A 144,179-nucleotide genomic window follows, 5' to 3' on the forward strand; every position below is an offset into this window, starting at 1 on the left:
GGAAGTCTAGTATAGGGAGGGAAAAGAGAAGTGAAAAATGTTCAATCCCACCTGCCTGTGCCGATATAATCTGATGTGTAACTCATCTCCTCAACACAAAACATCAGTTTACCTGGACATATAAATAATTTTACTGGATTGTGTCTCCCTAATAAGTTTATATCCAGGAGGAATTCTTGATGCTAGCAGAGAAAAAATCAAAAGTCGATTTTAAAAGAGTAGATGTAATTTTTCCTAATTCTTGTAGCTTTGGTAGATAATTTGTTTTTTAAGAGTGACAGAAAGGTCATGGATTTTCATGCTGCCTACATAATTTCGACAAGAAAATCTTGTTGGGATCTCCCCTCCATTTGTGATTACAAAATGTAAACTCTGAAGAATATCCTTTCCCTTTGAGGGAAATTCAAAAGCTGTTTGATTTCCTGAACCACTTCAATTACCTGTGTAGGTATGGCTTGTAATACTGAAATGGGGGGGAGGATCGTAATAGTAATAAAAATAGGAAAGGAATAAGTGTAGGGAGTGTTTTAATGCAACTGTATGCCAGGATCTTTAATCTTAGTGAAAAAAATAGGACCACGCTCATCACTTTCCATGATCATGATCACCCTGTATGTATTTCCAAGTTCTATTAGGTACTCTTTCAGTGCGATAGAAACAAATGCTCAACTTGGATTGATATACTTAAAACTAAAAAAAGAAAGAAAAAATCTTCCTAGTCCGTTTCCTTACATTTATTCTCATTTCTTTAGACTTTTTTTTTCCTCTAAGGAATTTTCTACTATTGTTCTCCAATGTCTCTTCTGTTACGTTTTATGATTGAAAATATATTGGGGTTTTATCCACCCTCTCATTTATTCCTCTATCCCTTGGATATTTCCAGAGCTCCCTTTCCTGTGGTAACTGTAATGAAAAAAGAGGGCCGGGAGGACAAACTGGGGGGGGCACATGGTTCTTTTGTTTAGCTTTTGCTACAAGAACACTATTCCTGTGCACCCACGAAGTCAAAACTTCCGTACGGGGACATTCAATAGGTATGTTGTCAGGCTCCAACTCCCAAACCCGGAGTGCAGCAAGGGAGAGCTAAACCAGTTTTGAGAACTGGATGAGTGCCTTCCCACGTTGGCTCTCTGTGCTAGGAAAATAAGAAAGGCCAACAGATCCGCTCGTTTTATTTGTTTGGTCATTTTCATCATTTTTATTTCAAAATATTATTGAGAATGGTCAGAAAAGTTGAAATAAGGTAAAAGCCATTTTAAAAATAAATATTTGTGAAACATAATTGAAAGAACCTTTTTTTCTTTTCCCTTGGAGGAAAAAGATGTAAAATATTTAAATACTTATGCTTACATAAAAATATGGTATTACATATTTTAGCATAAAGAATGCCTACTTTTTAATTTTCATCATCTGTTTCTCTTAAAGTTCACTGTTAATTAGCAAGTGGGGTTTTATAGATGCTAATCTCACGATACAACTCAAATGATCCATACAAGTGATCAAATTTCAAGCATTTGTTCAAGAAAATTATATGGAAATTTTATTTGGTCTGTACTTACCATTTGAAAAATTGAAACCACATTCACTAGGATCTTTAATTGCTCTGTTCAAATATCGAGGTTTCTTAGAACCCTAAATAATAGCTTTGATGGACCATTCCTAGATAATTGTCGATAATTTGTTAAGAAAGAGTTGAAGGAATTCTTAACATCCTATTCATTTTAGCTGAGAGTATAATCTAATACTTACGAGGTGAATGTTAATTTTAATACACAATTCTATTTAACAATGGCTTGTGTGTGTTTTTTAAAGTAACTATTATTCCAAAGTCAGGGTAAAATATAAAGTATGTATGATGGGTAAAAAGTATACCTTGAAATCCATCTTATTTATCATAATTTATATTATAGTTCAAATTAAACCTTTTCAGCTCCCTTAACTTTCCATGCTAACATTTTAAATTCCTAAATTTAACGTTCATAGGAAAAGTAACGCAGTATAGAAGCTAACAGATTAGGCTCTTGTGGATTATAGAAACATCTGCCTAGAGAATCCAAGATAATCAACTGAAAAACTATAAGAACAAATGAGAGTTTACTTCATATATATATATATATATGTGTGTGTGTGTGTGTGTGTGTGTGTATATGTACATATATGTATATATATATACATATATATATATATATATATATTCAGCATACAAAAACTGATTAGCTTTCTTATGTACCACAATAACTGGTTAAAAATGTCAGGGGAAAATTGTCCAATTAATAATAACATCAAACCTACAAAATAGCTGGAAATTAACTATAAATATTTTCAAGACTTACAGTAAAAACCATATGTTAAACAAAATTACTAAAAGCTATAAAAGAAGATGCAAATAAATGGAGAAAAATATTCCCTCTCTGCTTGACCAGTCCAAATCTATAAAGCTCTCAGTTTTCTCTAAATTATTCTAGAAACTCAATGAAATCCCAATTAAATGTCAATAAGATTTTTATGAAACTAAGCGAGCTCATTCTCAAATTCATCTAGAAGAGAAAACATCAAAATACCTAAGAAAATTTTTAAGAAACAACAATTATGAGGGGACTTTCTCTACCATATATCAAAATGTGCTCTAAGCTATACCAATTTTAAAAGTGGGATTATGGTATTAAAATGGATAAACAGATCAATAGAGTAAAAAACAGGTATATATATGTATATACCTGTTTTTATATGTTTATATATGTATATATATGTTTTTATATGTTTATATATGTTTATATATAAACATAAAAACATATAAACATATAAAAAACATATGTGTATATATACATATATAAACATATATATGTTTTATATGTTTATATATGTATGTATATACATATGTTTTTATATGTTTATATATGTATATATATACATGTATATATATATAATTTATTTATATATGACGTATATAGTAGAAGTTGCTCATGTGGAAAGAGCCTTCCCCTGGAGCAGGAAGCCGATTTATGTGAGAGGAAAAAGGCCCACAGGCCTTTGGCAGGCCTTTCCTGTGTCTCTATTCCACAATCAAGCAGCCCCAGGTGGGCCGCAAGTTCCCAGCCTCAAATACCAAGTGTATATATGATTTTATTTTTGTCAAACCAGTGAAGAAAAAATTGGTGATATGACAATTGGCTCTTTGGATAAAAACAAAATCTGATATGTTCCAACTTCATATGTAAACATAAATAACAGATGGACTGAAGAGCTAAATGTAAAATATCAGGATTTTAAAAACATTGGGAGAAAATACTGTTGTGTATAGTTTTAATCATTGAAAGAATGCATTTCTAAACAAGACACAGTATATATACACCATAAAGAAAAAAGCTGGTTAGATTTATTACATGAAATATTAAAATTTTTAATTGTTAAAAGATGCCATAAGTAATATTTAAAAACAAGTGTACCCTGATAAAATATATTTGCAACATAAAAAACAGGCAAAGGATCAATATATAAATATATAAAGAGCAACTATACATGTTTTAATGATAATAGATTTTGATTAAGTTAGGTAAAGGATATGAAGAAAATCAATGGTCCAATAAACATATAAAAAGATAGTCAGCCTCACTACTTATCAGGAAAATGCAAATGAAATCCACATTGAGATATGGCCTCCCTACTCCTCAACCCCTCATAGTGGCAGAAATAAAAGTTGATTAATATGTACTTGGCGAACAATGTAGGGAACTGGCGAGTTTTATACGCCATTGGTGGAAGTATACTGAATCAGTCTTTTTCAGTATAAATTTTGTCCTACAGAAATAGTTATATGTGCTCATATTTGTATGCACTGTGTGTAATAAAAAAAAAAAAACGTGCTAATAATGGAATTGTCTGTAGGGGAATGGATAAATAAAATCATGGGATACTGAAAGAATAAAAATCCCTGTTACAAAGAATGCTGATACCAAAAAAAAAGAAAAAAGAAAAGAGGTAGAACTATAGCTAGTAACATGGAAATAGCAAGATGCAAAGCAATGCACTCACCAGACAAATATTAATATTGACTGAGTATCTTAACTAGTCAGGCACTGTTCTAGATGCTGGGACACAGAAATAAGTAAAACATCAAATTCCTCCCTTAAGAAGCTTACATTCTAATCTAAGTTTGATAATAATAAACAAATAACTATAACCCATAATATCAATAATGGTAAATCCTGTTAAGAAAACTAAAGCGTGCTGTGTCCATTTTTACTGTGTTCAGCTATAAGAGAAAATCCAATTTGCTAAGGTTTAAATAAATAAGGATTTATCTATTTTGTGAACAGAAACTCAGGTATGGGGGGAAGCTGGGAGTAGATTTTGAAGGAATGAAGCACCTTCGAGCTTTCTGCTCTACTATCCTCAGGATGTGGCTTTCCTACTTTTGGTTACAAGGTGGCTACTGCTCCTCTGTGCAATAGGTCAGTATTCCAGGCATAAATTAAGTAAGAAAAACTACATAACGCACTGAGCACACAAAGCAGTCACTGAATTTTATTTTTTTTTTATTCTCACGAGTTTCCAGCTACACTCCTTATACTGGCTTCTTTCCATCAAATATACTTGTTATTTTCACAGCTTAAAAATTCCATTTTCCCTCAGTCCACTTCATTTCCATCCTTCACTTCTGCAGCAAACTTCTTGAAAGACCTGCCTATTCTCCCTATGTTTACTTCATCACTTGTAAGTCCATTTTCACCCTGTGGTGATTTGCCCTCCAACCTTCTTGCACTCCAGCAATGGAGCCCCAAGGTCCTGTCAGCCTCCTTGTTGTCAATTCAGTGGCCACTTGCCAGTGTCTTAAACTTTCCATTCTTGAAAAGCTCACAAATCAATCAACATGATACACCATATACACAAACTAAAACATAAAAATCATATGATCATATCAATAGATGCAGAAAAAGTGTTTTACAAAATCCATCATTTATTTATGATGAAAACTCTCAGCAAAGTGGGAATAGAGGGAACATATCTCAACATAATAAAGGCCATATATGACCCACAGTTCACATTATACTCACAGGGGAAAAGCTGAAAGCTTTTTCTTTAAGGTTAGGAACAGACAACAGTGTCCACTTTCACCACTTTTATTCAACATCGTACTGGAAGTCCTAGCCATGAATCAGACAAAAAGAAATAAAAGGCATCCAAATTGGAAAGGAAAAAGTAAAACTGTCATTATTTGCAGATTACACGATCCTATATAGAGAGAACCTTAAAGATTCCACCAAAAAACTATTAGAACTGATAAATGGATTCAGTAAAGTAGCCGAATACAAAATTAATGTTCAGAAATCAGTTGCATTTTTATACATCAATAATGAACTATCAGAAAGAGAAATTAAGAAAACAATCCCATTTACAATTGCATTAAAAAAAATACCTAGAAATAAATATAACCGGGGAAATAAAAGACCTGTTCTCAGAAAATTATAAGACACTAAAGAGAGAAATTAAAGAAGATACAAATAAATTGAAGCATATACCATGCTCGTGGATAGGAAGAATTAATATCATTAAAATGTCCATGCTACCAAAAGCAATCTATAGAATCAATGCAATCCTTATCAAAATACCAATGACATTTTTCACAGAACTAGAACAAATAATCCTAAAATTTATATGAAACCATGAAAGACCCTAAGTAGCTACAGTAATCTTGAAAAAGAAGAATAAAGTTGGAGGTATCACACTATCTGATATCAAATTATACTACAAGGCCACAGTAATCAAAACAGCATGGTATAAAAACAGATACATACATCAATGCAACAGAATGGAGAGCCCAGAAATAAATCCGTGCCTATATGGTCATTTAATCTATGACAAAGTAAAGAAAAATATACATCAGGGTAAAGACAGTCTCTTCAATAAATGATGCTCAAAAAACTGGACAGATACATGGAAAAAAAATAAAACTAAACCACCTTCTTATGCCATATACTTATGCCAAGAATAAACTCAAGATGGATTAAAGACTTAAATGTATGACCTGAAACCACAAAACTCCTAAAAGAAAAATAGGCAGTTAATTCTCAGAAATACCCTTAATAATATTTTTATTGATATATCTCCTCAGGCAAGGGAAACAAAAGAAAAAAATAAACAAATGGGACTACCTCAAACCAAAAAGGTTTTGCACAGCAAAGAAAACCATCAACAAAATGAAAAGACATATTACTGAATGGGAGAAGATATTCATCAATGATACATCCGATAAGAGGTTAATATTCAGAATCTATTAAAAAAAAAAAAACTCATACAACTCAACGCCAGAAAAAACAATTCAATTAACAAATGGGCAGAGGACCTGGGTAGGCATTTCTCCAAAAAGGACATGCAGATGGCCAATAGACATATGTTAAGATGCTCAACGTCTCTAATCATCAGAGAAATGCAAATAAGAACTGAATGAAATATCACCCCACAGCTATCAGATTTGTCATCGTCAATAAATCAACAAACAACAAGAGTTGGCAAGAATGTGGAGAAAAGAGAAGCACTATTGGTAGGACTGCAGATTGGTACAGCCTCTATGGAAAACACTATGGAGGTTCCTGAAAATTAAAAATAGAACTACCTTATGACCCAGCAATTCCACTCCCGGGTATTTACCCAAAGAAATCCAAAACACTAATTTGAAAAGATATATACACTCCTATGTTCACTGCAGCGGTATTTACAATAGCCAAGATATGGAAACAACTGAAATGTCCACAAATAGATGATTGGATAAAGAAATTGTAGTACATATATACAATGAAATACTCCTCTGCCACAAAAAAAGAATAAAATCTTACCATTTGCAACAATATGTACAGAGCTAGAGGGTTTTATGCTAAGTAAAATAAATCAGACTGAGAAAGACAAATACCATATGATCTCACTTCTATGTGGAATCTAAAGAATAAAATAAACAAACAGAGCAGATACAGACCCTTAGATACAGAGAACAAACTGATGGTTACTAGATTGGAGAGGTTTGAGGGGCAGAGTTAAAAAGGTGAAGGGATTAAAAAGTACACATTGGTAGTTACAAAAGAGTCATCGAGTATAAAATATAGTACAGGAATTATAGTCAATAATATTGTAAAAATTATGTATAATGTCAGATAGAATTATCGGGGGGGGTCACTTCATAAATTATGTAAATGTCTAACTGCTACACTGTACACCTGAAACTAATATAAAATAATATTGAATCTCTACTATAATTTAAAAAATAGTTACAGGGATATATAGTATAGGTAATATAGTCAATAATAGTCTAATAACTACCTATGTACAGTATCACATGGGTAATAGTCTTAAGGGGTTATTACTTTGTGAGGTCTATAAATGTCTAATTACTATGTTGTTTTGTACACCTGAAACTAATAATGAAAAAAAGAATGTCATTCAATAGAAGAGGAGCTGAATACAAGTAAACTTTCTTTGGTGTATTAAAAGCCCCTGTTGCAGATTTACTCTGACACAGATTCCCTTGTGGGAATGTGTGTGTTTGGAGTCATTTTAGGGCATTAGGTGATGATTTACAAATATTGTAGAAGCATCTACTATTCACTTCAGGTGCCAGTAAAAATAATAGCTGTGGAGACTTTTAACATCCCTAGTAACGTTGAAAGCACCACAGGGATATGGAACAGATTTCAATCTCAAGGATGTTAATATTGCATTTTGGTGCTGTAGGGATATGAGGTGCTTTCAGTTATGAAATTTCAGCTCCAGCCTAAAAATTTAGTATGTTTGTGGTTTCAAAGACATAACTAAATAATTTATCCAAGATAGAATTTGGGGCATTAGATGGTGTAAAGAGGTACCAATCAGATAAAAGTAATATTCAATGCTAAGGAAAGACATAAGTGTACCTGGCAGAGTGGGGTAGGATTGAAAAAATTTACTGAACTCTAAGCCACCCTCATCTCTAAGGCGTAATAAGGAAAATAGCTTATATGCAAGGAGACCTGCTGCAAGAAATCTCCCTCACCCCTCATTGCTTAGGAGCAGCCCTAGGAAATAGTAAGATAAGAGAAGCCACAGAGAAGCAATTGATTTTGGCACAAAGGAGCCCATCCTTTTGACAGCAAGGGTATTTTTCATAGACAAACACAGGAATGTGTAGCTATATGCCTGCTACATGTAATTTTGTCAGTATATTATGTAAATGCCAAATTACTGATTTGTTTAAGGGCTGACATTTGGTAATTTGTTTTGTGAAGCTTAATTTGTTTAGCAGCATCTACATTGCCTCCAGTGCCCTGAATGCCTACTCTTGAGTCCTGAGATCCAGTTGTGTCCCTGCAATTCACCAGGTGTGAGATCTTAGACAGGTAATTAACTCATTGGTCTTTATCTTCCCCATTTGCAGCAGTTAAATTGGTAAGCTCCAATATCCCTGCTGGTTCTGACTTAACATTTTTTTCATGTATTTAATATTTTATTCATTCACTCAATAACCATTTACTGAATGTCTACTATGTGATAGGCATTGTTCCGTGGACACAGCAGTGGACAAAAACAGGCCAGGTCCATGCTCTCTTAGAACGTATATTCTGTGAATCTGCTTCTTTACTCTTAATGAAATATAAATTGTAAGTGGTCAGAATGCAAATTTTATGATGCCCTCATTGATTATGACACATTTCTGCATTTTTCTGAATCTAAAAGTAATACATTAATCGATACTACCCTGGTTCAGTGAGGGTGTGGAAAAGTGAATGAGCAGTCTCTTTGCCTGTAGGTAAGATGTAAATTAGTTCAACCATTTTGGAGGATAATTTGGAAATACCTACCAAAATTTTAAATGCACATATATTTTGATCCAGCATGTTTCCTCTGTGGAATATTTCTTATGGAAATAATCACACATGTTCACAAAAACCAAATGTATCACTTATAATATCAGTGTTTGTTGTAAAAATACACATTTGGAGATCCTCTAATTATCCCTGTTTAGATGGATGGATAAATAAATTATAGTATCTTATATTAAGAAATACACTGAAACCATTAAAAAATGATATAAATGCTGACATGGAAAAATAACCAAGGCATACTTTAATAAAAACTCATAGAACTTGTACACAATAATTCAGTTATATTTTTTAAACTATAGAAGAAGATACCAATTGCTACTTCTGGTAATGGCACAAGAGAACTGGTCACATGAACCCTCCCTTCAAATAAAAATTATACAAACTAGATAAAATAAAACAAAAAATATTTTAAGAGAGTGGAATGTACAAAAGTAGACTGAAACTACAGGAGAGTTCAGCTAAAATTTTCAGTTAGAAGGGGTGAGAACTATGAGGTTGTGACTTTCTGAGCCAAGTACACTGCCCAATCCTAGTATCAATGACTACAGAAAATTGTAGAAGAAAACCACATTGTTATTAGCTAAAGGTGCCAGAGATAAGAGTTGAGGAGTGGAAAAGCAGCTGGAAATTTATCAGGGAAATCTGGCAGTGAGAGAGCAAGAGAAATATTGAAACAGAAATTCTGAACATAAACTCTTCCCAAATCCTTGACTAACAGCTAAAATCCACAGATATTGGAGAAGACCTTAGGGATCCAACAAACAAGCATGGAGAAGGAAATCTACTCTTGAAAAAAATAAAATTACATGAGGTCATACCTATGAGTTTGTTTCTTTTAAATATAAATATATTTAAAGATATAGTTAAAGATATAGTTAAAGATGTAAATGTGCTTAGTTAAAAAAACAAACTCTCTATAGACGATAGATAGATAGATGATAAATGATAGAAGATAGATAGATAGATAGATAGATAGATAGATAGATAGATAGAGAAAGAGAGAGAGAGAGAGTTTGTTTTTTAACTAAGCACATTCTTCAAACATGTAAAACCTTGGCTGTAAAAAGTGAAGGAAGCCTTATGCATCTGAAGTACACAAAACAGAGTCTATAGATGGCACAGCAGCTGACTGTGAGATCCCTAGAAACAAGGAAAATGCTGAGAGGGTAAGCCATATCCATGTACAAAGAGCTGGCTGATTGACAAATAATGCAGACACAACAGAGGCCAGGCTAAAAGGCATATAAGGTTATATAAGAATATAACAAGATATCAGGTGCTGCATTATAGGAGGAAAGTTTGAATTTACACAAGTTAGCTGTCTGGAATAAAAAGCAGTAATCCTTAGACAAATGTAACAGAATCCTGAGTAACTACAATGTATTAAATGAGATATCCAGTCTCAAAACAGAAAATAATTAACATGCATAGAAACAGAAAAGTGTAACCCTTACTAAGAAATAAAAACAGTCAATAGAAGTTGACCCAACTAGGCCCAGGTTTTGGACTTAATAGACAAAGACTACAAAGTAGAAATTATAAATAGATTTATATTTTTAAAGAAAAAATATGGCATTAATGAATAATAGCATAGAGTATGTCTACATAGAAAAAAATTCTAATACATAAAATTTGCATAAGTGGAAAGTATAAAAACTGAAATAAAATTTCACTATATAGACTCAATAACATTGGAAATTGCAGAAAATATAGAGCTTATCCAAGCCAATACAAGCAGAAAAAATACTGACAAAAAATGAACAGATTCTCAACGACATGTGTGACAATATTAACCAGTGCAACATATGTGTAATTAGAATTTTAGGAGAGGAGAAATAACAACAATAATTTTAAAAAAATTTTTTTTTGAGGAACTGACATCAGAACTTCCCAGATTGGACAGAAAACTGAATCCACAGATCCAAGAAGCTCATCTATTCATAAGAGGATGAACTCAAGTAAAACCACTCCTAAATATATCAGAGTCAAACAGCTAAAACATGAGGAGAAGGAAATGTTGAAAACAGGAAAAGAAAAACCACAAGTTACATACAGGGAGACAATAAAAAGGTAATGTAACAACAAAAATATTGAAGCCAGAAGACTTTGGAGTGCTGAGAGGGGGAAATGTCAATTAACAATTCTATACCCAGTGAAATTATTCTTCAAAAAAGAAGACAAAACAAAGATAATTTTTCAATAAGCAATAAAACAGTGTGTTGCAAATAGGCCTGCACTACAGTAAGTTCAAAAACAACAACAAAAACAAAAACAAAAAAAAACAATTTTTGTCTAAAGGGAAATAACATCAGATAGCAATTAAAACATATAGAAAAAAACAAAGAGCACTGGAAATGGCAATATGTGGGCAAATAAAAATTACTATGTATTTTTTTTCATTTCATTAAAAGACTTAAAGCTGGTTAAAGAAAATAATGATAATAAGTAGATGGATTAAAACATAAAGATCTCATGTATGGGACTAAAATAACTCAAAGGAGAGACAGAAAATGGAAATATTTTGTTGTTAGATTCCTATATTTTACCTAAAGTCATTCAATACTAACTCTAAGTAGTCAGAGTTATGTTAAATATTGTAATATATGAATAAAAAATAAAAATAAAGCAAGGAATTATAGGTAAAAAGCCAAGAAGAATAAAAATGGAATCCCATAAGATATCTGATTTAAAAATAAAAGGAGGAGAGGATGATAAATAAACAAAAACAGAGATGACACAAAATAACAGCAAAATGGCAGCCCTAAATATAATCACTATACCTCTGCATTTTCTACAAATATTAAAAGTATAAGAAATTATTATGAACAACTTAATGCCAATAATTTCAACAACTTAGATAAAATGGATAAATTCCTTGAAACACACAAACTACCAAAACACTTAAGAAAAGACAGATAACCTGATTAGAAAATTTTATTAGAGAAATTAATCTATATATATATATATATATTATATATATATATATTATAGAAAGTTAATTTATAGTTAGAAACTTTCCCATAACAGCAACAAAAAATTCTTGTTTAGATAGTTTGACTAATATATTCCACCTAGCAATTAAGGAACATACAATATCAATTCTACACATTTTTTTCCAGAAAATCAAAGAGTACAGAATACTTTCTAATACATTCTATGAGGCAAGTATCCTGATACCAAAACCTCACATAGATACCACAAGAAAACTACACACCCATGTCCCTCATAAATAAGCCCCCCAAATTCTAATAAAAATCTTAGTAAACTTAATCCAACAATATACAAAAATTGTAATACATCCAATTGAGGTTTCTTCAGGAATGCAAGGTTGATTTAATATTTGAAAATCATTCAGTGAAACAGTATAAAAAAGTAAAACTATATCATCATATCAAAAGATACAGAACAGGCCTTTCACAAATTCCAGTATCTAATCCTGATAAAAACTTACAGTAATCTAGGAATAGAAAAGAACTTCCTCAATCTGAAAAAGTGCATCCTTAAACAATTCACTATTACACCATACCAATGTTAAAAGACTGAATGCTTTTCCCCTAAAAATTAGGATGAGGAAAAAGTGTTCACTATCACCATTTCTATTCAACATTGTTCTAGAAGATTCTAGCTAGTGTAAAAAGGCAAAATAATAATAATAATAATAATAATAATAATACATTAGTCATCCAGATAGGAAAAGGTAAAACTGTCTTTCTTTGCATTCAACATGATGATCTATATGAAAAATTCAATGGGAATCTTTATATTTTTAAATCGCTGGAACTAATGAATACAGCATGCTTTCAGGGTTGAGGTCGATATTCAAAAATCAATTGTTATTTCTATATATTAGTAACAAATAAAAATTAAAACTTTAAAATAAGTGCCATTTATAGTATATCAAAAAGTAAGAAAAAATTAGGGATAAATTTGACAAAATATGTGCACTATTTGTGTGCTAAAAATGATAAAACATTGCTAAGAGACATTAACGAAGATCGAAATACATGGAGAGATACACCGTGTTCATTGATCAAAAGCATTAAATATTGTTAAGATGTAAATTCTTCCTAAATGTATATGTACAGACTCAACACAATCTCATTCAAAATTTCAGCAGGCTTTTCTGTATAAATTGACAAACTGACAATAAAATTCATGTGGAAATGAAAAGACCTAAAGTAGCCAAAATGCTTTGAAAAAGAACAAAAGTAATTTCAAGAAATTTTATAAGCCACAGTAATTAACATAGTGTGGTGTTGGAGTCTCAGAGGAGAGATCCAAGATGGTGGAGTAGATAAACACAGTGCCTGAATCCTTCCGTGAACACATTAAAATTACAACTAAATTATATAACAGTTAACTTGGTGAACCATCCGAAGTCTAGCCAAACAGAAGTGCTATAATTAAAAAAATAAAGAAGCCATGTCGACGAGACTAGTAGGAGGGGCAGAGACACGGAACGAGCCCCAAACCTCCTGTGGCAGTTGAGAATCAGGCATATCAGGATATCTCAGCTGCAGAGGAGTGAGGGAACTGAGCCCCACACAACACACCAGGCTCCTCAGCCCAGAGGACTGATGGTGGGAAAAGGAGCCCCCACAACATCTGCCTGTGAAAAACAGTGGGGATTCCAACTGTACAGGTGGGACAGAAGGCTGCAGGAAACCCAGACATCTTCTTAAATGGCCCTCTTAAATTATCTTTCTTTTTTTTTTTTTTTTTTTTAGATTAGCTCTCAGGCACTCACCTTGGGCTCCAGTGGATGGAAGGTGACCTAGGAGCATCAGAGACATACAGGGGGCAGACTGAAGTGTGTTGCTTTAGGGAGACTAGAGGACAGTTAGCATTTTCTTAGTTAGGGGTCCTGCTCCTGTGCAACCAACAAGAGGGCACCATCTTTCTTATGTTGAGCCCACTCCCACAGGCTAAATCTGAAACTGATTAGCCTGGTGAATTCTGCTGTTCTGTCATGCTGACTCAGCTGGGACCCCACCCCACACAACTCCCCGTGTCTCACACGTGGGAGGAATTTCTCCAGGAGCAGCCACCCCCCACCCCCATTGCATTTTTCTTGGAAAACTATCAGAATCCAGCAGGCCCCAGGCAGGCAGAGACTGGCCACTCTGTGCTCTGAGACTTTTGTTGAATCACTCCAGGCTCAGCACAGGCACCAAACCAGAGTCTACATTACCCTGGTGACCACAACTCTTCCCACTCTAGTGACTCCCTGACACCGTGCCTTACCCAACTTGTGTACCACCCAAGGCTTTATCAGTGGTTGAAACTTAAGGGAGTCAGCAGATGGCAGTAGCCATTATTCTAGGATGTCCTGGCCTTTTGTGAAGTTACTCCAGGCCTAGTACTGGTAGAAGCCATTCTTAGTTTGCAGTGTGGACTCTCCCATGCGTCTCCAGGATTAGCACAGGCAGCACACAACCATGGATTGCTTTTTAACTCCTACCAGGTAGCCCCCAGCCATCAACAGGCAGTAGCTAACCTGGGTCTGCAGCGGAGCCTCTCCCAAGAGGCCCCAGAGCCAGCATATATGGAGGTTAGCTTCAGACCATAGCAGAGTACCAACCAATTAACCCCACAAGTGGCACACACAAAGGGTGGTCTCAATAGGCACTACAGCCGTCTCGTACAAATTCCACTCAGTGGGGTAAGCCTCTCACACAACAGCCCATAAGCTGGAAATTTAGCCAAACCACACAGCCACTCAGCCTGAGGGTCGATCCCACCCACTGATGTGCCAATAACAATCAAGATTCAACTATAACAGGAGAGCACACACAATCCACACAAAGGACATTCCTGGAGCACTGGCTCAGGTGACCAGGGAGACTGTACCACTGGCCCCAAAGGACACCTACTATATATGGCCCCTGGCCAACACTGATAGAAATAGCAGATATACCTAATACATAGAAACAAACACAGAGAGACAGCTAAAATAAGGAAAAAAAGAAATGTGTCCCAAATGAAAGAACAGGAGAAAAATCCAGAAAAAGAACTAAATGAAATGGAGGCAAGCAACCTACCAAAGACAGAGTTCAAAACAATGGTTATAAGGATGCTCAAAGAACTTAGTGAGAACTTCACCAAAGAGATAGCAAGCATAAAAAAGGGACAAAGAAACCATAAAAAAAGAACCAGTCAGAAGTGAAGAATACAATAACTGAAACGAAGAATGTACCAGAAGGGGAATCACCAGCTGACTAGATGAAGCAGAAGATTGAATCAACAATTTGGATGACGAGATAGCAGAAAACACCCAATCATAACAGCAAAAAGAGAAAATAATCCAAAAAAAAAAAATGAAGACAATTTAAGAGACTTCTGGGACAATATCAAGCATAACAACATTCACATCATAGGGCTACCAGAAAGAGAAGAAAAAAAGCAAGGGAGTGAGAACCTATTTGAAGAAATAATGACTGAAAACTTTCCTAACCTTGCAAAGGAAATAGACATACAAGTCCAGGAAGTGCACAGATTTCCAAACAAGATGAACCCAAACAGCTCACACCTAGACACATTAAAATTAAAATGGCAAAGGTGAAAGACAAAGAGAGAATCCTAAAAGCAACAAGAGAAAGACAACCAACAACTTATAAGGGAGCTCCCATAAGACTATCAGCTGATTTCTCAACAGAAACTTTGCAGGCTAGAAGGGATTGGCTGGAAATACCCAACGTGATGAAAAGTCAGGACCTACAATTGAAACTACTCTACCTAGGAAGGTTATCTTTTAAAATTAAAGGACAGATACAGAGCTTCCCAGACAAGAAAAAGCTAAAGGAGTTCATCACCACCAAATCAGTATTACAAGAAATGTTACAGGGACTTCTTTAAGATGGAAAAAAAATCAAAATTATGAATAATAAAGTGGCAATAACTACATATCTATCAACAATTACTTTCAATATAAATGGATTAAATGCTCTACTCAAAAGACATAGGAGGTGTGAATATATGAGAAAACAAAACCCTTACATGTGCTACGCACAAGAGACTCACTTTAAATTGAAAGACACACACAAACAGAAAGCAAAGGAATGGTAAAAGATATTTCATGAAAATGGAAATGGAAAATGTATAAAAAGCTTGGGTATCAATACTTACACTAGACAAAATGGACTTTAAAACAAAAGGTATAACAAGAGACAATGAAGGATCCAGTAATCTCAATTCAGGATATTTATCTGAAGAAACCCAAAACAGTACTTCTAGGGGACGTGTGCATCCATATGTTCATTGCAGCACTGTTTACAATGGCCAAGATGTGGACGCAGCCTGGGTGTCTGTTGAAGGAAAAATGGATAAGGAGAAAGTGATACATATTTACAATGGAATATTGCTCAGCCATTAAAAGGAAAGGGTTTTTGCCATCTGTGGGGCATGGATGGATCTGGAAGTTATTGTGCTAAGTGGAGTATATCAGGGAGCAAGACAGATGCAATATTATTTTGCTTATATGTGGAATCTAAGGACAACATTAACAAACAAAACAGAAACAAACTCATAGATACAGAAAACATTTTGATGGTTGTCAGATGGGAGGAGGGTTAGGGGTTTGGCTGAAGGAAGGGGAAGGGATTATGAAGTACAAATTGGTTGTTACAAAATAGTCATGGGAGGTAGGGTATAGCATGAGGGATACAGTCAATAATATTGTAATAACTATGTATGGTGTCAGATGGGTACTATATTTGTTGGGGTGATAGATGGGAGGGGGTTGGGGACAGGGCTAAAAAGTGAAGGGATTAAAAAGTACAAATTGGTAGTTACAGAGTAGTTATGGGGATGTAAAGTAAAACATCGGGAATACAGTCAATAATATGATAATAACCGTATAGTGCCAGGTGGGTACTAGAAGAGTGGAGGGTTCACTTCTTAAATTATATAAATGTCTAACCACTGTGCTGTACACCTGAAATTAATATAAAATAATATTGAGTGTCAACTGTAATTAATAAATTTCCAATGGGGAAAAGGAGAACAAGAGATCCAAATTCCCAGGTATAAAATAAGTAAATCATGGGGATGCGATGTACAGCATAGGGAATAGAGTCAATAATATTGTGATAGCATGGTAGGGTGTCAGGTGGTTTCTGGACTTATGGCGCTCACTTCTTTAGATATATAAATGTTGAATAATTATTGTATATCCCTGAAACTAATATAATATTTCATGATAGCTTTATTTTTAATATAAATCTTTTTTTAAAAAAGAAGATGGTATGGTGTTGGAATAAGCTAGGCAAATAGATCAATGAAATAGATAGAGTCCAGAAATAAATTCACACATATAAGATCAATTGATACTTCACAAAATTGTTAAGGCAATTAAGTGAGGAAAGAAGATCAGTTCAACAAATTGTACTGGAATACTTGCAAAGGATTTAGAATAGTGACAGCTATTCTGAAAAAGAACAATGTAGTTATAGAATTTATACTACACATATATACAAGGTCTGGCAATTAAGTTTGCAGACTCATTCTAGAGAAAATGCTACATATCTCATTGCTGAATATCACTATGGTTACCTTTCAAGTACTCCCCTTGGGAAGCTATGCATCTATGCCAGTGCCCAGTCCACCCTTCAAAGCAATTTTAAAATTATTTTTTTTGGAATGCCCATCAGAGCTGTCATTATATTACCCTTGATGTCCTGAATGTCATCAAAATGTCTTCCTTTCAATATTTCCTTTATCTTCTTGTAAAGAAAGAAGTCATTGGGGGCCAGATCAGGTGAGTAGGGAGGGTGTTTCAATACAGTTCTTTGTTGACTGGCTAAAAATTCCCTCACAGACAGTGCCGGGTGAGCTGCTGCATTGGCGTGATGCAAGAACCATGAATTGTTGGTGAAAAGTTCAGGTCGTCTAACTTTTTCACTCAGCCTTTTTAGCACTTCCAAATAGCAAACTTGGTTAACTGTTTCTCCAGTTGGTACAAATCATAATAAATGATCTCTCTGATAGCAAAAATATGCTAGCAACATTGTGGAGAATTGGCTGACTTCCACTGTGTACTTTGACGCTTTGTTTTAGGGTCGTATTGGTACACCCATGTTTCACTATCAGTGATAACACAGCCCAAAACATTGTCTTGCCTCTCCAAATGATCTTGGCAGACTTCGACTCTCCTTTGCTTTTGTTCATCGGTGAGCTCCTATGGGACCGTTTTGGCACACACCTTTCTAATGCCAATATTTTCAGTTAAAATTGTTCTAAGTGTTTCCCTATTGATGTTTACTTGGTCTGCTATGTTTCTCATAGTCAGCCGATGATTTTGATGCAAATTTGACGAATTTTTGCAATGTTTTCATCAATTCTGCTTGTTACTGGCTGCCCTGTCCTCTCTTCACCAGTGACACATTCTCTTATCTCAGAAAAACAGTTAATCCATTTGTACACTGCCATCTTCTTCAGGGCATTATCCCCATAAACTTGGACTAGCATGTCCCTGATTTCACTTCCACTCTTGCCAAGTTTAACAAAAAATTTAGTGTTTGTCCATTGCTCTAACTCAAGCTCATTCTTGCGACAACCCACAAAAACACACAAAACATTAATGAACACAATTCAGCAAGACACCGTCACATGTCGACACGAACACAGTCGTGAGACACTGATACAGTGTCATGAACTTCATTGTCAGACCTCATGTATTCAGGAGATTTTTGACAAAATTGATCAATTGGTTTAACGAAAAGTGCTAGAAAAAAACTAGATATCTGTATTTTAACAATAAACTTCAACCTCCATGTCACTCTAGAGGAAAATTGATTTAAGAGGGATCATACTGTTACAGGAAAAGAGGGTCTTTGATGTCACATGACGAAAGAATTCAAACAAACGTGAGCTGATATGGAGTCTAAAGTAAGAGTAAGTTTACTTAGCAGAGAGTAAGTAAGAAATCAAAGGCCACCCTATAGACAGAGTGGTGGCCTCTAATTGCTAGTGAAAGAGAGACTCCCTAGGGTTTATAAGTGTTTTCTGCTTCCATGGAAAATTCATTAGTATGGAGGATACAAGAACAATGGTGAGTTTATCTTCAAGTTCAGTAAGATGCAAGAAGAGTAAGGGCAGGTTGTTTTTTAACTCCTGTAAAGCACAGCCTGTGTTTTCTTTCTGTGGGCATAACTTTCTGTGGGCATAACAGAGATGGTCACAAGGGATCTCTGGTCTTTGAAGAGATGCTCTAAGTGAATGATTAGCGAATGGTCTCCCAGAGCTCTGTGTGTTTGGGCACACAGGCAGCAGGCTTGGAATCCAACCTCTTACTTCCTTCTTCTGCAAAAATAGTACCCATGACCTTTCCCTATATTAGTATCTTTAAAAGTAAAGCATCTATAACCATAGAGCTTCTAGAAAAAACATAGATATTCTTAGACAAGACTTCAAAAACACTAACAATAGTACCAAAAATATTGATAAATTGGACTTCATCAAAATTAAATTGTCTGATATTCAAGAGCCATTTTGAGAAAATGAATAGGCAAGTCACAAACTGGAGAAAATATTAAAATAAATATGTGACAAAGGACTTGTAGTCTGATAAATACACATTAATAATTGAAAATCTTATGTTGAAAATGGGCACAAAATTAGGACAGACATTTCACAAAAGAAAACATGAGTAATCAACAAGCACAAAAAAGTAGCTGAACATCTTAGTCATCTGGAAAAGGCAAACTAAAACCACAATGTGCTAAAATTTTATACTCACTAGAACAGGTTTTTAAAAAGACTGACAACAGCAAATGTAGGGAGGATATACAGCATTTGAAACTCTCATATATTAATGGTGGCTGTGTAAAAAATGGTGCAAACAACTTGGAGAACTATTTGGCAGCTTCTTATAAAATTAAACATACATGTCCCCCATGACTCAGCAATTACATTCCTAGGTACTTAACAAGAGAAATGCAAACATATGTTAACTAAAGGACTTGTAAAAGAATATTTGTAGGATTCTTATTCACGATGGCCCCAAACTGGAAAACACCTGTGTCATTCAACTAGGAGAATGGATAAACTATGGTATGTTCACGGGACAAAATACTTCTCAAGAAAGAAAAGTTCGTAATTGATAATTGCAAAACATGCCTGAATCTTACAAATATTAATCTGATTGCAACAAATGGAAAACAAAAAACAAAACAGAGTGCTTACTGAAGGTGACAAAATTTTGGTTCCATCACCTTGGTCACGTTGTTATATCTGTAAATGTTAATTACATGGCAAAAGGGACTTTGCAGATGTAATTAAGGTTATTCATTGGTTGACATTAAAATAGGAAGATTATTCCTATGAGCCCTTAAAAGCAGATGTTGGAGGGGGAATCAGAGATATTCGAAGCTTGAGAATAACTCAAACTAGCTCGAAGATGGAGGGAGGAGTCCAAGTGGCAAGTCTGAGAAGGAAATGGATTCTGCCAATAGCCAGTTCTTGGAACATGATGAGACTCTACCCTCAGCCAACACCTTGATTTTGGCCTTAGGAAACCTGAGCAGAGAATTTAAGCTACAATGTGCCAGATTTCTGACCTAGAGAAATTATAAGATAATAAATGTCTATTGTTTTAAAGCTGCTAAGTTTGTGGCAATTTTCTTAATGCAGAAATAGATAACGAACACACTGTATGACTTCCGTTTACTTTAATTACTATAACTGGCAAAACTAATCTATAACAGTAGAAGTCAGAAAATAGTTGCCTGTAAAAGGAGAGAACTAAGGAAAAATGGCAGAAGGAAAAGGGCCGGAAAGAAACTTTCTGGAGATGGAAGTGTTCTGTATTTTGTTGTGGATAGTGATGACACAGGAATAATTGTCAAAATTTGTTAGACTGAATATTTAAGTCCTGTGCGTTATATTACATGTAAGTTGCATCTCATTAAAAATGAAAAAATATCCCAAGGAAATACGAATAGTATTTATTTAGTCAGCATTTGCTCTCTTAATGGAGTTATTTGAATGCCTATAATGTGCCCAGCCCTGTGCTGAGCCCTCACACAGGAAGACCATTTTGTTTTGACATTCTCTGTCCTGTTATCTTGACAGATGTGCTTCAAACCAGTCACGTTCCCTTTCTTTAATGACAAATTTGATCATTTCAACTAGGTCTTTATTACATTAATAGTGGAAAGTTACATGTTATAAATGCACTATTAACCTAAAACATTTGTATTTCCAACAGCTACAGCATGAAACAAAATCTAGCTTATTTTCATAGGAAACGGAAAATTGTATATCTAAGGAATGATTTGATTTAGAATTCTGAGTTCATCCAAACCGTATGGGTTTGAAAGTTTTGAGATTAAACTGAAGGAAGATATTGAGATTTATATTCCTTTTTCACTTATTTCTATTCTGGCAGCATTTGTCTACCATAGTTTATTTATACAGTGCTTCCATCCTTGCTGATACTATTCAAGATATGTTTTTAATATTATATTGTGGTGATTCTAAAGATTTGAAAGTTTTATAGAGAGTAGAGGGATTATTATAGAGATATAAAGTTTTTTAAATTTCATTTTCCTTTGCAGAGCCTTTTGCTTCAAAATTTAAAACATGTGACAGTTCACAAAAGGATAAATACAAATGACTAATAAACATATGACAGAAGTTAAGCCGTTCAAATAATAAGAGAGAAATAAATTGCAAATTAGATGTTATACTTTTGCCTCTCAAATTATCAAAGACTCTAAACGTGACATTATCCAGGTGTGGCTGGAATGTACCATAGGTTGCTTGTGGAAATAGAAATTGGAACAGTTTTTGGAAGAACAAAGTGGCCCTGTGCATTTATGGTCTTAAAATGCAGGTAGCCCTCTCTTTGCAAGGTCTTATGTTTAACTGAAACTCAATCATACCAGAACAGTGCAAAGTAAGGACTGTTTGTGTTGCTTTAGATACAATAATTTCACCTCCAGAAATCTATTTCGCAACAAAAAATAGGGATGCATAAAAAGATTAACTTTTAACTATATTTTGGGGGCATAATTTATAATTTAAAAATGGGAACTAATTCACATATCCAACAATAAGGAATTGGTTAAATAAATTATGGTGCTTCCATTTAGTAGAACACTATGCTTCCATAAAAATCATGTTTTCAAATAATAGCTAAAGACATTTGGAAATATTTATAATGTTAAATTTAAAAGCAGGATACAAAAATTACATACAAAATGATCTCAATTTTATGTGCATCTGTGCAATCATGTTCCCAAGAATATACATACATGATACTAGTTTAAATTGAACCAAAATGTTAAGAAGGTTCTTTCCGAGTGATGAGATTATGGGTAATATGTAATTTTTCTTAAAATTTTCCATACTTTTCCAATCTCTCACCTCTCCTTCTGGGCCACTTATTACATGTATATTAAATGATTTGATATTGTCCCATGGATGTTTTAAAACAAACTCTTTAAAAGAATAGTTTGAGATTACAAAAATGTTGCAAAAATAATATAGTTCCCATATACCCCATATCTAGTTTCCCTTATTAAAATATGGGCCATCTGTGGATCTGTTTCTAATGACATTCTTTTCTCTTAACCATCGGTCCATTGTCCTACTATTCTTAGTATCTCACAATTTTGTTGTTTGATACAGATAATGTAGTTTAAAAGAACAATGGGAATGGCCCTGTCAAATGGCATGGCCCTTACTCTGTCAGTCCTCTATGATTCAGGGACTGGTCAATCTGACCTGCAGTTATGTTGGTTCTGAGCTTTGTTGCAAGTATTTAGATTCAGTTCATGGTTAGTTTTATAAGTTTTAAGAGTTTGAAGAAAAGAAGACTTTTATTTCAGTATACCTAAAAATTTTAGCACCTGCAGGACTCTGAAACTATCTCCAACCTTCATAGCCTAGCCTCCAGCTTTCCAAACTGTGGGAAACTTGTTTACGCTTTATAGCCCAGGCCCCAATTTTGGGGAGTTGCTGTCACATTTTCTTTGCTCTACAATTCTGCCTCTCCATTACAGAAGTTGGGAATCTCTTTTCACTTTTCTGTCTTTCCCCCAGCTTTCGGTTGGCAGGCCTGGTATGCCTCAGGCAAACGACATTTATCTCAGTTCTCCTGCTTTGCTGACATTCCTGCAATGTGCGACTTTGCGGTAAGTAAAAGCCCATCCTCTCAGAATGATTCCTCTCAGGTTTACTGCCCTCCACCCAAGCTTTGCTGGGCCACTGCCTTGTAATTGATGAAATTTGTATGCCTTGCAGAATCTCTCTCATCTGTCCTGCCTTGCTTCCACTTTCAGCAGGCCACTATCTTGTGCTTGGAGAAAGCTGCTGTACCTCTGGAGGATATTTTTCAGCTCTCCTGCCCTGGCACTAAGTGCAGGCTGAGTGGGTACAGACTAGTTCTGTCACTGGGTGCCTTGTCACTCTAATATATTATGATAGCCCACATACAATCATTAAAAGTTTGTTGAAAGACAGGCCAGTTTCTCCCTTCCTTTCTGTGGTCCTTCCACACGTAGGAATGAAAGCAGCTGTGGAAATCCTGTTCTACGAAGGGCTTGATTCTTTCTAAAATGTAGTTAATCTAGGGGTTTTTTGCCTTATGGATTTTCTGATAGGTATAAAACAAGTAAACAAACCAAACTACTATTTTGTAGAAATTCTGGCCTGTTCTGTTTATTAGGGTAAGAATGACAAATTGTTGTAACTTTCTACATCTTATACAGAAAGCAAGTCTTGTCCCCTCATTAGGTGTTGTGCGTTATCGTAAAGATATAATTTGTGTACCTTTCACAAAGTCACCGTAGGTGCGCGCGCGCACGCGCGCGGCGCGCACACACACACACACACACACACACACACACACACCTTTTAAATATGGCTAAACAATGCCTTAAAGCCTCAAAGTTCAACATCCACACTAAATATTAGGAGCTCAAACTTTCCTTGGTTTTCAAAACTGCCCTCTAGAAGTTCCCATATTTATAATGGAATTCACATATAATTCACAATAATTATATGTAAATTCACAATAAGTTTACTCAACAAATGTTTACTTGTGTGTCTACTATGTGCTAAGTACTAGTTACCTGGTACCCTGGAGATACAGGATAAAAGCCCCGTGGCATTTACTTTCCAGTGGACTTCCGGAAAAATAAAAGAATCACCATTAAATGTAAGCGCACCCACCATATTCGAGTTTACCATAGTCTAACATTTGAAACAGCTATTTCAGGAGCCAAATTATTAAGGATAATTTATTCCAGATCTCTGCTGAAATAAGCAATGCTTCTGAGTTCTGTACAGATGCGTAGCCCGCAGGAAGCTGCCTGACGACATCAGCAGTCAGAGCTCCACATGGAAAGCTGAGTATCCAGGGCCTCTGTGCATGTTCAGGCACGCCCTTGGGTCTCAGGCTCAGGAGGGGATTATGCTCTTCTTTGTGTGTAATTCATTCATTGGTGACAGCTTTAACATGGATAATCATGCTCATTTAATAAGCAATCCAGTATACTTTAACAGAAGTTACTAATATCAATTAAAATGAATCTTCATCTACAATTTTAAGAGCTTCATGTATATGACAGAGAAGGACAGTGTGTGAAGAGTTAACCTAAAAATAGTAACATCCTGAATTGCATTATTGCATTATCTATTTTACTTAAACAACTGAGGCTGTGAAAATTGGAAAATTGCATTTCATGATAGACATGATTTAGGTACAATATTAAATGCTTAACCCAAAAGATTGTACTATTCACCTAACATATCACAAGACATGAAATCTTGTTTACTCACACAGTTTTAGCTTGTCAACTAAAGCGGGGTCAGCAAACTTTTCCTCTGAAAATCCAGATTGTGAATAGTTTAGGCTTTGGAGCCAATACAGTCTTTCTCCCAACTACTCAGGTCTGCTGTTGTAGCATGAAAGCAGTCGTAGACAACAGGTAAATAAATGAGCACGACTGTGCCCCAATAAAACTTTATTGACAAAAATGGCCGCAGGCATCGTGCATCAACCCCTGAACAAAAGAGTTGGGAGTGCTGGAGTTGTAATTAGACTCTCCAGAAGAAATGACAAGTTACACACAAAATGTGTTGATCCATGGCTGGCCACCAGCAGAACTGGTGGCTGTGTACGTGTTATGCACAAAATCTGACTGTATCGTGGAAGTATTTCTAGACTGGTGTGATAGGATTTATAAGCTGGTATCAGATCAGCGCGCGTAACGACATTATGCCTGAGGGCGGTCAGGGAGAAAGATTCTCAATAGACTTAGATGGCCTAGCTTTTCTCTGGGTGGGGAAGAATAATTAGATTAAGATTACTTCAAAGTTATATAGATGTTTTCTACACCATTCATTCAAGATGTTGTTCACATCATGCTAGGACCTGGGGATACAAAGATAAATAGAAAAACATACCTGCTCCTAAGGGCTTGCAGTCTACTAATAAAGTGATGAAAAACAATTTAGAGAGATTTAATAAATTCCATAGTAAAAACATAAAGAAAGCACTCTGATGTGGAGAAAGGGAAGCACTCAACTTTTGCTGAAGATATTAATGAAGACTTTGTGAGAAAGATGTCATTGATTTGGTCTTTGAAGATTAAATATTTGCCAGGAAGACAAATGGAGGAGATAATGCTAAACGGATAGGCAATTTGATTTCATTTCACTTTCTTCTTGTGCCTTGTCATCGGGCTTCTGTCTCCGCAGCTTAATCTATTCTCTCCCGAAGGAGACCAATCCATTAACTGTTTCTCAGGCTACATTTTCTCAGTGACTATTCTGCTGCATTTCACATTGTTAAACCACTATCTCCTCCTTTTCCTTTCTTTTCTTCTTTCTTCAGACTCATGCTTTGGGGAGTTCACTCAGTTTAAAGTATGAAAATTAGATGGTTATAGGAAAACTGGTTAGGATTTTATTGTGCTGATTGAATTAAGAAATGATACAGCCTGACCTAAGACTTGGAGTGCTAACTGAGAAAGGGAATAGGTTCTAGAGTAATTAGAAAAACTGACTCTAGTGAGTAGGGACCAGCTGGATGTGGTGCTGTGGGAGGTGGATAAGGTATGACCCCACCAGGCTGGACTCGGTGTCTTACAATCTTGACAAAGCGACTGTCTTCTCTCTCAGAAGTGCTTTCCCTCCTGAACATATTATAACATAAATTTTACCATCTTAACCATTTTTACGTGTCTAGTTCAGTGGCATAAAATACATTCACATTATTGTGCAACCATCATCACCATCTATTTCCAGAACTTTTCTTTTCTTTTGCAAAACTGAAGCTCTGTACTCATTAAATAATAACTCTCCATTCTCCTCTCTCTGCAGTCTGGCAACCACCATTTACATTCTGTCCCTATGAATGTGATTATTCTAGGTACTTCATATAAGTGGAATCATACCATATTTGTCTTTGATGATTGGCCTATTTCATTTAACATAGGGTCCTCAAGTTTCATCCATGTAGCATATGTCAGAATTTTCTTTTCAAAGTTGAATAATATTCTATTGTATGTATACACCACATTTTGTTTATCCATTCATCCATTGAGGGATATTTGCATTGCTTCTACCTTTTGGTTATTTACTTACTTTTTAAAGTTTAAATTACATTTGTAAGATGCTTATACTATTCCAAACTGAAAATACTTCATTACACCCTCTCCCAGTCACCCAACTAAAGCCCAAACTCTCTAAAGTTTCCTTTTAATGCCCTCTTATTGAGACACCAATGATTTCCCATGGCCTGTGTTCTTCCCTGAAACAAGGAACAACTCAACTTGTTCAACTGCAGGTGTGTTTGGCGGTTCGGGGTTGGGAGGGTTGTCTTTGGCTGAAGTGTATATAAGTATAGAAACACATTGTTGACTTCATTAGGTGCAAGTAGTATTCCTTCCTTCTATGATGGAAAATTTGAGGTGGGAAATAAATGAGAGGTGCCAAGTATGTAACCCACCTGCCAGCGTGGCAGAGCCAGCTCCACTGGGGACCTTTATTCCCTAAACTGGGTCATTCCAGAAACAAAATTCAGGGCCTGTCACATTGATCCTGTTACTTTTCTGCCTAAGTTTTCTGTTGTAAATCAAAACTGACCCCATTATTTAGTTTCTGAAATCCTTTACTATTTCTTTTTCTATGTTGGATAAGTAAGTTCAGTAGAGGTACATGCTTTGAAGATCTTGCCTAGATTAGTGTCTTAAATCTATAAATTGTAACCAGAGACTCAGTTTTTAACTTGTGCTACATTCCTTTGGGATGGATTCCTAGAAGTTAGTGGACGTTTTTGCTCTAGTATCTTGTAGAACCAGAGGAGGAATGGGCCCTATAAGGAGAAAACATAAAATAGAATGCCTGCTTCTAAGAATTCTCTCTCTCTCTCTCTCTCTCTCTCTCTCTCTCTCTCTCTTTCACACACACACACACGATGTAGACCAATCTAATATTTATTGACACATACTCTGTGCCAGAAACTATTCTGGTTGCTTGAGATACCTGCCCTCCTGGAGTTTACATATAATAGAAGAGAGACAAGCAATACACACAATAAATAAATTCTATAGTGCAATAGAAAGTGACTATGGAGGAAAGAAATACAGCAGGAAAAGGGGGTTCATGATATGAGAAGTGTTGCAATTTTAAATAAAGTAGTCAGGGTCGACCTCATTAATAAGGCAATATTTGAGTATAAACTTAAAGGAAGAAAGGGAGTTAGGTGTGTACTACCCATGGGAAGGGTGTTCCAGGCACAGGGAACAGCCAGTGCAAAGACTCCGTGGTATAACACATTCAAGGACAGCAAAGAGGGCTGTGCAGTTTGAATGGAGTGAGCAAGGAGAAGAGGTAATAAAAGGTGAGGTTGGAGAAGGGAGGACCTTGCACACCATTGAAGGGGGTAAAATGGGATTCCCCCAGAGGGTTGACCAAGGAGTCCTCGGAGAGTGTAGTAATGAGTAAGAAAAAGGACTTTGATCGATATGCAGCCAAGATTACAAAGGAGACCAACCAAGATCAGTTGCAACTAAAAACTTGAAAGAAGCCAGTGTTGTTCAAAATATTTTCACTATAATCCATAGTAAGAAATACATTTTACAGCTATAATTCACAGTAAGAACTACGAGGCCCAGCAGTCACACAAAAAAACATGCTGGTAACATTGACTAAATTGATTTCACAGCCTAGTAGTAGGTTGTGATCTGCAGTTGAAAAGCATTGTTATCGATAACGTGATCATTTTGGTTACACCCTAACACGTGGAGAATATAATCAACATCATTGTCAATTCTGAGCATGCTTTGGCTCAGCACCACATAGGGCCTAATGACTTTAAACAGGGAACCACCATTAGCTCATTAATCAAAATCCAATGTGTATATAAGATATTCTGCTTTCATGACAGCTGTCATCATGTAAAAATATTGTGTGGGCTGGGTCACTATTAGGAAATGTAAAACATGTGAAATGCGGGTACATCATTTCTGACAGGCGGCCAATATTTATGGTAGTTGGCTAAAGAAATTTTATGTCAAATAAACAAATGTTTAATGTTTCCATTAAAGCATAGGCCTTACCCTAATTAGTAACTTTGCTAATAGATTTTTATTCATTATCTCCAAACCAATCTTTAGATATATTTGTTTTTAGAAACCTGCACAAATTTTAGAACTGTATATCAAAATGTTTCAAGAGTTTCTCTTGATTTTATGAGTATATAAACACGTACTTTTCTGAACTGTTAAATTGCCCTTTCAAAATTCAAAATTTGTTTTCAACTAGATTATAGTTTAAATGTTTTTTTTTCACTTCAAAAAGTTCTTAGATTTACCATTGGATAGGCTCAAGGTATACAGCACACTAGAATCACCCCCACTGTCCCACTTACCACACAGCAGTTTCCAATTTTTTCAACAGTGTTATCCAAAGAATCTTTCTGCAATGAAAGAAATGCTTTATATCTGTGCTTTCTCTGAAGGAAGTCACTAGCCACATGTGGTTTTTGAGCACTTGAAATTTCAACTGTGACTGACAAACTGAAATTTTCGATTTTGTTTATTCTTAATTAATTTAAATAGTCATGTGGGGCTAATGGCTGCCATATTGGACAGAGCAGTTTCATTTTAAAAAAAGCTGAACAAGTCACTTTCCTGTTTAAACCATTCCAATGGCTTCCAATGACCTTTCCAATAAAATTTAAAATCCTCAGTTTGATATTCAAAACCAAGAAGAGCTGACCCCTGCCCACCCCTTAGTCACTGCAACTCCAGACTCTTGGGTTTTCTTTCTGCTCCCGCAGCATTCCACACTTACTCAGTCTGCCCTCAAGGACCTGGCACAGGTCATTCCCTCTGCCAGGAAATTTCTTTCCACTCTCACCCAACACTCCTCTCACATTCCCCTTTCTCCTGGCCAAATGCTACTCTTTCCTTAGGTCTCCTCCTCCTCACTTATTCATTTATTCAGCAAATATTTGTTAAGTCCCAACTATGAGCCAGGCATTGTCCTAGGGGCTGGCTAGTGACAACAAAGACAATAGAACAAGATAGACATGGTCTCTGTCCTTGTGGAGCTTATAGGCTAGTTAGGCTGTTAGACTTTTAAAAATAAATAACCATAATAATAGTAAATTGGTATAAGCATCTCAAATCAGGGCTATGAGCTGGACCAGAGAATAATGGCATATGGGGAGAGGGACTTCAGAAGCTATGACATTTTCATTGAGACCCTAAAGAGAAAGGAACCTTGTATGTGAAGGGCAAGAAGAAGAACACTAAGGAGATCTTACCACAGCAGTAATTAAAGCTTGTCCCCGTGATTACGTATTTATTTATGTAATTATATGCTGTCTGTCTTGTCTTATTTTCTCATAGCACAGAGCCTGGCACATAATCAACACTCAGGACATTCTTGTTAATGTTTTAATGAGTACTTTTTTGAAGTCTAAAAATAGAACACTTGCTATAGAATAGCTATGAAAGAAAAATCATTAGTGATTATTAATTATGATTTACTTTGGCTTATAAAGATAATTTTATCCAAAGGTTTTGGACCTTGAAAGTACAGCTTATAAAGCACAAATATTAATTCTCAAGAATCAAGAATTTGTTGATATTGCATGAAATCTCGGAACGTCTTATTGAGGCAAGTATTTCTTGATTCTCATCTTTAGTGTCTAAGTTCCTACTAGTTATTAAGTGAAACACTAAATTAAGCCAAATTAAGGCCATTCCTTCCTTTCATGCTTAGCATTCCTTCCTTCTTGGTTGTTCAAAATAAGGAGCATGCCCACTCAAGTTGGCACAGTAAGTTCATACTTCAAGTGCCCACCTACACTAGTACAAACAAATAAAATATAGAGATATGATAAAAATTGAAAAGGCATAACTTGTGTTGTAAAACAAAACAGGCATCTATAAGTAGAGCAAAAACACTCAAAAATTAGTTGGGGCTGGTCCCCAACTTATAGCCTCTGAGCCTATAGGCAGGTGAAGGGAGCTCCACTGTGGTGGGTACCAGAATTAAAGGTACCCTATGTGAGACAGGGATCAGGGCAGGCTCACTATTTCAAAAGGAAGTGAGGTAGAGATGAAAGGGAGAATAATGAATGAGAGAAGATAGAGACACAGCCTCAGAGCCAGGATCTGTTCACGGCTGGGTGTGACTATATGCCTGGATCTTGGATATCTCCAAAATGACCAACGATAGGAGCTCTGAGCTACAGATATAAGACTTGGATCTGAGTTGGGAGCTGTGTGGAGGAGATCAAAATTTATAGATAAGGGGGCATGAGTGGAGCAGGAGGTAGGGGTATGTAAGACAAGCAAAAACCTGTGTTTCAAGGTAAGCCTGCAACCTCAACTTCCAAAACACACAAGGAAAAGGACAATTAATACTTAAAACACGGCCCACAGAATCTACAAGTTAATATGGAGTCTCTCACAATGATATGAAAATAACAGAGCAATCTGAAAGTAATGTTAAAATAAATGTTTCAGAGTCCCAAAAAGACAAAGGAATACCCTCATATAAACGACAGGAAATTATAAACTAAAAACTGATAGAAATAAAGTGAGAATAAACAACAAATCCAGTTGGATTCCTCAGAATGAAAAATACAGCCATTGAAATAAATGCATAAAGTAGAACAAATTCTAGACTAGACGTAGTCAAGTAGAGAAGTAGTGAATTAGAAGATGGTGATGAGGAAATGACTGATAAAGCAGCCTGCACGAGGAGGTAGAAATAGGAAAGAGCAGTTTATAAACGTGGTGGCTAGATTGAGAGGCTCCAACAAGAGTTGTAGAAAAGAATGGAGGGAAGGAACAGTAGATAAGCAAGATTGGAGAAATAATGGCTGAGCAAGAATCTCTGAAGTACAAGTACACACAGAGCTTCTCCCCATCTCCTGCCACTCTCCAACTCCTGAACCTTGCAGTGTGCCCACCGGTACTTACTATCCGTCACATCCTGAATCCTTTATATCTCCGCCTCTTCTCTAAATGTTTTCTTATCCTTTTTGCTCTAAAGCAGACCTGGATTACCCCCAGAATGGTGCTTTCCTGGACACCCTCTGGAGTTTTCTCCCTTATACTACCTGGCTTTGAGGTGGGATAAGTGTTCTTGCTCCTTATTGCTAGGAAGAAAATTTTATGAACTTAAGACAAGACTTAAAAAGCAAAATCTATAGGAGAAAAATATAGATGGATTTAACTGCATTAAATATTTTTTTAAAACCTACGAAATATGACATTTAGAGTTAAAAGACAATCCACAGACTACAAGAAAGTATTTATAATATCTATAATTGACAAAGGATTAGAAAACAAATTGTGTATACGTTTAAAGTCTACAAATCAAAAAGAATGATGAAATACAAAATGGGTCAATTTCACAAACAAGCAATTAACAAAGAAGGAAACCTGAATGATCAAGAAAATATGTTTAATCTCATAAACAATCAGGGACATGACAAATAAAATAGCAAGATATCTACCTGAATAGCAAAAATTTTAAAGTCCACAATGTCAAGTTGGTAAAAAAACAAAAACTTCTCAAAAACATCTTGTGGAAGTGTAACTTTCCATAAGCAACTTGGAGAGCGATTTTTATTATCTGGTAAAACTCAAGATGTACATATCATAATACAGCAACTCCACTTTTAAGTATATATCCTAGAGAAATGCTCAGATATATGCACACTTTGATCAGTAGATGTATGTTCAATATATAGCTTGTAACAGAGAACAATTGGATACTACTTAAGTGTTCACCAATAGAATAATGAGTAAATCCATTATATCACTGTTATAGAGTAGCAAACCAGTAAATAAAATAGATCTATATTGTCAACTTGGAGAAATCTTAAAAACATAATCTGGCATTAAGTAAGTTCCAGAGTGATACATATATTGTGGTATAAATAATATGAACACTCAAAAATAATGCAGATTGTATATGTGATATACGAGTATATGTATCCCATTACATATGCATATGATATATACATGTATGTATATATGTAACTTTTATATATTATATATATATATATAATATAAAAACTGGACAGGACAAATACGCGCTTAGCTTCAGGATAGTCATTAATTACCCTTTGGGAGAAAAAACAGGAAGTTGTACAGAGGAGGCATTAATTATATCTATAATTTCTTTATTTTTAAAATTAAATACTTAAAGCCAATGTGACAAAGTTTCTCTGTACTTTCTACATATTTATAGATTTAAAGAACTTGCCATATTATAATCAATACTACAGATGGCCTTTTACTTTAAAACGGAGACCATGTATAAAACACAAGACCACATCCTTAATTTGTAAAGATAGATTGGTAAATACATTTTTAAAAATCAGTTATATGCTGTGGACATGGTTTTCAGCAAAGAAAGCCCTAGTCCCTGTTACCACTTAGAGTTGGGATGGGGGAACAGACTTGAGTTACAGCCAAAGAGATTTAGGTTAGACATTTGAAATAACTTCAGGTCTCTGCAAGACAACCAAGACTGCCTGGGGATTTTGAGAAAAAGAGCTTAGCTGAAACAGCTTAGATCCTAGCCTACTTGGAACCAGAAGGGATTATCAATGTCACAGATGTCCTTTGAAATTTGGGATTCTGTCCACCAACTCTGTAGACATGAAGATCTTAATTGATTTACTCAGAATCTATGGCAAGGCAGAAAGGACACCCAGAAACAAGAAAGCTTGGTTCTCATTCCTCATAAGAACCAACCTCAATGGAAGAAGCTATTGATACCCCAGTAGGACCAGAGGCAACCAAGTCTTCAAGGGCCAATGATGCCAGGTAAGGTGCCGCTTTACCTGTACTCCAGCTTATTTCTATTCATACATCAAGAAGTATTTGTACAGGAGCATTTGAATTTCATACCATGCAAGGTACTCTGCAGGATGAATATGAGAGAATAACATCATTGCTTATGCTTCAAGTTCACAATCAAATTTGAAAAGACCCACACATACGAACTAATTAGAAAAATGTAACTCAGCAACTAATAATAAAGGACAAGCAGTACCGACATTAGTAAAGATCAGCCTAGGCTGGACTCACAGTCCATGAGGGGTTGTGATGAGCCTCGTGGGTAGGTAGAACTTGAACAGTCACAGAGAGTCAAGGGCATTCCAGATGCTGGCTAACTGTGGGCTACAACTTGATGGATATTCATGCAAATCAGAGAATGTTGTTAAATGGAGGGTTCTGGCTGTAGTGTAGAAGTTTTAGAGAGCACAGGAGGTGGTGAAGTGAAATAGTTGACTACTGCTGTGTGGTCACAGAACACTTTCAAATCAGCCAGAGAATTCTAGACTTGAGGATGAAGAGGGAGGCCAGTGTGTGTTCTTGGGTAAGACAGGAATATATTGAAAACCATGTATCCAAGATTTGTTTGGCAGCACTTTTCATAATGAACTATTTCACATGGATGAGATATAAAGTAAAGGATCACCATGCTTTCCTTCTTTTTGATATTAAAATATAGGATTTCTGTTGTTGTTGTTAAAACACTACTCAATTATTTTAGAACACACTTAAGGAAAGAAGCCGAGGTATAATTGGATAACCTTATCATCAATCGGACCATTATGCTGAGCCTTAAGCTGGAGCTTAAAACCCTTTCCCCAATGGTTTATTCTTTAGATTTGCACTGCATCTAAGCACTATTTCTCAGAAAAAATGGCAATAACAGTATTAACAGCTAACGTGGGAAATATAGAATCTTCAGTATAGAATCTTAACAGTTTTACTTCAAATCCCAAGATAACACTACACAGTGCTCCTATGCCCTTGGAGAAGGACAGTGTGTTAGAGCTGCAGGTGGAATATTGAGCTGAGAGCAGGACACTTGGACTCTGTCCTATCTCTGTGTCTCCTCAGTTGTTTCCTCCATGAAGCCACTTATCAGTCTAGATTTCATCTAAATTGAGGGGAATTCAGTTAGATAAACTAAAAAAAAAAATACTTTTCAGCTTACACCTTATATAAAATACATTTCTTTGTGTATCAGGAGTTCTGGCTTGAGCCTAGCTGACATATTTTAGGGCATAACTGGGCATATTTGGCAGGCAGGTAGGAAAAGTCTAGTTGCATGAGAATAGAATTCTCTTGTGAATGCAACCCATTAGTAGACACACACACACACGTTTGGTTCAAAAACAGTTTTTTAGTAATGGAGACTGTGGACAATATGTATTGAATATATTGTCTACTATTTAGAGCCTCTTTGGCCGAGCCCCCATCGACTGGTGGTTGAATTCTAGGAAAAATTCAGAGAAATTGGAGGACAAACTGCTCAGATGATCACTTAGATCAATGTCTTTCAACTGCAAGGAATTAAAATTCCTGACTAAAGCTGGCATAATCAATAAAAACATTGGTCTATATAACCAGATTCTAAAGCTAGAGCATTAGTTTCATCTGAAGACTGTTTCTCTTCGTGCTCTCCATCTGGCTGCCAGTGGCAATGGGAGCTACATACTTCTTGGTTAAACCGAAAGTTGAAATGTAAGTCTCTTTTTATTCTGTCCATATCATCTCAGATTATGTGCCCATCGCTGGACTCATCTTAGTGGCTGGGAGACTGCCATTGACTTGAAGTAGGCAGGTGCTATCCTTGGTGATCCAGATGGTAGTCTGAGATGTATTGAAGAGGGGTGGGTAGGTTTCTGAAAAGTACTTTGGTTCTACTAATGAACATTTTGCAGGCAATGAACTTCTTCCCTGACTGTGACCTAGTGTCTGGGGAAGTGGGGCGAAGAGAGCATCTCCTAATGGGTGAAAACACTTATCTAGAAAGACCAGAACACAGGATTTGTTGACAAGTATGGGTGTCTGTGATAGTTTTATAAGATTTGGAAGAACACAAATTCCTCAATCTAATAAATTGTCCAAAGTGTAGTTTTGGTAACTGTCATGGTTTATATTCTTTAATATGAATCGTTTTCTCGGTCATTGCTATTGTTTGGGCGGAAATCACATGTTCCGTGTAGTTGGATGAAAGTTGCCTAAGATAAATTATCAAATACGTGTGATTATTGAAGACTATATCAAATGTACAGATGATGACCCTACAGCCCAGGAGATTTGGGATGAGTGAAAATTCAAGAAATGCTTTTGGACAGACCTCTGGGGATTTGGCTAAAGCAGAGAATGGAAGACATTTTTAAAAATGGATTTTCCTTGATTCTTGGTATAATTATACTTTGAATCATGAATATAGCCTATTTCTTGATAGGTGGGTTTGAACCACAGAAATTCTAATTCAGCTTTGACCTGTGCTGATGGTATCATTTTAATGTTAATGCCAGTTGACATGCACCTTCTTTCTTTAGCAATAAGACCTCCTTGAGCTTATTAGAGGAGTTGTGTTTCCTACCTCTTTCAATGAGTCTACTTTGCATGTAAACTGGGAGCCTGGCTGTGGCCTAACTGAATTTCTAAGCACATAAGTGTGGTTTCCTGATAAAGAAAATGAAACCTGTCTCCATGTCATTATGAGTCTAACATATATGCTAATTTTTTAACCGTGCATCTGATACATACTGAACAATCCTATTTCTACTCCAAAGGGAAAAAGTTAAATTTATGTTACATGTCTGTAAGGCATTTTAAAGTTAATCGTACCCTTTGGGTCTAATTTAATCTGTGTAAGATTGCTGCTGATGATTAGAATAACTACTTAAGATTTTTGTTAACAGTCTGTTACGTGGACTTAATGGAAACACTCCAAAAGCAGTCTGTTCACTTTCCCCTGTCAAATTCAGGTTACACAGACTTCACAGATGTTGTAAGTATAATAGACATCAATATGAAAAGAGGATAGAACACAAATTAAAATCATAAGTGTACTAAAACTGCCAACGTTGAACCTTGGTTAAAAACATCTGTCACATAAAAGCAAACATTCAGAGCTATTGGGTCTTTTAATAATTGTCATTATTTTTCATATCTTTGGTATTTTCATCATTTTATGTTACTGCTCCCTTTGGAATTTTTCTAACAAATGATTGCTTATTTAACATCACTGTTTTTTTTTTACACAAAATGCTTTTGTAAGGCATTGGTGCTGATACTAAAAGTGACAGTCACAAGCATAGCTGGACTCCTAATGGTCTCAGAATGGGAAAGGTCAGCTGACTAGTGCAGAGCACTTGAAGGAAATGCATGTATTTAACTTGTACAGGCCAACATTAAATCAAACCAGCTCTTTGATTCTTCCTACAAAGTTATTTTTCATCAGTAAAAAATTTAGTGACCATCCTTCAGGCATAAAGTATCCATGAAAAACATTGGTTCATTCTCCCTTTTGTACAATCAAGGAGATTTCAGAATGTTCTTGAGTCAATCTCCTGTTATTTGTTATAAGTCACACTTTTTGTTTTTTTCAGATTTAAGACTTTATTTCTCTAGTAACTTTGTTTCATAGCTTTAACATTTTTATTCCTTCATTCTGTTTTCACTTTCTGTTACCCAGGCTTTGCATTTCAAAACCGCAGACCTTCTAGTGCATTTTACCTTGTCTTCTCCCTCATCTCCCCTTCTACTTTCCATGAGTTCCTTCCCCTTCCTTTACTCTTATTTCTTTTGTAGAGGGGTAGATTTTCCTGAAGTTAAGTACCCTGTGAGCTGCAGTTAAGCGTCTGCACACCAGCAACAAGAGCAGGAGGACAGCGAGCGGATCCCCCTCCCCAACCCCACGTTCCACTGCCCAGGAAAACTCCGTGGTTCTTACGTGGCAGGGAAGGGCAGGTGAGGGCCGGCATAGGCACCCAGCACAAATGCTAAGCATTGTAGGCAAATACTTTAAAAATAATCAAGTCACTCATTGAGTAGGAGGTGGTTGTAAACTTTATTTATTCTTGCTTTAAACTTAATGGTGATATTGCAATTTACACATAATAATCAATCAAGTGACTGAGGACTTAAAACTTATGCAGAAAGCATTCTCTTCATAGGCATTTGGCTGGGGGTTTACCATAAAGTAATCTTATCCTAAAATGATTTTTAAAAGTGTATTTATGCATAAAGTAAAACATAAGGTTTAGATTAACCCTATTTCTTAATTTAGAAATCTCTGTTTTATTGTTTTATTTAACAGGTAATTGGCATTAAGAAAAGAGATTTTAAGGCGGCTGGATGGTTCAGTTGGTTAGAGTGCAAGCTCTGAACAATAGGGTTGCCGGTTCGATTCCCTCATAGGATGGTGGGCTGCACTCCCTGCAACTAAGATTGAAAATGGCGACTGGACACTTGGAGCTGAGCTGCGCCCTGCACAACTAGATTGAAAGACAATGACTTGGAGCTGATGGGCCCTGGAGAAACACACTGTTCCCCAATATTCCCCAATAAAAAAAATTGAAAGAAAGAAAAATGATTTTAAAAAACTAACAGAAAAGGTTGCAGATCATCCTACCTCAACCCACTCTCTTCCTTGTCACCCCAGGTTGGCCAGCCACCATGCTTTCCTTCCTTAGGCTGTCATTCGTAACCTATGAAGTTACATCAATTCTCACTTCATTTTCATTCAAAACAAAATCTTTTTTATACTAAAGCCAAGAATACGTTCAATGTCATGAATGCTGAGACTCAAATACAAAGGTCCTGCAATCATATTCCCCCCCATAATTCATTATAATTTTAAAGTTTGGTCAAGCCTTTATATTTTACTGTCAACTATATCTTTAAAGTTTTTTTAGACTAATCTTTTGTTTCTACATCCCTGACAGTAGTGATTAAAAACGGCCTTACCTCCCCCATTACCACAAGTCTGTCACGTGTTCAATAATCTTGATGAAAACATGAGATCAGTGTGATTAAAGTAGAAAGATTTTGGCAGCCTTTTCATATTTGCTTAGATTGTGGAGATCTAATTTGAAGGTGGGCACTCTTTAAAAGGTTTGATCCCCTCTCCTGCATGGAGCTTTGTCATCTGTGACTCCATCTTATTATAGTTGCTATGTGGGCTTCTCTGTTGGAGATCTTTGTTATTAGTATGTCTGCCTCAGTGTATAGCATGCTGCTAAATGTTAACAGCTGGCTTGGTGTGTGTGTGTGTGTGTGTGTGTGTGTGTGTGTGTGTGTGGTGGGGGAGGGACAATTTGTAGCACCACAGTTTCTGTGGTGTAAATACTCCCAGCAATGACAATTTCAAGCTACCAACTCGACATCACTGAACCTAATGTTGGGAAATGATATGTACAATGGGCTCCTGGGATCAGGTACAAGCTGGCTCATGTAGTTACTTATGCTAAGCCCCATGTCACTAAACTGAGACTTAACTTAATTATAGGTTCATCTTTCCCCAGAATGGAATCTTATACCAGTCAATCCGGAATTATCAGATCAGCACCAGTCAGGTAATCTGCCTGAGAGAGACCCCTGCCATCCCCTAAAGGAAAGTAACTTTGCAATAACCAGCCTGTTTCTCTGCCTAGTACAACTTCTTTGTTCCTGCTCTCTTCTGGCTAGAAATATATTTCATTTTGTACAGCTCCTTGGAGCTCCTTTCTGTTTGCTGGATTGGATGCTGCTCGATTAGAAGCAATTTTTGCTCAAATAACCTCTTAACAATTTTAATATGCTTTACTTTATCTTTTAACACTACTCAACAAGCATTTACTTACTGTGAGTCCACAGCTTTTTTTTATGTATCACGGGAGGAGAGGATATATAAAATAACGTCTCTGACAAAGGAGAGAGACCCAAAGCAACGCCCAGAGAAAGGCAGTGTGCAACAGTGACCCACAAACTCCACTGAAGGAACTCGGACAAAAGCTTGAAAGAAGAGCACCTCCGTGGAGGAAGTGTGCTTGAAGGAACAGCGGACTTCACAACATGGAGGGGAGGGAAGAAGGCATTTCAGACAAGGGGAGGCTTGAAGGCTATAATAGTCGTGCATGTTCTTAGAAAAGACAAAAGAGATTTTCAGTCCTTAAGACTTCCCTGATGACCCAAAATGAAAAGCTTTTTGTAAAATTACAGAATATTTGTTTCCCACTGACCAGGCACATTCACACACAGGGCTTCTTTGGTTCCTCACTATAACCTTGGGAGACAGGCAGAAGAGAATAGCTATTGTTATCATCATCCTCATCATCCTCACCCTCATTTTATTGATACGAAAACCTAGAATAAGAGATGTCAAGAGCCTGCATGGACTCCCATAAACCCACGTCCAGACTGCTGTATCCCACACTGTACTGCCTGCCAGCCTGAGTGGGCTCACCGAGCAGTAAGTAGATCTATACGGTAGCCTCTCAAATGGCAGGAGCCCTCAGCTGCAGGAGCATGACGATACATTTCTCTTTATGAAGAAACTGAAGAACTGCCTCAGTGTGTTCATAAAAAAGAGCAAAGCCTTCTAATGGAGTCATTATTGACAACGTTTATTCAATATACTGTGAATTTACTTTGGAAATAGACCAGTTGTTTGAAATAAATGAACACACAAACAAATAAATACATAAATTAAAAAAATAAATGGTTTTACTTTATATATTATTATTCTGTCTACTCCCACATAACATTTCAGACAGCTCACGATGAAGTGCTCTGTATGGGACAGGGTTCTTTGAGTTGCAAGTGACAGAAAACCAATGAGAAGCTAGCTGGAGCCATGAGGAAAATTTATTGGCTCAATTAACTGGAGGATGGTCAGGGGTGTTTATCATTTTAGCATATATTCATATATATAAACAACATACAGCTTTCTGTGTCTTTATAAACTACATGTGTATAATACTGTTCAGTTTCTTCTGTGTAGTGGACACTGTGTTGTGTGATCACCCAGACCTTCATTCCCCTGTTTGGGAGTACTGGCCGCAGTTGAATCCTTCACTGGGAATGTCCACTGGCCAAAGGGACCTACTTACCCAAAGTCACACCCCCTTCCTGGGAGCATCCATCAACTGTTGGATGGGGGATGGATGTCAGTAGAAAGAGCTGGCTTTCTTACCTCAACACAGGGCCATCCCAGCCCCAGACCTCCCCATGGAGTTAACTGAGGCCTCTGTGGCAAATGAGCTGTGGTTCAACTTCTCCTTCTGTCAGTTCAGCCTCCCTCACTCCCTCACAGATATTGATCCTGAGGGCACTCCCCAGTAAACCTCCCATAAGCCACAGCACACTGGCAGAATCCATTTCCCGGAGAACTCGAGCTATAGCATCTTACAACTTGCTTTTGACAAAGCTCATATTCTAAAGATGTATCCACGTTGTGTGTGCCCAGTGCATTTATTCTAACTGCTACATGGCATTCTATTCTATGCTAAATCACTGTGTTTAATTATTCACATGTTGACTTGTTAGCCCTTTTATGCAGTTACAGAAGTGCTGCAATGAATACTTGTAGATATGTCCATTTGGCACATGTTGAGGTGATTCTTCAGTGTCTATAACTAGATGTGGAACTGCTGGTCTGTGGATTATGTGGGCCTTCAATTTTATTAAATAATACTAAGTTTCCAAAGTGATTATAACAATTTACTCTCTAACCAATGGTTTTTAAGTATTTCTTCTTCCACATCCTCACCAACATTCTGTGTTGTCAGATTAAATTTTTTTGCCAAGTCAGAGAGTGTAAAGAGCCATCTCAATGTTGTTATAGTTTTAACTTCTCTGACTACTGGTGAAATAAACTGGTTATTGGTTACTCAAGTTTCTTCTATAAATTGCCTATTCACATTTTTTGCCTATCTTTTCTATTTTCTCATTTGCTGGAATTTTTTACATATTAATAATTGTCTGCTTTGTGCTATGCAAACAGCTTAGTGTGTGCCTTGCTTATATATTTTGTAAATGGTATTTTTAATTTACAATATTCAAGTTTATTATCTTTTTGAATCTTATATGATAAGTACTTCCCTATTCCAATGTCATAAGGGTATTTTCTGTTTTCTTCCAAACTTTTACAATGTTGTTTTTTTACATTTAGGTTTTCATCTATCTGAATAGACAACTTCCCCAAGACTACTAACTTGTAATGCTGCTTCTGTCATATGACAAATGTCTATATATAAGTTGTTAAGTATTTAGACTTCTTTGTTTTTGGCATTCTAAAGTTTTACTATGATATGTCTAGCTATGGTTTTATTATTTTCTCTCAAGAATGAGGGCAAAATACACTTTCAGAGAAACAAAACCTAAGAAATTTGTTACATCCTTGCTGAACGAACTATACTGAAGGATATACTTTAGGAAGAAGAAAATTGAAATCAGATGAAAGAATTGGGATTCAAGAAGCAATGGTGAGAAAGGAATTTGGCAAAGATGCAAGTAAAACAAAATAAGCACTGACTATAAAACAATAATCGTAATACATGTTGGCTACTTTAAGGGTTATTTATATCACAAAACATAAGAAAGAGAAGGGCAAGAAAAATAACAAAAAGGAGAGGATTTTGAGAAATCTGTGCTGGTTGACATCAAATTTGGTGCTTTTTTTTTCTCCATTATGCTAATTTGTAAAATAACAAATTTATGGGTTTTTTTAAATATTAAGAATTTGCAGATGGCATTCACTCTCGATTGGGTGCCATTAGAAAGCATGGCAATTCTTTGTGTGGATATCTCAATGAATCTTGTCTACAGGGAGGGGAAGCCGAAATGAGAATAAAGCTGTAATTGGTAAAGAAGTAGCAGTCACTCATTTTGGCCGAGAGAAGGTGTTTGGTATTTTGTGGGTGACACAGTGACGTGTTTTTGCCTGTGATTTGCCAAAATCATGAAGTGTACTTGCTTTGTCTCATTTTATCATGATCTCAGAGCAGCCTTGTCTGAGGCTGGTGATATTCTGGGAGATCGTTTATGTCTATTGGGAAAGTCACATAATCTGGCTGTGAGCGCTGGGCCAGCTTCTTATTGTTAAGTGCTGCTCCTCTTTCTTTCTCAAAAGCTTCAGTTGTTCTCTAACTGACAGATTACATTTCTCCTTTTGTTAACAAGTACAATCCAATTTGGGCTCGGTTAAAAAAAAAAAAAAAAGAATAAATATAAAGGAAATACTCTCCCTGGAAAGGATGGTTCAATATTACTCATTCGTGTTCTTTTCTAAACAGTTGGCCCTTTCGAGAGCTGATTCTTTTCTCTTCTCTAGTGTATGCTTAAGTACTGTTGCCTTTTCTGTTGTCCCTAGATGAGCAATTGGAAACAAGACAAAAACACGGCATAATCTTTTCTCATGATAAAAGTGATAAGTGTGAATTTTCACTTGTTTTGAAAGAAGCATTTTCATGTTTTTAATAGTCTATACGAGAAAATAATTCTTTCGCTACCCTTAGTTAATTCTTTCACTACACTTAGTTCAAGCTCTCTCTGGTCTGATCACTAAGTATTGCTAAAGGTCATTTGACTCTGAACTGTTTATTTTTTTTTTCTCCCCAGTTCCTTGTTTTTTTACTAGAAAATGAAAATCTTTTGCTTCTGCTATTTAGAAAAGCTTCTATGATCCTATACTTAGAGGTATTAAGGTTGCTATTCCCTTTACTTTTTACAGAAAGACTTACTTGTCTCTTTGCATGTAAGCAGGCCTAGTATTAAGATTAATTTATAGAATATTTTATGATATACTAGATGTAATGCTACAAGCCACACTGATTCTTCCCATAACTGCCTATCTAGCCACATAGATGTTTATTCAAAAAATATTTGCTGAGCACATGATGTGCCCATACAGCTTTGTCCTATGCATTGGGACACTAGGAGGGAGGAGTGGTTAAGAGCTCAATCTCGAGTTTGGAATTCCTGCTCTGTCATTTGCTTGTTGTGCATGTTGGGGAATTACGGTGTTTCCCCCAAAATAAGACCTAGCCGGACAATCAGCTCTAATGTGTCTTTTGGAGCAAAAATTAATATGAGACCTGGTATTACATTATATTATATCATATTATATTTGGTCTTATATTACATTATACTATATAAGACCCGGTCTTATTTTACTATAACTGAAATATATAGTAAAATATATTATAGTAAAATAAGACCGGGTCTTGTATTAATTTTTGCTCCAAAAGACGCATTAGAGCTGATTGTCTGGCTAGGTCTTGTTTTCAGGGAAACACTGTAGTTGGTCTCTCGAAACTTAAATTTTTCCTCTGTAAAATGTGGGGATCATACTAACAGTTCCCCTTAAGGCTGCTGGATGACTGAAAGAGAAATCCGAGTTAAGTGTTTAATGCAGAGCTTGTCACAGTATTCAGTTAAAGCCATGGCTATTTTTTGAATAAAGTGGTGAATTACTAGATGCTATCCTCTCCAGGAACTGACTGAGAGTCAGGCTCCACTGCCCAGTAAGATAACTGGGAAGGTTGGAGACATTTCACTCATTCTCGATGAGAGAGTTGGGAGGCAGGAAGAGGAGTGCTAAGGAGAAGGCATTATCTAAGGGAGACCTGAAGGATGAGTAAAAGGAGTCCAGGCAGCCATGGAGAGTGAGGGAGAAGGCAGAGGAATGAGGTTAGTGGAGAGCAAGGTGGTCCCAGCATTGGGAACACAGTGTCAGTGCTGGATGCGACAGAAGGCATTTCCTGATGTCCAGGCTGTGGACAGGGTAGGGAGAGGCAGGTGTTTTTAACTACATGGCATTCTGCTATAAATTTCTTCCTGCGCCTAAGTTTTCTTTTTCTTGATATAAAGCATCCATGTTGTCATGTTGCGCATCGAGTTCATTATGTGTACATTTAGTTCATTGCTTTGAAGTGCTGCATAGTCCACATACAATATACGAGATCTGACAATTAAGTTCGCGAACTCATCCTAGAAAAAGTGCTACATACCTCATTGCTGAATATCACTACAGTCACCTTCGAAGTACTCCCCTTGGGAAGCTATGCACCGACACCAGCGCTTAGTCCACCCTTCAAAGCAATTTTGGAACTTTTTCTGGAATGGCCATCAGAGCTTTTGTCATATTACCCTTGATGTCCTGAATGGCATCAAAATGTCTTCTTTTCAGTATTTCCTTTATCTTTGGGTAAAGAAAGAAGTCACTGGGGGCCAGGTCAGGTGAGTAGAGAGGGTGTTCCGATACAGTTATTTGTTCATTGGCTAAAAACTCCCTCAGAGACAGTGCTGTGTGAGCTGGTACAAGAGCCATGATACAAGAGCCATGAATTTTTGGCAAAAAGTTCAGGTTGTCTAACATTTTTATACAGCCTTTTCAGCATTTCCAAATAGTAAACTTGGCTGTTTATCCAGTTGGTACAAATTCATAATGAATAATCCCTCTGATATGAAAAAAGGTTAGCAACATCGTTGCAACAAGTTTGAGAACTTAATTGTCAGACCTCATACATTGTAGCATTATTTATAATACTTTCAAAGAACCTAAATATTGCACACTATGGAATGGTTAGGTAATCTTGGTACATTAGCAGTGTGAAGTAACATGCTGCCATTAACCATGATAATTCTGGATGCCATGGGCAACATGTTTATGTCAACGTAAAGGGAGAACAGCAGACAAAATTGTCTTTACACTGTGAAAACAACCACATAAAAGTATATATTCATACAGCCAACGGCTGGAAAAGATCAGAGAAAAATAAAAACAGCTCTGTATGTTGGAGCACGGGAATTGTGGGTAAAGTTCCTCTCGTAGCTGTTTGTTATGATTATGGTGTGCCTGGCGATATGGCCTACACACCAGAGCTTTTCCCATAGCTTAATCTTGGGGGAGGGAAGAGATCAGATAACAATTTGCTGCCTGCCACAGAGTTGGCATCTGGGTGTCCCTTCTCTCTTCACCAGGAATGTCCTGCAGTCCCCCTCAGCTGTCTCCTCCCATGGGAAACAGGATTGAAACTAAAAATCTTTTCAGAAGGTTGAGATAGATCTAGCACTGACCGCTTTAACTATCTTCAAGATTAAACAAGAAAAGCAAAGTGCATTAAGAGTTTTATACCAGGGGTGCTAAAAAATGTATACAAGTGGACACTTTGGTCAATGTTGCTTAAGCAGTAGTTCACTGTAATCAGAAGTGCCTGGATGTTGATGGTAACCACTTTGAGCACCTCTTATAATTGCAGAAGTCAAATGTGACTTGTATGCATCTTTTATTGGTATATATTATTAAAATTTTAAGTTTTTCCTTTCTTAAAATGTGCATATGTTTTTTGGCACCCTCTGTATATTATTCTTCCATTTGTGCAAAAAGCAAGACACATTTATGTGTATATGCATGGAAAACTTCTGGAAGAATAGACAAGAAACTGTAAACAGTAATTGTTCTGGGGAGGGGAACGGGGGATCTGGGGTAGGAGAAAGACATACTTTAAAAGTATGAGCAAAATATTTATCATCTTCTTTGTCAACAACATGTACCAAGCATCACTTTTTCAATTAAATTTTATTTTTAAAAGTTTATATCCCCAAACTTCATGTCCGTAACCTTGTAAACATCACGTTCAAAAACCTTAATTTTTAACTCATTACTAAGCGTTTTCCAAAATAACAAATGCGTATTTTGAGCCTCAAATTGTGCACCTCTTTTTAGTGACAAGGACTCAGCCCAATTTCAGGACGACTTACATGTGTTATGAATCACAAAGCACACAATAGCCTGCCATTTATTGCAACGCAGAATGCAACAGGTGATCAAGATACATTGAAAACTGAGAGCACATTAGGGTTCAGAAAGGATGACAGCTGTTGTCCTTAAACAGGGACTTGCTCCAGGCTTTACTTCTCTGCCAGGGGTGTGCGAGTGCCCTCCGGGGGTAGCGGGCGTCACCCGTGCTGGGGACCCGCTCCCCTCGGCCGGCCCGGCCTCGCCAGCTCGCCCGCTCGGGTGTGGGACGGTCCCTCGGCCGCGCCACCGCCTCCCTGGGAGGGCCACTGAGCGTGGCGACCTGGCGCCCCGGGCCAGGCGACCCCGCCCGCCGTCGCGCCCCAGGGTGGCCGTCCCGCGCGCAGCGTCACTCGGCGCCCCGGGTGAGCACCTCCCACGGGCGGAGACGCGGAGGGGAGAGGCCGCGACCCTCCCCCTGCCAGCGGGTTGGGCGCCAGTACTTGGGTCGCCTCCACCTGGCGCTAAATTTAAAAAGTGAACAGCAGCAGCCTGCTGGCTCCGGAAACGAAACCAAACTCGTCCCGCGGGCCGCCTGCTGGGCCCCGCCAGGCCCTCCGCGCGCCGCGCCACCCGGAATAGACCCTTCTCCCGCCATTTTCCGCCGGGCTCCGGCCAGGCCCGCGCTCCGAGGGCTGAGGCCGGCGGCTGCCGGGCGCCCAGGCGCCGCGCGCGGGCCCCGGGAGAAGGCGGGCGGCATGGCGGGCGGCGTGGACCGCGGGGACGGCGCCGGCGGCCGGCAGCACGTGTTCCTGCTTCCAGGTAAACACCCCGCCCCGGTGCGGCGGGCGGCGGGCGCGCGCACCCCTGCGGGGCCACCTCCCGCGCGGGCCCGGGCGCAGCCTGCGCCGCCTCTGCGCGCCCCCGGGCCCCGCGTCCCCGACCGGATTCCCCCCGGTCGGGACACATTGTCCCGTATCCTGGTCACACGTTACAACCAACTGCAGGTTTCAAAACTCAAAGCCGGAAGCGCGGAAACGGACCGAGAGTAGCCCCCCCAGCACGGATTCCTCGTGGGTGGGGTCGGCTGGAGGAGCGGCCCGGGCCTGCTGAGAGCGGGTGCAGGGTGCTGCCCTGCGGGTGTAAGTTGGCGGCAGCGGGGTCTGGGTTCCTAATGAATCGGAAGCCAGGATCCACGAGGCCCGGAATGGCCTCGGAGACGCCGCTGTCTTAACAAGGCCCCTGCCCTGGGACACGCGTTGGATGGGGAGGCAGGAGGGAAGCTGATAGTGGCAGGGGTTAGGACAGGGGGATCCAGAGATGCAGGCGGGTAGGTAATGACAGGAGCGCGGGAGCCAGGCCTTTCCGCCTCCCCCTGGATTTTGACCAGCCAGCTGGGGCCCACAGGGGCTTAGGAGGATGGACAGTAGGTTGCCACACGCTGGGCCCTGTTAGGTGGCAAAATAAAACGACGTTGGGACTAGGATGTGCAAGCCAGAAAAGTTTGGCCCTTTTATAGAATGACATGTTGATATGCTGGCATAACTTTGGAAATAAGGAACCTCCCTCATTTGCTGTATTGCAGGATTTAGCTCAGCAAATGCAGTTTTTGCTGATGACGATATCGTTGTCCAGTAATGGAGATTTTTATGGATTGTTACATGGCAGCCTGTCAATATTTTTGTGTGTATGTTTCACTTTTTCCTTCATAAAGAGGTATAAATACATGAAGTGTACACATTTAAGTGTACAATTCAATGAGCTTTTCATATGTATATACACCTGTAAGGGTCCTCCAGGTCAAGATGTGTTAATAGAACTTTTTCAGTCAGTTCCTATGCCGGTTGTTGGATAGCCCCAGTCATCTCTCTGCTGACCTGTCACAGAGATTCCTCTTGCCTGTTTGGATGAGTGTTTGCTCTTTTGTGTCCAACTTCTTTTACTCAGCATCATGCCTGTGAGATTCATCCATATTAGTTGTAGCAGTTGGTTGGTTGGTGTTTCCATGGCTGTGTATATTTTATTGTATGAATATCCATAATCTTTATCTCCTCTACTGTGGATGGACATTTGGATTGTTTCCAGTTGGAAACTATTATGAATTACACTTGTAAGGTAGACAGAGTCACAGGGTGCACACCCCGGTTGGAAGTGCTTGTCCTAGGTACTTGTATGTCCAGCTTCAGTAGACACTGCTATACAAACAGTTTTCTAAAGTGGTTGTTCTGATTGACACTCCCATCAGCAGTGTGTGAGAATTCCTGTTGCTCCACATCCTCACTAGAGATGTTTGTAGTAAAACAGTTAATGCAAAATTCAGAGTTTTGACAGAAACCAGCAAATTACTGCCTGTATGTGTGCTTTACTTTAGAAAAATCTTCTTTTCACTTTTGTCACATCAATTCTATGAAATTTTAAGGGTAGGAACTCTCATTCTTTGAGATCAAGTACATTATTATTATTCAGATACACACTGACTGAGGATAATCTAAGTTTTTTTATTTTATTCTGTTTAATCAGCTGACAGTTCATTCTTAACGTGTGTTGTATTAGACACAAAAACCTTCAAAATAATTAAATATTGATGGCATCCCTGGAAACTAGGCATATTATGCTGCTGTGAGAAGAATTTCAGTCCAGTTCCTGTTCAAAACTGAGATGTACTGTGACCTTTGCATTCACTGGAGGAGGCTGAGGCAGCTGTTAAGGAACCGAGAGAAGGAACTGGGGGCTCAGGCCTGCAGGCTCTGTACCACAACGTCAGCTTTCTGCGCCAGTGATTCTTCTAGCTGGTGTTTAGTGACACCTGCAGGCTGTGAGAGTACAGTGATGGTTTAATAGTTACTGCAGTGCAAAAGTGCATCTCAAACTTGAGGAGATAGGGCACCTGGCGAGCTGGGCCCCAGCCCCAGAGTTTCTGATTCAGTAGGTCTGGCGTGGGCCTGAGAATGTGCATTTCTAGCAAGCTCCCAGGTGATGAGGATGCCGCTGGCCCGAGAACCCCAAGAACCGCTGCAGTGAGAACAGCCCTTGAGAGCTGGATCGGGGGGAAATAAGAATGGCTGTCTTGAGGTTGAGTTCTCATTTTGGGGGGCCAGAATTCACATGGGCAGGGGAATGCATGGAAGCACAGGGTGTGAGGCGTGCACATGTATTTGTTAGGAAATTAGCTCCAGTAAGTCAGCATTTGAGACGAGGAGACTGGACCCTCAGCTGAGTGAGCGCCGTAGCTACAGTCAAGTTGGGCCCAGTCAAGTAAAGAAAACAAAGATTATATGAAATTTTTCTAAAGTACTTGGTGGGAGTAGTCTGTGCTCGGTTTTAGAAAACCGATAATCTGAAGAGCTTACCCTGGAAAGTGAGCCCATTACCCAACAGGCCAACAGAACTTTAGAGATTTGTCCACAAGGCAAATGTAAAAGCGACACAACCCTTGAGATGACACTTTTTCTCTCAACATTTAATTGATGTTATTTATGATATATACCATAGCATTGTGTTATATCTTGAAGGGTAAATTAAAAAGTACTATTTAGATCTCTTTGCCTCCCGTTTTTAATTTGTCTGAAAAAGTCGAATATCCCAGGAAAACAAAAGCTGGAACTTGGCAGGGATACTTGTGAGGTAGTCAGGCTTGGGGGCCTTGATTTTTTTCATAGGCCGGTGGAGACAGAACTGCCTCCCTTTTCAGCAAGGTAAGCATTTCTTATAGCTTAGGATGGTCTTACTGTTTCTCCAAAATGGCCTGGGAATACTAGCTTATTTGCAATTGTAGTTACTATAAGAGACCATTAACATCCTCACTTTTTGGAATGTGGTAGAAGTTTCCATCCCTCTTTGCTGCCCTAAAAGTAAATGCTTAAGTCGTATTTGTAATATTTTTCTCCAGTCCACATTTTGTATGCTTGTCAGTTCTACTAAGTTGGAATGGACGCTAATGTGAAAGGCCAGCTGGGAACAGATTCACTAAGTCTAAGATAGAAGACTGTTGATTGTTATTGTGACTGAACCGTGTTCCTTAGCCATCTCCAAGGAAATGTTAAAACATTGGGAAACCCTAATGTTGTGTGAGTAAAAAGAGCAAGGATAGAAATGATTTCAGGACCAAAACAAAAAGACAACAAAAAACTCATTTGGGTCTACTTTGGCTGAAAACATCCTTTAATCAGCCTCCTGATCAAACTGGACTTCAGACTGCATCTTCAACTATAGATAAGTTTTGCAATAAAATTATTCCTCTTTATTTTATGCAAATACATGTTTAAGAGTATTTTAGGAAACTTTGTATTTGTTACTTATTTTCCCACAGCTAGCATAACTAATGCCAGTTTGGAGTTTTGGGGTGGGGTGGGGGAGTAGAGGATGGGTTTCTCTTTGAGAGGTAAAAATCCCAAGTCCGCCTGCCAACCTTAGACATTCCAAATACCATAATGAGCCTTTCATGTGAGGCGCCATGATAATCACAAAGATATTAGATTTGTCTCTCCACATGGAATGCAAAATAGATTTGAAAGTGTTGTATGAATGTGAACTTTAGAATGATGTTCTAATTAAAGAATTAAAAAATTAAGCTAAAAAGGAAAAACTAATTTTCCTATTTAATGATAGAGAAAATTTATATCAGTGTTATTTCTAATTAGTCTTGTAGCTTTTAAATAAGCCCACAAGAATACCACTTGTTTGAAAAAAAAAGTAAAATTAATGTGGCAAAAGAATTACTATAGACTTAAATGACTTTTCAGTGACCCTGAAAAACAAAACTTTTTTCCTTCTTTACCTAAGTGCACATGGTTAATCTCAGAAGGAAACTTTAAGCAGACTTTTTGTTCTTTGTCAAAACTGTTTGCATGTAGTATGTCTGTTTGTGTTTAGAAGTATATACCTTGTGGACTGAAAGCTTCCTTACTTTCAGAAGAACTTATTCACATGGGAGGAACCTGCACTTAGCTTGGCCAGGGATAGGGGAGACCTGGCCAATTCAAGTGCTGATTTTAGACAACCTCTGAATAATTAAGTTCAGCTTCTTGGAAGATTTGTCATTTACTGAATAGTCGTCTGCAGACCATCAGCAGTGTGGGAGTCTCTGAGTTTTCCAGCACGGAGCATGTTTAACATTTTCCACACAAATCCAGAGTCTGGCTTTGTCTTTATGAAACGTTTTTTGGTGGGAACTCAACTGACCTTTCTCAGATGGCCACTGGATCTGCTCCCCTTGCTATTTGAGCACGTTCTAAAGTGGATGGACTTAATCAGTTGCCAGTTGGTGTAATTAGGCTGTTTCCGGACCCTGATCTTGTCCTGCTAGTAATTGTTCCAAAAGACCTGGGACGTTTATAAGTAAGAACTCATGACTCCTGCATATTTATCCTCCAGGGCAGAAAAAAAATTCACAAAAGAAAAGTAAGCAATGTTCATGATTTTTTATTTGAATAGCAGAATAGGGACTGCATGGGTTTTCCTCATCTCCTTGAGCTTTAACCCTGATGTTAAGAAACAAGCAACTCACCAATGTTCTCTAAAGCCTGGCTATAATAAAACACACCTAACACTAAATTTTTGCTATCGATTAGCTCTATGTTCTTGGACAAATTGTGCTCTCATTGTAAAATATCAATTTCCTCATCTCCACAGTGGGGAGAGCCATACCAGTCTCATGGGGTTTTTGTCCAGTTGGTTTGAGTTACAAGTAAACTCTCTTTTGCACCCCAAGCTCTTGGCCTGGGACTTGGGACACAGGAGGCATTCAATAAACATTTACTGAGAGAATAAATGTCTCACATTCCATTTCTTCCTGCAACGTTCTTTGCTTATGTTGTCCTTTTTCTTCTCCTTTCACTCCTATCCAAATTCTACCCTCTCTTCAAGTTTCGGTTCAACTTTAGTTTCTGTGAAGCTAAGCCATTTGCTCCAGTCCAACTTCTCTTTTTTTGAATGCCCATGACTTTGTATCTGCCTGGACCCCTCCTTGCTTTTCGCCATGTTCTCTGCCTGCCAAATGACTACTTACTCTTTAAACCAGCATGTTACCTCCTTCAGGAAGTCTTCCCTCTCAGCTTCTCCCTGTTAGTGTACAAATTAGTGATACCCCTGCAATCACCTACACATTCATTATGATTATTAGTTCACTATCATTTTTATATAAATATGTATTGAACACCCAACACACGCCAGAAGCTGGGAAGAATCCAGGCACATTCTCCTTGAGTCGCCACTGTTAGCTTCTTGTAGTCTTAATTATGTAGTCTACCCTGTGAAAGCGATACTTATTTGGTGTATTTATTATAAATAAACTCATAACAAGCACCTTGGCCTTAAGCTTCAGAGCCCAACCTTGCTCGGTGCCTCTGAAAGTGGAGCATGCATGCTACTTAGGACTTCTAGCCTTTTGTTCAGAGGTCCTTTGTATTTATTTTTCAACTACCTTTAAAAGTGACTTTATTTCTAGGTATGTCTGTCTGCTAACATGGGATGGCTACCTGGTGCAAGGGTCAGACCCGCATGTTCTGGTGCCTATTTTGTGATCTGCCTCTGAAACAAATAGAACCCAGGCTGGCTGAGGTCTTATTGGCCAGAGCTGATTTTCCTGTGAGGGCCTAAAGTCCCAACAGCATTTGGTGAAGCTCTTCTGTGATCAGTTCCTCAGTTTTGACCAGTTAACTTTTCCTTTACACATTTTTCTCCATGTATTTTTTTTTAGTAACTTTTAAAATTAGAATAGTAATACATACCCAGTAAAGAAATTTTAGTAATGCAGAAAAATGTAAAGAAGAAAAGAATTTGTCCATCATCCTACTACCCAGAAATAACAATTTTGGAAATATTTCTTTCCAGTCTTTTTATGTTGTATGTATCACAGAATGAATTCAGTGTTCTTAAATTTTTCTCATTTTTCATTTCTGCCTCTATTTTGCCATTTACACTTTCTACTTATTTACTGTAACATTCAGTAAAATACTCAGGGATATTGGAGTTATACAAGAATGATGTATGGTTTTATTCCTTGTACTTGATCACAGAATTAGAGAAGATAGTTAAATTGATTTGGAGAGCTAGGGGACTGATATTTTTTTCTCTTAATTTTGATAAAGATAGAAACTTACACAGCCATATGATATGAACAAAGTTGACAAAGAGAATTTGTAAGTCCCACTTTGAGCATTGAAGGTTATTACGAGTTTATTTATAATAAATACACCAAATAAGTACCGCTTTCACAGAGTAGACTACATAATTAGAATGGATTATATGTAAGAGTAGATAAAGACTGAGCACATAAATAGATACAAGAGAGATGAAGATAAATTCCTGGAGCAATATGGACACGCTGGCAAGGCAGGATGTTTTGAAAGCTACTTGAGGTGGGATGTTTTAGGACAGCCATGGCCTCCTGAAAACATCCCTTGGTGTGCTTGCCAATAAGTAGGATGCCAGTTTGAGTGGACCATCCGTCTGTGTACTATTTCTTTAGTGCGGAGGGCCAATGCATCCGGGTTGTGTGTTACAAAACCTGACTTAACCCTTAACCCCCTAATGGATTCATGTATTCCTAGGACGGGCTGGCTGGGTGTTGGGGCGAGGAGTGGTGGGCTGGTGGAGGACATGGCACATCCGGAACATCAGAGGGTCCAGGGTGTCTTCCATCCCTGAGAGTTAATTTCCTCCTCTTAGTGGACAACAGTCTGCACACTGCACCCAAGTCTCAGCTCTCCTGGTGTTTGCTGGGAGAAGCTGCCCTGATCTTAGTTCTAGTTTTAATACACTTTGATGTGTGTTATTATATTTGACCCTCACAATGACCTGGGAAGTAGTCAAGGCAAGATTCATTATCACCATTCTACAAGACTCAGGGAAGTCAAATAATCTGCCCAACACTCTATAGGAATTAAGTGGCACAGACTGCCAGCTCTGCTGTCCTCCAGGACCCCTGCTATGTGCCAAAGGCCACTCTGCTTGACTGAATGACTGTTGAAGAGGTGGAAGGACCAGGAAGGACTGGGGATCCCTCTGTTGTGTCACTGGACATTCCCTTCCTGGAGCCAGCCCTCGTTGTTACTGGACCTTCCGGTCAGGTCTGTCCTTTCTACCCATCCAGAATTTTCCTGCTAGGCCTTAGCACCATCTATGTGTTGTTGGTCTTTGTGGCTCTGAGTTTGCTTCAAACCTGAAGTTTTTCATCAGTTCTTTAGGGCGCACGCATTCCTAGAAACAGGGCAGTTGATAGGGGCAGCCGTGGAAGAACGGAGATTTTATCTTCTATAGTTTTGGTTAAGGCCAGTTTTTATTTTATCTTCAAAGCTTCCAAATAAACAGAGAACTCTTAGAGGAACCTATTACTGGGGAATTATTTTCCTCATTCGTGCCTTTCTCTAGCTTTCTTGGTTTGCCTCCTGTAATGTTTGAGGAGGCTAAGAGTTTAGAAGTCAGGAAAACGACCCAGACCTCTTTGATGGCCATGCTAACATCATGGGAAGGGAAGGCATAGCGTTATTACTGGAATTAGCGTTTTTGGAAGCAGAAAGCAACTTGAACATTATGCTGCTTTGTCTTACATGTAGTATATTTGAGTCCTAGCAAAGTGGTTCCAAGGAGGTATCTCAGAAAATCAGGCAGAAGGGATCCAGGTGTTCTGAGCATATTTTAATGGATGATGGCTGAAGAAAGTGAACTGGGACCTATTTAGGACGCAGAGCACGAGAGTGATATTCTCATCATTTTTTTCCCCCGTTAGATTTTCTTATGAAACTCGAGTAGCCTTGCTACGGTATTTAAAAATAAAATGAATGGTGCTTTGGTGTCTGTTCTTCCTTCTCAATGTAATAGCAGGTATGTTTTTAGAGCTTATCTGCTATGTGCCAAAAATCAACAGGGCTGTGAACAAATGCCCATTGCTTAGGTCATAAGAACACTTGACAAAAAGGTGGTTCTCTCTCTCTGGTCTCATGTCTTTAAATTTTATATGATATGAAGAAACTTGTCTTAATTAAGAGCGAGATGAGAAAAAGCTGCCAACTTTAAGAAATGGTTGATACATAACTTCATATCAAGTGTAGAACAACCCATACTATACAGTCTGTAGATGAAAAATAATATTCCATTTTGGCTTGTACAATATTTTTCAGACTAAATTTTTAAAATTATAATGATTAAGTATATGTATTGATACATGCTATGTTCCCTAATTTTTAAGCATTAAAATGTCACAGATAACTTGGGGGGGTGTATGCAGCGATGATTAGGATATTGTAATCTCTAATAGGAAGTTTTCTTGTCATTGGTCAGACTTGACTTTATCAGTTTTTATCACTAGATGTTTCTCGTATCCCACAACAAATTTCTCTCAGCCTTCCTTATTTTTTGATCCTGCCTTTTTCTTTCTTTCTCTAGTACCCCCCTCCTTCCTCTTCATCCTGCTGCATCCCTGGTAGTGTGGGGCACTGGCTGGATTGGAGAGGGGGCAGCCGATTAGATGACAACTCCTGGAGGCTGAGGAAGACAACAAGGGGGACAGATGAGTCTGAGATGTTTGTGTCATAGGAGAACAGTCATACCAAGAGTTATTGTGCTTTAGAGCTGCAGTTTGTTTTCTGAGTTAAGAAGGGTGAGACTTGAGATTAAGATTTTATCTGAAATGTCATAGTTTAAAATGTGGGTGGCTTGAGTTTAAATCTTGGCTATTTATATAGTTGAATAGCTCTGTGACCTTGGGCAGATTTTTTTAACTTTGGACAAGTTTCTCATCCATAAAAAGTGAGAATTAAAATAGTCCCCCTACCTCATTGAGATATTATGAGAATTATATCATATAATTTATATAAAAGACATTGCCTGGTATATAGGAAAAGCCTGATACGTATTAGATATTGTTTGTTGTTTTACATTTATTGGACACGGTTGTTTCTTAAGTTCAAATGTCAGGAAAATAGTTATCAGTTTCTTTTTGATGAGGTTTTTAGAGCAGGATGATAAACAGATGGAAGATTTACTGCTAGAGTTAATGGTGACCAGTGGGACATAAAATTGAATCTTTACAGAGAACACAGAGACTAAATGTAAGTAAACTGCTATGGAATTGGTTTGACATAAGAAACTAGAGGGGCAGGGCTTGAGATAATTGGGAAATTTAAGATATTATTGAATCTGACATGGCCACAAAGACTGAGTACCTGCTTCTGATTTGTCTGAATTTTTTCTGTTTTTGTAAAAACACTCTTTTAGCCAGCATGGCTTATGTCATTGGTTATGTAAGAGAAAACATTAAAAAAATAAAAAAGAAAGTGTAAAACTTACTCTTTAAAAAATATAATGTGAAGCCTTATTTTATTCAGCATAACTTTAGAAAAGGTGTTTCACATTAATAAATTTTCTAGATAAATGATGTTCAGTTCTTTAAGTATCAAAACTTCCTTTTACCATGTCTTAATAAGCTTTTTCTAAAATCAAATAACACATTCATATAGTATTTATTCAGTGTATTGCATGTGCTAGAAGCTCTGCTGGGTACTTTACTACATGTTACCTTAATGCTCATAAAATGCATTGTGCTCTGGCTTTTTTAAAAAGATACATTGCTCCTAATTTATATCTTCTTGAAAAGCTGATTGTTAGGCCTTTATGTATTTCTTGAAATTTTTGATACCATTGTTCTCTACATACTCTTAATGTTTCTGTGTAGTTGAGAGAAAGTAAGCTGATTTTTAACTGAGTGCTTATTACATATTCTGGGCATTTTCACGTATATTATATTTAAGCCTAACAAAAAGCTGTAAAATAATTGTTATGCCTATTTTTATAAATGAAACAACTGAGGCACAGAGAAGTTGAATGTCTTGCTCAAGGTCATACTGCTGATTAAGAAGACGATCTTGGATTGGATTTGCACCTGTCTGACTCCAGATCTTGTTGATATTATCAAAGAAGTAGATCAAAATAGATTTATGGAGGAAAACCCTTCTCCACACTCCCACTCTCTCTTTTGTCTGATTCTTTCCCATTCTAAAAGCAGATTTTTTTCTTCCTTAATTAATTTAGCTGTCCTTCAGCTGTGCTAGCTGAAGGTAAAAGTTAGAAAAAAGATGGAGCTTCCAAGTCTGGTGGGTGAGAAACTAACCGATGGGATGACCCAGGGTTTTCCAAATTTAAGTGAAAATAAAAAACTCTTTAACTTTGATAGGCCTTTAATTTATAGTCACCGGTAATTTTGTATGCCTAAGGACAGGTGTAGATTAAGGACTTTATTAGAAGTATTATAGCAATATGAGGTTGTTGTTGTTGTTGTTTTCATACTAAGACTTCAAAATATGGTGGGGGTAAATGCATTCTTCCATAAAAGCAATGAAAACATTGACAAAGATGGCCAAAATCAACTTTTTCAGAACTCTTGAAATTAGCCAAAAGCTTCCAACAATTTGAGGAGTGTTTATTCAAGAAAAACTGCTGAATCGCATTAAACAGGATTTGTGGCATTGTAACTTGAACTGCTCCCATCTCCCTCTATTCAGGTCTGCAGTAACCTTGAAAACCAGCAGTCTTTCAAACATGGTACTTGTAAAATCCAGCTGCCTTGCAACCACTGGACAGGGCAGTCCTTTTTTAGAGCTCCTCAAAAAGTCCCATTCCCGGAACACTGTCCCTATTTGACCTGTCTTGCAGCTCCCTTGAAAAGCCCCATTTGCAGGGCATTGTTATCACTTCGCCCTGATTGGAGCTCAGAACTTGCTCTGTGGAAAAAGCAGTATCCCCAGGGCCTTGGTTAAAAACAATCAGAGGCACTTGTTTAACATATCAGCTGCTGAGGGTACAATACCAGTTGGGCAAATAACCTGGCCAAAAACTTGAACTTATGGGAATAAGATATCCATAAAGGCCTTTAAAGAGCTCTGACATATTCTGAGGGAATGAGAAGGTTGTGCACCTATGCAGGGCTGTGTACATGCTCAGGAAAGAGAGGGCCTTAATCTCTCGCCTCTGACTGACTTTGAGGCCCTAGGTAATCAGTGATTAAATACTAAGGTAGAAGTTTAAAGTGCTTGAGTGTTGAAGGCATGCCCCAACACACAAGCAGAACACCTCAGCAAATGTTGGGAGACAATACCTAAAATGAAAAATTCCCTATCAGGTTCAAATAGCAAATCTGAGCTAAGAGAGGAAAAAGCAGTAAACCTGAAGATAGATGAATTGAGATTATCTAGCCTGAGGAATAGAAAGAATTAAGAAAACTGAACACAGTTTCACAGACCTGTAGTAAACCATCAAGCATAATAGCATATGTATAATGGGATTCCCAAAAGGAGAAGAACAGGACAAAAGGAATATTTGAAGAATTAATAGCCAAATATTTCCCAAATTTGATGAAAGACATTAAGAAGCTCAACAAACTCCAAGTAGATAAACTAAAGAAGATCCATGCCTGCACACTACACACATCATAGTCAAACTATCAAAAGATAAAGACAAGGGAGAGAATCTTGAAACCAGCAATAGAAAATGACCTATCTAGGAGGAGACCTAAGATGGCTGAGTAGATAAACACTGTGCCTGCATCCTTCTGTGAACCCATTAAAATTATAACTAAATTGTAGAACAATCAACCTGTAGAACCATCTGAAGCTAGCTGAACAGAAGTCTTATGACTAAAAATATAAAGAAGAATCCACGTTGAGACTGTGATGAGGGGCAGAGACACGGAACACGCCCCAAATCTCCGTGTGGTGCTTGAGAATCAGGAAGGATATCTCGGCTGTTAAGGGTACCCCTGGAGGAGCAAAGGACCCCAGCCCCCCACACCAGGTTTCCTAGCCTGGAATACTGGTACCAGGAAGGGGAGCTGCAACAACATCTGGATGTGAAAAACAGTGGGGATTCCGACCATCCAGGGGACAGAAGGCTGCTAGAAACCCAGACATCCTTTAAATGGCCCATGCACAGACCCACTCCTTTGTAGGAACTCATCTTGGGCTCCAATGGAGGGACAGTGACTCGCAGGGCATCAGAGGCATACAGGGGTCAGACTGAGCTGTGTGTCTTTGGAAGTGAGGACTGGATGGTAGTCACCATTTTCATTGTGTGGGGACCTTATATGTAGCTGTCAAGTGGGTGCCATCTTTCCTGTGTTCAGCCCTCCCCCTACCAACAGATCAATTCTGAATCTGATTGTTCGGTTGAGTGCTTGCTCCATCCTGTTGACTCATTGGGACCCCACTCCACCCAACTCCCTCAATACTGGAGGCACTTTCTCTGAGAGTAGCCAGCCCTGCACGAATTGCACTCTTTCTTGGAAATCTTTTGGAATCCTGGGGCTCAAGGTGGGTGGTGACTGGCCTCAATGTGCTCTGAGAATTTTGCTGAGTAGCTCCAGGCTCAGTACTGGCACCAAACCAGAATTTACATTAACCTGGTGACCACAATTCTTCCAACTCTAGTGACTCCCCAAGACCCTGCCTTATCCAATTCACGTACTGCCCAAGGCTTTATCAGGGTCTGAACCTTATGGGAGCCAGCAGATAGCAGCAGGCCTCTGGGTGTCCTGCCTTTTTGCGAAGTTACCCCAGGCCCAGTACTGGTGGTAGCTGTCCTAGGTTTGCAGCATGGCCTCCATGTCTCCAAGTTTAACACAGGCAGCAAACAACCACAGATCATTTTGTAGCTCCTATCAGGTAGTCCCCAGCCACTCACAGGCAGTGGGTGACCTGGGCCAGCACCAGAGCCTCTCTCAAGTGGCCCCAGAACCAACATACTTGGAGGTTGGCTTCAGACTACAGAAGAACATGCCCAATTAGACCCACAAGCGGCACACACAAAGGGCGGTATCAACAGGCACCACAGCCTGGTGGGGTGAATCCCACTCAGTGGGGTAAGCCTTTCACACAGCAGACCATAGGCTATGGACCTGGCCAAACCCTACAGCCAATCAGCCTGAGAGTCAATCGCACCCACTGACATGTCAGTAACAATCAAGGCTCAACTAGAAGAGAAGGACACAACAACCCACCCAAGGGACACTCCTGGAGCACCCAGAGCAGGTGACCAGAGAGACTGTGCCACTGGGCCCCACAGGGCATCTACTGCATGGTCAAGACTCGGAGACATAGCACATCTACCTAATATGTAGAAACAAACACAGGGAGGCAGCAAAAGGAGGAAACAAAGAAATGCCTCCCATTGAAACAATAGAAAAATCCCGAGAAAGAACTAAACAAAATGGAGGCAAGCAACCTACTAGAGACAGAGTTCAAAACAATGATTATAAGGATGCTCAAGAAACTTAGTGAGAATTTCAACAAAGAGATAGGAAACATTAAAAAGGGACATAGAAACCATAAAAAAAGAACCAGTCAGAAGTGAAGACTACAATAACTGAAATGAAGAATGCACTAGAAGGAATTACCAGCAGACTAGATGAAACAGAGATCAGATCAGCAATTTGGAAGACAAGATAGCAGAAAATACCCAATTGGAACAGCAAAAAGAAAAAAGAATCCCCTCAAAATATGACAGTTTATGAGACCTTTGGGACAACATCAAGCATAACAACATTCACGTCATAGGAGTACCAAAAGGAGAAGAGAGAAAGCAAGGGATTGAGAACCTATCTGAAGAAAAATGACTGAACACTTTCCTAACCTGGCAAAGGAAATAAACATACAAGTACAGGAAGCATAGAGGGTCCCAAACAAGATGAACTCAAACAGGCCCACACCAAGACACATTATAATTAGAATGGCAAGTGTTAAAGACAGAGAATCCTAAAAGCAACAAGAGAAAAGCCATTAGTTACCTACAATGGAGCTCCCATAAGACTGTCAGCTGATTTCTCAGCAGAAACTTTGCAAGCCAGAAGAGAGTGGCACAAAATATTTCACATGATGAAAAACAAGGACATACATTACAACCAAGGGTACTCTACCCAGCAAGGTTATCATTTAAAATCAAATGACAAATAAAGTACTTCCCAAACAACAAAAAACTAAAGGAGTTCATCACCACTATTCCAGTAAGGAATGTTAAAGGGACTTTTTTAAGATTGGGGGAGACAACTAAATTATGAATAATACAATGGCAATAGTACTTATCTATCAACATTTACTTTGGATGTAAATGGATTAAATGCTCCAATCAAAAACAGGGTGGCTGAATGGAGAAGTAAACAAGACCCTTATATATGCTGCCTACAAAAGAATGACTTCAGATTGAAAGACACATACACAGATGGAAAGTAAAGGGATGGGAAAAGATATTTCATGAAAATGGTAATGAAAAAAAAAACAACAAAAAAAGCTGTGATATACATACTTATACCAGATAAAATAGACTTTAAAACAGACTATAACAAGAAACAAAGAAGGATCCAATAATCCCACTTCTGGTTATTTATTCAAAGAAACCCAAAATACTACTTCGAGGGGACATGTGAATTCCCCCACGTGAATGCTGTTAATTGCAGCATTGTTTACAATGACCAAGATATGGAAGCAGTCTGGTGTCTGTGGATGGAAGAATGGATAAAGAGGAGGTGGTACGTATATTCAATGGAATATTGCTTAGCAATGGAAGGGAATGGGTTCTTGCCATCTGTGGTGGCATGGATGGCCCTGGAGGTTATTGTGCTGAGTGGAGTGTCAGACAGAGAAAGACAGATGCAATGTGATTTCTCTTATGTGGAATCTAAAGAACAAAACAAACAAACAAAACAGAAACAAACTCATAGATACAGAGAACATTTTGATGGTTGCCAGATGGGAAGGGGGTTGCCAGTGGGTGGGTGAACAAAAGGGAAGGGATTAAGAAGTATAAATTTGTTGTTACGAACTAGTCATGGGGATGTAGGGTACAGCATAAGGCATACAATGAATAATATTGTCATAACCATGTATGGTATCAGATGGGTATTAGATTTGTTGGGGTGATAGATGGAAGGGGATTGGGGGCAGGGTGAAAAAGGTGGAGGGATTAAAATGTACAAATTGGTAGTTACAAAATAGTCATAGGGATGTAAATTATATAAGGAATATAGCCAGTAATATGGCAATAACTATATATAGTGCAGAGTGGGTACTAGACTAATTGGAGGGATCACTTATATAAATGTCTAACAACTATGCCATGCAACTGAAATTAATATAAAATAATACTGAATGTCAAGTGTAATTAAAAATTTAAAAAGGGAAGGGGAATAAAGGTCCAGTTTCCAGGTATAAAACAAATAAGTCATGGGGATGTAATATGCAGCAGAGGGAATATAGTCAATAATATTGCGATAGTGTGGTATCAGATGGGTGCTGGACTTATGGAGATCACTTCTTTAGGTATATAAATGTTGAATAACTATGGTGTACCCCCTGAAATTCATATAATATTGGATGTTAGCTATATTTTTAATAAAAGTCTTTTTAAAAATGACTTATAAAGTAAAGGATCCTCAGTAAGATGAGCAGCTGCCTTCTCATTTGAAACCATAGAGGCCACAAGTTAGTGGTATGATATATTCAAGATGCTTAAAGTAAAACACACTCAAACAAGGATTCTACATATGACGAACTATCCTTCAAAACTGATGGAGAAACTAAGACATTCTCAGATTAAGAAACATGAGAGAATTCATCCCTAGGAGACATAAGTCGCCCCTCTCTCCCTCCAAAATCATAAAGGGAGTCCTTCAGTAAAAAGGAAGAGACACTAGATGGTAACTTGTATCCACATGAAGACAGAGCACTGGTAAAGATAATACATAAATAAATATAAGAAAGACTACAATGTATTTTTGTTTGTAACTCTTTTCTCCGATTTGATTTAAAATACCACTTCACAATGCAATAATTATAAAACTGTTAATGGACTCATATAAAGATGTAATTTATATAATAATAGCACAAAGGGAGATGAGGAAGAATATAGGTCAGGTAAGTTTCTATACACTATTGAAATTTTCAAGTTAGCATTAATCTGAACTAAATCATTGTATATTAAGATGCTAATTTTAATTCCCAGGCAACAACAAAGAAAATAACTACCCCCAAAATAGAGTCAAAGAAACAACAAGGGAATTAAAATAGTACAATAGATAATATCTTTTTAAATACAAAACAAGGCAATAATAGAGGAATAGAGGAACAAAAACATATGACATATAGAAAACAAATTGTTAAATGACAGATGTATATCCTACATTATCAGTAATTACATTAAATGTAAATACATTAAACATTCCTATTAAAAGGCAGGGTGGAAAAACATGATCCTACTATATGCTGTCTATAAGACAGATACTTGAAGATCAAAGACACAAATAGGTTGAAAATAAACAAATGGAAAAAGATACACTATGCAAACAGTAATTTAAGGAGAGCTGACATGGCTAATACCAGCTGAAATAGACTTTAAGCAAAAATTGTTACAGGATACACACAAAAAAGATATTTTACAATGATAACATCTCAACAGTTTATTAGGAAGATATAACAGTTATAAACATGTAAATATGAGGTTGGACAATTAAGTTCGCGAACTCAACATAGGAAAAAGTGCTACATATCTCACTGCTGAATATCACTATGGTCATCTTCAAAGTACTCCCCCTGGGAAGCTATGCACTGACACCAGCGCCTAGTCCACCCTTCAAAGCAATTTTGGGACTCTTTCTGGAATGGCCATCAGAGCTGTCTTTGCATTACCCTTTATGTCCTGAATGTCAAAAATGTCTTCCTTCCAATATTTCCTTTATCTTGGGGTAAAGAAAGAAGTCATGGGGGGGGGCAGATCAAGTGAGTAGGGAGGATGTTCCTCCAATACAGTTATTTGTTCACTGGCTAAAAACTCCCTCACTGACAGCGCCATGGGAGCTGGTGCATGGTCGTGATACATTGTTGCTAAAAAGTTCAGGTCTTCTAACTTTTTCATGCAGTCATTTCATGCTTCCAAACAGTAAACTTGGTTAACTATTTATCCAGTTGGTACAAATTCATAATAAATAATCCCTCTAATATCAAAAAAGGTTAGCAACACTGTTGCAATAAGTGCAACCTTAATTGTCAGATCTTGTATACCTAATGACAGAGTCCAAATATACATGAATCAAAACCTGACGGAATTCAAAGGAGTTATAGACACTTGAACAATTATAGTGGGAGATTTTAATAACCCATTTTTAATATGGATGAAACAATTAGGAGGGAGAGCATCACGGAAATAGAAAATTTGACCACCATATTAAACTAACGAGACCTAAGAGACATCGATAGAACACTCCACTCCACAACAGTGGACTACACATTCTTCTCAAGTGAACATGAAACATTCTCCAGATCAAATCATATTTTAAGCCATAAAACAAACCTCATTAAATTTGAAAGTATTGAAGTTATACAAACTATGCTGTCCAAAAATAGTGAAATAAAAATAGAAGCCAATAATAGGAAGATATTTGGAGAGTTAATGTGAAAATTAAACAATACACTCCTAATAACCAATGGATAAAAGAAGTTACAAGGGAAACTAGAAAATACTTTGAAATGAATGAAAATGGTATACAATATATCAAAAATGGATACAGGTGAAGCAGTGTTTAGAGCAACATACACAGCTATACATACCTATATTACAAAAGAAGAAAGACCTCAAATCACTAACATATTCTCCACCTTAAGAAACTTTTAGAAAAAGAAGAACAAATCAAACAAACCTAAAGAAAGTGGAAGGAAAAAAATAAAGATTAGAGCAGAAGTAAACAAAATAGAGAATAGAAAAACAGCAGAGAGAAAAATCAATGAAACTAAAGTTGCCCTCTTGAAAAGATCAACTAAATTGACAAATCTTTAGCTAGCCTACAAATGAAAGAGAAAAGACTCAAATTACTAAAATCAGGAAAGAGAAAGGAGTCATTGCTACTAATCATGCAGAATTAAGAGGATCAGAAAGGAATACTGTGAACAACTGTATACCAACTGAATAGATAACTGATGAAATGGACAAATTCCTAGAAAGACATAAATTACCAAAACTGATCCAAGAAGAAATAGACATTCTGAATAGACCTATAGCAAGTAAACAGATTACGTTAGCAAATTAAAACCTTTCCATAGAAAAAAGCCCAATCCCAGATAGCTTCACTGGTTAATTCTACTAAGTATTGAACAAGTTAGTACCAGTCCTTTACAAAATTTCCTAAGTAATGGAAAAAGAGAAAACACTTCCCAACTCATTATATGAGGCTAGTATTACCCTCATCCCCAAACCAAAGACATAAGAAAAGAAAACTACAGACCAATATCCCTATGAAGGTAGATACAAAAATCCTCAAAAACTTGCAAACCAAATCCAGGAGTATGTAAAAAGGATTATACACCATGACCAAGTTTTATTCTAGGATTTATTCTAGGAATGCAAGGTTGGTTCAACATACCAAAATCAATCAATGTAATTATATCATTTTAATAAAATAAAGGCCCAAACCACATAATCATCTCATTAGTCACAGAAAAACATTTGAGAAAAATCTAATACTCTTTCATCATACACACACACACACACACACACACACACACACACACACACACAGAGGAACAAGTATAGGGAACTTTCTCAACCTGATAAAAGGCATCTGACAAACCTACAGCTAACATTGTGCTAACACATTTCATATGAAATTTTTTTACGTGTTGAAATAGAAATATTTTAGATTATTGGGTTAAGAAATTTATCATTGAACTTTACTTGACCTATCTGTAATGTGGCTCCTAGAAAATTTTAAATTACACATGTGGCTTTCATTTGGGGAATGCATTTTTTTTGTGTTGGACAGCCTAGTTTTGGACCCAGGACTTCCAGGTTCTGGCAGATCTGTGACTTATTCCCTGCCATGTAGGAGTGGATGAGGTGTGGGCAGAGCATGGGGATTGATGGACTAGAGTGGAGAAGAAGTAGACAGGAGATGACAAAGGGATGCATTGAGTGTTGTCTTTCTGTGAGAGCAGGGGCTTTGTTTCATTCACAGCTGTATCCTCAGTGCCAAGAATAGTGCCTGAATTGGTGAGAGAAAATTGGTAATATAAAAATGATTCAATAAGACAGTGGTGTTTATTACCAAATGGTTATTTAACACCTGATATTTGCTAGGTCCTGCTGTGCTATGCATACATAGAATCTATCAACTGAGAAGTCAGTTTAATTAGGACAGACATGGCATTTGACAATCATCCAACAATGAGATGAGTGTACAGCTTACTGTAGTGGAGGACTAAGGGCAACCAGAGACTGGTAGTTACCGTCTGATAAAGTGAGTTTGTTGTTGCCAGGTTTTTTTATTGTGCAAGGCAAAATGTTTACCTAATTGTTTTTCATATTTAGGGAAATATCTTTGCAGTCTGAACTCTGTAAAATCACATGATTTCCAATATTGGCACCTATTTCTAATTTCTAAATAATTTCTAAAAAAAATGTGCATATCAAACAAAACCCTTCTGTGAATTGGGTTTGACCCAGGAGCCAACAAAAGATTTAACTGGTGAAACGAGTAGATAATTCATTTGACTCCTTAACCATCCAAGCAAAGAACTTAACCAGTGCTAGGCATAGGGAGCCTTCGCATACCTCCTCATCTATTTTATATCCTCTGTCATAAGGTCTCGTATTCCATGTATTTTCTTAATAGCAGTTGTTACATTTGCAGTCTACATTTGTGTGATTATTTGATTCAATATCTGCCTCTACCATGGACATCCAAAAGCACTCCCTGAGTAGGTGCTCTATCTTTTTTTGCTAAAGTAGTTAATAAATCAATAAACTGGCCAGGAGAGATTAAAATGCATTCAGTAGTTAAAGAGAGGGGAAAACAACCTGAGTACAGCCTCTCACTTGGAATTCTATGTTGAAAGATTCAGTCTCATAGCAAGTTCTTTTGTTGGCACGGTGTGAGAAAGATAACTTCTTTCACTAACTAGACATTTCAGTGTTGTCTATACTACTGTATCTCAAAGCATATTTCAGAGAACACTGGCATTTGCAGCAGAACACATTAATTCAGTATTTATTTGTACTTAGTAATTCCAAAGTTCTTATAATTTGACATTTTAGGCTATAGCTAATCCTCTGGACTTACTGCTCTTCCGGGGAAAAAATGGAAACACTACTTTCCTTGCAGAGTTATTAAAAATATTTTTTTAGACTTTTGGTATTTGTAAATTTTAATTATTTTAAGGTCTGGAGGAATGGGAATGCTGAAGAACTGGCAAGGATCACTAGAACCAAAGTTTTCTACTGAAGAAAAAAGGAAATAAAAAATCAATAACTTACCAACTTAAAGGTGAAAGAGATGCTGTAGTTCTGAAATAAAATAAAGGGTGTATTGTGGAAAAAGAGAGAGGACACCTTTTCTGTGTCTTGAATGATGAAGATTTGTGATGCTGGAAAAGTGAGAAACAGCCAGGGGGGAAAGGGGAGAAAACCATAACCTGTTTTAGTCTTTTGTAAAACCTTTTAACTGTGCTAAACTTTATCCTTTATGTTTTTATAAGTTGCAGACACGAAAGTCTTAAGAGAGTCATAAAATTGAATCCGTATGGTTCATTTATTTGACATTCTCAAAATGACAAAATTATAGAGACGGAAAATAGATTAGTGGGTGCCAGGGATTAGAGATGGGGCAGAGGGTTCTATCAGTTTTCACCTTGTACATCTTGAAGCTCTGTATTTGTGAGCATAAATATTTAGGATTATTTCTTGAGCCGTCTGTCATTATGAAATGACCCACTTTATGCTTGTTAATAATCCTTGTTTGTTATTAACAGAGCCATTTCATCTTTCTTTTAATTAGTGTTAGCATAAGTACACTTTATCTTATTCTTTTATTTTTTAATCTGCTTGTGTCTTTCTATGTAATGTGTGTTTTATAGGCAGAATGTGGTTTTATCTTACTTTTTAAATCCAATCTGACAGTTTAATTTCTGCCTTTTAATTGGGGTGTACAGACTATTTACATTGAATGTGCTTGTTGACATGATTAGGTTTGAGTCTGTCATCTCGCTGGTTGTTTTCTATTTGTCTCATTGGTTCTTTGTATTTCTTACCCCCTTTCTGCCTTCTTCTGGGTTACACACTTTTTTTATGATTCTATTTCATCTCGTTTGTTGTATTATTAGTGACAGCATTTTTTGTTTTGTAATTTTAGTGGCTGCTGTAGGGTATAGTGTACACATATTTAAACGATCACCTCTATCATCAAGTGATATTACACCACTTCGCATAGTGTAACGTGAAACTTACAATGGTATGCGTTTATTTCTCCACTCCTGGCCTTTGTGCTATCGTTGTCATACATTGTATTTATACATGTGTTATAAATCCTGCACTGAATCATTGTTATTTTTGTTTAGTCAGTGATCTTTAAAGAGATTTAAACAATAAGAAAATTCTTTTTCATTTATCCCTGCAGTCACCATTACCACAGTGTTCCTCATTCCCTTGTTTAGATTTATATTTTCATCTGATGTCATATTCTTTCTACCATAAGGACTTCCCTTTGCACTCTGTGTAGTGTGGTTTTATTGATGATTTATTATTTCTTTCAGCTCTTGTATATCTGAAAAAGTCTATTTATCATCTTCATTTTTGAAGGGTATTTTCTCTGGATTCATCATTTTCTTTTAGTGCTTTAAAGACGTTTCTCCATTGTCTTCTGGCTTGCATTGTTTCCAACAAGAATAGCTGTGTGCCTCAGTACAAAATGTGTGTTTTTCCCCCTTTCTGCTTTTAAGATTTTCTTTTTATTACTCGTTTTGAACTGTTAATCTTATGTATAGTTTTATTCCTGTTTCTTTGGATTTATTGAACTTCTTGGATGTGTGGGTTTATGTTTTCATCAAATTGAAAATATTGAGCTGTACTTTCTTCAAATATTTTTTTCTATCCCTGTGCCCGCCTTTCAGGAATTTCAATTACATATATATTACTAGGATGCTTGAAGTTGTTCCACAGTTCACTGATACTCTTTTTTTTTATTTTAAATTATTTTTTTTCTCTGTGCTTTCATTTTAGATAGTTTCTATTACTATGTCTTCAAGTTCATTAATTTTCATCTGCCATTAATCTCATCTCAAGTTGAGTCTTCTAAAAAAGTGTTCTAATTGTCTACTTATGAGTAATACGGTTTTAATGCTCTTGTCTGTTCATTCTAACATTTGTGTCTAATATCAGTAATTGTCTCTCAATAATTGATTTCTTTGTTTTTCTCATTATACGCCATCTTTTTTTCTGCTTTTTTGAATGCCTCGCAATATTTGATTAGATTCATAGAATATTTGATTTTATCTTTTTGGCTGATGAATATTTTTGTATTCCTATAAATAATCTTGAGATTCATTCTGGGACACAGTGAAGGTACTTGGAAACAATTTGATCCTTTTAGGTATTACTTTTAAAATTAGTTCAGTGGAACCAGAGAAGCTTTGAGTCTATGGTTATATTACTGAGGCAAGACCTTTTTAAGGTATCTACCCAATGACCTCTGAATTATGAGGTTTTCCAGTCTGTCTGGGAGTAGGCCCAATGCAAGGCCCTGAGTGAACATGAGGTACTGTTTCCTCTCATCTGTTCAGATGGTTTTTCTCCCAGCCCTCAGGTAGTGACTCACATCATATGCATTCGCTGATCCTTATTTTATTGAATACTCAGGCAGTACCCTGAGTAGGTCTCTGGGGTCTTCTTTCTTTGTAGCTCTCTCCTTTCCTGTAAACTCTAGCCATCATATCTCCAGAACTCTGAACTCTCTCTCTTCAACTCAGGGCATCTGCCAGGCTTCAGCTGGGTTCTCCCGTTCTACACCATGGCCTGGAAACTCACTCAAGGCAGTAAGCTGGGGAAATCACAGGGCTCAGATCTCTGATCACTGTCTCTCAGAGATCACCATCCTGCACGGCTCAGTAGGCAATGTCTTGAAATAGTTGTTTCGTACATTTTGTCTTTTTTTGGTTACTTCAGGTGGGAAGGTAAATTGGGTTCCTATTATTCCATTTGATTGCAAGTGGAAATCTCAAAATTAGTATATATATGTACATGTATATATATATATATATATATATATATATATATATACATACATATATATATATATATGCAGTCATTATTTTCAGAAAAAAGTTGTATTTTAACCGTTTATAAGTCAGTTTCTAAACATGCTTGCTGAAGATCTGAAGTAGGGCAAAGGCAGTGGGGACCGTAGAAAATAAAAGTGACTAAAATTTCCTTTCCTTCTCTGAAGCTTTCTGATTTGCTCTTTGGTAGATTGTAGCTCTGCTCCCTTATTACCATGTTTCCCCCGAAAAATAAGATCTAGCCGGACCATCAGCTCTAATGTGTCTTTTGGAGCAAAAATTAATATAAGACCCAGTCTTATTTTACTATAGTATGAGACCGGTTTAATATAATATAATATAATATAATATAATATAATATAATATAATATAATAACATATATAATATAATACTGGGTCTTATATTAATTTTTGCTCCAAAAGATGCATTAGAGCTGATGGTCCAGCTAAGTCTTATTTTGGGGGAAACATGGTAGCCAGAGCCCCTTTTGGAGAGAGATTCTTAAAATGAATTCTATGAATGTGCCATTCAAAATGTATGGAGGATGTTATAAATAAAATTTTATGGTTTTTATGTTTTAATTTATATAATTAAAACTTTGACAGTGCCATATTGAAAAGAAAACATAATGAGGGGGCTTACCTCACTAGATATTAAAATGTATTTTAAAGCTATGATAGTGAAAATATTGAAGTACTAATGCTAATATAGACACAGATTAGTGGATCAAAATAGAATGTTTATTGACAGACTCATACATGTGTTTGAAACATTTAGCATAAAGGAATTCTTTTAATGATGGGTCATTCAGTTGATGGTGCTGGTACAACTGGACAGCTCAATGGAAAAAAAATTAAAGCCGATCTCTCCATATCTTATATCTAGATATATTCCAGATAGGTTAAAGATATAATCTAAAAATATTAGAAGAAAATATAGGCAATTCACATTATCTTGAGAAAGAGAAGGGCTTTCTAAGTATGACAGAAAGGGTACAAGCATAATGGAAAATATTGATCTGATTACATAAAGATATAGATCTTCTAAATGGCAAAAAAAATCATTAAAAACAGAGTTCATATTCTTATTGTATAAAAACTCCTCATAAAATAGTAAAAGAAAGATGAATACCGCACTAGAAAAATGGGCAGAGGACATGATTAGGTAATCACAGTTAGGGGCAAAATGTATAAATGTCTAGGAAATATTTATTTTTAAAATGTTCTATTTCATAATAGTAACAATAAAAATAATAATACTAGTAAAGTAACTCATTTATTATGTGTTTCTATTTTTCTGAATATGTTAAGAACTCTCAGCACATTAGCTAATTTAATTATCTGTAAGTCAAGTATGTATGTTATCATTTTATAAATGTAACAGCTGAGATAGGATATGAAGAACCTTGCCCAACGTGACAAAGCTTCCAGGTGGTTGAGCCGAGCTTATAACTCAGGACACCTGACTTAAAAGTCCTATTCCTCATCACTTCTCAAGGAGGCAAATTAAAACAACCTAAAACCCCCCATGCACCTCATAGAGACATTGGTAATTTGCTCAAGATCACACAGCTCCTAAGCAATAGGATTGAGTTAAAAATTTAAGGAAAAAAGTTATATAAAGAAAGAAAATCAGGATAAAGTAAATTAGAAGAGCAACAAAGCAAATGTCTTTTAATTTTACAAACTCACTGTTTCTTTTCAGAATATTTAAAAGATGCTTCAAAGAAAATGAAAAGTGGGCTTATGTTTGTAAAATTGGTCAACCCATGTTTAGGTAAGCTCTCTCCTCCTCTCTCTTCCGATAATAGTAACTTGAACTTTTTTTAAACGTTTTGGCCGAAAAACATATATACACTTATTTGCCTTTGCATGTTCTAACTAAATAGCTTTTAAAGGTTAAATGGCATTACAGGGTGACAAGCAAGCTAAGGACATTACTAGTCTTCTCAGATGATTCACTCTGCCTAAATACTTTTTATTTATTCTTATAATGTTAATCTATAGAATGGTTCATTCATCAGAAATAATGGACGGCAAAACAAAAAAGTAGCTAGTTTGATTTCTCTCTGAAAACAGGTTAATTTTCTTTGGCTTTCTTAAGCCAATTTTTCTTCGAGTAGTTAGCCTCCACTTATATTCATTTTATGTTATAAAGTAAAATAAACAGCCAGGGTTGGGGAGGAGAAGGCTTTTACTTGACATGCCAAGATTATGAGTAGTTTCATTTTTAACTGTACTTTCCTTATTTTGTTCTGACCAGAAAGTAGTGTATTTTTTTCTGTCAAGGGATGATTTTTATTGTGTGCTAAAATCATTGTATATTGAAGAGATACACATTTTATCAGAAATAATTTTATTTTAACCTTATATTCATGTATTTTCTGTTTTGTCTTCTAATTTTTAGGCAAAAATATTAAAATATAGCATAAATATGTAGTAATACTGATAATAATATTTATCTCTATGTGGAATTGTTTTTCCGTTAACTTATTTTATAAGATGTATGTTATAAGGTTATTGTTAATTTTATAAGATTTTGAGTAGATACCCGATACTTAGTAAATCAGAACATTCTCCTGCAGACTGTAAGACCGAATAGAAAAAGCAAGGGTAAGCCAGTGGCTAGTGTCTTCTTGTTACTGTTACTGTTAGAAAAACATACAATAGAAACAACAAGGGAGGAAAAAAATTCTTGGATTCCTACAGTTTTCTTTACCTTAAAGTGAAATAGAACGTAATTGGTCTGCTGTATTATTTAGAGCTCCTTATTATGCAGAAGACTAAGTTGAAGTGAGAAATATTTTTTTCAAGAGAAATTTTAGGTAGCAGTAAAGATTCTAAAGCAGTTAGCAAAAGTAAAGGTACAAAAAAAGTCAGGCTTCTGATGAAATTTCTTTTTTTATCTAAATGTCCATAGACAACAGAAAAACAAATGTTTACATTTGCTACATTGACTATGGATAAAATAAAGGCTAGTACTTGCTGAGCACTTACTGTGTGCCAAGTACTGTTTTAAGAACTTTGCGTATTCTCTTTTTAATCCTTATAAAAACCCTGTGAGGTAGGTTCAGTGTTGCTCCCATTTTACAGATATAGAAACCAAGGTGCGGAAAGGTTTACATAACTTCCTAAGGGCACACATCCAGATTCAAAGTCCCTGATTGCACTATGTTTAGGGAAAAGTTTCATGACTGAAGGTCCCTGCCTCTCACTCAGAGCTGGCCTTCGGGGTCTGCAGGCTCAGTCTCTCTTGTTCCCTATGTGTGGGGAGCCATGGGCTGCCTTGGAGACCGGCACCCACATGCCAGCTCAGTTCATCTGGCTGAATCATTAGGTTTTTGGGTCGTTTAAGAATGGGTTTCCCTCCTGATCTGATGGAAGATTCAATAAGAGGCTTTGTAGCAGTTAAGATAAATGATTTGCATTTTATTATTTATTGGTTTAAGTTCAGTGAGGGTTATAGAGCTGGAAAACAAGCATCTGTATATATTAACTATAAGCTTTGCTTGGAGTCAGTTTGTATAGACTATATAGCTGGTGTATGTTTATGTTCATATTAGGAACATTCCTTAGAACTGTTGGGTAGTCTTTTGATTTTTTTTGTGTGGGTGTGAAAACTTACAAATAAAAAACAGATTTGTCTTAACAGGGGAAGGAGCCCTTTTCTTGTTCAATATGTGTCCACAGCAGCTGTTTGAAATAAAAGTTTTCAAGGAAAAACACCATTCTTGGTTTATAAATCAATCAGTTCAATCAGGTAAGTGACTCGTGTATATATTTCCATTAACTAAACACATACTGTAGCTTTTCCATCCTTCACGGGTGTAGGGAGGCTATCCTCCTGCTTTGGAGTCTGGTCCATGATGTTTTCTTCCTTGGCATCAGAGCCGGGTTTAATCAAGGAGAAAGGAAAGATAATTTGAGCAAGTTTATATTAATACCTACACATCTTAACTGGTAGGAAATGTTTACCTAACGACTGATTTGTCTCCTAAAGCCCTGATACATTCTTAGTCAGAAGGTAGATGACCTTTGGACCATGGAGTGCATTGTCTTGACTGGAAACTCTTTGCTCTTTTGTTAGCCACAGTTGAGGATTTTCAAGTTCTCAACATCTTACTGCCTTGGAAATGGATATTGATAGCTTCTAAAATAGAATAAATAGAACAAAGATTTTTTTTTAAATGCTTTGTCATATAAATTACTGTTGCCACCCTCCCCCTAAGCACACACACACACACACACACACACACACACACGCACACCCCTAAGACAAAAGTTCTATTTCTTTTTATTTTCCTTTCATTTGGAGTAGTGTTGATTCAAAAGGAAAGGGATACCACATGCTGTTCTGGAGCTTCTGAGGGGGGTGGGTAGGAGGGGGGCGTCCTAGGATAGTTGAGGCACTCTGTATTTCCTCTGCCAATTCTCATTGTTTCCAGAGAGTACTTTCAATTTCCTTAGCCCCCTGCTTTCTGTTGACTTTGTACATGGCTACTTAGACCTAAGGTAGGAAGGCCACTTTGCCTTGCTTCTAAGACAGAAGAAGGATTTCATGCTGCTGATAAACTTCCTATACCTATGTGCATGAGAAGAATTAAAGTGGTTTTTAGTTGTCGAATGCAATGGTAGTCTGTATAGCCTGGTAGTTGGAGCATGTATATTCCCTTCTATTATTGCTGCCATGCTTGCTCCTTTGGCAGTATGTGAGACTTCTGACGACTTCTGACTTCCATTGTAATACGTACACTTGCAGTTGGGCCTGCCTAGATAGACACAGTAATATCCAGATGAACTGGAAAATATCGGTCACTTCTCCTGGACTGAGTTGGTACCTACTTTTTTTTTCTTTGTTAGTAGACCTTGTTGTTTAGTTTTCACAGCATCGGTACCTGCTTTTCCCATCGTTGTCTTCTTTTTAAACTTAGCTTTGAAAAAAGAGCTGTTTTTAATCATTTTTGTTTTCAGACCTAGAAACCTATTCCTAATTCCTGAATATAATAGATGCCTCATGTAAAATGAACTCAGAGCTTCTGATAGGTTGATTTCATAAACTTCTACTTTTTAAAAAAATAATCAACTAATATCATAATATGAAATTACTTCCTTAAATTTTTTACTTACTATGAAATGGATTCATATATATATAATTTAGGGTTAGAATCTTGGCTATGTAGGTAAATTCCTCTGTTAGAGAATAAAAGTAAGTGCATGTATTTCCTGAAACCAGAATAATAAACATGGAGATAAATGAATTATTTATCGTTCCATTTGATGAACTACCTCTTCTGCTTCACCTCTGTGGAAAAGAAGTCTGGGTGCTCTGAGGGGAGTGTGATAGAGTAAAGAAAAGTGGGGAGTAGGCTGCTTTGTTTGATTTGCCTTTTTTCTTTCAGCCTGGAGAGCACCATTAATCTTAATGCAGATTTTCCAGTTTCATATACTTAGTTTTGTTAGACGCCTTCTCCTTTGCCTGTTTCTTTGGGGCATGAGGCAGGATCTGGGGTGGGTAACAACCTTCTGAGCTTTGTGTCATTAGCAATTTGGAGCTGTGAACCCACCGACCATAGAAAGAGCTATGTGCAGAGGGGAATAATATTGCTTTCCCATGGCTTTGTCCTCAAAAGCACAGGAAATTACACTTTACTGCAGCTTTATAGATAGACTTATATAGGTTTCCTATGTTTGTGCAGTTCACATTCTGTCCATATTTCCCCCAACCCTTGCCTTTTTGGGGCTGTAGGGAAGACCTCTGTTAAAAATGATTTCTAAAGAGAAATAGAAAGGTAGACTGATTTCAGTGTCTTAGCTATCCTCTACACACGGGGATTTGAAGCTCTTTGGAGTAAAATCTTATGGACCACATTCTGCCTTTTGAGAGAATCACATAGAATCTTGGGCCTGTGTAAGAAGAGCTTCCGAATCTAGAATTTCACATACATTTTTCAATGAATGTTTTCCACATTGGGATTAAGATATCTTTCCAGGCATTAATTCCCTTTGTTCTCTTTTTAATCTATAGGAGGTCTTCTCCACCTTGCCACACCCATGGACCCTCTATTTTTGCTTCTCTACTACCTTAAAGAGGCTGATAAAGAGGTGAGTTTCCCAGTTTGGGATAATAACGGTAAGGAAACAGAATAGATTAGTTTTTGCTTGATCTCCACTCTCTCTTTTTAATGATCCAAATATAGATTCCCTACAATTTAGATTTAGTTTGGTTGGTATAGAACTCGCGTATCACGTGTGCTGCTGTGGATTAGGGAGACCTGAGAACTACCACCTTAATCTTGGAATAGTTTACCCGTGACTTCTGAGAATTGCCTCACCCTCTATGTTGTGTGTCTTATTTGTCTGACACAATCTAGCAATGAGAATTTTATCATTAAGTACGCACTAGTTTTGAAATACAATACAAATGCTAAAAAAATTGATCTCAGTGCATAGAAGTTTGGAAATTTTCATATAGTTTACATATTCATGGGTTCATCTTATTTAATCCTTAGACCAAATTTCCAAAACTTCTATTTTGTGGGAATATTAGTCGAGTTTGCTATAAATAGTGAAAGTAATAAAACTGAATTAAAACTTTAAGTCATCCTGTCTCCTGCTGCAGCTTAGCTTCTTTGATTTTCTTCCTTTCCTATATCCTGGGTCCCTTTGTGTGGATTAGTGAAGTTTTATTCCTTAGTTTAATCATGTTTCCTGTTATCTGGAAGCTACATAGGGCATACAAGCAGTGAGGCTAGTAAGCCATGGGTCTCTGGTGAACACAACTGGTTCTAATCGCCACCAGGAAGGCCTGGCAGTATTCAGAGAGGAGGTTAAAAACTTCATTTGTGCCCAGTTTGTTTTCTGTGATACATTAATGGAGAGAAAGCCACCAACCAGCCTTAGTACCTGCATTGATGAATGTTTTAAAGCTCCCCTCACCCATTTTTTTGTAATGTTTCCCTATTTCCCATTAAGACCATCACTGGTGGCTGAACCCTCACCCTGACCTTCTGGGAATCTCTGGGGACGCTATGGTTCATTCAAGTTGACAGGTGCAGAATGAAGCAGGGATCCTGCTCAAGGTGGTAGTTGGCTTTCATTGTAAACCATCTTCTCTTCTCAAATACTAGAAATGCACTTTAAAGTAACCCATGAGACAGTTAGGTATTTCATTCCCTACATTTTAGACGTGATCTTTTCCTGTTTAGTTAAATAAATATATTGGTACCTACTTTTAAAATGTTGACCTATTCTTTTTTAATCATAAGATTTATTTTAACATCACAAGAAATAATTCTTTATTCTAACTATCCCAACTGTTAATTAGCTTTATATGCAAAGCAAGTTGCTTATTACATTTTCTTTTTATGTGTATATGGTAAAGAAAACAAGAATGAAACATTACTATGAAATTATTATATCATGACTTTGTGAAGCAGAATATTGTTTTAAAGTAGTTAAATATTTAAAATACTGATTGATTGTGGAAGGATACAGATTAAGGTAGAAATCTAAAGACAGTAAGACTTGGGAATCTGTGAATTATTTTACTATCTAAAGGAAAAAGAAAACATTTAAAGTGAGGCATTTCTTGCCACTTTTAACCTAACAGAAAAGATGACAAGCTGTCACACATAGTACTGAATGAATGAGAACATTTCACCCTTGAAAAACAAAGAAAGCTGCATTTGCAGAAGGAAAACTGATCAGAAACAGTTTTTCTGTCTTAAAATGGAGTTGTCACTAACACAGAAAAGAAGAGGGAGCTGGAAGTGGGAGACGGGCTAAATGATGCAGCTTTTACAAACTCTGGTATCCCCAAGTCAGGGGGCTAGTAATTTAGACAGACTTCTCTCCATTCCTTAACTGGTAAAGTTAAGAAAAACAGTCTTAACTGAGAGGAAGAATGTTCTGTATTTCTGTTTCTCTACTTCTGGCCCATTGGTCACCAGGCCATACACACTTATCTAGCTGAACCCGATTTAATGTGTCTGCAGCTTCATTGTAATTATCCTTCTAGCTCTGTTTTCTTTTATTATAGTCTAAATTCGGAAGCATCATCAGACAGCCCTGACAGGAGTAGGTTCACTTTTAGTATTTTCCTTTTTGTCATGGTGTTTAAAGTCCTGAAGTGAGGAAGGAAGGGGAGCTGTACGCTCTGGGCTTGGCCTGAGCTTAGTCCTGGATGATGGTCAGGATACCTGCTCTGGGACCTTCCGCTTGTCCTTCTTTAAGTTAAACTGGTTGGACCAGCCCTAGGCAATCTCTACCATCTTGTAAATTTCCGTAGCTTCCAGTGCTTTTCTAGAATTTTGCTGCCCTGTTTTATTAGATAACTGTACCCCTGAGGTTGGAACCCCAGTGCTTTCAAGAGCTTCCTAAAGGAAACTGAGGGTCAGTTCTGGAGGCTTTCCCAATTTAGGGATTCTTTAGGTGGAACAAGTGGCTTTGAACTTACTTTAAAGGTCCGGCAATGAGGTAACATCTTTTTCTCTTTTTTTAATGTCTGAGTTTGTTGACTGCTATGCCTGCGTTCTGACTGACTAAAGTCTTTTTTCAGGGAAAGTTTCAGCCTCTAGATCAAGTTGTGGTGGACGACATGTTTCCAGATTGCATCTTACTGCTCAAACTTCCTGAACTTGAGAAGTTACTTCAACACGTGACAGAGGAAAAGGGTATAGTATACAGCCTTTGAAATCAGGCTATGGCTGCTAGAAAGGCCGGGCATCTGTCTGGGGATGTGGCTGCTTGAAGGCCCACGGAATGTAATGCTTATTCTCTGTGGGCCGTAGGGGAAACTGTCACCCAGATTGGCTTCCACTTGTCAATACTAGCCCTCCACTGTTTTGAATTGTTCATTTTCTGACATTCCAACCAATGAAATGTGGTGGCCTATATCCTATGGGACCAGGCTTCACAAGGCTTGTGCTTTAGTATCAGTTCTTTGAATTAGTCTAGGACTGACTTTCTGCTTCAAGTTTCTTATTTGTAAAAATTACGTAAAACCTATACCTTTATAGATTTAGGAGACATTTATTGGACATTTGTTAAGAACTGTACGTTGAACACTGGTGCTAGACTCTGGGAATACTTATAAATGAGACGTCATTCTGTCCCTCACTTTAGCTTGGAGTCTGATAGGAGCAAATGACAAGCAGTACAATGACAGTAGGGACTAATGGAAGTAATCTCTAAGTTTTCTGGTGATGTAAAGGACAAGCTTGTAACTTGGCCTGGGTTGGGTAGGAGTACAGGTCAGTGGGTACTGTGTTGCTCTCCGAGGGGGAAATAACCTCTGAGTGGAGTCCTAGAGGGATACCTCAGAGTAGCAGCACAACAGAGGAATGGATGTATGGAAAAGTTTGTCACATTCAGGAAGGTCCAAGGAGTTCAGTGTGGTCAGAGTATAGGATTCCAGGACGGATTTAGGTTAGGAAGGAAGGCTTCAGGTGGTGAAGGGCGTTATATCTGTGTGAACTTTACACAATGGTACGGAGTGTCAGCAAAGTTTGAAGCTGGAAACTGCAATAGGGTAGAGTATGTCGGGCAAGCTAAGGCCAGGTTCATGGAGGCCACTGCAGTGTGTAGGCGGGAGACGAGGGTAGGCTGACTTTAGGAGCCGGAACTAGAGGGAAGTAGCAATTTGGAGGTAGAGCCAACCCCCATTGGTAATTGGATGGTAGTCAGGCGTAGGAGGAGTCAAGGATAACTTTTGGGTTTGTGCCCATCCTGGAGACAGGGACATGGGTGGGAGGAACAGGCTGGGGGTAACGAAGAGATGAGTTTTAGATATTATTCATTGGAATTTTTAGAGGAGGAAGTGAGGCAGTGTGTATGAATGTGTTTTGACAAGTTAAACACTATACAAACCTAGCATCAAGGTCTCAAAAAACCATCCAAGTAGTTTCAGGGTTAATGTGGAAATGGTGTGGGAACCAAAACAACAGGCTGATAAGTTGTGGTTTTTTGGGGTCATAGACAGTTTGTCCAGCTATGGCAGTTCTTCTGGGACCAAGAAAGTGGAGATTCCAAGAAGTGTAAGCTTACAGTGGGAAAGGGGAGAACCTCATTGATTGCATTTTACATTTGAGGGTTCTACTAAATTCACACTTGGCCAGACTTAGAGCTCATTTTGGATCTGAGGGCTGTGTGATGCAAAGGTTTTATCAAAGCAGTCCATTAAAGACATTCCCTGATGCTGAGCTTGGCAGGAGACAGCAGTCTTTTTCTGGGTGACAAATGAGTAGTTCATAACCATTTCTGAAAGCTGAAGTAATGAGGAATAATTACAAGTCATTTTAATTGTGTCAAGTTAACACAAATTGAAAATGCAATTAGCTCTCATTATCCAAAATTCTTATAATAGTTATATAAGAACAGTTATCTTAAACCCAAACCCAGAAACCCAGATTCAGAGTTTTAACGCATTGACATTTGTTAGCTTATAGCCTCTTTCTGCCTTCTTGAATACCAAATCACTGACCTCTTATTGAATTGTTATCTGAACTTCTGTTCTAATGTCTTTCACTTCTCAACATTGCCTAGCTCTTGGAAGTTCTGCTGTATTAGAAGGAGAACCCTATGCTTACCTTGTTAGACTGGCTCTAAATAACCAGTTGTAAACTTCAAAATACTGTGCATTTCCCTTTGGAGTTTTATGGAAAAGACATCTATCTCAGTATGTTCTCTGTATACAGAACTCACATAAATAAAAATATTTTATATATTTTTTGTTCTGGGTCAAAAGGTGAAGCAAGTAATGTGGAATTGCTTCTGTATATTTTGATGAAGAGGCCTTTTTGAGGATGAGGCCTGAAAGATCTTATTATTTCTTTTTTTTTTAACTTTTTTTTTAAACCTTCCATTATTTTAAGATTTACAGACTGTAGTTCATTAGGGGAAGAGTTTGATTATGAAGAAAACTGCCAAGACATCGAGAGAATTGCATACATCTTTTACTGTGTGAAATTTAATCTGCATTACTTTGTGTTTTGCCTTACTGTCGTTAAAAAAGAAAGAAAGAAAAATTTGAGGCCTAGAGTTTTTAGAAACTTGGTATATATGAAGGTTGGTAATACATCTGCTTTCAAAATGAAAGTACGTGGGTAGGTGAAACAATTTTTTTAATGAAAAAAATTTTAAGTTTCAGGAAAAAGCTATCCGTATTATTTGTACCCAACCCCAATAATCAACAAATGTTAATATTTTGTTATAGTTGCTTTATATCTCTTTGGGGGGGAGAATTTATTTAGGAACAGTCTGGTAATCTGATTGCAGGATCTGATGGCCTGCAAGGAAAATAAAAAATGTATTTGCTATATAGTTTTGAACAAATCTTTCAAAGTTTTCAGCATTCTTTATGTGTAAAACGAAGAATTTCAAAAGTTGAGGGTATCTCCTGTATTCTTTTATACATTATAATTAGTATTCTGCAAATTGTTCTAAATAGTTGTTCTAAATCATAAAACTTTCATTCTCTTAGCTTTATACTGTTGAGATTTCTGAATGACCAACGAATTAACATTATTTAAGTATTGCTGTTTAGTAGTACCTAGTACCTACCACAAAGAGATACTTCAGGAATTAAGTGAAATAATACAAGTAAATCAGTGCCCAGAGAGTGCAGGGTATATAGTAAATGCTCAATAAGTGTTAGTACTATTGAGGCTTCCAAATTAGAAATTTTAAAAAAATTATTTGCTAAGTGACCAATATACATTCGTTTGATGGTCCATTTATTAATATATATTCAAGTGGTTCAAATAGGAGAATGGGGATAATCAGATAACTAAAATATCTTCCATATATAAGCATCTCTATGCTTATTATTTTGCATATATTATTGAATCCTTGCATTAATTCACTTTCATTTTTATTATAACCTGCATTTTTACAGATGAGGAAACTGAGGCTCATAGAGTTCATGTTAACGGACATAATAAAATTTGAAGTGGTAGAATCAAGATTTGAACCCTTGTCTATCTGACAGCAACTCTTTCCCTTTCTTCTTACAACTGTGTAACACTTCCAAAATACTATTAGAGTTTTCAGATTGTCTCATGTAAAACTAGAAACTTAAAAATATATATATATATTTTGTATGTCACCTCTTAATGATTTCCCTTTGTGAGTCAAAAAGAGAGAGACAGGTAAGGAGACAGAAAGAACTTCCATAACTTAAGGAAAAGGCAATTTTCTGATCTTGGCAGTGAGCTTTCAGTTTTCAAGGCACTATGTTATCCTGTTTTAATGATTGCTTTGGGTGCTGGCTACTTATTTGATTTGGGGGAATTATCCATTTATAAGTTAGTGTTTCGTTCCAGTCTTTGTGTTTTATTGCTAAGATTTTTAGGTAAGAAACAAAGAAGACTGCTAAAGAGTGGTCAGGTTATATCCATGACAAGGAGCAAAGATAGAGAAGAAAGCTGATGTTTTTAACTTCCATCCTCTCCACAGGCACTATGCAGATAGAGTAAACCCTGAAATACTCAAATTCCCCAGCCAGCTATTTTGATATTAGACTTCAGATGCTGTCTCAAAAGTCAATTACAGTACAGATCTGCTTAAGCCTGCTATGTCTATGAAAACCTTCCCCACTTGCCTTCTCCCTGCCGAATAAATCCAGCCACAGTTGTTTATATCCTGAATGATGATGGCGGTGACCTGAGTTAGCACTGCCTGCTTTATTAGTGAAGGAAATGATGTGTCTCTGTTTGCTAGCTCTGGAGCTCAGCACGTTTTTTGCCAAAGAAGCTCACATTCAGTGGAGAGATGACGGTGAAGGACTGCTAAAGCTTGATGAACTTCGTCCTGAGTGTAACTCTGTTTCATATTGCAAGCAAAGGCTGCGCTGCGCTGTCCAATGTGATTCACAGGAAGAGCCAGGAAAACTTACCTGATTAAAGTGCCCCAACCACAGTTGCCAAGTTTCCATCCCCAGGAGGCAGGGAAAAAAGAGACCATATGAGTTTCTCAGTTGTGGAAAACATTGAGAAAGTAGATGTGAAAATATGCTCTAGGCAGTTTGTTCAACAATACATCAGGGAAATTCGGGTTTGTGAACCGATTATCCAACTGCTGAACATGTTATTTAATTGTGGACTCACTTTTATTCCATCTTTATTTTGTAAACCCAATCTTTCCAGATGTTTGAGACCAGTTTTATAGGCACCAGGCACATTAGAGAAAGAAACCTTTCCAGCATATGTGCATATTATCTAACTTCCTAACTCTTGCAAATATTAAATTTAGGGCATGAACAAACATGTTATGGTATTTTTTCATAACTGTGGGTAATCTGTGGCCTTGGTGAGTATTTTAAATCTCCTTGCTTATAAAAATTTGTACATTTTAAAGTTAAGCCGTACTTTATGCACTTGGTCCTTGTGTAGCATTTTGGGATATTCAAGCTGGATATATTTTGTGATCATCTTGTCCAGGGAATGTTTAATTAAAAGTAAATTTATAATTTAAAAAACTTCCTAGGAAAAAACTCCAGGCCCAGCTAACTTCACTGGTGAATTTTGCCATACTTTAAGGAAGAAATAATACTCAAAAAAATAATGATACTTTCTCAAACTCTTTCAGAAATTATATGAAGAAGGAATATTTCCCAACTGATTTTGTGAAACCAGAATTACCCCAATATCAAAATCAAAAAGAAAAATTAAATAAATAGAGATATACCATGTTCATGAATTAGAAGACTCAATGTTATTAAGATGTCCATTCTCTCCAAGTTGATCTATAGATTTAATTATAGAAAATCCAGAAGTAGACCTACAGTTTTAAAGAGTTTTCAAGATAATCCAATGGGAGAAAGGATAGTCTTTTCAACAAATGACCAGGAAAAAACATCCCCATACGAAAAACAACATTGATTCCTCACTGCACAGTCATATAGAAAAATAACCTCAAAATGGATCACTAACTTAAATGCAAAAATGAAAACTATTAAACTTCTAGAAGAAAACCTTTGTGACCTTGGGGATAGGCAAATCTTTCTTAGGGCACAAAAACCACTAGCCATAAGAAAAAATTATAAATTACATTTCATCAAAATTAATAGCTTTTATTTTTTGAAAGACACCATTATGGAAAAAAGAAGATAAGCCACAGTTGGAAGAAACTGTTTACATGGCATATATGTATCTCAAATGCACAAAGAACTCTTTTAACACAATAATAAGGTGATATACAGCCCAGTAAAAAAATCAGCGAACAGTTTGAACAGACACTTCAGGAAAGAAGATTTATGGACACCCCATAGGCACATGAAAAAAATGTTCAATACCATTAGTCACTGGGGAAATGTAAATTAAAACCACAAGGAAATATGATTAATATCCACCAGAGAGGCTAAAATAAGAAAGACGGTACGTTGTGGAACAACTGGAACTCCCCTACCTGGCTAGTGGAAGCATAAAATCGTATAACTGGCAATTTCTTATGACTCAGTAATTCTGCTTCTAGATATGTACCCAAGACTTCTGAAAACATACGTGTGCCGTGCAAAGACTTGGGCAAGAATGTTCAGAGCACCCTCTGATTTTATAGCAACTTTTTAAAATTAGCCAAAAACTAGAAACAACCTAAATGTCCTTTAGTGGGTGAATGGGTAAACAACATGTGGAATATCCATACACAGGACACATACTCCATAATAGTAAGGAAGGAACTATTGCTAGCTGCAACAAAATGGAATAATCTCACAGAAATTATATTGAGGATGGTCACAAGAAAGTACTCACCTCAGTATTCCAGAATAAAGTAAAAACGAATCTATAATGATAGTAGATCAGTGGTTGTGTGAGTTCTGGGTAGGAATGGGAGAATTGACAGCAGAAGGGCTCAAGGGAACTTTCTGGGGTGATGGTTACATACAGTCATCCATGCTCCTCAAATTGTACACTTAAAAAGGATGTATTACTCATGAACAGTTACTAAATAAAACTGATTTTTTTTTAAAATGTAGTTACTGATCAGCACAAGACCTAAGCCTCCTGCTTTCTGACATAGTGTTTTGTGTGTTTGTTAGCTTTTTCCTCCCCCATTGTCCCCTACAAGATAATGTTGGCTCTTTCCCATCTCCCATGGAATCCAGTGATGGAATGTGGGGAGCAAGGTGGGAATGAGTAATGGCTCCGGGATTTGAGCCTGGGTATCCAGCAGGGTGGTTCGGGAGGAAGGTGGTTAGGCACAGCCTCAGCTCATAGCAGTTGGCATCCTCACTGGGTTTATTTGGTTTTGTTAGGATGAAGTCACCCAGGAGAAAGGTACAGTTGGCCTCAAAGGAGGAAGTGGAGCTAGAAAAGAATCCAAGGAAAAGTCATCAGAGATGTAGAAAAACCGAAAGAAAGGTTTTATAGAACCATGGCCGAGAGGTTTTTCCACAAATAACGGTCAGAAGTACTGAGGCGGGTGAAGAGCTCATTGATCTTCATAAACTGAACATCAGATCCACAGCTTTGCAGTCAGCTTGAGAAAGAATCCCGATGTCCCTGCTTACGAGCTCAGTGACTTTGGACAATTTACCGAACTTCTCTTAAACCCAGCCCTTTAAGAAGGGGACAAACAATGGTTTTCGCCGGCGATTCATTCTGAGCACTCCATGAGAAAATGTGTATAAGGAACGTAGCACAGGGCTGGATGTAAATCAGTTCTGATGCTATTATCAGTAACAGGTTGTCAGTTCTACTGTGTTCTTTGCTAATATTAAGTAAGTTTTGTTATGTGCCAGGTATTGTACTATCGGTTTTATATGGGTCAGCTCATTTAATAGGTGACTTCCCAAGATGACATTGTGCATTGCATGAGAGCCCGGGAAGTATGGCTCAGGACCTGTGGTCTGTGCTTCTGAAAGAGCATTTTCAAGAGGGAAAGGACTATTTCATCTTTTATGGCAGAATAGTGTTCCATTGTACATATATGATATACCACAGCTTCTTTATCCATTCATCTATTGAAGGACTCTTTGGTTGTTTCCATGTCTTAGCCACTGTAAATAAAGCTGCAAGGGTGGCAGAAGAGGGTAAAGGGGGTCAAATATATGGTGATGGAAGGAGAACTGACTGAGTGGTGAGCACAGAATGTGATATATAGCTGATGCATTGTAGAATTGTACACTTGAAACCTATATAATTTTACTAACCATTGTCACCCCAATAAACTTTTAATTAAAATAAAAAGAGGGAAAGGAGTAGCCTGCAGGGGGTCAGGAGTGAGGGAGAGGAAGGAAACTGGCAGATTGTAGAATGGTCTTTCAGGGAATCTGGAGGTAGAGCCAAGAGGGAAGTAAGTAGCCAAGTCAAGGTAGGATTTCTTAGGAGAGCCCTGAGCCCTGAGCTTTTTTGGAGATGATTTGTCTCAGGCAACGAACAGCACTTCTAAAATCCATTCAACAGTGATCGCTGTCTGCTCTAATGAATGTGGAGTGGGACATCGCCTCCAGGGAAGTTGAGTCCAGTCTCCTCGGTCTCAGTTAACAGCAGGCTGATGGCCCAGGCGGTCCTGGCTCCAGGGCAGTAGACCTTGCACCTTGGAGTTCTCAGGCTTCTGACAGGACGCATTCTCTTTTTGTTATTCCAGTGACATGTCCTGAGGAGATGGGTACAAAGGTCCCGCCCCCACTCCATCCTGCCTCCTGTTGCCCACAGTGCTGACAACCCAAAGCTGAAATGGGAAGGAAATGTACAGGAGCTAGAGCCAGGGACCTGCCAGCGCCTCCCCCACACAAACTATTTAGTGCAACTCAAGCAGTTTAACAGGCTGCGGAAAATGATCCCCAAATAAGCCATTTCCACTTCCCATTACAATTACAGAGGAGAGAAAGAGAAAACACCGTTCTCTATAACTCTAGGATGGCTCCCACAGAGTCACCCGCATCTGGCCTTAGGATTTCCAGTGGTCACAGGATAACTCCTGTGGAGGCAGCAGGCCAGGGGTGGAAGTGCTGCCTCTGCTGATTGCATGGAGACTGAGAAACCCTATGAATGAAGTGTTACCGAGGAAATAATGGTTCAGTGACATACGAGATAACGCTGGGTGGACTGTGGACAGGAAGTATAATTTATAAGATGTGAAACTTTTATCCCTATAAAAGGGCCACTGTGAGCCTATCATAAATCTAAATTCCCCTGAAACAGCAATGTTTATCTCGTAATACAGTGAAAGAGAGATACACATTTTCTTTTTTCTCTTAATCCCACCAGGACAATACTGATTAATTAACAAGATTTTTAAATTGTTTTTAATTTTTTGGTTTTGGTATGGAATGAAGTTCACAGGCATCTACATTTAATTTCAGTTGCATTTTCTGGGATTTCTATTTTTTTTAGAAAACAAAAGCCTTTCATTGAAAACATTGCGGCGAGCTGAAAATTATTCAGAAAAATGTTATCTTAGCTTGTTAATTTTCTGTTTTAAAAATTACGTTTTCTACAGATTTGTTAGTATAACTTGATGGTTTCTTAAACTCCCACTCATTTAATGTTTGGATGAAACCTAAGGTACCCAAATTCTGTTTTGGAATTCTTTTTAATGTCTCAGGTATGCTCTCGGATTTGTAAATTGAGTTTTTCAAGAACATAAACTATGAAATATTTTAAAATTATCTGTATGTGATATAACTTTATGAGTTTGTTTTTGTTTAACCCACTATGCTCAGTCTTTTTTTTCTTTTAATTTAATCCAGAAATAGACAAAAAGAAATATTATAAGTACAGCAAAGAGAAGACATTAAAGTGGCTGGAAAAAAAGGTATAGTACTTCTCCAGTGCCTACAGCAGAAAAAATTCAGTGCTCCTTTTTAAAAATCTTTAGAGAATATGGTAAATCTTTATCCAAAGACTCTTGTATTTCCAACTAAGAGAGGAAAACTGTATAGAGATACCCAATATGAGAAGAAATCTTTTACTTTTCGTCCTCCCTAACTCGTGTATCTCTGGACTTAGCTTGATATTTTCCTCTGACCTGTATCCCCATTTTCCTATGATCCTCACCACTGAACGAAAGTTCTTGCTGTTTGTTGGTGTAGAATCGAATCTAACAAGCCAGACAATACCAGGCAGGCCTGACGTGCCGTGCTACTGTTGGTCCTGCACGTATGTCAGGCTGTTGCTCACACAGCCAGGCAGAGGCCTGAGGCAGACTGAACGCAGGCTTAGAGGAAGTGTGGCCCACTGTGCGTCTGGATGCTGAAGAGGGGTCATCTTCCAGGCACACCCTGTGCCTTAGTAATGCTAAGAATTAGACCTCAGATAAGGTCTGGGGCAGTGTTTTCAAATTGATTCAGTAATTCACACCAGTATTTTTCTTGGAATGGCATGGAGTACAATGGGATAGGATAGAATAGGATGTATTAAAATTTAACAGAGTAAGGGCAAGTATTAAGTCTGGCTCTATGAAGTATGAAACATACTTATATGTGTGTTTGAGTATTGGGATGCTATGTATTTCTTACTCTGGGTTGTGACTAAAAAAAGAATACTTTGAAAGCCGTTGGTCTTAGGATGTAGTGTACTTTCACATGAAGAATCTCACTAGAGCAGAACTATTGCTGACAGTTTTTGCAAGTCAGTAGATACCAGCAGTTACAGTACTGATTCCTAAGATTCTCTTCTATCATATATCTTGTCTTCCATCTTGTGAAAAATGTGTTTGTGTGTCATATGTTACTGGGCACATTAGGAGTCTGGGAACATGGGAACGAACCTTGTAGAATTACTCAGGTACCTACAGTACAGAGTAGTGAAAAGATTTTAAAGTACCCCCATGTTTCACTTTTCATTTGCCTTTATAGTCAACGTGAAGTATGAGTATTAAGTGCTGAACAAAATCGTGGCATTTAATTTTTGCTCTTAGCACATGATAATGACACGAATAGCAAAGTTTCTATTTATTGATCGTGTTTCCTTTCTTAAATTCCTAGGAAGTGGGAAATTTAAATTATTTTGTTTCGAAATTTATTACATATAAACTTTGTGTCAGGTTCTATTCTAAGGGCCTTACATGTAGTAACTCATTTAAGCCTCATAACAGCCCTATGAGAGCGATACTATTTTTGTCCCTATTTCACAGAGAGGTTACGTAACTAGCCCACGGTCACAGAGCTAACCCAAGCAGCCTGATTCCAGAGTCAGTGCTCTCATATTGTGTAGCCCTTAGAAAGTCCATGGGTTGAGACCATCCCGAAACGCTGCAGCTGCTGCTCAGCTTTTCTCCAAATGTATAGCTCTCTCTCATCTTCTGACATCAGCTAAAGAAATACTTCTTCCTGGATCGTAAATGGATTGAGGACCATCTGGAAAATTGTGCATTTCTATAGTTCAAAATACCCTAATATTCCCCTTTTACTTCATAGGTAAATCAGACTGTGGCAGCATTAAAAACCAATCACATAAATGTTGGTGCCCGGGTACAGTCAAGTGCATTTTTCTCCAGCCACCAAGTTTCCAGTGACAAGGAAGGTAAGTAAATTGTTTCATCGCAAATGATTGTTGTCTGGAGTAAGTTGCTTACATATAAATGCCTGTCTTAATGATTTTAAAATCTTGTCTCAGAAGCTGCACAGTCTTACCAGTGTACTACGTGTACTCATAGATCTTGTGGCAAGTGTGCATTTTATATCAGAACCAAATAATACTTTTACTATAGATCATGATTGTGTCACTAATTGATAGTTAAACATTCATTCAGCAAATATTTATTTCGTACTAACAATAACAACCCTCACAGTGCTGGCTTTCATTTATTGAGGGTGTATTGTGTGCCAAGGCCTTTTACTAGGTTGCCAGTGTACACACATTATCTCATCTGACCCCAGTAAGTCTCATTTAACAATGAGATTCTTGCGGCTGTGGCCAAACTTGCAACGCTAGTAAAGGTTAAAGCCGAGCTACTAATGGAGCTGGTCTGACCTTTGTGCTCACACTCAACTTTCCTGTACTGTTCGTGAGGCACAGCGTGCCCAGAGAGCTGCATGTGTTGGCATCTTTCTCTCAAGAAGCGTATGTCCTCCTGTAGGTCTCAATATTTCAATTTTAGATGAAAAATTAATTCACTTGGTACTGTTTTCTTCTTTGAGGTTATTAAGGTACATTCTTTTGCTTTTCCCAGTGTAGTATACATATATATAATAAAAATAGCTATATAATGCAATTAACATTCTCAAATGGTAGGAAAGGACAGAAATTATTCACACTAAGCTCTAGTTCAGTGTTCCTCTGTTCTGGGTATAAAATTCTGAAACATCTCACATTAGTCATTAGAAAAATAAAAACTAGGAACAGTGGCTTGTTTGTAATTGATGGTGGTTGAGACACTCTTTGATTTGCAGAAATATACCTTAAACACCTCGCCCAGGCAGATGATACCTGGCGCCAGCCATTCTGCACGTGGTGGACCTCTGCCTTGCCTTGCTGAGTTTGCCAATTATCGGGGTTTTGGGTTGGTTTTAACAAAAGAAGAGCAGGAATTGAATCGGATGGATGGATGGACGGACGGACGGACGGATAAATAAAAACATAGATTTTTTTTTTTTAAGTAGGAGAAAGGATGTTAACAGATTGTTTAGACAGATCTCATTTTAAAAATGAAACACTATGATCTCAGCGAAGTAGATGACTTATCCAAGGTCACCCATCCTGGCGAGTAAGGCCAGGTCTTCTTTTCCAAGTCCAGTGTTTTTACCAATCTCTAAATATAAGGGTGTGGGTTTGGCTATATTGTCATTTAGGGTTTCAGCCATAAAATCAGCTTTATACTCTTTACGCTAGTTCCTTTTTTCGGTCTTTAGTTTGATATATTACCAGAAGCAGCAAACAAACGATATGTTGGCATTCTTACTATCATTTTGTATATTCATGACTCACTGGATAATTATTAGCACAGAACCATGAGAACGTTTTGAGAAGAACTGGGTGGTAACTTTCAGTTCCACATTGGCAGTGAAAGTCTCTTACTGAAGAGTTTTTGAGATCAGGTGGTCCAGGCAGCAGTTACTTTCTAACTAACACTGGGGCAAATTCTTATCTTAACTTGAAGGCAAAAGACAAAGGAAAAAAAGAAGCGAATGACTATCCTAGCAGCAAACCTGGGACATTGCTTTTGATAGTTTATATCGCCATGTGATTATCCCATCTTATGATTAAGTTTGACTATCCCCCAGTCTTCTGCATAAAATACTGAACAAAGGAGCAGTGCTTTAAAACAGATTTTATTGTCTTATGTAACTAGATTTAATGAATACACATTTTAGTATTGAGGATCCAGATGCTTTGGAATTAATGATTATACACTCTGCTGAGTTTAGTTTTTTTACATTTTTTAAGGCATTTTATTAGTTTGGGAGTATATATAATGTTCAGGACTCTTATAAAGCAAGTACTTAATAGACATGTTATTTCTCTTAAATGAGTATACATTGCGGTTCTATAATTAGATTTATTCTGTATTCAAACAGACCTAGAAACGATTAGTCTTTTAAAAAGACATGAATATTTCACATTGTTACAGCCGATTTTTCAACTTTATTTGTATTTAAGGGCTTCAACTAAAAAACCAACCCTGTATTTTTGTTTTAACTATCATTTAGTGGGTATCTACTATGTTGTACTTGTATTATCTTATCTTTGATATCATCTTATATCCTATCTCATCCATCATATCACCCTACTACTCTGACATAGATATTAGCATCCCCGTTTTACAAAGGAGGACACGGGCTAGGAGCTTAAGTGAGTCTCTAAGGCCAAATAGACCCAGAATTTGAACTCTGGTCAATTTGACTTAAAAACTACCATAATTATTACTAATTTTTTTTCTTTCATTCTCCATTTTGTTTCTTTCAGAGGATTATATTTGTTATGCCCATGGTCTGATATCTGATTACATTCCTAAAGAATTAAGTGATGACTTAGCTAAACATTTAAAGTAAGTATTGTTCATCTTTAGTCATAATTAAGAAGTACCTTTTTGCTTCTAGGTTTTCCAGAAGTAGGGTATCTTTGTGCCTTATCATGTCACTCCTTCTGATAAGTTCTCCTTGAGTTATGTCATAGGCTCTGTGGTTTGAAAGTGATTTTTAATGGACATTCATTGATTGAAATGAATTCATTTAGTGGAAACCAATTGTAGGAACTTGTGTCAGGACTGGAATTATTGGTTGGTATGACTTCTGATGGTGAACTATGTTAAAATTTTCTCTCCAGATAGACTTAACAAATTTGGTTCTTTGTGGTCATTTTAATAGAAATAAAATGGGAAGGAAAGAGTAGATGGCATGTAGAATATTTTTGCAAGTTACATTTAAAGGTTCTGTACCATTTTCACTGTCATTAAATGTTCACTAAGAACCTTTGTTATGCCTAGCACTTGGAACCCAAGGAAAAACACAACCTGGCCTTTGAGGGCAGAAGAAAGGTTTAAGAATGACTTGATTTGTGTTTCTTCCTTTGTAAAGATCTTTGATATAATAAAAAAGACTTTATCTTAGGCTGAAAAAAAATGTTATTTCCAGAATTTAGTAACTGTTGTTAAGACTTTATGAGTGATAATTTAATAGCTTTGCCCGATCCTTATAATAGCTTTATCCTCTGACACATGAAGGTAAAGTAACTTTTTAATAGATACAGTTGCTGTTCTTAGTAAATTGCATAGGCCCTACTTTAAAAAACAATTAGTAGTTAAAGTGTGTTGAAAGCCTGCTTTAAATTGATAACCATATCCTTCTGTTTAGTATCTCCGTGGAGTTTTTAGTCACTGTTTATTTCGTTAGAGACCTTATGTCTTTGTACTCCTTTTTTTCTCTTAGATTCTTTTCTTTCCACTGAAATTTTTAAGTTTTCAGTAAAGATTTGGGGAGAAAGATATGTCAATTAAACTTATTTTTAATGAGAGAAAGATAAATTTTGTGTGGCTTTTGTCAACAGTTAAAATCATTTTAACTTTTAAATATATACTAGATTGATCATTTATGAAAAAAATACTACAATGCCAAAATGCAAATTTATGGTGGCTAAAGAAAAGCAATTCCATTTCAACAAATGAGTTCTAGTTTTACTTTTCAGTTCAAACAATTTCTATATAAGGAGTTAAGTAGTGAAATGAAGGTTTATTCATTTAGAGAAATTTCATTCTTCACACTGAGATGATTGTTCAATAAAATATATGGTGGTGAAGCTACCAGAAGAAGGCAGGACTTACTAAATAAATGTCAAGTTGGCCCAGTCTTTCTGTTTGCTTGTCTATGAAAATCATGATTGTGATTCTTATTTTTTACTCCTTAGGCTTCCAGAACCTTCAGCTTCAATGCCAAGCCCTCCTTCAAAGGTAAGATATCTTTGCGACTAAGATACCTTGGGGAAAAATGTCATACTTTTATCACGTAAGTTTAGTTTGTTCTAGAGTATTTTAAAGCATACTAAATCCACCTTGCATGGGTGATGTCATGTGGAATAAAGATTGTACTGGGCTCTCCATCAATATTTTTTTATTTTTATAGATTTTACCTGAATAATAAAGTGCTATCAAAACCCAATAAGAGTTGATTTAGCCAGATACCTACATAAAAATATTATAAATATATAAGGAAATTAAATATTCTTGAATGAGCCAGATCCTGTAGTTAATTTTGTTAATCACCATGAATTCTTTATATATAACTAAAACTTATTTTGCCAGATCGAATTGTCACTGGCACAAAGGTACAGAGCATGATCTTTGTAACACAAAGGACCCTCTGAGCAAGGATGACCACCCTTCTTTTTTATGTACTTGAAGTGATCAACGCAGTTTGTGTGTAATCCTCTGTCTGTTAGTGGGACGCCTTTTCCTCTTCCAGATGTTCTCCAACGGCCACCCACAGCTCCTCTGCACTGTGGACCACAGCTTGTGTTTGTCTCCCAGGTTGGGAGAACAGAGCAGCCAGTCCTCAACCACACCTGGAGGCACACTGCACAGGGCTGAGCTCGGGCAGAATGCACCCTGCACCTTCCTGTCAGTGAGCTCATTCTCCTGCTAGCAGAATAGTAGATGCTTTGACAATGTGAAGTGGACATATGGTGGATGAGAGACAATTGCCTTTTTCCCCCGCCTTCAAGGTGGTCAGCGTGCTCGGGATTGTTTTGTATCATGTCCTATTTGGAGGTGGTAGCTCCAAAAAAATTTATTACTTTGACTTTTAGAAGAGGAAGGAAAATTTACAGTACATCAGTGTGAATTATGGGCCATTTCCAGCTGACTGTCTGAGGTTCATCTTTTACTCTCTGAAAGAATAGTGCGGGGCAGAAGTCAGTTGCTGTAAGATCTCAGGTCAGATCCACACTTCTTCCACTCCAGTAGTCGCCTGTCTCTGACAGTGGCCCTCGGGTCACAGACATAATTGTCTGATTGTAACTAAGAGGATAAGCATATTTGCTTTTTTTTTATTTCTCTCCTTCCACAAACCAAATATATTTCTTTCTCTCAAATTCTTCCTTGGTAACTTAGAGATCATTCATGAATGGCTTCTTAAAGGTTTTAGCCTTTGATTCTATCTCGGGTAGTGCGTTTCATAAGTTTATTGTTCTCGGACCCCGTTTTTTGTTTCCTTATTTTCATTTCCAAAATTTAAGGTGTTTGTGATTTCTTCATTTACGATTTAGATCAGGGGTCAGCAAACTTACTCTGTAAAGGCCAGATAGTAAATATTTTAGGTTTCATGAAGCAGATGGTTTCTGTCACAGCTACTCAACTCTTCTGTTGTAGTGCAGAGACAGCCACAAACAATTCATAAGCGACCCTGCGCGGCTGTGATCCAGTAGAACTTCAGTTATAAAAGCAGGCAGCCGGTGGTTTTGGCCCATGGACAACAGTTTGTCAAACCCTCATTTAGAACTCGGCATCTTGTTTCTCCTAAATCTCAGCCTTACCTCCTGGATTATTTTAGTTGCTTTTTGAAATCGCCTACTCTATGGAGTCTTCCTGGGGCTCCAGTGTACGCATTGCAAACTGCCCTGGGTGATGTACCGTAGTTTAAAGAAGCATAGGGTGATGTCTTCTGCTAGCTTTCCTATCTGTGGCCAGCAGTTGATTGATTTTTATAGTAATAATAGTTGATTGTTTTCAGGAAATGCATTCCAGTGGCTATTAGGTTTCTTTTTATCTGTGTAGTAATCGATAGCACGGAGCCTGTCATCCTTAATAATATGTTTTGCAGTATTTTCTTACTATTGTATGTTTGCCTGTGTTGAAACTCAGCTTCTAACCCTCACCACCTTCCATCTTTTGAATTTATCACTGTCAGCTTGCAGAGATGAATACAATCAGTGGATCTGAAGATGTTCCTGAGATCCTTCTTGCAAATCATTTATAAGCATAGGACCAATCCATCCTAGCATTAATTCCTGCGGTCCTCTGCCATTTTTTCTTCTCTTTCCAGACTGTGCCCATTTTGTCATACCCTTTGTTACTGTCTTTCTTTTTCTTCTGAAACATTCTCCCAAATCCATAGTGATTCAGTCTTTTAAATAACAAAAATCTAAGTAAATCTAACAATTATGGTTTTTCTCCAACATATTCACAGTGTGCTGAGAATAACATAAAAACTACTTATGTGCAAAGGCCTACCACAATCATTTTCTTTTTTATAAGTACTTACAATTGTTGTCTTGTTTGATAGTGAGCCATTAAATCACCTGAAGAAGTCAGTCATCTAATTAAATGATTGATATTTATAAGGAAGCATCTTCAATCTTAAGCTCTTGCTATGAACTCTTTTTTCTTTGGCTTGTCAGAAAAAGTGAACATGCCTAAGTGTTTATAATGACATGTGTACTAGAACATTTTGGCAGAGAGGATGAAAGCAAACATCCTCATAACATGAAGCTTTTTACCATGTGAAGCTATTACGCCTTCATCATTATTCCCTGAGTTCTCTCCCGGTTGCAGATACTTTCCTGCTAAAAGCATGCATCACCCAAACACCCTTTACTGCCTTAATTTTAGTAGAAACGTGTGTGCTTAAGAAAGTTGCTTGTACATCTGCATTCACTTTGCTGGTAGGTAGTTCACACAGGAAAAGCTAGTGTTTTTCTTTTGCTTGAGGTGGCTGTGCGGCCAAGAGAAGGTTTTGCCCCATTATGTGATATATTCCCTGTTTGCTGCACTGAAGAATTTCAAGACGTGTTGTTCTGTCCCGTGTTAAACATGTGCTGTGGCGTCTTTTAGCAATAACTCTACCTGTTTTTTGTTTAGCAATAGCTGGGGTGTGAAAGTGAAGCCGGGAACAAATCTGTATTTCCTAGAGTGAATCCACGTTGGGTCTTGTCAACTTGGTGTCTCCACAGAGAGTTTGAAGATCCGTCCAATTCCGAGTTGGGATCACTGTGTAGTCAGTGTTCCAATGTTAAACATCAAAACTTATCTGCCCTGCTATGTGCCTTTTACATAATAAATGTGACACCATTTCTTCTATAATGTCAACAGTAAGGCTATAGTCTAGCTCTTGACAATATTCTTATGTTCGTTAGTGCAAAGCGTCGTGTGAAAGGTGAAAACACGAAGTGAAGGGTGACCTAGTCATACGGGGCCTAATGGAAAGAGCACTTGTACAAAAACAGATTTCGCCCCAAGTCCTCCACTAGTAGCCTTGGGCTGTTCATTTAACCTCTCTGTGTTTCCTTCTCCTGCTGGCTGCTTGCTTTGTAAGGTTGTTCTGTGTGGATAAAATGACATCATTGACTTGAAAGGAAATTAAGAACATGAAGCTATACAAAGCTGGTAACGAGCTATATTCCTAAGCTGACATTCCACCAGCTCAGGAGGTGAATGACGTGGGGGTTCTGGCTGGACACCTGGCCCCCTTAAAGGAAATTTCCATCTTTGCTTCTGTGCCTATGTTCACCCCTTACACTGTCCTGGAGATTCAGCAGTCACTGTCCCTGGCACATATGAACTGTGTGGTTGGTACTGCTTGACTGCCGAGAGGCTGGGGCTGGGGCCTGCCGAATTATATCCGCCCATCACCAGACCTCCTCACAAGGGCTGTGTGACTTAGTTCCCTAGATAATCAGCAAAATGTGAAAGAGCTTTTAAAAGGGAGCCCTTTGCAGGGTCACTTGGGCTCATTTGGCCTCGATGTGGGTCCAAATTGCACATATTGATTCTTTTTAAATGGATGGATGGGTCAAGGTGATGTTTGACACTTCACTGCTCTAACATTACAGAAAGTAAAGTTATCGGATGAGCCCGTAGAAGCAAAAGAAGATTACACTAAGTTTAATACTAAAGATTTGAAGACTGAAAAGGTATGTGTGTCCAGGTGTAGTGGATGCGCATGGGCTCAGTGGGAGGTGCTGCTCGGGCACGCCCGGAAACGGGTGCGTGCTTGATAGTGATCTCCCGATTTTAACCAGGAAGAATTATTAACTTGTGTTTATGTGACTTAATCATCAATTCATACTTGTGAATGGCAATGAAAATATCAAGCAAGGCATACTTCAGGAATCAAAGGAACGCAATATACTTAGCAAGAGTGTACCTAAACTTTGCTATGTATTCAGTGATGGGGGGGCGGGGGGACTAACTGCCACAGGTAATGTTTTGTCAATTGCTGCCGAGGAGCTTCCCAGAAATTATAACAATGACAAAAATTAAGAAACCCACCCTTCAGTATCACTTCTGCAAATGTTTTTATAACATTTCTTACTAAGTTTTATCTAATACACACATTATAAATATATATGTGTAGCTTTTTAAATTGGCATTGTTTTATACATACCGAGGGTGCCAACAAAATGTATACAAGTGGACACTTTGGTCAGTGTTGCTCAAGCAGTTCACCACAATCAGCAGTGTCTAGACACTGATGGTAACCACTTTGAGCACCTCTTGTAATTGCAGAAGTCCAGCGTGACTTGTATTCATCTTTTGTTACCAGTATATATTGAGTATTACAAGTTAATATAGTTTTTCTTTCTTAAAATGTGGATACATTTTTTTGGCACCCCTTGTATGTATAGTTTTGGGTTCTGCCTTTTAATTTCTGACTTGTGAAAATGTTCACGTCATTAAACATTCTTTAAAATGTATTAATTTTTCATCATATTCAATCGTGTGTTATTTTATTTCACCATATGAAATATAATTCATTGAATCGTTCCCCTACTTTTGGACACATAGGTCACTTCTGCTTTTTTTATTTTTTATTTTTATGAAGTGATTCACATTCTTATTTATAGTCTGCATTTCTGATTTTTTTCATTGACACAATTTAAAACTAAGTAACAGTTTAAAAAAAAATGAGCTCTTTCCATAATTGTTGTGATATACATAATATGAGTTGTGATCAAAATACAGTGAATGTTTAAATTTTTAAAAAGTTATTACAGTAAAAGACACATTGCCATGAATCCCCTTCAAACTAGTCCCCCTTGAACACACTTATCCCATCATTCTTGCCACTTTCTGAAGCAGTTCTGGAAGTCCTCTTTCATGTCTTTACTTCATCCTCCATCATGACAATGCCTGTCACACATCGATACTGGTACAGCAATTTCTGTCAAATAAAAACATTACAGTGTGTCCTCATCCACCTTATTCACCGGATCTGGCACCATGCAACTTCTCGCTTTTCCCCAAAGTCAAAATGACCATGAAAGGTAGATATTTTGAATTGATTCAGGACATCGAGGCAGCCACAACAGTGCAACAAAAGACACTCACAAAAGAAGACTTCAGAACTGCTTCTGAAAGTGGCAAGAACAATGGGATGCGCGTGTTCAAAGCGAGGGGGAGGATTTTGAGGGGGATTAATGGCAGTGTGTCTTTTACTGTAATAAGTTTTTAAATTTAAATATTCACTGTATTTTTTGATCACACCTTGTAAAATGCTTTCCAAAAATTTAATAGAAATTTGGACTCCCAACCATTATTCCTGATGAGTATTCATCTTGCATTCTTGACAACATTGAGTATTATGTTTATTCTTGAAAATTTTTGCCTATGCAATTAGGCTACATTTCTTTAACTAGAAAGCTTAGTTGTTTTTCCAAATGCTTATTGCTCATGTGCATTTTTGCAAATTGTCAGTTCATGTCTTTTGCCTGTTTTTGTATTGAATAGTAATGTTTTCCTTGTTGATTTATAAGAGCTCATTCTAAATTAAGGCTGTTAACACTTTTCATGACATATAAGATACAAATAATTTTCCAGTTGTGTTTAGACTATTCATTTGATTTTTAACCATTTTAAGATCTTCTGAGGATTAAATATAGGAATTACTTTTCTTTATGATTTTCTCAGTATTTTTATGCTTAGAAAGCCCTTGCCTATCCCAAGATGAATCAATTTCCACTTAGATTTTCATAACATTTACTCCCTTTATAGTTTAAAGGGTTTTTTGGGGGGGGTTTTAATCAATTTTATTCTTTAATTTACATGTAATTTATCTGGGCATGTGATATTAGAGGATAAGCCAACTTAGAGATGGCTAAATAGCTGTTTATCTCCATGCTTTCTGTAAGCAGGGACATTTTTTAGTTTCTCTGTGAGAACTATTTCTGCCTCACCCTTCCAACTGCCCATTGTATCCCCTTGGGCACAGCACCAGTGAGATAAGGGGTTGGACCAGATGTCAGTTAAATGCAGGGGATACATAAATAACTTATCTCAAAGAGACTGTCACTTTTCACTATCCAGGCAGAAAATAAGGCCACTAAATTATAAGTGACAGAATGTGAGAAGCAAAATTTCAAGGATCATAAACTGTGCCTTTAAAAGATACTTTGGCAATGATTTTGTCTCACATTTCCCAGGAAGGCAGCTGATTTCTTTCTCTGCTGAGTCCCATTATTTCTACTTCTGCTCAACAAGTTGTGATGCATCAAAGTAAAATCAGCTGCTATTTACCTTCTGCTAGGACATGACACACACAAAAAAAAGTGACCAGGAAGAGATAAAAATTTACAAGGCAGAGATATTTGAAGTCAGCTTTTTGGAAAGTATTTCTTTGTTGGAAGGAAAATGGGGCAGCTAGCTGATCCAGATGCTTTGCAATACAGGTTATCTTTTGAATATAATATAGTGTTGTCCTTGGTTTCCCATAAAGCCTCTGAATAAAATCAGATGGTAAATTGGTGTGAATTATTCATCATGTAATAATACAAGGCTGTAATTCCTCTTTCTGACAATTGCTGCCTGTGTCAGTTCTATTGTTTGTGTTATTGCACTTAATGTACCCTCCAGAATTATTGCCCCTAAAGTAAACCATTGGTTGTACCATTCCACTCTTTAGAAGGCAGCAGTTTGTCTGTTGCCTCTTTTAATATATTTTGTCTCTTAGGTCTGAATTCTAAAGAGAAATCAGAACTTTTTTTTAATAACTCCCTTATGAAGCATGTTAGCAGCAAATGATTATCTCCCTTAACGAACCTTGAGACATGCATGGTCTGGTTTGATTTGCATGTATGATGTATAAATGTTACATTCGTAACAATTTTTCTCTTATTTTCATTAACAGAAAAATAGCAAAATGACTGCAGCTCAGAAGGCTTTGGCTAAAGTTGACAAGAGTGGAATGAAAAGTATTGATTCCTTTTTTGGTGTAAAAACTAAAAAAAATGTTGGAAAGATTTGAAACTGAAAATGAAATCTAGCAAAAATATTTTCCTTTTACATGTTCCATTTTTGTCCTTCTTCCATGTCACTGTACTTCCTGACCCTTAATCACCACCTTTTGAAATAAAAAAAAAAAATGCAGTTTTCAGATTCATTTGAACATTTCTTTATATTTGATTTTTATGTTCCTGAACAAAATATGGGAAAGTAATTGTGTAACTAAATGGCTTGTGGACTTTGGAGTCTTCTTTGACATGATGAAAAGTAATCAAGTGAATAGAATTAACCTCTAGCACCACAATTTCCTCAATAAACTTACATGTGACAATATTTGAGTGTATGCCTGTTATTTTATGCAACTTTGCCACATGATAGCTATAGCAATATGATTTTCAATATATTGAGAAAAATCAGATAGCAAAACTAGCTGATAAACTACTAGTTTTTAAAAGCCTTTAGATTTTGGCTTTTGTTTAGTGGTATTTTCTGTTTTATGAATACATGTTCTTTGTAGAAAATAGAGAAAAGTATAAAAAAATTATATTCTCCCAATTCTTCATTACCCAGAGATAATATGATGCATTTTCTTATAATAATAATTTTAATTATAATTTTGTAAACTTTTTTCTGGACATCATTTTGTGAGCATTTTTCTAAGCTATTAAAGTATTTTTCATAAATATGTTTTTTTAATAACTAATTGTTTTCTTTAAATTAAAGTTAATTGGGGCAACAATTGTTAGTAAAGTGACATAGATTTCAGGTGTACAATTCTGTAATACATTATCTGTATCTCACATTGTGTGTTCTCCACCCAGGGTCAGTTCTCTTTCCATCACCATGTATTAGACCCCATTTACCCTCTTCTAGAGCCCTCCTTCCCCTTACCCTCTGATAACCCCTAAACTATTGTCTGTGTCTATGAGTTTTTGTTTCTTCATTTGTTAGTCTTGTTCTTTTGTTGTTTTCAGTTTTATATACCACGTATCAGTGAAATCACATGGTTCTCTACTTTTTCTGTCTGACTTATTTTGCTTAGCATTATAATCTCAAGATCCATCCATGTTGTCAGAAATGGTACTATTTCATATTTTATTTATGATTTTTTGTATCTATGTTCAAAAGTAATATTGCTGCTAGGCTTTAGTGTCAGAAGTATTCTAGCTTTACATCATTCCCAGTGTTCTGGAAGGAATAATATTGCATAAGAATAATCTATTTCTGGAAAATTTAAAAGAATATAAGTGGTAAAATTGTCTAGCACTGAGCCTTCTTTTGTTGTTGTTGTAATCTTTAATTTGGAAGAATAAATCTTCATCAAACATTTACCGACATTTTAGAATCTACTGATGATTTTCTAACTCCATCATTTCTTCTACACTTACTTCTTTTATATTTAGTTGGCATTTTTCTCTAAGGAAGAGCTTTCCCTTCTCCACTTATTTATTCATTTATAAACTTATCAGTATGGACTTGAAGATTTTTATTTTATCTAGTGGGTTATATTATTTTATTTATTTATTTTGATGCTCATATTGTCTCAGTGGGAGCCCCTTCAAGCTGGATGCTGTATCTTTGTGGTATATTCTTATCATTTTTTAATACTCCCTTCTTCCACAACAGGCTCTCCAGGCTCTTGTACATTCTCTGCCCAAGCCCTGGAATTGGCTTTTTTCCCAAGGAGCCAACGTTTCTTTTTATAAAGGAATATTTTTTTATTATGTGCAGTATAATGATTGAATTTTGAATGTTAAACTAACTTTACATTCCTGAGATAAACCCTATTGGATCACAGTGTATTATTCTTTTCATATGTAGTATTGCATTTTATTTCCTAATATTTTGTTAAGGATTTTCCTATCTTGGTTCATGAGGGATATTGGTGTAGTTTTTCTTATTTGTAATGATTTTGTCTATTGTCTAGTTTTGGTATCAGAGTAAAACTGGCCTTATGAAATGACTTGGAAAATATTCCTTTACCACCTAATTTCTGAGTCTATGTAAAATTAGTGTTGTTTATTCCTTTATGTTGGACAGAATTCACCAGTAAAGCCATTTCAGCCTGGAATTTTCTTTCTGGGGAAGTTTTAAATTACTAATTCAATTTTTATAATACATATAAAACTGTTCTAATTTTCTCCTTTTTCGTGCCAGTTTTAGTAATTTATGTCTTTCAATAAATGTGTATTTAATCTAGGTTGTCAAATTTTTTGGCATAAATTGTTCCTCATATCTTTATTATGCGTTTAATGTCTGTGGATCTGTAGTGATGTTCCCTCTTTTATACCTGATATTGATAATTTGTCTTCTTTTTTATTTTCTTAATTAGTCCAGCTAATCACCTATTAATTTCTTTGACCCTTTTAAACAATCAGTCTTCTGGCTTGTATAATTTCTGATTAGACATCTGTGATAATTCTTATATTTCTTCCACTTTATGTAATTGCTCCATCCCTCCCTGACTTTTCTTTTTTTAAAGATTTTCTCCTGTGTTTTCTTTTTTCTTCTTTCTTTTTTTCAAGATTTTATTGGGGGAGGAGAACAGGACTTTATTGGGGAATAGTGTGTACTTCCAGGACTCTTTTCCAAGTCAAGTTGTTGTCTTTTCAACCTTAGTTGTGGAGGGTGCCGTTCAGCTTCAAGTTGTTGTTCTTTCAGTCTTAGTTGTGGAGGGCGCAACTCGGCTCCAGGGCCAGTTGCCGTTGCTAGTTGCAGGGGGTAGAGTCCACCATCCTTTGCGGGACTCGAGGAGTTGAACCGGCAACCTTGTGGTTGAGAGCCCACTGGCTCATGTGGGAATCGAACCGGCAGCCTTCGGAGTTAGGAGCCAGGAGCTCCAACCTCCTGAGTCACTGGGCCGGCCCCTGACTTCTTTTAAGTTTTTATTTTTTCCATTACAATAGTTTCCAACAAGTTAATTATGATTTGCTGATGTGGTTTTCTTTGTGTTTATCTAGTTTGTGGATCTGTTGAGCTTCTTGAATCTTTGAGTTTATAATTTTCATCAAATTTGGAAAAATTTTGGCCAATATTTCTTTAAATATTTTCTAGTTCTTTCTCCTCCTCTTTTCCTCACCCCCTCTGCTTCTGGGACTCCAATTACGTGCACACTAGACCCACAGGTCCTTTCACTGACTTTCTGTCCTTTTTTTTAATATTCCAGTTTAGATAGTTTCTCTTGCTATATTTTCAAGTTTATTTTTTTCATTGATGCCTTATTTATTTCTTGTTTTGTTTTTTATTACATTTATTGTGGTAACAGTGGTTAATAACATTATATAAATTTCAGGTGTACATTATACTTCAATGTATCTGTATACTGTATTGTGTGCTCATCAGCAAAAGTCTAGTCTCCTTCCATCACCATATATTTGACCCCTTTACCCAATTCACCCTCCTCTTAGCCTCCCTACCCTCTAGTAACCCCCATTCTATGGTCAGTATCTATGAGTTTATTTTTGCTTGTTTTTTTAATTCATTTTTTACTCTTGTTTCATATTTCACATGAGTAAAATCAGACATTTTTCTGTCCTTTTCCTTCTCACTTGTTTCACGTAGCATAATACCCTCAAGATCCATCTGTGTTGTTGCAAATGGCAATAGTTCATCATCTTTTTATGGTTGACTAGTATTCCATTGTATATTTATACATGTTTATCCATTCATCTGTCAGTGGACAGTTAGTTTACTTGGTTTTGTAGTGTTTTATCTTCTATTAACCTCAATTAGTGAATTTTTATTTCAAAAAATGTAATTTTCAATTTTAGATGTTCCATTTGGTTCTTTTTTATGTCTTCCCATTTCTTTCCTCATTATGTTCATATTTTCTTTTAAAGGTTTCATTGTAGTTACAGTAGCTGCTTAAATGCTCTTGCCTGCTAGTTCATCATCTCTCATTTCTGGCCTATTTCTCTCTCTACTTATCTCCTCTATTTTTTTCTATTGTGTAAGAGTCTCTGAATCTTTCTTTGTCTTTCAGTAAAGTTGACATTTTACAAGGACTGGTCTGTTATTTTGTGAAATACCCCTCTATTTTTGAGATACTTTGAAAGTATACTAATTTCCTGTTTCCATATGATGACTTCTTAATACTACTAATTAATGATACTACCGTCAACAAACACTGTATTGCATGTATGTGTTTGGCACTATTATGAGTACATCACATATTATAACTTATCTGATTCCCAAAACAGCTATAGTTGTAGGGTAGTGTGTCATAGGAGCCACGATAGTGCCACCCAACCCAAAGGACAAGGGATGAGAAGAAAGGCTATTTAAATACTTAAATTATCACTACTATCGAAGTTAAGCTACTACTTAACAGCAGGAACTCAGTACTATTCAAGTTTTGGGTGTTGCAGAGTGCTGGGCACAGAATGTACAATTAGTAACTGTTGAGTACATGCTAGGAAGCTAGGTTAAATAATCTAACCAGTGTCTCTCAAGTTGAGACTTGACTATTTTTGTCAAGAGTCAAAGTCAGGATCTTGACCTACCTTGGTCTTTCAAAATGTCTAAGCTTTTATCAGGCCTTTTTTTGTTTTTGGTCCTTGAATATGCCAAGCTGTACCCACATTGGTGTCTTTGTATGACTGGTTTCTTATCTGGGTCTTCCTCCAGAAGACCTCCAGATCTTCACATGATTGGTTCCATTTTGTCATTATCCGTTATCTCAAGAATCTTTTTTTCAGAGACTCAATTCCTGCCTTTCCTCAGCTGCTTCCACCCCATTCCACCTCAGTCGCTCTTCATCCCATTTTTTTGCCTCACCCTTTTCACAGAACCGTGCCGAACTGGTTCACAATGATATCCACAGCACCTACATGGGCAGCACAGAGAAGACCTTTAATAAATACAGAGGGGGCCAAAACAATGTATACACATTTTAGGAAAGGAAAACTGTATTAAAATTGTAATACTCAATATATACTGATAACAAAAAATGAATACAAGTTATGTATATACATGTTGTTTGGCACCCCCGGTATTGCATGAAAGAAGCAATCAGTCAATCTGTAAAGGACACTTCAGACAAGTGTTCTATAGCACAACTTTGGGGGTCCTGACACCATATGGCTGCACCTAGAAATTTAAAGTTCATTCTGAGAGTAGGTTTTCTGTGATGATCCAGAATTTGACATCCAAGAACATATTTATAAACTCATTCTTAAACTTGTATTGGCTTAAATAGGAATAGACGTAATCTCTAATCTCTGTAGATAGACATCTAGAGAATACACGTAATAGATTCTAGAGAATAGATTCTAGAGAATAGACATAATCTCTAATCTCTGTGAACTTTCTTCTGTCAGTTGACTGAATTGCTTACTGTAGTCATTTTATCTGTCACAAGTCAGGTTAAAATGTGTTGGTTACATCTGTGACAGTGCTAATGTAAATAAATTTGCTTTTACGTGGCACTTAGTCATTATTTATATCAAGCTCACAATTGTTGAAGTTTGAGAATATATATGGTCTATATAAATTCCTTGTCTTCCCAGGAGCTTTACTGAGGTGTAATTAATAAAATTGTATATATTTAAGGTATACAATGTGATTTTGGGTGTATATATACATTGTGAAATGATTACTAAATCAAACTAATTAACATATCTATCACCTCACACAGTGGCTTTTTGTGTGGTAAGAACAGTTAAGATCTACTCAGCAAATTTGAAGTACACAATACAGTATTACTGATTATAGTCACCATGCTGTACATTAGATGCCAGGAACTTTAAATAGGAGCTCACATCATGACTTAGCTATTAAGTGGGAATGTGGGAAATCAACTGTTTTGTTATCTTCCATCTATGGTTTTACCTTTGATGCCAAGATGAAGATCCTAATCTCACTTGTAATTTCCAGGAACTGAATAGTAATTGAAGAATGCAAAACTAAAAGTGTCACACATGCCAAGTGCTGTTTGGGAAGCTTATATCATAAACATATCAGTATGGGCTTATATATACACATACACTTATGCACACATAGACACATATACCGTGGGTGCCAAAAAAATGTATACAAGTGGATACTTTGGTCAACGTTGCTCAAGCAGTAGTAAGTCATAATCAGAAGTGTCTGGACACTGATGGTAACCACTTTGAGCACCTCTTGTAATGGCAGAAGTCAAACATAGCTTGTATTCATCTTTTGTTATCAGTATATATTGAGTATTATAGTTTTAATATAGTTTTCCTTTCTTAAAATGTGTATACAGTTTTTTGGCACCCTCTGTACATATGTACACAAACATATACATATAAATGCACATATGCAAACAGGCATAGATATATTCTTTTTTCCAAATCCTTTAAGGAATTTCAAACTAGAACCTTTTCAGACTTTATTATACCACCAAACATTAGGATACCTTAGCTTACTCAAATCCTTTGGCTCTTTGCTTCTTTTATTTACATCATTTTTCTTTTTGATTAATGTGCTGAGTTTGGGGAAAGCTTTAAAAACTATCTGCAAACTATACAACCACTGTATATACACACAAGAGCCCCCATCATTTTTATCAAACCGTACATATTTTGAAACTGATCTCAGATTACCAACATTCTTTTTTTATTTCTGGTTTGTCTTCATTTACATTTTCCTTGTACTCTATCTCTCAGGCTCTTTCATCCCTGAAGGTTTATGCTTCCACACTACCAAGGCGATCCTCCTCCATCAGCTTTAATGTGAATGTCAAGTGGAATTGTGTTTTGTTGGTTTGGGTCTGTTTCCAGTGTGCTGCAGTCCATTCCCAGAATCACATTTCTCTTATATGGGCCCTTAGCAAAGCTCAAAGGCAATTTGGAAGTGAGAAACTAAAATGGACCCATTTACGTACTAAATGTGTGTCATCGTTTATATTGTATGCTAACTTAGAACAATAATAATAAACAGATATCTTATTCTTTAAAAATGTAAATGAAGTGAAAAATAACCAACCATGTTTCAAACTAAACTAAAACAATTTGCTTTTAAAAAGTAAAAGCAGGGGGTACAACCAAGATGGCACAGTAGGTAAATGCTGTGTTTACCTTCTCTCACAACCACATCAAAATTACAACTCATCTATAAAACAACCATTATTGAGAATTGCCTAAAATCAAGCTGAACTGAAGCCATTCAATTAAGGACGTGAAGAAGAAGCCACCTTCTGTGCTGTGGCTAAAGTAGACCTACAGCTGATCCTGTCCAAGGTGGTCCTGGGGCTGGCGCCCCCAGTGGCCAACTTCAAAATGAACTGGATCATCACCCAGCTACCTCCAAGTACAACAAACCCATAGGGCAGACTGGGCAGGCACCAGAGTCCTGCTGAGGCAGATCTGCTCTGTAGGGTCAGTCCCTGCACCACAACTCTCCCACTGTAGTCAAGGCCAGTCCTCACAGCCAGTGAGCCCAAGGGTCAGCCCCTCCCATTGATGTGCAGTTATCAACTAAGGCTTAACTAGAAGAGAAGTGCACACACACAACCCACACAAGGGACACACCTGGAGTACATGGCCCAGGTGACCAGAAAGACTGCATCACAACCCCACAGCATACCTACTACATAAGGCCACTCTACTAAGACCAGAAGACATAGCAGCCCTACCTAATACATAGAAACAAACACAGGGAGGCAGCCAAAATGGGGAGATAAAGAAACATCCCAAATAAAAGAACAGAACAAAGCTCCAGAAAAAGAACTAAGTGAAACAGAGGTAAGCAATCTACTAAACACAGTTCCAAACACTGGTTATAAGGATGTTCAATGAGCTCAGGGAGAACTTTAACAGAGAGATGAAAACCATAAAGAACCAGTCAGAAATAAAGGATACAATAATGGAAATGACTATATTACAGGGAATCAACAGTAGATTAGATGAAGCAGAGGATCCAACTAGCAATGTAGAAGATAAGGTAGCAGAAAACACCCAAGAAGAACAGAAAACAGAAAAAAGAATCCAAAAAATTGAGAGTTTAAGGGGCCTCTGTGACAATATCAAGCATACCAACATTCCTATTATAGGGGTAACAGAAGAAGAGAGAGAGCAAGGCATTGAAAACCTATTTGAGGAAATAATGACAGAAAACTTCCCTAACCTGGTGAATGAAATAAACATACAAGCCCAGTAAGCACAGAGAGTCCCAAACAAGATGAACCCAAAGAGGCCCACACCAAGACACATCATAATTAAAATGGCAAAGGTTAAATACAAAGAGAGAATCTTAAAAGCAGCAAGAAAAAAGCAGTTAGTTACCTACAAGGGAGCCCTCATATGACTGTCAGCTGATTTCTCAACAGAAACTTTGCAGGCCAGAAGGGAGTGGCAGGAAATATTCCAAGTGATGAAAACCAACAACGTACAACCAAGATTATTCTACCCAACAAGGCTGTCGTTTAGAATTGAAAGACAGATAAGGAGCTTTCCAGACAAGAAAAAGCTGAAGGAGTTCATCACCACCAAACCAGTATTACAAGAAATCTTAGAGGGACTTCTTTAAGATGGGAGAGGAGTAAAGGATGGGTGAGAGGGGAAGGGATTAAGAAGTATAAATGGGTTATTATAGAGTAGTCATGGGGATGTAGGGTATAGCATAAGGAATATAGTCAATAACATTGTAATAACTAGGTATGGTGCCAGATAGTACTAGATCTATCAGGGTGATAGATGGGAAAGGGGTTGGGGGCAGGGTGAAAAAGGTGAAGGCATTAAGAAATAACAATTGATAGTTAATACAGTATGGGGAATATAATCAACAATATTGTAAAGATCATGTAAGGTGCCAGATGAGGACTGGACTTATCAGGGGGGTCATGTCATAGACTGTGTAGATGCCCGACCAATGCCCTATGCACTTAAAGCTGAAGTAGCTTTAAGTTGACATATTGAATGTCAACTATAACTAAATATATAGGTATGTATAGTCACGGGATGTGGAGTACAGCATGGGGAAGATAGTCAACAATATTGTAACAGCTATATAAGATGTCAGAGAGGTAGTAGTTCGGGGGTGGGTGGGTTATCACTTTATGAGGGGTTTAAATGTCTAACTATTCCTTTGCTTTGTGCACCTGAAACTAATTAAAAAAAAGTATCATAAAGAAAAAAGTAAAAGTAATTTGGTTTAAAAAGATGAGTTAATTTAAAGTAGCTGGATCCTACCCGCTGGTAGTCCCAGCCCCGCCTTAATTCTGTGATCCGTGGTCAGATCAGCAGCATTACTGGCCCACAGTCACATCCTCTGTGTGAGATGAGACTAAACCATTGAGCTGTTTTATGTCCTTCCCTGTGTCGCTGCTGCTCGGGAGCCTCATCTTTACACTGGTGAGGGAGATGCTTTTAGTTAGCCTCCATCCAGTGCTTAGCACACCGCAGGTACTCCTCTAATTCTAGATGGATTATCTCATCTGTTTCTCTGGAAAAAAATCCACCATCATGCTCATACTGGCTGTTGTGGTTTTCAGGATATATATTTTTTTCTTCCTTTCCCATAGATTATAGCACTTTGCAGTGGAAAGAAATGCAAAGAGCACAATTACTGGAAAGTAATAAAGACTGACAAAGTGCTTTCAATTTTTAAGCACTTTTCACCTGAATTTATATGTTTAGTACTTCCAGAAACCATATGACACAATTGGTTTATTTTACAATTGAATTATTTCCCCACTTTACAGTTGAAAAAGGTAAAGTGAGCTTATTTGCCCGAGGTCACACAGCTAATAAAGAACTGAGCCAGGACTTAAACTCAGGACCTCAGACTCCCAGACTCTCCGCACCAAATTCCGCTTCCTCAGAACTTTGACTTCTGTTACATCCTGGGAAGCCTCTACTTCACCAGATTTGAAAGACAGGCTCTTCATATAGATTAGGGTTGACTTTCTCTGTTCTTAAAGTTGATCTCACGTGGTTAGCTGCCTTGTATCACATGTTTTCTCCCTTGGATTAGCCCTTATTCCAGGACTAATCCAAAATTTGGTGATCTCTAGAGTTAGCTGCATCAAATCTCTATGTGGAAGACACAGAGCTCCCTTTCTAGGAAGGCAGTGAGCGCAACGGTATTTCCTTAGTGCCCTTGGAAGTTGGCCACAGGCTTTGACCGTGTCTGAATACTGGGAAGAAATGATTACCTTTTTATACACAGAATTACCTTTTTATACACAGAGATTTATACCCTCCTCAGAGTCATTAGGCTGACGAAAAGGTTATGTTTAATAGTCCTTTACAGTGTTTACAGCAGTCCCACATCAGCTGTTAAATTAACCTTTACGACAGCTCTCTGTGTTATAGATGGTCAGGGTGGGGTCGCAGGGACTGAAAGTGGCAGAATCCAGTTCTGCCCTTCCACCCCAAGCTCAGGCCTCTCCTTTTTTGCCTCCCTGAGACTCTTACTCATACCATTGTGTGGCTTTATGGCCTTTTATTCTTCTGTAGTCTGTTTTCATTGTGAATTTTAAGAAAGGAAAAAACAGATTTATTCTGCTTCATCTTGCTCTATTCATAATGATTTCTGCAGGTCAATTTATCCTCAGCAGTGGTGAGCCAGAATTTAAGTAAAACTTCCACTTAGCTGGTGCATTTGCATGTCAAATCTTTAATTCAGCTGTCAGCTTTTTAGCATTTACTGTACTTCCGTAAATAACTGTTATTTTATCTCACACTAATCTAGGCGGGGAAGCACCAAATAGGATTTACAGAGAAATCAGCTTCTTCACAGACATTAAAAGAATTGTTACCTTACATGAGTTTTATTAGAATATGTGTAAAATTAACGTCAGTCGTGTTATACTTTCAAAAGAAAAAAGAAGCCAAAGGATAAGCTTAGGTTAATTTATTCCTTTAAGAACACCTACATGCCAAATGTTGTTCTAGGCACTAGAAATGCAGCTGCCAATGTGGCAAACAAAATACCTGCCTTCTAGAAGTTTCTGTTCGAGGGGGCAGTTAGTTGGCATTATCCGGGGGCAATGGAAAAATCTGAGCTGGGGAGGTGGACAGAGCCCTGGGGAGGTGGGTGGTCAGGGGGATGTTTAACCCCAGTCACATCTTATCTACGTTATGGCAGAGAAATTGAGTTCCGTCAACTTTTTTTTTCTGGTAATTCGTATCTTCAGAATAAATTATGTATGACTTTGTACTCAGTAAGAAACCAGCTTAAACTAAACTTGTTCACTGGCATTCTTTAGAAGGATATTAGGGACTGCTACGTCTACCAGCAAGTTTATGTTTATCTATTTTTTTATACATTGGCGACTACTAAAGCCTCCTAATTTTTTTTAAAAAGGATGCACCTTAAAAATAGAAGAAGAAAAAACAAAAGGAAAAGAGAAAATGGTGTCGGAATTATTCATGTTAGAAACTTGTTTTTGTGTATTTCTTGTATTTTTTTTTTCTAAAATGAAGGTATGTATTCCATAAGTTGGGGGAACCTTAACATTTTTTGTATTTCACTCCCTTTGAACACTGGAAAGAAAATATGCTTCTTCCCCACCGCCTCTCCAGGAGCCCTAGAGTGAGATCACCGAGGTTGGTGACAACCGAAACCCCTTTTTCACCTGAGGTCTTCCTCAGAAGCAAAAATGCACTGCTGCTGATTCTCAGAGGACTGAACCAGCCAGCGTTGCTTTTGTGTTCTAGAAGGTGCAGATGGTATTTGGGATTTCAGGTGACTCCTTCTCACCAGGATACAACATGTTTTCCTTTTCTCTCTAGGTGGCAGCACAAAGACAGAAAAGGAACAAGTGACAGCAGGTCCACACAAGGTTTGATTGGCTGCTTCTCCTGTCACTTAAGACTGCCAGAGGGCTCTGGCTTTTTCTTCTGCACATTCTAGAAAATTACCAAATGCCAAAAGATGTACAAATATGTTAAAGAACTAACATCAAATGCTGTCCTTTGATCAGTTTTGCTGGTGTGGTGAGTGGTGGCATATGCCTGGACACAATTCCATCCTGGAACTTGAAAGCACCCTGGGTGTGTGACATGCCCATAATCTGAAGAATTCAAGGCACATCACCCCTGGGAGTAGCCCCAGGCCTATCTCCATGAAGGTGTGGATTTTCATGGTAGTCCTTTAGATTTCAAAACATCCGCAGGAAAAAGCTCATTGTGAAATTCGAGTCATTTCTTAAGCCTGATCATGTTGGCTTGTCCTGCTTTCCTAGGTCTAGGCTAGCATGTTTTAGGCATGTGGTAACCATACATGTGTAGGGATTATGAGTACTTCGTTCTACACTAAAAGCTTTGATGAACCAATTTTCTACCCTTCAAGCCATAATACCAGAACATGTGCATTTTATGACCTGCTGAAGTTATAAACATTGCTTCATTTTTAAAAGATTTGCCCAGCACGTATATTATTTTTTAGAGTGAGGGCATAAGATATGGAAGAAAGTTTCAAGTAGATGCCAAAAACTAATTTAGTGGGGAATTCTGATACATAGTGAATATGTTTTAGGGGATAATGTGGGGTTTTGTGCAAAAATGTTCCAGGGGTTTGAGCTGGCTCCTCCATTTGACATGCAAGAGTGATAGGGCAGGTAGATGGATAGAAATAAGCAGGAGAAGGAGAAATTTAGCCTGTTCGAAAGCCCCTGGCTGCAGCTCCCACTTGGGTCAAGACCCCTTGCAGCTGCCGAACAGGATTCCAGGCTTATACATCCCCCTAAGGGATGTGTTTACACATGTTTCTAAAAAGAAAAACAAAAAGCCTCATTAAGAGAGGAAGACATCCTGCTTATCAGGTAACACATGCTGTTTGTCAGGATTCTCAGTACCTCACTAGCCCAACAGGATCCCAGGTTTTCACACACCCCAAAGGGAGGTGTTTACATATGCCCCCAAATCAAAGAAATGCATTGCTAACTGCCAGAGGACTAGGCACCTCAGGGGAGAGAGGGTGAGAGAGAGAAGAGAAGGGAGAGTGGGAGGCAATTCTACCCATAGAAATAAAAGCCATCATGCCACGGAAGGCAAGGCTGCTTCCCTCTCTTGGATCAGCCCGCTGCCTGTCTCGGAGTGCACTCACTGTTACTAATAAACTTCTCCTGCACACATGTCTGTCTCATGATTGAATTCATTCCTTCAAGGTGAAGAGCCGAGGTTCAATGTAATGTCCTGGTAACAAGAGGTACAGGGTGGAAGCCACTCAGGTGATCTTCCTGCATTCAAACAGGATCCCAAACCTCTTCTTCAGGGAATAATTTTGTTTCTGATTCTCTGGTGCTCTCTCTCTCTCTTCCTTACACATGTTAGAATTTGAGACAGGTTAGCTAGCATGTCCCTAGGTAGACAGGGAGGTCCCTGATGGAATGCACAAAGACAGCCATGTTCTAAAACTCCAGGTTTTGAAATCACTCCTTCGCTCCAGGACAAAATGTAACAAGGCCTTGAGGTTAATCATCAAATTCCTTTTGGCCTGACAAATGGAGCAGATCTGATAGATAAGAGTGGGTTACTTTGCAAATTCCTTTAGGATAGGCAAGCGGAACAAACCTGATAGAGGAATTTCATTAGAAGGTGCCAGTTCCCTTCTTCAAACAGCTCTCCTTCCCCAAACAGGCAAGGGAAGGTATAAAAGTTAAGAGCTTTTGCCTCAGTCACAGGGCCATCCCCATTCGGGACCCCCTCCCGCTCGGGAACTCTGACTCTTTGCTTTCAATAAACTATCCTCTTTTTAAAACTCTTTGCCTCTCCTGGGTCCCTGTTTCCATTCTTTGGTGGAGACAGGATCCCGGCCCACGCCCAGAAACTACCGGCAGATCCACCATCATCTCCATCATCTGGGGACTCACAGGAAAAATATTCTTCCATCAAATTCTTCCATGATCAACATATATTGCTATTATATTAATATCAAAAAAATAACTATAAAAATACCCAGTTAATTTATACCATTAGTTCCTTAACATTTTTTTCTCAAGATTATATATAGTTTTTAAATTTTACATCTCACTTATTACGTTTCTTGGAGGAAGAATCCATGATTTACTGTTCAGTGCTTAGCATTCAAATGGATGCTCACCAAAGACTGTAAGTAATCAAGTAATTGTTCTTCTATCCTCAAATCTATAAAGGTGTCAGATCCCAACTATTGATTCCTTGACTTCCCTTACCCAGTCAAAAATATGTTTTGCTGTAAATCGTGTGTGTTTGACATGAATATGGATGGTGAAATTAATTAATTTTGCTTTAGAGAATTACAAAGAGACTTGGAGATCATTGCAAATGCTCTGGGGTATTTCACCAACAGAGCCGAAAAGTACTGTTCCTATATGGAAAACAGGCGAGACAAAAATCATGACTGAAGGAAGAGAGCAGAAAATGTTTCTCCTTTGCTGTTTTGTTTTGTTTCCCTAGCAGGTAGTAACCAAATTGTTCAACTTTACAATAACTGAATCACACACACACACACCAGCTTCACTTAAAACTTTTCAGTGGTTTCTTTTTGCTCTCAGGAAAAATCCCCCACCCCCCACCCCATTTACACGCATGTAAAGCCCTGCGTAGCTCCAGGCCTCCCATCTGTTACAGCCACGCTACCTTTTCAGACCCTCAGTGGCACTCTGCTTGCTCTAGCTACATGGCTTTTAAACGTGCTGTTTCCTTACCTGTTCTTCAAGCCCCTCTCTGATTCCCTTAGCCCTGCTCTTCCCTCAGCTCTGATCTTCCCTAGTTTGCCATCCGGAAGCCTTAGGGAGGCTCCCTGACCTTCCCAGCCAGGGTAGATATTCCTGTGGGAACTCTTCATGGCACCCTGTGCCTCCTTCCTGCAACTATCGGAGATGTTTATGTTTGTAGGTACAATGATTAGATGAATGTTTCTCTCCCCCAATTACACAGAGCTTCAAGAAGACAGAGACCATTTTAGCTTACCATTTGTACAGCAGAGTTCATGTAGCAGGACTAAGGCTGCTGTCCTTGCCTGCTCGCAAGCTTGGCCCTTGGATGGTGACTGGGAACTTGGCTGGGAAACAGCTCCTGACACTGATATGATCAGAGTGGCCCCATGTCTAAACTGTTTGTACACACAATACGGCTGATGCTGAACACCTGTTTTCCTTCTGGGGATCTGGAAATTTGGAATGTGCTAGGCAGAGTGTGACCAGACCCCAATAAAAACCTTAGGCCGGAGTCTCTAAGGGTCATCTCCAGGCAGAAACATTGCATGCATGTTGCTGCATTTTTGCTGCTGCTGGGGTGTACTCTGTGAGACCCCTCACTGGAGGGAGAGAGCATAAGGAAACCTGCACATGATTTCTCCAGACCTGTGTCTTTTTCCCTTATGATTCAGCTGTGTACCCTTACTATACTTCTGTAGTAAATCACACCTGTGAATACAACTACATACCGACTCCTGCAATCTCCTTAGAGCAAAGGTGCAAACATGGGAGTGGTCTTGGGGGCCCTCGACGCACCATGGTATCCCCAGAACCCTGCACGGTATAAACCCTGCATATTTAATAAGTGGTGTATTACGTATTTTTTGAAATGATAATGAAAATGATCTCAGAGGGCTAAGACTAAATCTATCCTGTGGAAATTCTCCAAAGAACTAAGAAATGTTATAATTTATCAACTACATCTTAACAACCCAAATAAGAATGTAAATACTTCTGGAAAAGGCAGAATAAAAAATGATTCAGGAAATGTAGTAGGTTAAAGCCTGTCGGAATTTTTTTTCTCATGAAGATGAATTTTCTGTATCTGCAGCAGGGAGCAATGGGCCAGGACCTTCGCTCTGACCCACAGGCGGTTCCCTGGCTTTCCTGTCCCCTCCCTGCCCTACCCCAGGTTACAGTGTTGGCCAGTTCCATCATGTAGAGTGACACAGGATCGGGAGCAGGGAGTGCTTCTCTACTTTGGCTGCACATTGGGAATCTTCTGGAAGTTTAAAAACAAGTGCTGATGCCAGGGCCTCGGCTTTAGAGATTGCAATATAATTGGTCTGGGCACAGGGATTTCAATGTGTAGCCCCTGCTGACACCCCCACCCTACATCCCTTCCTTCCTTCCAATCCCGGCCTTTGACAATCATATTTCACAAGATCCAGGCTTCCACTCAAGGCCAATTTATTTTTATTCTTGAAAGATTTCTTTAAATTTTTGTCTTCTGGTTTCCTGGCTCACAGCTAATAGGCAGGCACACTAATAAGAGGAGAAAATAACACCTTTGATTTCAATAACACAAGAAAAAGGAAGCAGCTAGGACAAGCAGGTGGAAGAATTTAAAACCCTAAAACTCAGGGCAGTTTCAGAGGGGGTCACTCATAAGGACATCGCTGTCGCGCAGAACAAAGTCACTCGTGAGAATGTTGTTTTTAACAATGACCAGCAGTCTCCACCACCACTCAGCACCGCCCTCACTGTATACACTTCACATTATGTATAAAATGAAGTTCATTAATTTTATTTTGAATATTTGGTAAGAGCTCATTATGAGTGATAGGGATGTATATATTACTGTCTTGGGGAAGCTCTCCCCTCCAGTAAATGTAAACCCAACCATTTGCTATTTTTTAACTCTTCTCCAGGGAAAACAGGATTCTGAGATGCATCAGTTGTTAATTGGCAGAGCTGTGATCTATCTTGCCTTTGTAACACCCAGCATGGCTGCTGTGGGATTCCAGGAGTAGTGGGTAATAAATTCGATGAAGTAAGGTTATCAAGGTCTTGAAAGCCAGGCAGAGAAGTTTGGCTTTGAAGTGGATGGAAATGTTTGGTTCTCAAACAGAATAAAAGAGTCATAAAAAGAGAGATATCAGAATTGCCAGGTATACGAAGGGTGGCTCCTTGGAGAAGGTGGAACTGAGCTGGAGTAATTGGATAAATAGAATTAATAGTGCATGCACCTACTGTGTGTCCCAGCTGTCCTTTCCTCAGAATGAGAAGGGACAAGAATTCAGGAGGCAGTCTCTGCTTTAATGGGGTTGGAGAATCTCTTTGGGATATAACTTCACTTTTTCTCTGCTTGCTGCTGTGGCCTCAAGGTGGCAGGGGAAACGTCAAGATAAGTTGTGGTTAGCACCTCTGCTCCAAGGAGACTCCACAAAGGCTGGCTAACAGGCCTGCAAGGACGTGGCCTGTCCAGGGCCCCTGCGGTTGGGCAGGCCCAGGAAGGATAGGAGGAAGTCAGGAGACCGCCTTTACCCAGGTGCGATGAAAGGCATCAGCCTTCCAAGCCCATCTAGTCAGCTTTCCATTGTTAACAAGCCAACCAGAGGTAACTAATCACCAAATGGGTACTAATCATTTTGCTGCTCATTTATCTTCCCAGTGAGTGCCTTTCAACACAAGCATTTACATTTCCGTTGCACTTCAGAAGAATAAAGACTTATAAAAAGAATGGTGGGGTTTATAGCTCCCAGTTTGCTCTGCGGACAGGTTTATATGGCTAAGGAAGTTCATAAGGTGAAAGAATTTTTAAGCAAATGTATTTTTAGGAAATGAATTGTTGACGTTTTCTTTTTTCTTTAACAGTATAAAGGTTATGTGTATTGATTTCATGAGTGAACAATGGGAAATGGTCAAAATATACAGTATCTTTTCTTAAATGTGAACAGAAGTACCAATGGGTTTTTCTTTTGTTGTTAATAAATGATCTGGGTTAAAAAAAAAAAAAAAGACACCTTGGGTTTTCAAAGATACCTAGCTGGTCTATTTTTAAAATGCATGATTTGCCTAAAATCATATTAAAGTTTTAGTAAATGAATACCCTCATATTTAGAGTGTAGTTTCTAGAACACTAGCCTGAATATGAATAAGGCAGAATATGATTACCTTCACACAGCCCTGATTTGGTCATCAGGAGACTAATAGCAGTTATTTGGTGGCCTTCATCGTTAGAGACTAAGTCAATGTGATGAATATTAAAAAGCCTGTTTTCAATTAATTGCCAAGAAAATGAGAAGGAAGGCAGGGAAGCCAGGGGATGCGACCTGGCAATGCATTCAGGCGCCTATGAGCGTTGCTCTGGGGAAGCACACGGCTCCAAAACAAGGAAGGCCAATCCTCACTGCCATCTTAAGTTACCTAACCTCTTAGGATCTCATTTTCCATGACTCTAAAACGAAGCTCATAACAATACCTGTCTCTCAGGTGTATTAATGTAAAGTTCCTAACACAGAGCCAGACACTTAGTAATTTCTCTCTGCGAGTTAGTTTGCCTCTTCCTATTTCAGGGCCCCATACATTTCCCCAATCCAAGTATCCTTGGGCTTAAATTCCACCTCCAGTGATTTATTCCTTGGAGTTAAACTTTGGGTTGTCCACTGTATGTTAAGTCTTTAGAGGTCATTACCCTTTACTGAAAAAATGAGGTCCAGAGAGATAAGATGACTTGCCCAAAAGAAAAGCTAAGAAAATACCTTGAAGCTACAAAATATCTATGAGTCTCTGGAAAGTGAATCCTATATTGGTTTTCTTTAAAATATTTTCAAAATTAGCTGCTTCAATCCTTTAAACTATTCACTATGAAATATTGATGTCCATGTACTTTTTTTTATTTGAAGAGGAAGGTGAGAAGTCTATCTTTCCCCTTCTCTTCTTTGAAGTTGTGGAAAACCAAAGGAAAATAAGATATGAAAATAAAATGTCAATTTTCAGCAAACTAGGAGGGATTTAAAACCGTGAAGAATGAAATAGATGGAAGGCCTGCAAAAAGCAGGGGAGCATACAGGAAGAAGAAAAGCAAAGAAGAGCACATGGTTGCAGAAATCAGAATGAGTTAGTAAAATACATTTTTAAAGGGGAGAGATGAGATGAAGAACAGAATCTAAGTCTCATGTTTACTACAGAGGGAACAATGTACAAATAAGGGAAGCAAGAATTTCCTGAATTCAATTTAGTTGTAAATACATAGAGGTTATGGGGCTTTAAAAAGAAATCATACATTTACAGGGAATGCCCCATCTATAAGCAGCAAGAAAGAAAAAAGATGGGTTTTGAAAAACCCCATAGCTGCCTGTCTTTATTGGCTGGGGAAATAGATCTAAAACTCATGCACAAAACCCTGGTTCCTAAAGAATATTCCTACTTGGCTGACATGTGGCCCTGCAAATATTTGGTCCAAGAAAAACTCACCTGCCTCAAGGTTATTTCAAAGATTTAAGAAATATAACAACAAAAAGATCAGGAAAGGTGAATGGCAGATAAAATGTTGCCAAAGAACAGCTGAAAATAGCAAAAAAGTATTTTACTACAAATGTAAAATATTTAATAAAGCAGTTACCTCTACAAAGCCTGGGCACAAAGCAAAGACACAGGCAATGATAGTAAGACAACAAGAGAAGATGTGTCAGCTGGCGAGATTCAGGACACAAATGGGAGAAAAAACAAACCATCAAAGAAAGGAGTATGAACTGGAAGGGAAAATAGGAAATAATAAAAGCACAGTAAAGAGCTTAGAGGATCAAAATGAGGAAAACAAACAAAATGAAAGGATATGGGTGTAGGAAAGATTTATTAAATAGGACACAAAAAGTGGGCATAATATTGATAGAAAAATCTGGTAATAATTGTGCAATTAAAAAAACTTACTTTAAAAATACTAATGCAAAAATACTAAACAAAATATTACCAAATAGATACAAGCAACTCATTAAAAGAATAAAGAACGTGACAATTCAATGCAAAGATGGTTCAATTTTAGGAGTCTATTTATATGAATTTGCCATATCAGTGATCAAATAAAAAATAGTTATCTCTTTAGATGCTTAAAAATGCTTAGTAAAGTTCAACTTCTATTATTGATCTAAAAAAAATTCAATGAAATAGAATAGATATGTACTTCCCTAACATAAACCAAATTGAAAGTCAACATTATGTTTAAAGGAGAAATACCAATAACATTCCTACTAAAGTCAGAAACAAGATATAAATATTATAAACAAAAAAAGAGAGAAATTAGAAATAAAAATTGCAAATAGGTAAAATCATCATTATTTGCAAATTATACATTAGTATGCTTGGATAACCCAAGGGGATCATCTGAAAAAGATTATGAAGTAAGAATTCAGTAAGATGGTTTAATATAAAATCAATTTATAATTTTTAAAAGCTTTCATACATTTAAACAACTGGATAGAAGATATAAAAGAAGAAAAGACCTTTTCACACTTAAAATAACAACAAAAAACTGAAATAACCATGAATAAGCCTCAGAAATGTTCCAGATCTATATAAGAAAAGCTTTAAATTGATCCAGAAAGACACAAAAGCAGTCTTAAACAAATGAAAAATCACACCAAATCCTTGGGCAAAAGGAGTGAATATCATAAAGATGTCAAATCTCCCTAAATTAAATCTCCTTGTTTGTAATTCCAATTAACACACTACCAGGGTATTCTTGTAACTGAACAAGTTGATTCTAAGGTATATATAAGAAAATCAATTTGTTTAGTACCTATGTTTTCTTCTACGCAGTTTATTGTTTCAGGTCTTACATTTAGGTCTTTGATCCATTTTGAGTTAATTTTGCTATATGGTGACAGATAGCCGTCTAGCTTCATTCTTTTGCATGTGGCTTTACAATTTTCCCAGCAACATTTATCTTGGGTTCAAAGAGCATTTTATGAATTTGACTCCAAAGGCAAGGGAAGTAAAAGCTAAAATAAATCAATGGGACTATATCAAACTAAAAAGCTTCTGCACAGCAAAAGAAACCATTGACAAAATAAAGAGGCAACAAACCAAATGGGAGAAGATTTTTTCAAACAACGCCTTCGATAAGGGGCTAATATCCAAAATATACAAGGAACTCATACAACTCAACAACAAAAAAACAAACAACCCAATTGAAAAATGGGCAGAGGACCTGAAGAGATATTTCTCCAAAGAGTACATACAAATGGCCAATAGACATATGAAAAAATGCTCAACATCACTAATCATCAGAGAAATGCAAATAAAAACCACAAAGAGATATCAACTCACACCAGTTAGAATGGCTATCACCCACAAGAAAAATACTAACAAGTGTTGGAGAAGCTGTGGAGAAAAAGTAACCCTCATACACTGTTGGTGGGAATGCAGATTGGTGCAGCTGCTATGCAAGGAGTGTGGAGGTTCCTCAAAAAATTAAGAACGGAATTACCATATGACCCAGCAATCCACTCCTGGGTATCTACCAAAAAAATCTGAAAATATTTATCCATAAAGACATATGTGTTCCAATGTTTATTGCAACTTTATTTATGATGGTCACGACATGTAAACAAGCAAAGCGTCCTTTGCTATCAAATGAATGGATAAAGAAGTTGTAGTATATATACACAATGGAATACAATTCTGCCATAAGAAAAGATGAAATAGTACCATTTGTGACAACATGGATGTATCTTGAGATTATAATGCTAAGCAAAATAAGTCAGACAGAAAAAGTAGAGAACCATATGATTTCACTGATATGTGGGTTATAAAACTGAAAACAACAAAAGAACAAGGCCAACAAATGAAGAAACAAAAACTCATAGACACAGACAATAGTTTAGTGGTTACCAGAGGGTAAGAGGCGGGGGGGTGGTAGATGAGGGTAAAGGGGATCAAATATAAGGTGATGGAAAGAGAATTGACTGGGTGGTGAACATACAATATGTATAGATGATGTATTACAGAATTGTACACCTGAAATATATGTAAGTTTACTAACAGTTGTCATCCCAATAAACTTTAATTAAAAAAAAAGAAAATTAATTTGGTAGAATATTTAGAAGAATACTTTAAAACAAAAATAAAAAGGTATACACTAGCCACTTCACATATTAAAATATATTTTAACTTACAAAAATTAGGAGTGTGGTTTGGAATGGATAGACAGATAAAGAATCAGTAGAAATATTACAGATAGGCCCATATGCATACTAAAACTTAGCATCTGAAATAAATTTTAACATGTGGATTAATTTGATAAATGATTTAAAGACAGTTAAGTAGCAATATAGAAAAATTAAGTTAGATGCATGCGTCAGAACAAATTCCAAATGGATCAAAGATTAAATGTTAAAAGATAAAAGAAATGGAGGAAACATGGGAGACTTAAAAATAGAATTCTTCATGGCAAAAATCAACATAAGCAAAGTCCAAAGACAAGATAACTGGGGAAAAATATTTTTACCTCGTATCACAAAGCCCCAATTTTCTAGAAACTGAGAAGTAAAAGAATAAGCCAATAGAAAAATGGGAAAGGAGAGATTCAAAATGGCGGAGTAGATAAACACTGTGCCTGTGTCCTTCCATGAACACATTAAAATTACAACTAAATTATAGAACAAACAACCTGGAGAATAATCTGAAGTCCTATAACTAAAAATATAAAAAAGCCACAAGGAGACTAGTAGAGGGGACGGAAACACGGAACAGACCCCAAACCTCCGTGTGGAAGTTGAGAATCAGGAGGAATATCTCAGCTGTGGAGGTTGCCCCCAGAGGAGCAAAGGAACCCAGCTCCCTCACCAGGCTCCCCAGCCTGGAGTACTGGTGCCAGCAAGAGGAGCCCCCACAACATGTGGCTGTGAAAAACAGTCGGGATTCCAACAGTTTGGGTAGGTCAGAAGGATGTAGGAAACCCAGACGTCCTCTTAAATGGCCCGTGCAAAGACTCACTGGCTCGCAGGCACTCACCTTGGGTTCCAGCGGAGGGATAGTAACTTGGGTGTCCTCGCAGGCATACAGGGCTCAGATTGAGGAGTGTGGCTTCAGGGAGAGGACTGGAGGATAGCTGGCATTTTCCCAGGGAGGGGTTCTTCTTCGTGTGGCTGACAGGCAGCCGCCATCTTTCTTAGATTGAGCCCGCCCACATAGGCAAAACTTCAATCTGATTGGCCTGGTGAGCTCTGCTGCTCTTCCCTGCTGACAGCGGGGAACCCAACCCTACCCAACTCATGCACCAAAGAGGCACTTTCTCTGTGAGCAGCCAGCCCCTCCTGCATTGCACCCTTTCTTGGAAAACTATCAGAGTCCATGAGCCCCAAGCAGGCAGCAACCGGCCTTGGTGTACTCTGAGACTTTTGCTGAGTCACTCCAGGCTCAGCATTGGCACCAAACCAGAGTCTATATTAACCTGGTGACCATAACTCTTCCAACTCTAATAATACCCTGAGACCCTGCCTCACCCAACTTGCAAAGTACACGAGGTTTTCTCAGTGGCTCAACCGTAAAGGAGCCGGCAAGTGGCAGCAGGCTTTTCGGTGTCCTGGCTTTTTGCGGAGTTATCCCAGGCCCAGTACTGGTGGTAGCCATCCTCAGTTGGCAGCATGGCCTCTTCCACATGCCTCCAGGTCCAGCACAGGCAGTGACCAACTGTGGATACTGTGTAGCTTCTGCCAGGTAGTCCCTAGCCAGTCGTAGGCAGTGGGTGACCTGAGCCTGCACCAGAGCCCCTCCCAAGAGGCCTGCATCTGTAAAAAACAGTATATAGACAAGATTATTCATTACATCATTGGTTGAAATAACAAAAGATTGGAAACAACCTGAATGTTTATCTATATGGGGCTAATTAAATAAACTATGTGTGCATAATGTGTTCAGGTTACCAATTGCTATGCAACAAATGCTCTCAAAATATAGTGGTTAGAACAACAGTGGATCTTAATGTATGCCTTTTTACATTTTGATTTTTGAAATAAATTGAAAGAGAAAATAATTGGATCTCAAAGAAATCCAAAGAAGCTCAACCTTGGTCATTTCCTCAGGGTGCTGGAGCTTTTGGGAAAGTAATAATGGATCCTATTTTTGCAGTCCAATCATTTTCCAAGGCATCTTACATTTTACCACCACTATAATAAAAATCAACCCATAAAATGGTCCATTTGGTTATATGTTTATTTACAGCTAACAGCTCCCACTGGTGATATTGCCTATAAATTAATTGTCATATTTGTGCTGGCCAGAGGGTATGAAGTGAGGAGTTATTTTCCTTCATTGTCAAACCCAAACTACAATTTAAAATGTAATTTAAAAAGGTTGAACTTGTCAAAGTAGATTAGCTAGTGGTGTGCTGGCTCATGAGAGCTAGTTGTTACATATTCAGGAGTTTTGCAAGCCAGTTGTTAAACCAGTTGTTTGGAGCTTAAAATCAACCATGGCGGCTGATTCTAGTATATAAACAAATAAACTGATTTCAGGTTGCAATTAGTGTTATAAATGAAAAACACAGGGAAGTGTGGAAGAGAACGAACTGAAGTGGTGCTCATTTGTACCAGGTGATCAGAAAATGCAGCATATGGAAATTATACTGACTTTATCAATGAGACTTAGGATTTCCACTTTTTCTATTTCTGTAAGAAACTGTACAGATGTGGACTGTAGAAGGATTTTTCTTAAATAGTTAACATTTATTGCACAGTTACACGTGCAAGAAACTATATGTGTTGCAAGCATTATCTCACCATCATAACAACTTTGTAGGCACTATGATGATTTCCATTCTACAGAGAGGAAATTGCGAGTCCAAGGTGGAAAGTGACTTGCAAAAGCCAATGAGCCACAGAACCAGGCTCCAGATCTGGTGGCTTGGCTCCAGTGCCCACTCATTTAAACATCATGCTGGAAACCCATTATATATTATTTGGAAAACTCAGAAACACATGTAGAAGAAAAATAAAGTCACCCATAATTCTAGCTTCTAAAAATGACCACTATTAACATTTTCATCTAAATCAATGGATTTCAATTGTTTCTTCACCCCAATCCCTCTTAGGACTGACTCACTTCCTTGAGTAACTGTGGCTGTCTGAAAAGATTTTCTCAAGGGTATGAAGGGTGCAATCTGAAAAATCTCACTGTGTTTTTTATATAGTGTGCCCATAGTCTCATTTTCTTTCTTGGTCTAAGTGGCGTGGTCTTTCTAAGTTCAAAGTGTCCGTGATTAGATGTAAGGAAGTTTGGTAGGTTTTTATTGGAATGATTAATGGAAAGCTTTCCTGCACTGCTGCTTCCCTACTGATTTATCTGCACCCTCTTTGGCCAGCAATTTGCTTTACTTCTCATAAGATGTTTAAGTATTATCGTGATATGCATACACAATCACATACAGTCACAACATATACTCATATGTTACCTGAGCGCTTGGCTAATATTCAATCACTCACACACACACACACACACACATTACTTTTTGGAAGAACTGGGTCAAAATAAATTCTGATTTTGCCAATCATAACCACATATTAATTTTTTCTTTTATTGAAATCAAATTTATTGGGATGACAATGATTAGTAAAATGACGTAGGTTTCAAGTGTATAATTCTATAATACATCATCTATATATATAGACATGGAAACAACCAAAATATTATTACAATAATATCTTCAAGTAGATGTGTTGAAAAAGAGAAGAAAAAAGCAAAACTAATTTCTCTTTAATCAGAGGGTTTTGAAACTTATTTTCTGTGATAAGATAAATTGATGGCCCAAAAGATTTTGAATGGTTTTCTATTTTTTTTTCTATTGGGAAAACGTGTGTGTGTGTGTGTGTGTTTCTGATGCTTGTTAATCATAGGCAAACTAATAGACACCTGAGGTTTAGTTAATAAATTATATCTGCAAATTTAGGCATCTTGAACTTTCAAAATGACACTTCTTGAGTTTGGGAAAGTGTTAGCGGTTTTTCTATAAACTGATTTTCTTTTTTGTGTGTCAAATGCTTAATTAAACATATTTTTTGATGAGTAAAGAACTTATAATGAAGTTGTTAGACAAAATTCTTTATGGAAAGATTTTATGTGCAAATAACTGATCATAAACTTTAACCAGTTGAATGACATGAGCCATGACATGTATCTTGAGGTTGTTAACCTCCATTTGAGTTCTTGATTTAAAAAATTTTTAATTCCCAGTTTTTCATTGGTTTTCTCAGTTTCTTCGCTCCGATTTTTTCCCCTCGGGTTGTTAGCCTTGGTCTCTGTGGAACAAGGCCTGGCTGTGTTGGCGAGTGATTCAGCCTTTCCCGCCATGCCAACCATGATGCTCCTGTCGCTTTGTTGAGCTCCTGACTGAGCACTTCCTGAGTGATTTGTTACTTTGGCCTCTTTTGTGCTCATCACTAGTGTTTTCAATCCATTGTAACTAAGATCTTTGATAAAAAAAGTATACTTTAATGATATTTCTGTAATGCAACCTCATTATTCTGATATTTTCAACCAACTGTGTTCAGTAGAGATGAAAAAAATCAAATTACTTTTTCTATAAGCAGAAATTTAGTTTTTTCCTAACATAAAACAAAGCTAATGGCCTAAAAGGTTTTGAACCTCCTTAAATGTTTTTCCACCCTTGGATAAGGTAAAACAAGTCATGATCAGAGGGTGCTGTGCACGTGATGGTGGGTTTTTTTTTTGTTGTTGTTGTTGTTGTTGTTGTTTTGTTTTTGTTTTTGTCAGTAGCAAGTTAGTAGACATTTTGTCTCTTGAAACCTCTGGCTTTCTTTGATTAATATATTCTCGCTACAGGAGGCCTCGTGGATTTTTAAATGGCAGCTGTTGATCTGAGAAGGCATTAGAGGTTCCTGTGTAAACCTGTTTTATTTATTTGTCATATGTTTACACATACTTTTTCTGAGAGATAAAATGTCTTCTCTTTTTGCTCAGTTCTAATTGGCATTAGTCTTAGTGAAGTCCAAAGCAGCTGCATACCAGGGAAATTCAGGGACTGCGGAAGTCCGATGTCATTAACCAAAGCCTGCTCTGAGTGGCTTCCTCTGTAACAGAAGAGAGACATGACCAGGGTTTGGGACACTTTACTTTTCCATAATGAACGCCAGTAGATACCCAGTTTTGGTCACACTGAGTGTTGAATCTTACTGGACATTTCAGGCCCCAAATGAAACATATGTTTAAATAGCTGGATATTTTAGGAGAAAACTTAAATTTTAACTTTTATTTAGGTCTCTTCTGTTCAGTTCACTCGAATTATTTGGGTCCCACATAGGGCTTTATCAAGGATGAATGAGTGAGTGTGAATCTTCCTAATATCTGCTGAAACATTAGAGAGGGTGGAACCCAGAGACCGAGAGCTAAGACGAGAATCAGGCGAGGCTAGATCTGAAGCCCAGTTCTTCCAGTTACCTCTGGTGCCAACGTCCCCATCTGTAAAACGTGGGTCACCCACCTCACACTCACAGGACGAGAGCCCTTGGCTGGGGCTTAGCACATAACAAGTACTCAGTCGGTAGCCGTGATACTGTTACCGTATTTTTCTACACCAGCACCTATGTACCTAATGCTGAATGTTGACAGGAAGCTGCTCCATTAGGTGGACATCAGGCAGCTACCAGCCCCTCCCCTCCTTAAGCCAACTGGAGTGCCCACCCACCCCCAGTGTGGGGGAAGCGAAACAAGTTAAACTACTCTGAAGCTTTGCATTTGGAAACTGGAAAACAGATGCACAAAGCAGTGTCCACCTCTGAGTGCATATTGTGCATAGATTTTCTAATGCCACCTTTACAAGGATGAGTTAAGTTGTTCGTTAACATATCATTATCACATTCTGAAGTTAAACAGCCACAGGATCTATGAACTCTCACCACACAGTTAATTATTCCTGGATTTTTCTGTGCTCTTGAAACATATTCTATTCACTGAGCCATCCCCTGGGAGCACTGGCCGCCTTTGTCCCCATGACACAGCCAGTGGTGTAGAACCTCTGCATCTGTCAGATTTCTCCATGTGAAGCATAATTGCCTGATTTCCATTTGAAAGTATAGCCCTGGCATTACAGCTACATAGACCCACCAATGATAACAATGACGTCCTGACACCTACAAGGGGACGGGGGTGCAGGGGGGCATAATGCCGTAATAAGTACGTGCACCAAATGAACACTTGCCTTCAGATGGACCAGGTCTGAGTTTACAGCTGCACTGAAGTGGTCCTTGGGAACAACCACAACAATTAAAAAAAAATAAAGAAAAGGAGACCAACAGATTAGCATCAGCGTGAGTCTGGTGGAGCCAGATGGCTCTCTGTGGAAATGGAACTTTCCTGCTTTCTTCCAGTAACCCTGACCAGCAGACAGCAAGCCTGCTAAGACGGGAGAGAAATGATCTCATTCCTCAGCCAGGCACATGATTTGCCTTCTTTCTGTCACATACAACTCGAGCTGAAGGAAAGTTGGAAAAGAAAGGGTGAAAAAGAAGGGGTGGGGGACGTTGGGTCGTGTAAAGAATGAGCCAGTCACAGCCCAGATGGGGGGTGAGGTGCCAGCCCTGGGCCAGTCCCGAGCATTCAAAGACCTGGGCTCAGATGTCTACAAAGGAAGGAGAAAGGGGAGTCAAAGGGGCACCTGGACAAACCTGGCCAAGTCCATGAACTCTCTACCTCTGGAGGTTTGGTGTGTAAGAGTTTGGGAGGTGGGGCATCACTGGCTGTGGAAGCCGTAGAATTAAGCTCTGCATCCTCTTGGGAAAGGATGGGGGACAGTGTTTGCGTTTTTACTAATGAAAACCTACATCTCTCTATGGGCTGGAGGCCGATGAGTTTGTAGCAGTCTTTGGCCTGCTGGACCAGGTAAGAAGCTGCATCAGCCATCTGCTTGCCTCAGAGTCTGCTGTGCCCCTGGGCTGTGCCCTGGAGTGGAGGGAGGTGAAGGAACTGGAGCCAGAGAGGGTTACCGGGTCAAATGAATCTAACAGGTTTTTGATGTGAGTTTTCTCTCCTAAAAGGTCCTAAGGGTGGAGGAGGCTCAGCCTGGAATAATTCTGCCTTCCAGTTGAGCAAAGCATTTACTGCTCATGAACAAAAGTCTATTATCTGGACAGAAAACCAGATAACAGCTATATCTGGCTGATGGACGTCAGGCAGATTCCAGAGGTTGGTGTTCGAGCACAGCACTCACAGAAGTGTGCAGAGGTGCAGACATCCTACGAGCTAATCTGCCTATGAGTGGATGTTCACACACCCCAGCGTGGCACGGGGGTTCCTGAGGGCTCCAACCTAGAGAGGTGCGTCCAAGAAAGAATGCTCCCCTGGGAGTTCCAAGGTCTCACGGAGTATACCAGCAGCCTGGCTAGGTTTCCCGGGCACCTGAAATTTGTCTCCAACAGTGTTTCCTCCAAAGAGTAAATAGTAGGCTCCAGGAGGATACTAAATGCAGGATGTAGTTATTCATTTACAGTTGCCAACCATTATTTCAATCGTAATAAATATTGAACAAAATCCTCTCCATTTTCAACCAGGGCTGGGGCACCTGCTTTGCAATTTCTGGCAGTCTTAGGTATAGCTGAGCATGAAACGGGCATATTCTACTGGGGCCAAGGAAGCAAAGCAAGCTGCCAGCTGGGATCTGAGGTGCCAAGCTCCTGCTCTTCTCCTACCAAAAACAAAACAAAAGGCTGCCATTCCCCCAATCAACTGTTTTGCTCTTCATCACCCGGACAATGCTACCACCTAACAGAGTTCATTGTCCTGAGTTGAGTTCTTGCTCACAGCTGAGCTCAAGGATTTTGAAGGAAAGCATACAAAGAAAGGAACAAGAATCATGAGCTGGGTCATCTTCTCTTGCCCCCACTTTAGCAGAGAGACAATTTAATAGGAACATTAAAAAAAAATTGCTAGTATTTAAAGAGGGCTCACTACGTGTCAGTAACTCTTCAAAGTGCTTTGTGTATATTTCATGTAATCGTCATGGCACCCCTATGAGGCAGGCCCTCTGATCATCCCCGTTTTACAAAGGGGACAGTGAGGCACAGAGATGCTAAGCAACTTTTTCAAACTCACACAGCTGGAAAATGGTAGAGCCAGGATTCAAATCTGGCTCTACCTGGCTCCAGGAGCCATACCTCCAGGCCATCCTGCCTCTTGTTGATGGTGTAAGAACAGAGCAGCATGTGTCCTGCTTAGGCTATTCACCAGCACCAGTGGTGTGATCTCAGGCCACCGAATCTCCCTGAGTTTTTGTTTCCTCATCTGTCAGGTATCTGAAAGAGCGGGATTGTTGCCAGGAGCAGAAGTAACGTGTAACACATGTGCGGAGCCAGTGCCGAGCATGTGGTTGGTGGTCAATAAATGTTAGTATTTACGATTATTATATCACATTCATCTTTGGGTTCTTGTATTTCACTGAATCATCACCAAAAAGCAAACAAAAACAAACAAACAAACAAAACCACCTGTGAGGAAGGTGGGGCAGCTGCCACCCCATTTTATAGCTGGTGAAACTGGGATACCAAGACATCAGGCAGTGCAGTCTGGACAAGAACCTCATCTCTGGATGCTGCACTTTGCACTGAGTCTAATCCTGGTTGCTGTAGTCCTGCTGATTTCTAGACTCAAGACATAATTGCTGCTGTCTAGATGGGTGAAACAAGGAATTGAACTCTTATCACCTTCCCTTCACCTCCTGCGCCTGGGATTGGTTGGGGACAGAGTCAGGTCCCGCCCATGCCCTCCAGGGAATTACTGAAAGACAGTTAATGCCTCTTGAGACAAATAAGCTCCTCCCAAAAATGAATCACAAAATTATGTGTGCCCTTAAGATTTTCTGTATTATCTAGGTTAAAAAACAAAAAACCACCTTATTTTCTCACCATCGCCAAGTGCAGCTTAATAGTCCATAGACCACTTCTGTCTCCCTGTCCATGCTCGCATGCCTCGGGAACCTTTCCAGGCCTCTCCATTGCAGAAGGTGTTTCCACACCTGCAGCGGGAAGCAGAGCAGGGGCTTTCTGTGCCATGAAGGAAGCTGGCCAAGGGACCGGGGTGTCTGGCTGCTCTACCTTGATTCCCTATCACTCCTAACTCTGCCCTTCCTGTGATTTTCACATTTCCCCCTCCATTTTACTTTCAGCAAATCTCTGGGGAATGCAGTTTTTGTTCTATTGCTTTGTGTAATTTCCAGGATTGGGAGTGAAAATGATTTCCTTTCACAAACCTGGCTGAATGCCTTTCACATGCCGGCTATGTTATGGGGTGATTTATAAACTGCAGGTCTGGGTCTCTTTCCTCCTCTCTCCCCTGCCCCATCGTCATTTAAATCAAGACGCTGCGCACCATGAGCTCCCAGCTTCAAGGTCACGGTGTCCTCTGAAGTCATCCACTGGGGCTTTTGCTCAGAGGCAAAGATTCAGTGGAGTTACAGTGGTGGGAGCTTGGGTGGCGTTCCCTGCTGCTAGAAGAAAACAGAAAGAGACCCCACAGCCGAACTTGTGATCTATGAGAACAAACCAGACCCAAACTCTTAAAGTATAGGGGTTGGCTTTGAACTGACAATGTAAAAGCACATTTTCCAAATTTGTCAGGATTGTGTTTCATTTCTAGACTTTTATTCTCAAGGGGACAATGAGGAAGAGATGCAGCTTAGGAAGTTTTGAGCTGAGAAATCAAAAGAAATTACTTTTCTTTGTCGCCATAAAATTGAGTAGGGGAAAAATTAAGCTTTCCCTCTATTACAAAGACCAGAGCACAGAAACCAGAGGGTAGAGCATCATTAGGCAAAGGATGTGTCTTTGTCTGATGTGAAGATCGTGGTCCATCAGCTGCCTCTTCTGGACTCCCTTCAGGTGTCCATTTATCAGAAGCTGAAACAAGATAGGGGGGTGAGGAAATCAGTCAAACCTCAGCCTAGTCTCTGTAGTCAGAGGGTTTGTGTCTGAGCCAGGCCCCAGAAAACACATTGTGAGCCCTAGGGGATTCCTTTCCTACCTCCTGGGCAGGAGCATCTCTTCACAGCCTGACCGGAAAAGGCACATACACACCTCAGCCTTGTTGCCACATTATTTCTTTCATCCCACACTGTGTCATCTTGTTGGTCACATGCCAAAGCTTTCCTTGTGCATAGCTCACGTACCAGCACCGAGCCTCCAGACTTGCTGCTCTGTGACTACCTAAGAGGTCTGAACATCAACATCATTCAGGATTCAGGCTGAGGTTCATACGCAGCATGGCCACTACTCACTATTACCCTCATTTGTCCTCGTCTGAAAACTGGGGAAATAAGGATTACGCCTGACTCCCAGGCGTTGTGATAATTACATTAGATGATTTATAGAAAGTGATTAACACAGTACCCCACGTAGAGTACAAACTCAAAGATGTCAATTCTTATTTCTAAGTACGGAAAGAAGCCCAGGGAGAGGCACTGGAAAAGCACCACCTCTGGGACTGTGAGGTAGGGAGCAAGACTCAGAGAAGAATGGAAACAAGCCTGGATGGAAGACATGGTCTCCATCTCCTGCTCTCCCTGCAGTTTCATTTGGAAAGGTTAGCATTTAAGATTTTACAGCCATATATCATTCCCATTTTTGTACACTAATCATTGTTCCAGGGACATTCGAGTTCAGAGAGGCTCATGTATTAGATTTGAGCCTCTAGTGTTCTAGAACTCAGGAAATACAGGAAGGGCTTCTATCGTTAGGTTTCTGTTCCCAAATGAATGAATGATTTTTTTTTTTTTTGACCGTGATGAGCTGTTAACACCTCAGACATCTTCCTGAACCTGGGTCAGTGGTTAATTTTGTCAAAAAGCAATGGGTAGTTGTCAGAACCAATAATTAGACTGCAACAATGCTCAATGTGCTAATGATGATATACATGTGGAAATATTTGGGCCACTGGACTTCTCCCCAGTTTCAGGCCCAAGATGAGGTGAAAATTTGGAGAAGGACCCTTGCGAAAGGAAGGGGGGAATTCCTGGGACACCTACAATCATGTCACTGGGATATGGAGTATTTAGCTCAGGCATAAATTGGGGCTATTCTGACAAGGAATGAAGGTTTATAACACCCTCAAGTGTGACAATTTTATAGGACATGGCCAAACCGGAACTGGCTAAGTGGAGCTGTCATTCGCTACATGTTCATCTGAACATGCTGGCACATCCTCCCCAAACCCCACCCCCAAAGACTAAAACATGCTCAGCAATTTCTTTGGAAATCGTTAATTATTCAGATATGGGTTTTGTTTTTGTTTTTTGCTAATTCTCTACTAGTTTTATTCCTCTAAACACTCTATTCCTTTCATTTTGGATTACAGAGTTTATTACAGCACTGTTTTTCTTTGAGATGGAAACACTATTATTATTTTTAAAAGGAATTGAATTTTTCAAAATGGAAACAGGCAGGATACATGATAAGGACAATGTGTTTGAAAGTTCGAGATCAGTCAGTTTTGTTTCGGTATCATTGCCAATAAAGGAAGAAGGAGTTGATTACAGATAGAAATGCAATTTTTTTCTCTTGAGAAGATATGGCTGTCTGCCTCCAGGTCTATAATTGCCCGTTAGTACTCCATCTAACATCTCTCTGTTTCTCAGTTTCTCCAGATGTAAAAGGATCCTAAACAATATATCTATCTCCCATTCAACTCACAGAAATTTTATAAGGACCTATGTGAGAAAATCTCCTCAAAATAGTACTGTGATCACAGAACTTATTTGTTTTGAGTCTTTACAATTGTACCAAATGTGGGGGTTACCCTAACAAACAGACAAACAAAAACACTGAACCAGGAGGTGTTGGAGTTGCAAAAACAAAAGGAGGAAATATAGCAATGGAAAACTTTCCCTTCACCTATCAATACTCAGGCTCTGCTTATCATACACTCCCACTTCCAGACAGAACCATGATTTCTTTGTACCCAAGATGAATAATCTATTTTCTGCCTTAACCTCTCACAAAGAATTTTGGAAATAAACTCAACACTAGAAAATAATATTTCTCAGTTCTCTTGGTCTCCTCTTAATTCAACACTTTTTCTTGTTTTTCTTCCTTCTAATTCCTGTTCTCAAAATCTTCTCCACTTAGCTTCCCATTGCTGATTCATGTCTGCTACCTCCACAGCACATTTTTTTTTGTCTTCTAACCTGACCATTTTTCATTTTCTTGCTTGTATCTTATTTGTTGTCCTCCTCCAGTTCTGTTCCCATTTTTCTTGTACTTCTATTAAACTCATTTTCCTATTTGCCTTTTCTCTCTTTGAGGAAAAATTCCCTGATCAAAAGGGAGAAAAAGATGACCAACTAGGATTGTTCTGGGAAAAGAACTGAGATGGCGTATTGAAAGCTGGACAGGTCACACATGATTCCATCAATTTGAGTCGATGCCTCCTGACAATTCAAAAAAAAGACTTCATCAGGACAGAACAGCAAGACTCTCTTAGAATTTCTACACTTATCTATTTGACATTTTAACCCCAATCCAATTCCACAATGCAGATGGTGGAAGAATTTCCTTATTTACTTGAGATGAATTTTCATACATCATCTTTCACTTCCACAAGACCATTGCTTACCCTACAACTGCCTATTAAGACAATCATTTTGTTACAGTTAATGCTTGTTATTATGCATGTTGAGAAACATAGCATTCTGATTAATTAAGTTTTCTGATTAATTGAAATCTTCCATAGATTACTACTACTTCCATAGATTACTACTATAATATTACTATATTGACACCTGGAATAATCTAAATACCAAAGCTAAATTGAACAAGATTAACCCTTCATGGAAAGTTCGGAGGAAACTTCAAGACTCCCTGAAAAGCAGGGTCATCACAGATGTGTTGTAAATGTGAAGTACAAGATATTTGGGTTTCCATTTGATACAATGTAAGTGTGGCTTTTGGTTTGTGACAGCCCAAGTCATGTGAATATGAGTGTATGGAATGTCTTTTTAAAATTTCCCTCCTGTTTTCAAATGCGTTTAAATGTTCAAAGGAAAGAAATTCATGACCTGCCAAGTTCCAAAACAGTGTATGTGTGATAATCCTAATTTTGTAAGAAAGAGTATATACCAGGGGTATCAAAAAATGTACACGTTTTAAGAGATATTATCTATGCATTACTTTTTGAAGTTGAATTGAATTATGTAGCAATTGTGTAGTATGACATTTGCTCAAAAGATGGCATTAATCAAATGAATGCTAACGTCATTCATTGTATTACAATTTTAATACAGTTTTTTTATTTCTTAAAATGTGTATGCATTGTTTTGGCACCCTCTGTATGTATACACATACACATGCGTCCTCACACACACAAATCTGGGAAGATGGGCACCAAAATTTTAACAGCAGTCTTTCTGGGTGATGGAATTACAGGTGCTTTTGTTGTTTTCTTTTGTTTTATCTGTACTTTCTGGTTTTAAAAAATAACAATAATTAAATATTCCTTCTATAATGTAAATAAATATACAAATAAGTTGTCTTTAGTTGAACAAACCAATTCAGCCCCATCAAGAATTAAAAGCAGCACAGAAACACATTTCAATATAGAGTAAAAATACATTAAATAAATGGTGGCAGGAAAAATATTCTCTTTGGAAAACAACCATTACATAGTCATGTCATCAAATGTGAATCTGAAGGGTGCTGTGGTGCAGGAGTGACAGCAGCGAGGAGTTGGGGAATGCTGCTACCTTGAGAAATATGGGTGGTATTTGGGTCATTTCCCGGTTGTTACAGGCAGGGCTCTGTGAGTCATAAAAGATATGATTTGGGGTTACAAGAAGGGCTTATTATATTTGCAATGAAAATTATTCCTTATCTGCATTTCTACATCTGTTCCTAACCTCCTAGATAGAATAAGATATGGGAAACCACGTCGTGGTTTCAATAGTGATTCTCCATGACTGGAGTGAGGGATTTGCCTTGAGCCTGAAATCAGACTCTTAGTCGGGTCGTCTTGGTCATCTGGGCTTCACCTGTCCTGGTACTTCCCAGAATAAGGCCTGTTGTGGGGCATCCCGTCTCTCCATACTGCTCAGCCTGGCCCCATCCTGGCCTTTACTCTGGTCTCCAGGCATGCAGAGCACTTTATCTCCTTTCACTTGGTTTCATCTGGGTTAATTTTACAATGAATTAACTTGCCTGGGAGAAAGACAGGTTAACCATACAAGAGGTGTGAACAGAGAAAGGAGCCACGGATTCTAGAAGTGATATTTCTGGAGGAAAACTCCACCATTGAAAACCTTTTATCTTAAAGATAAAAAGCGTGCAATGGAGTCTTCAGGTTTCAGGAAGGGTTGCCATTCTAGAATCAGTCATTCCTTTGCTTCCTATTTCTATCCATGGGCAAAAGAAGCCACACCCTGGAGGATTAGATCTTTAGCTTCCAGAAGACCCTGTGTTCCCCAGAGATCAGAGCAGAGGCCATGTCCTTGCTGTCCCTATTTCTGCCATCACCTGCACCTTCTCATAGAGGTTTTCCGATTCCTCGGGGTATATCCAGCATCACGTGTGCTTGGTGTCGGCCCTACAGCACCTTCCCCTAAGTGAGGGGCCTGACTTCCACGTGGGTCTCCTTCTGTCTGCTGCGCTAAAGCCTTTGTGTGCAGCAGATCATTCTTACATTTTTTTACACTCCTGTATTACCTCTTACAGTTTTGTGCCAAGATCCACATACTTGTTAAGTGAATGAATTCCCAACAATAGGGTCCGTAAATGATTAAGGGGTTGGCATACCTGCTATGTCTTCAGCACTTTACAGTTTTCAGATGATACATAATATTGCATATATTCCTCAAAGCAACCCTGGAAAGCAGGCACTCTATCATCTCAGCTTTCGGGATGAGAAAAATGCCACAAGTTTCCATCTATAAAACATTGCTGTGTTAACAGCTCAACTTCTAGAAAGCCCAAGGTTAAAAAACAGATATGCCATTCATCATCCCTAAAGAGAAAAGGTCAGAAGAGGTTGACAGCCACAGTCACACTTATGAAGGCTTCAGAAAGGCTGTTGAAAGGCTGAGAATAGGGGCCCAGGCTCCTTAACCTGGCTCCAAACCAGCTGGAGCCTAGGTCATTGGACACGTCTGGGAAAAACACTTGTATCGTCAACACTCTGTGAAGTGAGGGGCAAGGACCTGGCAATAAATGACCACAAACCCATTGAAGAATCACTAACGTTTTTCAGAGGAATGGTTAGAAATTTGTGTAAGAAGTCCTCCAAACTGACTTAACCTGCCATGAACCCAGCAAATGGACATCCTCAGCCTGTGATTTATAAGGAGGCATCACTAACAGAGAGGGGCCAGGGCTACTTGCCTAAGTGCTGTATGCAGGTCAGTCTGGAACCCATTATTATAATCGTTGGGAGACGAGTTGAAGCAAGTTGAAATTTGAAAAACATATTAACAGGGGTCTGATGAGATGCCAGTAGAGCCTGCCAGCAGGGACAGCTGGAAGGCCAATTTTTTAGTCAATACTGAAAGGTGGTTGCTGAAATATCTGAGTCAACACACACTGGTTTTACTTCTGCTCAATACTCCTGTTTAATTGCACTGGGGAGTCTCTCCACAGACACTTCTAACACCCAAATACATAGTGGAGTGAAAGAAAAGCATGTTATTGAAGTGCAAATGAGGTCCTGGGTGCAGCCTGCCGGCCTGAGTCCCTGGAAGGCATCCTATTGCCCCAGCAGACAGATGTTGGCTGGGCCTCACAGCCATTCAATGAGGCCTCCTGTTCAAAGAACTGAAGGAAGGGTGAGCATCACCTCTCAGCTGGCTCCAGAGACATCCATGTGGTGTGCTCCTTGCTACCACAGCTGAGTGTGCTGCCAAGGCTCTAAGATATTTTTCAGGAGCACAGTCCTCACAGGGCAGAGAGAGGCAGGGGAGTGCCTGCTTCCCACGCCAGGGAGCCAAGTCAAATGGCAATGGCCCTGGAGAAAGGTCATAAGTTTGTCAACCAGGTGATAACTTGGTGAGATTCATGGCAGAGGTCATGGAGAGGTGATCAATGAGTTGAGCCTGGAATGTCCTCCCGACTGACTGCCGAGAGACTGGGAAACAGGCAGATCTCTGAGGTAGTGAGATCCAACAGCTACTGATGGAAACACTTTCCCGAAATGATAGCCACATAGGAACAAGGTGGAATGGCCCTGGGACTGGAGGTGAGAATGGGGGCTTCTGCAATGACCTTCTGGCAACCTTTAGGCTCCTCAGAGCTAAGCATGGCTTATATAGCCAAAAACCCACCAGAGGTGGGACCTAAGCCACGATGAAAAGACAGGCCCTGGGAACAGGTGACACAAATCCTTCAAGGCTAAATTCTATGTCTGCTGCCAACCCGTACAGATAAGGAAGAAGCTTGTGTCATGGTAAACTCAAGCTCTAATTACCTAAGGAAGCTGTGAAAAGCAATTTCTGATTTGGTAGGTCTGAGTTTGAGCAGCTTCAGTGAGGTCCAGTGGCCCAGCTGGCTTTGTTCTCATTTCTCCAAGCCTCTTGCTCACCTTGCCCATTATATCAGCCACCCACACCCACCGTGTGTCAGCTATTTCTTATCAACACATCTGCTAACCACACCCAACAATCAGATATCTGTTCAGATGGGGCCCAGAGGATCTGAGAGAAACATGGCTGGGCCATTGTGAAGCCAAGAAGTTTTAAGTGCAGCAGCCTACCCTTTGGGGAAACTATGAAATTATTGTGGTCTGTTACTCAAAGAGGGCTCATCTGGACATGGTCTGCCCCAGACAAACAAGCCTGAAGATCAAGTTCTACTTCTTCCACTTATTAGTTGTAGGACTTTATATAAATTATATAATCTTTCTGAACTTCTGTTTCTTACCTCTGTTATGGTAATAGTCATGGTACTGTTGTATTATATGAAATAATGTGGGTAAAATACCCAGCACAAAGTAGTTACCCAAGAAATCCCAGTTCTCCACCCTTTCAATTCCCCCCACCAAATGGAGGTGGCCTCAGTTTCTCCTTCTCTAGTTGTTGGTATTGATTTTTGTCCAGGAAAGCAACAGTTAGAAGAGGTACTGAATCAGGGTCCCAGTTGAGAAATTTCTGCCCCCTACTTCTAAGCAAGATGCCCCGCTTTGCCCAACCCTGTTGGTTTCTCCTGTAGAGGGACCTCCACGCAGCAAGTTTGATAGATAAATTTGATCACCTTCCTGGAGCATAAGGAGTTCTTAGACCTCCCTTTCTGAGCTGTTAATGGAACAGCCATTTAGGAATGAAAATGGGAGAGACCTTCTTCCTTTGAATACCTCCATGGAGGCCCCCAGCAGCTCCTCACCCTGCCTCAGACTTCATACTCATACTTTGTGTGTGTGGATAGGAAAGCTCAAGGCCAAACAGTCTAAGGCTCTTGCCCACCTCTCTGACTACACCCCCTACTACTCCCTTCCTCTTCCCTTCATCTCTAGACACACTGACCTTCTTATTCTCCTTTGAACTTGCCAAGCTTGTGTCTGCCTTGGAGCATGGCACTGCCAGGAAGCCCCTACCCAGAGAGCCACGCCTGGCTCTTTCCCTTTACACACCTTTCAGCTTACATGCTGCTGCCTCAGAGAAGCCTTCACTGACCCTCTTCTCCATTAATTGGTTTTATTTTCTTCTTGATGTTTATCGCTATCTAACATGATCTCAATTATTTTGTTACATGGTGTCTGTCTCCCCCTACTAAAACGCAAGCTATATGAGGCAGGGACCTCATGTGTCTAGTTCAAGGAACATCAGTTCTCACATGGTGCCTGCCATCAACCCTCTATTCCTAGAGCATAGACAGTTTTCCAATGAAAACTGTTGAATGAATCTATGAATATTGAAATTCCATAGTGTAATAGGATGACTACCGGGGGTTTGAACATTGCCAGAAACATGCAACTATAGGGAGGTAGGGACTGGGGAGGGAAGGAAACTGCCTCTGGGTAATAGTAGAAAGTCTACTTTGAGCTCCTCACATCCCAGAATCCAAGATTCCACCTGACCCTGGATCAGAATGAGTAGAGTTTTGCTCTGTCTCTCTTCACCAGAATTGAACAGAAAGGTGCTGATCATTCCCTCAACCTCAGATTCTGGGATCAAACTAGAGGGAAGTCTTCAGGCATTTGAGTAATGCCCAAGGCCAAGGGCTCTAGTGACACTCAATCTAAGAGATATTGTTTAATAAAAATAACAATAGCTAGGGAAGGTACAAGATAGCTGAGAAGGCAAACACTGTACGTGTGTCCTTCTGCAAACAAAATAAAATTACAATTGAATTATAGAATAATCAACCTGGAGAACCATCTGAAGTCTTGCTGAACAGAAGTTTTATAACTAAGGATACAGAGAAGAAGCCACGTCGAGACATGGAGGGGCAGAGATGTGGAATTGGCTAACCCCAAACATCCGTGTGGCAGTTGAGAATGGGGAGGGATATCTCAGCCACAGAAGTTCCCTCTGGAGGAGCAAGGGACCCCATCCCCCCAAACCAGGCTCCCCAGCCCAGAATACTGGTGCCAGGAAGAAGAACCCCCACAACTTCTGGCTGTGAAGAACAGTGGGGATTCTGATCATTCGGGTGGAATGGAAGGCGGCAGGAAACACAGATGTCCTCTTAAATGACCCCCACACAGACTCACTAACTTGCAGATGCTCACATGGTGACTTAGGGGCCTCAGAGACATACAGGGGGCAGACTAATGAATGTTGCTGCAGGGGAAGGACTGGAGGACAGTTGGCATTTTCCTGGCGAGGCATCCTTCTACCTTGCAGGAGGCAGGTGGGCACCATCTTTCTTATGTTGAGCCTACCCCCATAGGCCAGATTTGAATCTGATTGACCTGCTGACCTCAGATGCTCTTCCCTGCTGATTCAGCTGGGACCCCACCCCACTCAACTCCAGCCCCGCCCACATTGCACTCTTTCTTGGGAAACTATCAGGGTCTGGCAGGCCCCAGGTGGGTGGAGACTGGCTTCCTCAGTGTGCTCTGATATTTTTGCTGAGTAGATCCAGGTTTAGCACTGGCACCAAACCAGAGTCTACATTAATCTTGTGACCACAACTCTTCCCACTCTAGTGACTCCCTGAGAATCTGCCTTACCCAACTTACTTACTGCCCAAGGCTTTATCTGTGGCTGAATCTTAAGGTGGCAGTAGACCTCCAGGTATACTGGCATTCTGTGGAGTTACCCCAGGCCTGATACTGGTGGCAGCCATCCTCCATTCACAGTGTGACCTTTTCCATGCACCTCCAGGTTTAACACAGCAGTGAACAATCATGGATTGTTTGTAGCTCCTACCAAGTAGCCCCCAGCCAGTCACAGGCAAAGGGTGACCTGAGTCTGCACCAGAGCCTCTCCCAAGAGGCCCTAGTATCAACACACTTGGAGGTTGGCTTCAGACCACAGCATAACACCATCCAATTAGCCCCACAAGCAGTACACACAAAGGGTAGTCTCAACAGGCACCTAGGGCAAATACCACTCACTGGGGTAGTAAGGCCCCTGCACTGCAGCTTGTAAGCTATGGATGTGGCAAACCCCACAGTCAATCAGCCTGAGGGTCAATCCCACCCACTGATGTGCCAATAGCAACCAAGGCTCAACTATAAGAAGAAGGCACACACAATCACAAAAGGGAAACTCATGGAGCACTCAGTGCATGTGACCAGAGAGACTGTCTCTGGGCCCCCCAGGACACCTATTTCATAAGGCCACCTGGCCAAGACTGGGGGCCATAGCAGATCTAACTACTACATAGAAACAGAGAGGCAGCCAAAATTAGGAAACCAAGAAATACATCCCAAATGAAAGAACAGGAGAAAACTCCAGATATAGAACTAAACAAAATGGAGGCAAGCAACCTACCAGATACAGAGTTCAAAACACTGATTATAAGCATGCTCAGGGAACTTAGTGACAACTTCAACAAAGAGATAGTAAGCATAAAAAAGACATAGAAATCATAAAAAAGAACCAGTCAGATGTGAGAACACAATAGCTGAAGAATGCATTAGAAGAAATCCCAGCAGACTAGATGAAACAGAGGATCGAGTCAGCAATTTGGAAGACAAAGTAACAGAAAGTACCCAATCAGAACAGCAAAAGGAAAAAAAGAATTTAAAAAAAAAAATGAGGATAATTTAAGGGACCTCTGGAAAACATCAAGCATAACAACATTCACATCATAGGGGTACCAGAAGAAGAAGAAAGAAAGCAAGAGATTGAGAACATGTTTGAAGAAATAATGGCTGTACATTTTCCTAACCTGGCAAAGAAAATAGACATACAAGCCCAGAAAGTGCAGGGAGTCCCAAACAAGATGAACCCAAACAGACCCACACCAAGACACATTATAATTAAAATGGCAAAGGTTAAAGACAAATAAAGGATCCTAAAAGCAGCAAGAGAAAGACAACTAGTAACTTATAAGGGAGCTCCCATAGGATTGTCAGTTGATTTTTCAAAAGAAACTTTGCAAGCCAGAAGGGATTGGCAGGAAATATTCAAAGTGATGAAAACCAAGGATCTACAACCAAGACTACTCTACCCCGCAAGGTTGTCATTTAAAAATCAAAGCACAGATAAAGCTTCCCAGACAATAAAAAACAAAAGGAGTTTATCACTCCCAAACCAGTATCACAAGGAATGTTAGAGGGACTTCTTTAAGATGAAAAAAATAAAAATCAGAAATATGAATAATAAAATGGCAATAGTTACATGTCTATCAACAATTACTTTCAATGTAAATGGATTAAATGCTTCAATCAAAAACATAGGAGGGCTGAATGGATAAGAAAACAAAACCCTTATATATGCTGCCTACAAGGGACTCACTTCAGATTGAAAGACACACATAGACTGAAAGTAAAGGGATGGAAAAAGATAATTCATGAAAATGAAAATGGAAAAAAAAAAAAACAGAAAAGGCTTGGGTAGCAATAGTTACACCAGACAAAATGGACGTTAACAGAAAAGCTATAACAAGAGACAAAGAAGGTCCCTGTAATCCCACTTCTGGGTATTTATCTGAAGAAATCCAAAGTGCTACTTTGAGGGGATGTGTGTATCTATATGTTCATTGCAGCACTGTATCCAGTGGCCAAGATGTGGAGGTAGCCTGAGTGACTGTTGGTAGATGAATGGATAAAGAAGAGATGGTACATATGGAATATTGCTTGGCCATGGAAAGGAATGGGTTCTTGCCATCTGCATTGGCATGAACCTGGAGAGTATTTTGCTGAGCAAATTATGTCAGACAGAGAAAGACAGATGCAATGTGATTTCACTTATATGTGAATCTAAAGAACAAAATAAACAAACAAACAAAATAGAAACAAACTCATAGACAAAGAAAACATTTTGGTGGTTGCCAGATGGCAGAAGGGTTGGGGATGAGTGCAAAAGGAAAAAGATTAAAAAGTACAAATTGGTTGTTTCACAGAAATCATAGAAATGTAAGGTATAGCATAAGGAATATAGTCAATAATATTGTAATAACTATGTATGGAGTCATATTGATACTAAATTTGTTGGGGTGATAGATGGGAGGGGGTTAGGGACAGAGTGAAAAAATGAAGGTATTAAAAGGTACAAATTGGTAGTTACAAAATAGTCATGGGGGATGTAAAGTATAGGAAATATAGACAATGATATAGTAATAACTATGTATAGTGCCAGGTGGATACTAGATTATCAGGGGGATCATTTCTTAAATTATATAAATGTCTCACCACTATATTGTACACCTGAAATTAATATAAAATAATACTGACTGTCAACTGTAATTGAAAATTTAAGCAGGGGGAAAAATAAAGGGGAATAAGAGGTTTAAGTCTCCAGGTATAAAACAAAAAAGTCACGGGGATGTAATGCACAGCATGGGGAACATTGTCAATAATATGGTGATAGTGTGGTACAGGGTCAGATGGCTGCTAGACTTACGCAGATCACTTCGTTAGGCATATAAATGTTGAATAACTATGGTGTACTCCTGAAACTATTATAATGTT

The 144,179-nt window shown here is 38.2% G+C and overlaps 1 protein-coding gene across 5 annotated transcripts; it reads left to right on the plus strand.

The window, feature by feature from the left end:
* The first annotated feature begins 46,310 nt into the window (after nt 1–46,310).
* On the plus strand, nt 46,311–101,795 carry RNASEH2B (ribonuclease H2 subunit B). 5 transcript variants are annotated; one of them, XM_081045929.1, is made up of 11 exons: nt 46,311–46,688; nt 71,649–71,720; nt 73,596–73,703; nt 75,969–76,045; nt 78,501–78,615; nt 87,633–87,697; nt 89,301–89,406; nt 91,789–91,870; nt 93,226–93,268; nt 97,144–97,224; nt 100,437–101,795. In XM_081045929.1, exons 1-11 carry the CDS (start codon nt 46,625–46,627, stop codon nt 100,551–100,553), a joined length of 930 nt encoding a protein of 309 aa, XP_080902055.1. In that variant the 5' UTR covers nt 46,311–46,624; the 3' UTR covers nt 100,554–101,795. The 5 variants fall into 5 exon arrangements, with proteins under 5 accessions (XP_080902055.1, XP_080902056.1, XP_080902058.1 ...); XM_081045930.1 differs by lacking the exon at nt 46,311–46,688 and adding an exon at nt 46,710–47,008; XM_081045932.1 differs by lacking the exon at nt 46,311–46,688 and adding an exon at nt 46,751–47,008 and having other exon boundaries at nt 73,582–73,703.
* Nucleotides 101,796–144,179: the final 42,384 nt, after the last annotated feature.

Source organism: Rhinolophus hipposideros (assembly GCF_964194185.1).
Source record: "Rhinolophus hipposideros genome assembly, chromosome: 4".
NCBI lineage: Eukaryota > Metazoa > Chordata > Mammalia > Chiroptera > Rhinolophidae > Rhinolophus > Rhinolophus hipposideros.

Coding starts and splice junctions, on each gene's coding strand:
- RNASEH2B (XM_081045929.1), top strand. CDS start 46,625: ATGGCGGGCGGCGTGGACCGCGGGGACGGCGCCGGCGGCCGGCAGCAC. Junction 46,689..71,648: donor GCACGTGTTCCTGCTTCCAG/GTAAACACCCCG, acceptor GTTTCTTTTCAG/AATATTTAAAAGATGCTTCA. Junction 73,704..75,968: donor AAATCAATCAGTTCAATCAG/GTAAGTGACTCG, acceptor TTTAATCTATAG/GAGGTCTTCTCCACCTTGCC.